This window comes from Eschscholzia californica, unplaced genomic scaffold, assembly GCF_041429995.1.
Source record: "Eschscholzia californica isolate CP2 unplaced genomic scaffold, dmEscCali1.0.p SCAF_3, whole genome shotgun sequence".
NCBI lineage: Eukaryota > Viridiplantae > Streptophyta > Magnoliopsida > Ranunculales > Papaveraceae > Eschscholzia > Eschscholzia californica.
The window spans coordinates 34,169,738-34,311,304 of record NW_028238420.1 but is presented as its reverse complement, the minus strand read 5'-3'; the positions used below and the strand labels follow the sequence as shown (position 1 = coordinate 34,311,304).

Genomic DNA, 141,567 nt, shown 5'->3' with positions numbered 1-141,567 from the left:
AGACTATAAATGGATAACCAAACAATTATCTGTTTTGGTAACGAGAGAAAATGATGTACTCTAACCTTCTGTTTATCTTCTCTGTTTAGCGCATTTATCATTACTTGAAGACATGTTGCTTTATTGTCCTATCACTTATTATCATTCTATTATAGAATTTTTCTGTATTACCTTATGCAAGTACATATATTCTATTTGTCCACCAATAATTAAGGGAGCGATTCCACAATCCTTGGTATTGATGCTTAAGAGTTAAGACGTGGTGTATATGTCTTGTTTCACCCAATAATTGATATTTTTTTTCTTATTTACACTATTGCACCTTCTTCATAATAGTGGGAAGGATTATTCATTTATCGATAATGATGCTTAACAACTTTAATGTGCTATGTAGTATATTGTTCCATGAATATTCGAGGGAGAATTATACATTTGTTAGTTGTGATGCTTCAGAAATAGAACCTTCATTTGGTATACCACATTGTTCCATTGTTATTTTCGGGCAGGATTATACATTTGTCGGTTGTGATGCCAAGATGTGGAACTTTAATGTGGTATACCACATTGTTCCATTCATATTTTCGGGAAGGATTATACATATGTCTGTTTGATGCCTAAAAATGGAACTTTAATGTGGTATACCACATTGTTCCATCGATATTTTTGGGAAGCATTATACCTTTGTCGGTTGTGATGCCTAAGAAATTGAACTTTGATATGGCAAACCACATTGTTCCATCAATATTTTCGAGAAGGAATATACATTTGTCAGTTGTGAAGCCTAAGAAATGGAACTTTAATGTAGTATACCACATTGTTCAATCAATATTTTCGAGAAGGATTATACGTTTTTCGGTTGTAATGCCTAAGAAATGGATCTTAAATGTGGTATATCACATTGTCCTATCAATACCCTCGAGAAGGATTACACATTTGTCAGTTGAGATGCCTAAGAAATGGAAATTTAATGTGGTAAACCACATTGTGCCATGAATAATTTCGAGAAGGATTATACATTTGTCGGTTGTGATGCCTAAGAAATGAAACTTTAATGTGGTATATCACATTGTTCCATCTGTATTTTTGGGAAGGAAACATTTATGGGTTTTGGTACTTAAGAAATGAAGATTTAATGTGGTATACCACATTGTTCCATAATATTTTCGGGAAGGATTATACATTTGTCGGTTGTGGTGCCTGAGAAATGGAACTTCAATGTGGTATCCCACACTATTCCATCAAAATTTGCGGGAAGGATTTTACATTTGTAGGTTGTGATGCCTAAGTGATGGAACTTTAATATGGTATACACATTGTTCCATCAATATTTTCGGGAAGGATTATACATTTGTGGGTTGTGATGGCTAAGAAAATGGAACTTTATTGTGGTATATACCACATTGTTCCCTTAATATTTTCTAGAATACTTGTACGTTTGTTAACAGTGATGCGTAAAAATGGAACTTTAATGTGGCATACCCTTTGTTCCTTCGTTATTCGAGGAAAAGGACTAATACAGTTGTCGGTTATGATGCATGAAAAATGAAACTATAATACGTTATACCACATTGTTTCATAAATAATTTCGAGAAAGATTATACATTTGTCCGTTCTGATGCCTAGGAAATGGAACTTGCCCACATTGTTCTATCAATATTTTCAGGAAGGATTATACATTTGTCGGTTGTGATGCTTGAAAAATGAAATGTTAATGTTGCATACGATAAATTTCCATCAATATTTTCAGGAAGGATTATACATTTGTTGGTTGTCATGCTTGTGAAATGAAACTTTACCGGGGTATACTAAATATTTCGGTCAATAATCGAGGGAAGGGTCATTTATTTGTCGATTGTGATGCCTAACAAAAGGGCTTTAATGTGGTAGCTGACTCATTCTACTGATACGGTTTATAGTTCAATTATAGTTGCTCTTATTGTTGAAGAATGCTCAGATTTTGCATTAATATACCTAACTCCGAACAGTGGTAGCTGAATATTTTATTCACCCACATACTTCAATCGTTTATAATCGTCCCTTCAGACTAACACAAGTTTATTGCCAAATATCTCTTCTGATACGGAGACACCTAGGATTCGTAGCTTATCCAGGTATTTGCTTTCACGTCTTCCAGAAGTAACCAGGAAATCAAGTATAAACAGAAGTTGGACTTCATTTTATTGATTTTCAATGTGCAACTCTCTCCTATGACAGAAAATGTAATGGACTATAAAAGGCTTAATTGGTAACTTTTATATGATTGGTTTCAATGCTCGTGTTTTGAGAGAGGGACCAAACCAATACCTTGAGGTGTAGGTGGATTCTGCTTACAAGTACTGAAGCAAAAATCATTTTTGATGGCAAGAGATAATCGAAACCAAGGTTAGTTAATTTTCTCTTGATTGATTGGTTTGTTTCACAATTTTACTTTGTTAAAACCTCTTGGTCACCAATACAACTCTATCACGGGTTAACAAGATTTATTTTCATACAACTTGAAGATACTGCTAGGTGAAACCCGAAAAATTCATATTGATTAATTGAAAGTCTGCAGTAGACATTCACTAGAGTCTTAAAGCGGCTTTAAGTTCCTTTATTTTACTTTTAGTTGAGAAATATGTGTTATTATTTAGAAATTGTACTTCTTATGTTAGGTTTCACACTCAACGTAGTGTTTGAGGCCGAGGGTATGGTTTTGCAAGTTAGCTAGTGGAACTTAATGTTGTGGGCTATATGGTGTATGCCCTTGTTTTTTTTTAATGTATGTACTATATTTTAGTATTTTTACTTTAAAGTCAAGCTTTTCATGAGTCATATTCTTATAGTAATAATTGCATGGGCTATTACACAAGTGAGATACCGTACCGCTAGGATCATGGTGTAAGTTGTATTTGTCTGTTGTGATGCTTAAGAATTGGAACTTTAATGTGATATACCACATTGTTCCTTCAAAAATCGAGAGAAAGATTATACCTTTGGTAGTTGTGATGCTTGAGGAATGGAACCTTAATGTGGTATACGACATTGTTCCATCCATATTGTTGGGAAGGATTATACATTTGTCGGTTGTGATTCTTTAAGAAATGGAATTTTAATGTGGTATACCACATTTTTCCATTCATATTTTGGGGAAGGATTATACATTTGTTGGTTGTGATGCCTAAGAAATGGAACTTTCATGTGGTATACCACATTGTTCCATCCATATTTTCGGGAAGGATTATACATTTGTCGGCATAGATTCCTAAGAAATGGAACATTAATGTGGTAAACCACATTGTTCCATCACTATCTTCGGGAAGGATTATACATTTGTCGGTTGTGATGCCTAAGAAATGGAACTTTAATGTGGTATACCACATTGTTTAATCAATATTTTGAGAAGGATAATACATTTGTCGGTTGTGAAGCCTAATAAATGGATCTTAAATGTGGTATATCCCATTGTTCTATCAAAATTTTCGAGAAGAATTACGCATTTGTCGGTTGTGATGCCTAAGAAATGGAACTTTAATGTGGTATACCTTATTGTCCATGAATTACTTCGAGAAGGATTATACATTTGTCGGTTGTGATACCTAAGAAATGGAACTTTATTGTTGTATACCACTTTGTTCCATTTGTATCTTCGGGAAGGAATAAATATTTGTCGGTTTTGATACCTAAGAAATGGAACTTTAATGTGGTATACCACATTATTCCAAAATATTTTCGGGAAGGACTACACATTTCTTGGTTGTGGTGCCTAAGAAATGGAACTTTGATGTGGTATACCACATTGTTCCATTAAAATTTTCGGGAAGGCTTATACATTTGTCGGTTGTGATGCCTAAGAAATAGAACTTTGATGCGGTATACCACATTGTTCCATCAATATTTTCGGAAAGGATTATACATTTGTCGGTTGTGATGCCTATGAAAATGGAACGTTATTGTGGTATATACCACATTGTTCCCTTAATATTTTCTAGAATACTTATACTTTTGTTAACAGTGATGCGTAAAAATGGAACTTTAATGTGGCATACCCTTTGTTCCTTCGTTATTCGAGGAAAAGGACTAATACAGTTGTCGGTTATGATGCATGAAAAATGAAACTATAATACGTTATACCACATTGTTTAATAAATAATTTCGAGAAAGATTATACATTTGTCCGTTCTGATGCCTAGGAAATGGAACTTGCCCACATTGTTCTATCAATATTTTCAGGAAGGATTATACATTTGTCGGTTGTGATGCTTGAAAAATGAAATGTTAATGTTGTATACGATAAATTTCCATCAATATTTTCAGGAAGGATTATACATTTGTTGGTTGTCATGCTTGTGAAATGAAACTTTACCGTGGTATACTAAATATTTCGGTCAATAATCGAGGGAAGGGTCATTTATTTGTCGATTGTGATGCCTAACAAAAGGACTTTAATGTGGTAGCTGACTCATTCTACTGATACGGTTTATAGTTCAATTATAGTTGCTCTTATTGTTGAAGAATGCTCAGATTTTGCATTAATATACCCAACTCCGAACAGTGGTAGCTGAATATTTTATTCACCCACATACTTCAATCGTTTATAATCGTCCCTTCAGACTAACACAAGTTTATTGCCAAATATCTCTTCTGATACGGAGACACCTAGGATTCGTAGCTTATCCAGGTATTTGCTTTCACGTCTTCTAGAAGTAACCAGGAAATCAAGTATAAACAGAAGTTGGACTTCATTTTATTGATTTTCAATGTGCAACTCCCTCCTATGACAGAAAATGTAATGGACTATAAAAGGCTTAATGGGTAACTTTTATATGATTGGTTTCAATGCTCGTGTTTTGAGAAAGGGACTAAACCAATACCTTGAGGTGTAGGTGGATTCTGCTTACAGGTACTCAAGCAAAACTCATTTTTGATGGCAAAAGATAATCGAAACAAAGGTTAGTTAATTTTGTATGGATTAATTCGTTTATTTCACAATTTTACTTTGTAAAAACCTCTTGGTCACGAATACAACTCTCTATCACGGGGTTAACAAGATTCCTTTTCGTACCACTTGAAGAGACTGCTAGGTCAAACCGGAAAAATGCATATTGATTAATTGAAAGTCTGCAGTAGACATTCACTAGAGTCTTAAAGCTGCTTTAAGTTTCTTTATTCTACTTTTGGTTGAGAAAGATGGGTTTTATTATATAATGAAATTGTACATCTTATGTTAGGTTTCACACCCAACATAGTGTTTGAGGCCGAGGGTATGGTTTTGGAAGTTAGCTAGCGGAACTTAATGTTGTGGGCTATATGGTGTATGCCCTTGTTTTTTTTTTTTAATATATGTACTATATATTAGCATTTTGAGTTTCAAGTCGAGCTTTTCATGCGTCATATTCTTCGAGTAATAATTGCATGGGCTATTACACAAGTGAAATACCGTATTGGTAGCATCACGGTGTAAGTTGTATTTGTCTACATGGTAAACCACATTGTTCCATCAATATTTTCAGGAAGGAATATACAGTTGTTGGTTATCATGCCTAAGAAATGGAACTTTAATGTGGTATATACCACATTGTTCAATCAAATATTTTCGAGAAGGATTGTACATTTGTCGGTTGTGATGCCTAGAAATGGAACTTTAATGTGGTATACCACATTGTTATATTTGGATTTTTCGGAAGGAATAATTTGTTTGTTTTCATAGCTAAAAAATAGAACTTTAATGTGGTATACCTCATTTTTCCATCATATTTTGGGGAACGATTATACATTTGTCGGTTGTGATGCCTAAGAAATGGAATTTTAATGTGGTATACCGCATTTTTCTATCCATATATTTGGAAGGATTATACATTTGTTGGTTGTGATGCCTATAAAATGTAACTTTAATGTGGTATAGCACATTGTTCCATCCATATTTTTGGGAAGGATTATACATTTGTCGGCGTGGAGGCCTAAGAAATGGAACTTTATTTTCGGGAAGGATTATACATTTGCGGTTGTGATGCCTAAGAAGTGGAACTTTAATGTGGCATACCACATTGTTTAATCAATATTTTGAGAAGGATAATACCTCTGTAACTTTAATGCGGTATACCCATTGTTCCATAATATTTTTGGGTAAGATTATTTATTTGTTGGTTGTAGTGCCTAAGAAATGGAACTTCAATGTGGTAACTTTGTTTCATCGATATTCAAGGGAAAGACTATACATTTGTCGGTTGTGATGCTTGAAAAATGGTACTTTAATGTGGTATACCATATTGTTCTATCAATTGTGGTAAGTATTATATATTTGTTTAGAAAGATTAAATATTCGTCGGTAGCGATGCTTAAGAAATTGAAAATTGACGTGATATACGATATTGTTTCATCAATTGAGGGAAGTATTATACACTAAAGCAATGCTTTCACATTTCTTAAGCATTGAGTAGAATATTTTATTCACCCACATACTTCAATCGTTTATAACAGTCCCTTCAGACCAACACAAGTTTATCGCCAAATATCTCTTCTAATACGGAGACACTGCATTTGTAGCTTATCCAGGTATTTGCTTTCACGGCTTCCAGAAGTAACCAGGAAATCAAGTATAAACAGAAGTGGGACTTCAGTTTATCGATTTTCAAGGTGCAATTCTCTGCAATGAAATAAAATGTAGTGGACTGTAAAAGGCTTAGTGGATAACTTTTATATGATCGGTTTTAATGCTCTTGAGTGTTTTGAGGGTGGGACCAAACCAATACCTTGAGGTGTAGGTGGATTCTGCTTACAAGTACTGAAGCAAAAATCATTTTTGATGGCAAGAGATAATCGAAACCAAGGTTAGTTAATTTTCTCTTGATTGATTGGTTTGTTTCACAATTTTACTTTGTAAAAACCTCTTGGTCACCAATACAACTCTATCACGGGTTACCAAGATTTATTTTCATACAACTTGAAGATACTGCTAGGTGAAACCCGAAAAATTCATATTGATTAATTGAAAGTCTGCAGTAGACATTCACTAGAGTCTTAAAGCGGCTTTAAGTTCCTTTATTTTACTTTTAGTTGAGAAATATGTGTTATTATTTAGAAATTGTACTTCTTATGTTAGGTTTCACACCCAACGTAGTGTTTGAGGCCGAGGGTATGGTTTTGCAAGTTAGCTAGTGGAACTTAATGTTGTGGGCTATATGGTGTATGCCCTTGTTTTATTTTAATGTATGTACTATATTTTAGTATTTTTACTTTAAAGTCAAGCTTTTCATGAGTCATATTCTTATAGTAATAATTGCATGGGCTATTACACAAGTGAGATACCGTACCGCTAGCATCATGGTGTAAGTTGTATTTGTCTGTTGTGATGCTTAAGAATTGGAACTTTAATGTGGTATACCACATTGTTCCTTCAAAAATCGAGAGAAAGATTATACCTTTGTTGGTTGTGATGCTTGAGAAATGGAACCTTAATGTGGTATACGACATTGTTCCATCCATATTGTTGGGAAGGATTATACATTTGTCGGTTGTGATTCTTTAAGAAATGGAATTTTAATGTGGTATACCACATTTTTCCATTCATATTTTGGGGAAGGATTATACATTTGTTGGTTGTGATGCCTAAGAAATGGAACTTACATGTGGTATACCACATTGTTCCATCCATATTTTCGGGAAGGATTATACATTTGTCGGCATGGATTCCTAAGAAATGGAACTTTAATGTGGTAAACCACATTGTTCCATCACTATCTTCGGGAAGGATTATACATTTGTCGGTTGTGATGCCTAAGAAATGGAACTTTAATGTGGTATACCACATTGTTTAATCAATATTTTGAGAAGGATAATACATTTGTCGGTTGTGAAGCCTAATAAATGGATCTTAAATGTGGTATATCCCATTGTTCTATCAAATTTTTTGAGAAGAATTACGCATTTGTCGGTTGTGATGCCTTAGAAATGGAACTTTAATATGGTATACCACATTGTCCATGAATTACTTCGAGAAGGATTATACATTTGTCGGTTGTGATACCTAAGAAATGGAACTTTATTGTTGTATACCACTTTGTTCCATTTGTATCTTCGGGAAGGAATAAATATTTGTCGGTTTTGATACCTAAGAAATGGAACTTTAATGTGGTATACCACATTATTCCAAAATATTTTCGGGAAGGACTGCATATTTCTTGGTTGTGGTGCCTAAGAAATGGAACTTTGATGTGGTATACCACATTGTTCCATTAATATTTTCGGGAAGGCTTATACATTTGTCGGTTGTGATGCCTAAGAAATAGAACTTTGATGCGGTATACCACATTGTTCCATCAATATTTTCGGAAAGGATTATACATTTGTCGGTTGTGATGCCTAAGAAAATGGAACTTTAATCTGGTATCTACCACATTGTTCCATCAATATTTTCGGGAAGAATTATACTTTTGTCGACTATAATGCGTAAGAAATGGAATTTTAATGTGTCATACCCTGTTGTTCCATCACTATTCTCGGGAAGGATTATACTTTTGTCGGTTGTGATGCCTAAGATATGGAACTTTAATGTGGTATACCATTTTATTCGATCGATGTTCGAGTGAAAGACTATACATTTGTCGATTGTGATGCTTAAAAAATGGAACTTTAATGTGGTTTACCATATATTTTCATCAATAATTGAGGGAAGGATTATACATTTTTCGGTTGTGATGCCTAAGAAACGGAACTTTAGTGTGGTATACCACATTATTCTATCAATATTTCCCGGAAGGAGTATACATTTGTCGGTTGTAATGCTTGAAAAATGGAACGTTAATGTGGTATACGATAAATTTGCATCAATATTTTCAAGAAGGATTATAAATTTGTCGGTTGTCATGCTTGATAAATGGACCCTTAATGTAATATACTATATATTTCGGTCAATAATCGAGGGAAGGGTCATATATTTATCGGTTGTGATGCCTAACAAATGGAACTTTAATCTTGTATACCACATTGTTCCATCAATTTTGTGGTACGTATTATATATTTGTCGGATATAATGCTTAAGAAATGGAACTGTAATGTGTTATACCATATATTTCAATCAATAATCGAGGGAAGGATTATACACTTGTGGGCGGTGATGCTTAAGAAATCGGAATGTGGGATACCATTCTGTTCCATCAACAATCGAGGGAAAGATTATATATATTTGTTTAGAAAGATTAAATATTTGTCGGTAGTAATGCTTAAGAATTTGAAATTTAATGTGGTATCTCATATTGTTTCGTCAATAATTGAGGGAAGTATTATACACTTGTCGTAAGCAATGCTCAAGAAATGGAATTATAATATGGTATATCATATATTTCCATCAATAATCGAGGGAAAGATTACACATTTGTCTTCTTTAGTTAAAAAACATTTGAGAAATCTGAAAAGAATCAGTTCGTACAATAGTTTTACAAGAACATCTGTGAGGGGTTTGCAACTTAAGTTCGATATTAGAACTTGAGATCAGTTCGTTGCTAAGCCAATCTGATTCGTAAATACAATTATCGCTTCGATCATTTACAATGATAATTCCAGACCAGAACAAGCTTTGCACCTAATATCTCTTCTATAGTGGAGAGTCATCGAGCTTTATCCATGTTTTTTTTGTAGTAGTCTTTAAGAAGGATACACAGAATCAAGTTCTCTCAGGCCTGGGAAATTAGGTTTTGGTTTTCACGGAGCAATTAATCTCTCTTATATTAGAGAATAAATTGGGTTGTAGTATAAAAGTCTTCATGAATAAACTGCCATGTTATTGATTTCAATTTTATTGTTGTCTCATGTTTCAACTTTGAAATGATTACATCGATTTATCGAAATCAGATTTTGGTATACCAAATTGTTCCATAAAATTTTCGAGAAGGATTATACATTTTTCGGTTCTGGTGCCTAATAAATTGAACTTCAATGTGGTATACCACATTGTTCCATCTATATTTTCGGGAAGGCTTTACATTTGTCGGTTGGGATGCCTAAGAAATAGAACTTTAATATGGTATACCACATTGTTCCATCAATATTTTCAGAAAAGATTATACATTTGTCGGTTGTGATGCCTAAGAAAATGACACTTTAATGTGGTATATACTACATTGTTCCATCAATATTATTTCCTGCAACATATTTTATGTTCTTCCATTATCTACTGTGGCAGTACCATGTCCATCTCTAATTTAGGTTGGAAAGTATAATTCTTGGATGTTGAAGTAAGACTTCTTTCGTATATGTGCTCTGAGTCTTGGATTAATAGTATAATTTTCCTATATGCTCAAATCTTTGCCGATTTGCATCTTGTTGTAGTCTAAATTACAGATTTTGGTTGTCTATCTTGATCTTTTGATATTATCCGTTTGTTTATTTTTATTAATCAATAAAACTTTCTATCATGACAGGGGTTATCACTTTCTTCTTTTATCTTCCTTCTGAATCAATCGCTTTGTTTCTCTTTTGTTTATTCCACGGATCATAACCGAATCATTTCTGGCATTACCTGTTCAATTCCTGAATCTTATGTTTTTTACATTGATTTGTATTGTCTTAATCGCATAAAAACCTAAGCATTGACCATCATAGTTTCTTTTACTTGGAGGAACAAGATTTTCGAGTTGATTTTATTGATACTACCAATGAATTCAAAGTCTTGAATATCACTTTTTTTTATACAAAATTGTTGTTGTCTTCCTTTCTTGCAACTAATTAAGCGCATTTATCATTACTTGAAGACATGTTGCTTTATTGTCCTATCACTTATTATCATTCTATTATAGAAGTTTTCGGTATTACCTTATGCACGTACATATATTCAGTTTGTCCACCAATAACTAAGGGAGCGATTCCACAATCCTTGGTATTGATGCTTAAGTGTTAAGACGTGGTGTATATGTCTTGTTTCACCCAATAATTGATATTTTTTTCTTACTTACACTATTGCACCTTCTTCATAATAGTGGGAAGGATTATACATTTATCGATAATGATGCTTAAGAAACTTTAATGTGCTATGTAGTATATTGTTCCATGAATATTCGAGGGAGAATTATACATTTGTTGGTTGTGATGCTTCAGAAATAGAACCTTCATTAGGTATACCACATTGTTCCATTGATATTTTCGGGCAGGATTATACATTTGTCGGTTGTGATGCCAAGATGTGGAACTTTAATGTGGTATACCACATTGTTCCATTCATATTTTCGGGAAGGATTATACACATGTCTGTTTTGATGCCTAAGAAATGGAACTTTAATGTGGTATACCACATTGTTCCATCGATATTTTCGGGAAGCATCATACCTTTGTCGGTGTTGATGCCTTAGAAATTGAACTTTGATATGGCAAACCACATTGTTCCATCATTATTTTCGGGAAGGAATATACATTTGTCGGTTGTGAAGCCTAAGAAATGGAACTTTAATGTGGTATACCACATTGTTCAATCAATATTTTCGAGAAGGATTATACGTTTGTCGGTTGTGATGCCTAAGAAATGGATTTAAATGTGGTATATCACATTGTTCTATCAATACCCTCGAGAAGGATTACACATTTGTCAGTTGTGATGCCTAAGAAATGGAAATTTAATGTGGTATACCACATTGTGCCATGAATAATTTCGAGAAGGATTATACATTTGTCGGTTGTGGTGCCTGAGAAATGGAACTTCAATGTGGTATCCCACATTGTTCCATCAAAATTTGCGGGAAGGCTTATACATTTGTAGGTTGTGATGCCTAAGTGATGGAACTTTAATATGGTATACCACATTGTTCCATAATATTTTCGGGAAGGATTATACATTTGTCGGTTGTGGTGCCTGAGAAATGGAACTTCAATGTGGTATCCCACATTGTTCCATCAAAATTTGCGGGAAGGTTTATACATTTGTTGGTTGTGATGCCCAAGTGATGGAACTTTAATATGGTATACCACATTGTTCCATCAATATTTTCGGGAAGGATTATACATTTGTTGGTTGTGATGGCTTAGAAAATGGAACTTTATTGTGGTATATACCACAATGTTCCCATAATATTTTCTGGAACACTTATACTTTTGTCAACTGTGATGCGTAAAAATGGAACTTTAATGTGGCATACCCATTGTTCCATCGATATTTGAGGAAAAGGACTATACAGTTGTCGGTTATGATGCGTGAAAAATGAAACTATAATACGGTATACCACATTGTTTCATGAATAATTTCGAGAAAGATTATACATTTGTCCGTTGTGATGCCTAGGAAATGGAACTTGCGCACATTGTTCTATCAATATTTTCAGGAAGGATTATACATTTGTCGGTTGTGATGCTTGAAAAATGAAATGTTAATGTGGTATACGATAAATTTCCATCAATATTTTTAGGAAGGATTATACATTTGTTGGTTGTCATGCTTGAGAAATGAAACTTTACCGTGGTATACAAAATATTTCGGTCAATAATCGAGGAAAGGGTCATTTATTTGTCGATTGTGATGCCTAACAAAAGGACTTTAATGTGGTAGCTGACTCATTCTACTGATACGGTTTATTGTTCAATTATAGTTGTTCTTATTGTTGAAGAATGCTCAGATTTTGCATTAATATACCTAACTGCGAACTGTGGTAGGTGAATATTTTATTCACCCACATACTTCAATCTTTATAATCGTCCCTTCAGACCAACACAAGTTTATTGCCAAATATCTCTTCTAATACAGAGACACCTAGGATTCGTAGCCTATCCAGGTATTTGCTTTCACGTCTTCCAGAAGTAACCAGGAAATCAAGTATAAACCAAAGTTGGACTTCATTTTATTGATTTTCAAGGTGCAACTCTCTCCTATGACAGAAAATGTAATGGACTATAAAAGGCTTAATGGGTAACTTTTATATGATTGGTTTCAATGCTCGTGTTTTGAGAGAGGGACCAAACCAGTACCTTGAGGTGTAGGTGGATTCTGCTTACAGGTACTGAAGCAAAACTCATTTTTGATGGCAAGAGATAATCGAAACAATGGTTAGTTAATTTTGTATGGATTGATTCGTTTATTTCACAATTTAGTTTGTAAAAACCTCTTGGTCACGAATACAACTCTCTATCACGGGGTTAACAAGATTCCTTTTCTTACCACTTGAAGAGACTCCTAGGCGAAACCCGAAAAATGCATATTGATTAATTGAAAGTCTGCAGTAGACATTCACTAGAGTCTCAAAGCTGCTTTAAGTTCCTTTATTCTACTTTTGGTTGAGAAAGATGGGTTTTCATTATATAATGAAATTGTACATCTTATGTTAGGTTTCACACCCAACGTAGTGTTTGAGGCCGAGGGTATGGTTTTGGAAGTTAGCTAGTGGAACTTAATGTTGTGGGCTATATGGTGTATGCCCTTGTTTTTTTTAATATATGTACTATATATTAGCATTTTGAGTTTCAAGTCAAGCTTTTCATGCGTCATATTCTTCGAGTAATAATTGCATGGGCTATTACACAAGTGAAATACCGTACTGGTAGCATCACGGTGTAAGTTGTATTTGTCTACATGGTAAACCACATTGTTCCATCAATATTTTTAGGAAGGAATATACAGTTGTTGGTTATCATGCCTAAGAAATGGAACTTTAATGTGGTATATACCACATTGTTCAATCAAATATTTTCGAGAAGGATTATACATTTGTCGGTTGTAATGCCTAGAAATGAGACTTTAATGTGGTATACCACATTGTTACAGTTGGATTTTTGGGAAGGAATAATTTGTCTGTTTTCATACCTAAAAAATAGAACTTTAATGTGGTATACCACATTGTTCCATCATATTTTGGGGAACGATTATACATTTGTCAGTTGTGATGCCTAAGAAATGGAATTTTAATGTGGTATACTGCATTTTTCTATCCATATATTCAAAAGGATTATACATTTGTTGGTTGTGATGCCTATAAAATGGAACATTAATGTGGTATACCACATTGTTCCATCCATATTTTCGGGAAGGATTATACATTTGTCGGCATGGAGGCCTAAGAAATGGAACTTTAATGTGGTAAACCACATTGTTCCATCAATATTTTCGAGAAGGATTATACATTTGTCGGTTGTGATGCCTAAGAAGTGGAACTTTAATGTGGCATATCGCATTGTTTATCAATATTTTCGAGAAGGATTATACGTTTGTCGGTTGTGATGCCTAAGAAATGGATCTTAAATGTGGTATATCACTTTGTTCTATCAATACCCTCGAGAAGGATTACACATTTGTCAGTTGTGGTGCCTAAGAAATGGAACTTTAATGTGGTATAGCACATTGCTCCATCTGTATTTTTGGGAAGGAAACATTTGTCGGTTTTGATACCTAACAAATGAAACTTTAATGTGGTATACCACATTGTTCCATAATATTTTCGGGAAGGATTATACATTTGTCGGTTGTGGTGCCTGAGAAATGGAACTTCAATGTGGTATCCCACATTGTTCCATCAAAATTTGCGGGAAGGCTTATACATTTGTAGGTTGCGATGCCTAAGTGATGGAACTTTAACATGGTATACCACATTGTTCCATCAATATTTTGGGGAAGGATTATACATTTGTTGGTTGTGATGGCTAAGAAAATGGAACTTTATTGTGGTATATACCACATTGTTCCCTTAATATTTTCTGGAATACTTATACTTTTGTTAACTGTGATGCGTAAAAATGGAACTTTAATGTGGCATACCCATTGTTCCATCGATATTCGAGGAAAAGGACTATACAGTTGTCGGTTATGATGCGTGAAAAATGAAACTATAATACGGTATACCACATTGTTTCATAAATAATTTCGAGAAAGATTATACATTTGTCCGTTGTGATGCCTAGGAAATGGAACTTGCCCACATTGTTCTATCAATATTTTCAGGAAGGATTATACATTTGTCGGTTGTGATGCTTGAAAAATGAAATGTTAATGTGGTATACGATAAATTTCCATCAATATTTTCAGGAAGGATTATACATTTGTTGGTTGTCATGCTTGAGAAATGAAACTTTACCTTGGTATACTAAATATTTTGGTCAATAATCGAGGGAAGGGTCATTTATCTGTCGGTTGTGATGCCTAAAAAAGGACTTTAATGTGGTAGCTGACTCATTCTACTGATACGGTTTATAGTTCAATTATAGTTGCTCTTATTGTTGAAGAATGCTCAGATTTTGCATTAATGTACCTAGCTCCGAAAAGTGGTAGATGAATATTTTATTCACCCATATACTTCAATCGTTTATAATAGTCCCTTCAGACAAACACAAGTTTATTGCCAAATATCTCTTCTAATACGGAGACACCTAGGATTCGTAGCTTATCCAGGTATTTGCTTTCACGTCTTCCAGAAGTAACCAGGAAATCAAGTATAAACAGAAGTTGGACTTCATTTTATTGATTTTCAAGGTGCAACTCTCTCATATGACAGAAAATGTAATGGACTATAAAAGGCTTAAGGATTATACATTTGTTGGTTGTGATGCCTGTAAAATGGAACTTTAATGTGGTATACCACATAGTTCCATCCATATTTTCGGGAAGGATTATACATTTGTCGGCATGGACGCCTAAGAAGTGGAACTTTAATGTGGTAAACCACATTGTTCCATCAATATTTTCGGGAAGGATTATACATTTGTCGGTTGCGATGCCTAAGAAGTAGAACTTTAATGTGGCATACCGCATTGTTTAATCAAAATATTTTGAGAAGGATAATACCTCTATAACTTTAACGTGGTATACCCATTGTTCCATAATATTTTTGGGAAGGATTATTTACTTGTTGGTTGTAGTGCCTAAGAAATGGAACTTTAATGTGGTATACCACTTTGTTCCATACTATACATTTGTCGGTTGTGATGCTTAAAAAATGGAACTTTAATGTGGTATACCATATTGTTCTATCAATTGTGGTAAGTATTATATATTTGTTTAGAAAGATTAAATATTTGTCGGTAGTGATGCTTAAGAAATTGAAAATTAACGTGATATACCATATTGTTTCCTCAATTGAGGGAAGTATTATACACTAAAGCAATGCTTAAGTAACGGAACTATAATATGGTATATCATATTTATCCATCAATAACCAAAGAATGATTATACATTTGTCGATAGTGATGCTTAAGAAATGAAATTTTGATGTGTTGTGTACCATATTGTTCCATCAATTTTCAAGGGAAGAATTATCTTGTCACCACGAAATCTTCTTTAAACTTCGGTCTATCAATTCATGCCATTGCCTGAGACGTTAGGAGATTTATGGAAAGGGGTTGCAAGTTTCCTTTTCTGCTGATAAGTTTCCATGTACCAGACTCATTCTAGTTTTATGCACAATAGAAAGAATAAACTGACTCATTTTACTGATACTATGTATAGTTCAATTATAGTTGCTCTTATTTTTAAAGAATGCTCATATTTTGCATCAATACACCTGGACCTGAACAGTGTTAGCTGAATATTTTATTCACCTGCATACTTCAATCGTTTATAATAGTACCTTCAGACCAACACAAGTTTATCGCCAAATATCCCTTCTAATACGGAGACACCTAGGATTCGTAGCTTATCCAGGTATTTGCTTTCACGTCTTCCAAAAGTAACCAGGAAATTAAGTATTAATAAAAGTGAGACTTCAATTTATATGATTGGTTTTAATGCTCTTTAGTGTTTTGAGAGTGAGACCAAACCAATACCTTGAGGTGTAGGTGGATTCTTCTTACTGGTACTCAAGCAAAAATCACTTTTGATGATAAGAAATAATCGAAACAAAGGTTAGTTAATTTTGTCTGGATTGCTTTATTTATTTCACAACTTTACTGTAAAAACCTCTTAGTCACAAATACAGCTCTCTCAATCACAGGGTTAACAAGAGTTCTTTACGTACGACTTGAAGACTGCTAGGTGATACCCGAAAAATTCATATTGGTTAATTGAAAGTCTGCAGTAGACATTCACTACTCTTAAAGCAGCGTTAAGTTCCTTTATTCTACTTTTGGTTGAGAAACTGTACTTCTTATGTTAGGTTTCACACCCAATGTGGTGTTTGAGGCCGAGGGTATGGTTTTGCAAGTTAGCTATATGGTGTATTCCCTTGTTTTTTTAATATATGTATAATGCATTAGTATTTTGAGTTTCCAAGTCAAGTTTTTCATGCCTCATATTCTTCTAGTAATAATTGCATGGGCATACAATACCGGTAGCATCATGGTGTAAGTTGTTGTGTACATGGTAAACCACATTGTTCCATCAATATTTTCGGGAAGGAATATATATTTGTCGATTATGATGCCTAAGAAATGAAACTATACCACATTGTTCAATCAATATTTTCGAGAAGGATTATACATTTGTCGGGTGTGATGCCCAAGAATTGGATCTGGAATGTGGTATATCACGTGCTATTACTATTTTGAAGAAGGATTACACATTTGTCGGTTGTGATACCTAACAAATGGAACTTTAATGTGGTATACTACATTGTGCCATGAATAATTTGAATAATTTAGAAAAGAATTATAATTTGTGGGTTGTGATGCCTAAGAAATGGAACTTTAATGTGGTATACTACATTGTTACATCTGTGTTTTTGGGAAGGAATAAACATTTGTTGGTTTTGATACCTAAAAATTAGAACTTTAATGTGGTATACCAAATTGTTCCATCATATTTTCGGGAAGGATTTTATCGGTCGTGCTTCCAAAGAAATGGAACTTTAGTTCATTTTGTTATATAACGCAAGCGTGAATATCATTAGTTCGATCTAAAATCAATTATTAATTGCACTTGTGTACAATATTTACTCTTTTAATTCCATTTTGTGGACTTTTACTTCTATACTTAATTATTATGAACTAAAAGTCATGTATTTCACATTGTGTGAAAACGATGATCTTTCTATTCTTTTTCAATCAAATTAAGCCATGACAATCACAAAAGCGAAGCGACATTATATAATAGAAACACGCGATCCATGAATAATACAGTATGCCATATTAACAAATTTATTCGCAAATAATAGCGCGTGAGACAAAAATAGAAAAAAAAATAAGTAAATGAGAAACATGGGAAGATTCTACCCAAAACTTAGATTAGTTTATTGCTTGCAGATATATTTTGACTGAATGACTGCATTCTTGTTAAAATTTGTTAAAAACAGTCTTAAAATCGTAAAAAAAAATTCATTTTTTTCTTAGTCAAATGGGGCCCAACCATTCAGGGTCTCGTATAACATAGGGCCGGCCCTGGTTGTGATGCCTAAGAAATAGAACTTCAGTGTGGTATACCACATTGTTACATCTGTATTTTGGGAAGGAATAAACATTTGTCGGTTTTGATACCTAAAAAATAGAACTTTAATGTGGTATACCACATTGTTCCATCATATTTTCGGGAATGATTATACATTTATCGGTCGTGCTTCCTAAGAAATGAAACTTTAATTTGGTACACCACATTGTTCCTCGCTAATTTTGGGAAGGAATACACATTTGTGGGTTGTGATGCCTAAGAAATGGAACTTTAATGTGGTATACCTCATTGTTCTATCAATATTTTTAGGGAGTGGTATACATTTGTCGGTTGTGATGGTTGAAAAATGGGAAGTTAATGTGGTATAAAATAAATTTGCATCAATATTTTCAAGAAGGATTATACATTAGTCGATTTTCATGCTTGAGAAATGGAACTTTAATGTGGTATACTATATATTTAGGTCAATAATCGAGGGAAGGGTCATATATTTGTCGGTTGTGATGCCTAACAAATGGAACTTTAATGTGGTATACCACATTGCTCCATAGATTTTGTGGTAAGTAATATACATTTGTCGAATATAATGCTTAAGAATGGAACTTAATGTGTTATACCATATATTTCAATCAATAATCGAGGGAAAGATTATACGCTTGTGGGTGGTGATGCTTAAGAAATTGGAATGTGGGATACCACATTGTTCCCTCAACAATAGAGGGAAATATCATATATATACTTTTTTACAAAGATTAAATATTTGTCAGTAGTGATGCTTAAGAAATTGAACTTTAATGTGACATACCATATTGTTTCACCAATAATGGAGCGAAGTATTACACACTTGTCGTAAGTGATGCTTAAGAAATTGAACTACAATATGGTGTATCATATTTATCCATCAATAATCGAAGAAGGATTATACATTTGTCGATAGTGATGGTTAAGAAATGAAATTTGAAAATGTCTTAATACTTCACAAGTTATCTTCCTACGTAAATTATATCGACAGTATAGGATTTACAGTTGAGCTCGCATCTTAATCAATTATCTCTACTAGTAAAATAATATTAATAGTCATCTGTCATTCATCAAATACTCCGGCTGACTTACTTTTTTTTCTTTTTGAGAAATCTACTGCGGTGTATGTTAGTCGTTACAAGGCATTGATACATCAGGAAGATGTAATAAACACGATAACTGCCTAAGTTCAATATTAATGAAAGAGACCTAAAGTTCGATTTGGTATTTTGTAATAATGAGATCTTATTTAATCTTTGTTTTTTGATTCATGCTATTGCCTGAGATTGTCAGGATATTTTCGGAAAGGGGTTGCAAGTTTCCATAAAAAAAAAGTTTTAATCTTAGATTAATCAATAAAGTACAATGATGATAGGGGACTATAAAATGGTAAATGGATAACTTTCATATGATTGGTTTCAATGCTCTTGAGTTTTTTGAAAGTGGGACCAAACAAATACCTTGAGTTTGAGGTAGGTTGTGCTTACAGGTACTCAAGCGAAAACCATTTTTGATGACAAGAGATAATGAAAACAAAGGTTAGTTAATTATGTCTGGATAGATTGATTTATTTCACAAGATAATTTTAGTTAGAAGGACTAAATTCGGACTTATTTAGATGGATGAGTTTGAAGTAGGGGTGGGATTTTGGCATGGAAACTCGGAACCCGCCCACGACCGTCCGAGTTCGAAAGGTTTGTGACCGGCCGATGCCTGAATCGGTCAGCACCCGCCCGACCGAAAGACCTTAAGCGGACGGACGCGGACATAGGTCCTTACCCGGTGATCCGACCGAATCCGCTCACTTAAATAGTCCATCTGACTGAATCCACCCATACCCGTCCGTTTGTCCTACCCGTTATACACGACCACCTATATGATTGATCTTAAGCCTTTAAATATGTATGGTTAGCTACAACCGTTAGATTTCAAGAGTAAAAATATGTAAGTATATAACCTTAGAAATAACTTTTTTTAATCTTGTTTTCGCCGCTCTATTTCTCTAGTCTCTCTCCTCCAAAATCTTAATATCTTATCAGTAAACATAGAATCCACAATACACCGATCGTAATTCATGAGAAGAAGAATAAAACCGAACGTAATTTATGAGAAATCTCAATTATTATCTTTTAATTTTGTATTCATTTTGTTTTTCAAATTGTAAAGTAGGAGTTTAGATAGATGTATTTAACTACTAAACAATTTTATTTTCGAATAAAAATTTCTTTATTTATTTATTAGTGACCGGTGCTCGACCGACCGATACGCGGTTTGTCCGACTATCAAAACGGTCACGGATGGGCACTTTATTGGAGAAAAATCCGAAAAATCCGCCCGTTTTGTTTGGATGTTCGAGTCGACACTTAGGACTTGTGTCCGTTCCACCCAGACCGGTTGAGTTAGTGTCTGTTTCCCGCCGTCCGGACCGATTCCCACCCCTAGTCTGAAGAGGATTTCAGGCACAAATTTGTTTGTTCTAAATGAGATTCAAGTTTGATCAAATTGGTTTCAAATTGCACATTGGAAAAAGTTTCAGTAGATCTGACTTTAAAGTTTCGATTTTTGAAAGTAGTTTTCGAAAGAGAGGATTAAAGTATTAATAACGTTTTGAAAAAAGTTTTCAAATGTGGATTTAGGGTTATGAATCTTTAAAATCCAATAGCTGGAACAATTTTTTTTTTTGAAGATGGTGTTGATGTGTCCAAAAGGGTACACCCGCAAGTATACGGGTGTCAAGTAGTAAAATCTGATAAGACCAGGATCGAATCCTCAGGGACTAAGTATAATCTATTCTAAAACTTGTATCTATGGTGATTTCTCTTTTAAAGATTGTTTTTAAAGTGAAATAACTAAAACAGAAACAATGAAAAGTTGATAATCGGGAAACTTATGAGAAGGGAGAATGTAGGGTTTCAGAATCCACTTTAGCAAGTATGACATCTAACTTATGCAATTCAAATCTTCTTCTTATATAACTCAAGGAAGAATAACCAACCTCGGATGATTTTGACTTTTCAGAACACTTACTTTAAAACTTTCAATTTCGATACGTAAAATCACGGGTACTCTAACTATTAGATATCAAACGTAAGCATGAAACATTAAAAACCTAAAGCCTAAATATGAAACATCAAACATAAGTATAACTAATGAAAGGGGTTATCGTGAAAGATACGCGAAGAAATCAAAGTATTAAGTACTTAAAAGTGATTAAGTCAGAAAATCACACAAAACTAAAGTTTAACCCTAACCCTAGATCGGGAAAGTTAGTTACTCATGATGAATGAGAGTATAACAATGATTAAAGAGAAGAAAAATAATAACATTAAAGAAAGAAAAAGAATTGGAGAAGAAAACACATTTTTTTCACTAAATTTCCTTCTGCGCAGCCAAACAGACCCTTAGGGAAAATAGTTTTCTCGTCTTCTCGGAAACTATTTCTCTGTGGGAAAATTATTTTCCTCAACTGATTTTTCTCTCTCTCTCTCTACTGTTTTCTCTTTCTTTCTCACTCTAACCTTTCTTTTTCTCTCTCTATAACAATAATATAACTCTCTCTTTCTCTCTCTTACCGAAACAGTAAAGGAAGGAGGAAAAGAAGATAAAAATAATGGAGTTTTATAATTAATTCAGTCTCTCTCTCTCTCTCTACAAACCAGTAGCCTTCTCCCTCTCTAACTCTTTCAATCTGACCTTCTCTCTCACAAAGAGAAGAATTAGAAGAAGAAAAAGAAACAAAAACAAAAAACTCTCAAACTTTTTCTCTCTCTCTAGCCTCTATTTTCTCTTTTAATGGAGGATGCCTTCTCTCTCGGTTTTCTTCTCCTTTATATAGGTTGGTTGAGTCGGCTTACTTGAGTCGGTTCTTTCCATCCTTCTAATAGTCGGTCTCGGTTTTATTTTGGTAACTTTCGTTTTTAGAAACAGAGGAGAGAAGAGGAAGACGATGATGGCGGTTGGGAATTGCCCAGAATACCGCTGGAGTGACAGAATGTGGCCCGCGTCATTTCTGACCATCCGATTATTTCCTGGATACGCGCCACGTGTCCTTCTTGACTTTTAGTCCACTAATTTTGACCCGAACTTTGACTCTCTCTACTTTGTTCATCCGAACTCCGATTTGACTTCCGTTTTCGCCTACGGGTTTGTCTTGGACTCTAATTTCCATCCAAACACTAAACTTTACCATGAAATCAGAATCAACAAATGACCAAAATACCTCTAGTCTGCATTTTCTCCGTTTTGCACACGTAACTCTGAAAAGGTACCCGAGTAGAAAAAGGAGTAATTTATGAGAGTAACTGCCCTAGATAGACTAACTTGTCCAAATTAAGAGACTCAGATGGGACATTTTCATGTCTCATCAGGTGTTCTGGCAGGCCAAGATGCGTCCGAAGGAGATGTCATTCGACCAAAGATGCAATGCGAGCAATTTGTCGGATTGGACAATTAATGAAGAAGATCATCAAGTTCGGTTGATTTAGGGGTCGTAGTGTGTAGCTAGAAACCAACTACGATCGTCGAATTACGAAGTAATTCCCGGCTAATTTCGACCGGATCCTACAACGGGTTAAACATAAGAATGGCTATTTAATCAGATGATATGACTAGTGGGAATGAGATATATAATCATGAGAGTCCCATAAATATGTCTCATATGCCCAAAAGAATATTGGGCATGAAGGATTTATCCGTTCGGTCTGAAGGAGATGTCCTTCCGAAGGAGTGTCCTTCGACCAAGGTGGCAATGCGATCAATTTGTCAGTTAGGATAACGATGACCACACGTAAAGATCATCCAGTCCGGTCCAATTAGGGGTCGTAATGCTTTGCTAGAAGCCAACTACAATCGTCGGATCAAGGAGTTGATTCGCAGCTAACATAGACCGGATCCTACAACGGGTTACACATAAGAGTGGTAACTTGATCGGAGAGATTTGACTAGACGGGAACTGGCTAAAGTTGGATGGGATTCAACTGGAAAGGCCGAAAGGGTCCGAATGGAGATTCGGGACAAGATAGAAGGAAGGCTCTTTGGGCCGGCCATGAGATGGCCGACCAGAGTAAGTGGGCCGGCCACATAAGGCCCATGGTGGGCTGCCCTGGCCGGCCACACTTAAGGGGATTATCAAAATACCCCAAAAAGGGTATTTTGGTAATTATCTTTTCTGTGACCCAGAAAATAGAAAACCTAATCTGAATGAGATTCTAATTAGGGTTTGTCTATATATTGGGTCAGTTGAGAACAGAAAAGGTGTGGATTTTTCTCTAAGGAAAAATATACAGCTCTCTCTCTCTCTGAATATACAGCTATTGGAGAGAGAGGAATATAGAGAAAAAGTTCCCATTCTATCAATCTAGTCAAGAAGAAGAGTTCTTCTCAACCTTCTAGTAAGTCCTAGCAGTCTGAAAGGAAGGGAGATCAAGTCTATTCACTCGGTGTCTCAAGTAGAGGAGCTACAATTGGAGCTCTCGATCTTTGCATGCGATTGGAATGGTTCGAGGGAAAAACGCGTTAAGGTATTTATCCCTCTCTAGTTCATTGATTAGTTTATGCATGTCGATCCTGGGCAATCAAGTGTTAAACATGAGATGTTTGAGATTCCGCTTACATCACTAGTTAGTGTATAGGATACACAAAACCCTACAGTGGCATCACGAGCCGGTTGCATGAAACTATCTCTGACTAGTCGAATTAGATTCGAGCTTGATTGATTAGATGATTTTATGTTTAAATAGGGATTTAGACATGAAATTGATTAGTTTAAATTAGATTTAGACTTAATCGGATAGAAAATTGAAAGAGTTTCAATGGGAAGACTTTAAAATTTGGTGTTTTTGAAAAGAGTTTTCAAAATAAAATTTTAAAGTGGATGGTTTTTGAAAAGAGTTTTCAAATTGCTGGTTTTAGGATGAAGATTCATCAAAAACAGCAGCAAAAAGATGGAAGAAATCGAAAATCAGATGGGAAGATGGTGCTGTCCAGGAGACCGGACTGACCAGGACGCGTCTGGCCAGTCGCGGACGCTCAGGACGCGTCCCAGTCCTTCCCGGACTGGGAATCCGAGAGCGTCTCGGATTAGGACGCGTCCGAGCTATTCTCGGACAGGAAGACGCGTCCGAGAGCATCTCGGACTGGGAGTCCGAGAGCGTCTCGGACAGGGATCCCGAAGGATCCGCGTCTGGCACCTGAGGTCGCGTCTTCCAGACGCGACCACACAGATAAGTCCGGACGCGTCTCGGATTGAGAATCCGGACGCGACCAGGACTATACCTTCCAGAACGCGTCTGGTGAGACCAGAAGCTGTCTCGGACTGGGAGTCCGAGAAGCATAGGCTTGGGCAGAGCGTCTAGGACGCGTCTGCGGGTCTAGGAAGCGTCTGGCCTAGGGCCAAGACGCGTCCACCCGAGGGACTTGGCACGGTCTGGAACGTGCCAATCCGGGTCCGACCTTGGTTTGGACCTTGACCGAGACTTGACTGGGTCTAGTCAAAGGGTCCCTTGACCAAGTTTGACTTAAGTCTTTGGAGTTAGACTCGGGTCTTTTGGGCCTTGACTTAAGTGGGAGGTTTCTGTTTTTCTTCTTCCGACTTTGACCATATTTTTTCCGAAAGTGACCCGGGCCAACCAAAGCCTGAATCGGAGTTTTTCCAAAACGATTTCAAAATCCTTTAGGATAAAACCAAACGAGCCATTAGTTGGACTTAAGGCACGTTAGACATAGAGATGTCGGTAGTATCTCCCGAAAAGCTATCTAGAACATGGCAAACCTAGATTCGACCTAAGTAAGCGGATCTCATACATACTTGGTGTAGGGATTTACACCCTTCTACTAGTGTTTATAGCGGAAATATGACATCTAATGTCTACACTAGTATTCCCAGGATCACATGCAAAACTAGTAATTGATCTAATGGAGATAGTAGATTACCTTAATCGCTTTTCCCTCGAACTAGTTGAATTGATTGAAGAAGACCAAGAGCTTCAAGTGTAGCTCCTCTACTTGGGACACGAGCAATCAATTTGATCTCCCACCTTGTTGTATAGCTAGCACACCAATGGTGGTTGGAAAAGAAGAACTCCTTTCTTCTTGACTAGATAGATAGTTAATGGGAATTAGCTCACTTTCTCCTCTCTACTTGATGTGGTAGAGTAAGAAAGCTTAGAGAGAAATTCCACACCTTATTCTCTGCCCTAAGAGTGTTTATATAGAACCCTAATAAGAATCCACCTCCTTTTAGGTTTCCTAAAACACCCTTTAGAATAAGATTTAGGGAAATAGTCGAAAATAGCAACTATTGGTATTTTCTCAATTCCCCAAGGAGGAGGTGTCCAAACACCACGAAAATTGGCAGATATAATGTTTATTATATCAGCAACTAACCCTCCAAAATTCAGCCCAATCCGAGTCCTAGAAGTACCCGAACCGGTCTAGGCCCAAAAACCCTGTTTTTGGCCTTTTTGTACTATCTTTGCCTAATTCCTTTTTAGGCCTATGAGATATGTTTATGGGACTCTCACTCCCACTAGTCATATCCTAGATCAATTTGTCACTCTTATGTGTAACCCGTTGTAGGATCCGATCGAAGTTAGCCGCGAATCACTTCGTAATTCGACGATCGTAGTTGGTCTCTAGCTACAACTCTACGATCCCTAAATCAATCGGACTTGATGATCTTCCACATCAATTGTCCTATCCGACAAATTGTTCGCATTGTCACCTTGGTCGAAGGACATCTCCTTCAACTCCTTCACTTGGGTGTTTTATGAATGTCATATTATTATGTATGTATGGATGTGAATGCGGGTTCTAGTATGGCCATAGAATTGTTCTATCTTGTTTTTAAGCACGGATGGGTGCCCGATGTAATTAATTTAATTTCAAGTTTTATACGATCTGCGAATCGTTGAGTCTTGTAATTAGAGTTAAGGGTACAATTGAGTCCATTGAAGAGCCAAAGGATGAGATCGTGGTTCGAGTGGGAGAATTCAATGGATGTTCGAGGATGGAGATCCAGGCGAGCGGAGGCTAAACAAGCAAAGAACCTAAGAAGATTAGATCTTTTAGGTTAGGGGCCATACTAGGATCATGTCTGCTTGATTTATTTTCTCGCGCGCATTTACTTATTTGCGTTTTGTGTGGTGTATGATTATGTTAGAGTTCACAGTAATGCATGCAAACAAAAACGTAAGAGTCCCCAAAAAGAATTTTGAGTAATGCCTACCCAGATTAAGACACCTGTTGCGCCCTTGTTCATCGATGGTGGGTCATGCCAAAGCAGGGTGCCATCTTTTACCTCGGGACAATACGGGTAGACCTATGAAGAGGTCTACATGTCTAAATGGTTATTCTCAACGAGTCAGCAAAAGAGTTTTGGATTTCGAGGCAAAAGGATGAATTGAACACATAAGTGTTATTCATTCAACCAAGAGTCATATGAGATATGATCAGTAAGGAGTTACTCACCCAGGAGGGTGAAGTTAAGGGCAGTGCCAAAGTACGCTTAGCTTCACAGGAATGGGATCTTGGAATCGTATTATTCATAGGGGGACGGTTTTCGTTGAATAATATGGCAAAAAGTGTTTTTGCGTAAACATTGAATGTAGTACTTAGCAAAATCCTTATTTTGTTTCTGTAGAGTAGAGATGGCAAATAGTATTAGTTCACGTTTAGATAGAGATCTATACGACTTTCTAGATTGGGAGGAAGATCAGAGAAGAGTTCTCGATGCTTCAAAGAAAGAAAGCGTAATAGAGCTACCAGAAAGGGAAGTGGAAGTCGGTGCCTATGTTATAGAGGTCAATTTGGCAGATATGGCTGACTCTCCCTCATGGGTATATGATACCGGATGTGGAGCACATATAATTTCAGAATTAGATGAGCTCAAGGAGGTCAGGTATCTGACAAAGAGCGAGATGGTTCTACGAGTCGCAAATAAGGCAAGAGTTGCTACTGTGGCTGTAGGAACTTTCGAGCTCAGTTTAGAGACTGGGTTGATATTAGTGCTACGTAATTGCTATTACGTACCGACTATATCAAGGAACATCATCTCTGCGTCGGTGTTAGACAAAGAGGGATATCACGCTATAATAAAGGACAAGAGTTGTTCTTTATACAAGGGTGAGATGTTCTATACCAGTGCTAAGCTGCGTAATGGTCTTTATGTTGTGAACATAGAAGACGAAATCCTGAACATAGACACGAAATGGCTTCGTACTCATGATTCTAACCAAAGCTATCTCTGGCATTGTCGTTTGGGTCACATTAACATGAAACGCATGCAGAAGCTTCATGCAGATGGTCTTCTGGGATCGTGTGATTTGGAATCGTACGATACATGTGAGCCATGCTTAGTGGGCAAAATGACAAGATCGTCCTTCAAGGGGAAAGGAGATCGGGTGAGTGAACCCTTAGGACTGATACATACGGATGTATGCGGACCTATGAGTACACTTGCGAGAGGTAACTATGGCTACTTCATAACGTTCACTGATGACTTCACTAGATATGGTTACGTATATCTAATGAGGCATAAGTCGGAATCGTTTGAAGTGTTCAAACAATTCCAGAATGAAGTAGAGAATCAGCTTGGCAAGAAAATAAAAGCCATTCGATCGGATCGAGGTGGTGAGTATTTGAGTCAAGAGTTTGAGGATCATCTTCGGAGTTGCGGAATAGTTTCACAACTCACTCCTCCAGGAACACCTCAGATGAACGGTGTGTCCGAGAGGAGGAATCGAACATTGATGGACATGGTTCGATCGATGATGAACTTAGCCGATCTTCCTAACACTTTCTGGGGGTATGCTCTAGAAACGGCTGCTTTCACACTTAACCGAGCTCCGTCAAAAGCTGTAGAAAAGACGCCATATGAGATATGGACTGGAAAGGTTCCAAAGTTGTCTTTTCTCAAAGTCTGGGGTTGCGATGTTTATGTAAAGCGTTTACAAGGAGATAAACTAGCACCAAGATCAGACAAGTGTCTCTTCGTCGGTTATCCGAAAGAGACAAAGGGGTATTACTTCTACAACCCATCAGAGAACAAAGTGTTTGTTGCTCGTGATGGTGTCTTCCTTGAAAAGGAGTTCCTTTCCAAGAAGACAAGTGGGAGAAATATAGAGATCGAAGAGGTTCGATCTGAGCAACAAACTGGCACCGTTGCACCGATGTCAGAAGTCGCGATTCCTAACTAATATGAGCCGATAGAAAAGGAAAGAGAGGATGAGATGGTAGATCTCGGAGATCCTCCCGCGCAGAGCGAATGTGATTCGCAGGAGAACCCTCAAGGAGTTGAGAGTGTCTCACCTGTTGTTCAAGCCCCGCATAGGTCCGCAAGGCTGATTGAGTTATCTCAACGACAAGAGTTGTTGTTGGTAGAGGATAATGAACCCAGCACCTACAAAGAAGCTGTGACGAGCCCAGACTCCGAAAAATGGCTGGGAGCCATGAAATCCGAAATGGAATCCATGTCTGAGAACCAAGTTTGGAACTTGGTTGATTTGCCCGATGGGGTAAAACCCATAGGATGCAAATGGATTTTCAAGATGAAAACAGACAAGGATGGAAACGTGAGCGTTTTCAAAGCTAGACTCGTGGCAAAAGGTTACAGACAAGTCCAGGATATAGACTACGAAGAAACCTTTTCCCCTGTCGCGATGCTTAAGTCCATTAGGATTATTCTAGCAATTGCAGCTCATTACGATTATGAGATTTGGCAAATGGATGTCAAAACCGCCTTCCTGAACGGTAAACTGGAAGAGGATGTGTACATGACACAGCCTGAGGGTTTTGAGGATTCCGGGAATGCTGGAAAGGTTTGCAAGCTTCAAAGGTCCATCTACGGGTTGAAGCAAGCAAGTCGGAGCTGGAATCTTCGATTCGACGAGAAAATCAAAGAGTTTGGTTTTCTGAAGAATGAAGAGGAATCTTGTGTATACAAGAAGGTTAGTGGGAGCAACCTAGTTTTCTTGGTCCTGTAAGTGGATGACATACTGATCATTGGAAATGACATTCCTATGCTTGACTCCGTGAAAGAGTGGCTTAGGAAGTGCTTTTCAATGAAAGACCTAGGAGATGCAGAATACATATTGGGCATCAAGATCTATAGAGATAGATCGAGGAGGATGATTGGACTTAGTCAAGAGACTTATATAGATAAGATTCTTGGGAGGTTCAAAATGGAAGACTCTAAGAGAGGATTCCTACCCATGACACATGGTACGACGCTTAGCAAGACTCAGTGTCCCCGAGATCCTGATGAGCTAGCACACATGAAGAAGGTGCCTTATGCTTCGGCAATAGGATCTATCATGTACGCCATGTTCTGCACTCGCCCCGACGTCTCATATGCTTTGAGTATGTGTAGTCGTTACCAATCTAATCCAGGTGAGAAACACTGGACCGCAGCCAAAAATATCCTAAAGTACTTGAGAAGGACTAAGGATCACTTCTTGGTTTATGGCGGGAAAGACGAACTAATCGCGGAAGGCCATGTGGATGCGAGCTTCCAAACGGACAGAGATGATTTTCGATCGCAGTCGGGTTATGTCTTTTGTCTAAACGGAGGAGCAGTAAGCTGGAAGAGCTCAAAGCAGACTACTGTAGCAGACTCTACCACAGAAGCAGAATACCTTGCCGCTTCGGAAGCAGCGAAGGAAGGAGTTTGGATAAAGAAGTTTATCTCCGAACTTGGTGTAGTTCCTAGCATAGAAAATGGGGTTACTCTGTATTGTGACAACAATGGAGCTATCGCCCAGGCTAAGGAACCAAGGGCACACCAGAAATCCAAACATATCCTAAGGAAGTACCACGTGATTAGGGAAATCACTGAGCGAAAGGATGTGGTCATTTGCAAAGTCGATACGGACGACAACGTTACCGATCCGTTAACTAAACCACTGCCTCAGCCCAAGTATGAGAGTCATAGAAGGGGCATAGGTATAAAGCGCATCGATGAATGGCTTTAGGTTGTAATTGGATTAATGAAAAGGGGTTTTCATGTAATCAATTAGCTACATTCAATAAAAAGAAATAAAGGAGTTATTTCTGTCGTTAAATAATGGTTTAGTATTTAATGACGGTCCAAAATAATGAGGAATTCCAGGTAGGTTTATCAGATACGTGATCTGGTAAATGGAACCCTACTAAGTGAACGTGGAATAGATTCATTATAGAGTCCCTAGTCCAAGTTATTGCATGGACAACAATGACTCAAGAAGACTAGCACGGGAATTGACTTATAGCGCAGTTCCATGGGCTATAGGAATATGGTATTTAAGTCAATTACATGGATGTAGATTGGGGAATCTACATTGGATTAACCCAAAGATGAGAGTTTTTTTTCAAGGAGTTGAAAAAGGCGTCACAAACTCTCATAGGCAAGATTGGAGAGATTCCGTAAACATGAGTGCTCCACTCATCTTATGTAAGGAATGTCGAACTTTGGTACTGTCAAACGCCGCGCCGTAAAAGGAGGTTATAAAGGCAGAATACTGGGGGAGACATGATAGACATGAAGTTAAGTGGGAGTACAAGACTGGATGATGTCCTCCTATTAAGTTAGGAATAAGTATCTCCGGGCCACTTGAGGAGAAGCAACTGGAAAATGTGTGGCCACACTCAAATGGATTAAGAGTTAATCATTTGAATTGACAGTTGTTCTCTGGATCAAGAAAGTCTGAACGGTGTGACGTATCAGACGAGATACTAAGCGACATGGGAATCGAGCATTGCACTTGTTCTAAGTACAAGTGGGAGACTGAAGGATTTATCCGTTCGGTCTGAAGGAGATGTCCTTCCGAAGGAGTGTCCTTCGACCAAGGTGGCAATGCGATCAATTTGTCAGTTAGGATAACGATGACCACACGTAAAAATCATCCAGTCCGGTCCAATTAGGGGTCGTAATGCTTTGCTAGAAGCCAACTACGATCGTCGGATCAAGGAGTTGATTCACAGCTAACATAGACCGGATCCTACAACGGGTTACACATAAGAGTGGTAACTTGATCGGAGAGATTTGACTAGACGGGAACTGGCTAAAGTTGGATGGGATTCAACTGGAAAGGCCGAAAGGGTCCGAATGGAGATTCGGGACAAGATAGAAGGAAGGCTCTTTGGGCCGGCCATGAGATGGCCGACCAGAGTAAGTGGGCCGGCCACATAAGGCCCATGGTGGGCTGCCCTGGCCGGCCACACTTAAGGGGATTATCAAAATACCCCAAAAAGGGTATTTTGGTAATTATCTTTTCTGTAACCCAGAAAATAGAAAACCTAATCTGAATGAGATTCTAATTAGGGTTTGTCTATATATTGGGTCAGTTGAGAACAGAAAAGGTGTGGATTTTTCTCTAAGGAAAAATATACAGCTCTCTCTCTCTCTCTCTCTGAATATACAGCTATTGGAGAGAGAGGAATATAGAGAAAAAGTTCTCATTCTATCAATCTAGTCAAGAAGAAGAGTTCTTCTCAACCTTCTAGTAAGTCCTAGCAGTCTGAAAGGAAGGGAGATCAAGTCTATTCACTCGGTGTCTCAAGTAGAGGAGCTACAATTGGAGCTCTCGATCTTCGCATGCGATTGGAATGGTTCGAGGGAAAAACGCGTTAAGGTATTTATCCCTCTCTAGTTCATTGATTAGTTTATGCATGTCGATCCTGGGCAATCTAGTGTTAAACATGAGATGTTTGAGATTCCGCTTACAACACTAGTTAGTGTATAGGATACACAAAACCCTACAGGGCAAAGATAGCACAAAAGGCCCGAAAGAGGGGTTTTGGGCCTAGAGCCAAAAAAAGACTTTTTGGGCTCGGATTGGGCTGAAAATTGGAGGGTCAGTCCAATAGGGAATGTTAGGTTTACCAATTTTGGCCTGGTTTGGACGTCCCTTCATCAAGGAATTAAGAAAATAGCAACTAGTTTCTATTTTCGACTATTTTCTTAATCTTATTCAAAAGGGTCTTTTAGGGAACCAAATTTGAGTGGGACTCTTATTAGGGTTCTATATAATGACCTTTAGGGCAGTGAATAAGGTGTGGAATTTCTTTAAGAGTTTTCTTACTCTACAACATCAAGTAGAGAGGAGAAATGGAGCTAATTCCGAAAAGCTATCAACTAGTCAAATAAAGAAGTAGTTCTTCTTATTAAAAAACTACCATTGAAGTTCAATCTAGCTTACAAGGTGGGAGATTAAGTAGACCATTCGGTGTCCCAAGTAGAGGAGAGACAATTGGATCTCTTGGTCTTCTCAAAGCGATTGGAAAGGTCCGAGGGAAAACTATCGATTAGGGTAATCTCTACACTCTTAGTTGATTATTAGTTTATGCATGTGATCCTGGGATACTAATGTTAGACATGTGATATCTGAGATTCCGCTAACAACATTAGTAGACACCACAAATTACCAACAACGTCTGGGAATCCTAGTGAATCTCGGTCTGGGGTTGGGATGCGAACACCAGCACTTGGCCAGATACATCTTAGGATGCGTCTGGACCATAGTGTCGCGTGCTGGCCTAGGGCCAGAATACGCCGACGCATGGATGGCCAGGACGCGTTTTGGGCCAAAATTATACATGAAAATATCCTTTTTTGGCCATCTCTTTAGCCACATGTCTCTAATCCCTATGAGGTCTTCCTCCACTAGCAGGTTTTTTTCGGGATTCATTTGCTTTGCTCTTCTTTTTCGGACACATTTGGCATGGTGCTGGAACCTTGTTCAGAGATGTTTTTGTTGGTTTTGACCCAGATTTGGATGCTCAAGTGGAATTTGGAGAAAAAATAATAATGATATCGAAGTAGGAAATTAGTTAAATTAAACCCTTTTAATGATTCTTTATGAGCCCTTGGTACTCAAAGAAGTGTAAGGTTGAGGTGTGGTCCATGTTTGGATATATATACATTTTCACAAATAAACTGCCCAAGACTAATTATTGTCGATGTCGATTCACAATAATCGTGATGGAGAAAATCAAAAGACATTACTTGAATGCTACTGCAAGTACATGCGAAAAAATGATCAAAATGGCTGTATTTGCCAGAGAATTGGGAGTTCATGATCGATATCTTTCTCGAAAGAAACGAAAAGGAAACGAAAGATGAAACATAAATCATGGATCACCGAACTTGGCCACAACAGTGTTGTCGATCTCTTTCCATTCGGCCTCATTCAAGGCTTCGCCGGTTTTGAAGGAGCCTTTCACGTGGGTTTGGGGATGATCTGTAGGTTTATTCCAATAAGTTTTTTATTTATACCGAATCCTGTGTTGTGTGCCTTTCTCATAAGACTGAGAACGCAAAATAAACAATAAATAAAAAGAATCACCATCTCTATAATAGGTAAATGCCCCCTCACCGCGCTTAACCACCCTCTTTCCAACAAAAATTTACATGGCGTTTTGAAAATCGGAGGTAGTATAGGGTTTAATTGACTAAGAACTAAGAAGTCAAGCTTCATTCAAATTAATCATTTTGACTGACTGTTTTTTACGTAGATAATAAGTAAATAAGTAATAGGAACTAGAATAAACAGTGCAATAGCAATAAATGTGAGATTAAATGAATGTTCATTCTTTTTTTTCCGAACGAAGATATATGTCTAGCCCCTCCGTGACTAATGATCAAGTGAAACATAAATTGTTTAGTCCGGGTAGTTTGACAGGCTCTAGGAGCCCTAAGGCGCGTTAGTGTCTTTCTTCTTGAAGGCCTGTTTGAGGTGCTCTGCGTTCCAGGGGTGTGTGAGGACCTGCCCTGACGCATTCGCTAGTCTGTACATCCCGGGTCCCACTGCTTTTATTATTTTGTACGACCCCTCCCATGTGGTAAAAAGCTTGGATGCCGAGGGTTTCTGAGTGAATTTGGAGTTCCTCCACACTATGTCTCCTACACCGAACTTCCTTATTTTTATGTGAGATCTGTGGTGCTTCGTCATTGTGTTTAACCCTTAGGCTTGGTTTGAATATCTCGACGGGTAACACATCATCCTCGCCGTATACCATTCGAAACGATGTCTCCCCAGTGGCTCTCCGTGGCGTAATGCAATAGGTCCACAACACGTCGGGGAGCTCGTCCATCCAGTTGCGGTTCTCGCGACACTTGGTCTTAATGTACTTTATTAGAGTTTTCTTGGTTACCTCGACTTGGCCGTTTCCAGCTGGGTGAGCAGGGCTGACGTAGGCCGACTTGATTCCATATTATGTGAGGAAGTTCTTCATTGCTTCATTGTTGAATGGAGGCCCATTATCCATGACTAGGATTCTAGGGATACCGAAGCGGGTTATCACATTGTTCTAGAATATACTTATGATCTCCTCTGTCTGGGTTTTGGTTAATGCTACGCTTCCGCCCATTTGGTGAAATAGTCTACGATGAATAGTAGCATCTTCTTTCCTCCCGTTCCTGCCGGAAAGGGGCCTACCAGATCGATTCTCCATTGTGCGAAAGGACATGGGCTCACTGTTGGTGTTAGTTCGTTGGGATGTAACCGACAGTCGTTGGCGTATTTCTGGCAAGGCTCACAATACTGGGTGGGTTTTATGCAATCCCTTAACACATCCCTGGCCACTAATATCCAGCCAGGGTTAACTGCCTAAGCAGTGTTCTGGGACCCGCGTGGTTTCCGACAACTCCTTCATGTATTTGTGTCATTACATATTCTTGTTCGTCTTTCACCAGACAGCGTCGTAGGGGGTGGATTAAGGATTATTGATATAGAAGCCCTCCAAGCAGGGTGTATCTTGAGGTGTTTCTGCGGACCCTCCTAGCTTCGCTGATGTCTTCTGGTAATTTTTGTGTTTGTAAATATTCAACGTATGGTTTCTGTTGATGTCGAAAATTGGCTCCGGTTAGATCAACATGAAAAAGGGAGTTGATGCATGACAACCTCCGTTATGATTGTATATTCTGTTTGGATAGGAGAAATTCCTCTGTTCAGCTCTGCTTCTCTGCTCTGCTCTGGCTCTGCTTCTCTTCTTTGCTCCGGCTCTGCTTCTCTGTTCTGGCTCCTTGCTCCTGTTCGTCTATTCTCGAGGGGGAAAAACCTGCAAAGGGTTTGAAAACCGCTCCGACGCTCAAGACAGTCAGGGTGCTCTTTGCAGTAAAAGAATGAATATTGATCGATCCTTTTGGGGGGCGAGTTGATGAGAACTCTGAGTATGGGGTGATCTTTTCTGTGGTGAAGAGATCGTGTCCTGTGAAGGAGGAAGTGGGAGGCCCTTTATAGGCGAAGTTAGACCGACTGTGATTAGTGGCGGTGGTGAGGCGGTGGTCATCAAACCGTAAGGGAAGTTACCTCTTTTCCGTATCTAGGGTTTCTCTTCGAGTCTATCCCAGATCTTTGATAAGTGAAAGTTCCTAAGTTCAAGGATACTTTGTTTATATCTTGCCAGAGTGATAGACTTTAAAGGAGAAGTTTCCTCTTCTAGATACGTGGAGTCTGATCGGGCTTAAATACTTCAAGATGTGAGACCGACTGAGATCTTTCTAGAAAGTCCGGGATTAAGTCATTAGGTCGCGCAACGCTGATATCTTCCCAGTTCTGGGCATAAGATATGGGCCGAACCCGTGGAGACCCCCCTTATTCCTTTTAAGATCCCAGGGCTGATCTATCCATGCCAAGGGCGTTTAGTGCAGAGCTGATTCCTTCCGGCCGACCTCCCAGGTAGGGGAACGTACGGTGGACCATCAGGTGTTTAGCTGTCCTGCTGCCTTAAGCCGAGTCGTTCCAAGAGACTTCAGGTCCGATCTTGATTGTTCAGACGTTAGTCAACTTTTGGACATTTTATGCATCATCAGTTTCATCCACATACCTCCTTGTGTTACTCTGATAGCCATTACCTCCATTGCCTTCTCAATGCTTCTCTCTTCCAACGTTTGGAAGATTGCACCGGGGATGGTGGTTTGACCTTTGATCATCTTGGTCAGGGCATCGGCCAGGGCGTTCTCTTGTCGGAGGATCCTGGTTATGATGATTTTTGTGAAGTGTTGGATTAAGTTTCTGACTTTCTCTACATACTTTATTATGTGGGTCCCTTTTACCTCGTATTCCCCGTTAATCTGATTGACGACGAGTTGAGAATCGTTGTATACACACTGGTAGCTCTGGCTTTTAGAGCCAGTCTCAGTCCTGCTAGTAGTGCTTCGTATTCGGCCTCATTATTCGTTACGGCGAACTTGAATGTAGTTGTTTGGAAAGTTTTATCCTCCTCGGGACTAATCAGAACAGCTTTGGCCCCTTTTGGTGCTTCGCTCGATGCTCCATCTACTAATAGAGTCCACACCTGCTCGGGTCCGATGTTTGATGCTGAGACCGAGCATTCCGTTATGAAATCTGCTAATGCCTGTCCCTTTAGCGCAGTCTGGGGCACGTATCTGATGTCGAATTTGCTTAGCTCTACTGTCCATTTGGTTAGTCGTCCTGACAAATCCATTTTCTAAAGTAAATTCCTGAGTGGCTGGTCGGTCTGTACGACCACCGTGTGAGCTTGGAAATAGGGACGTAGCTTTGTGGCCATTAAGATGAGTGCATAGGTCAGTTTCTCTACGGTTTGATAATCCAGTTCTGCCCCACTTAATACCTTACTGACGAAATATACCGGATGCATCACTCCTTCCACTGTCTTGATTACCACTGTTGAGACTGCTGATGTCGAAAATTAGCTCCCGGTTAAATCAGCATGAAAAAGAGAGTTGATGTATGACAGCCTTCGTTATGATGGTATATTCTGTTTGGAGAGGAGGGATTCCTCTGTTCAGCTCTGCTTCCCTGATCTGCTTCTCTGCTCTGCTTTGTTCCTTTGCTCCTACTCCTTGCTCCGGCTCTTTGCTCCAACTCCTTGTTCCTGTTCGTCTGTTCCCGAGAGGGGAAAACCTGCAAAGGGTTCGAAAACCGCTCTGACGCTCAAGACAGTCAGGGTGCTCTTTGCAGTAAAAGAATGAATATTGATTGATCCTTTTGGAGGGCGAGTTGTGAGAACTCTGTTTCTAGGGACGATCCTTGTGGTATGAAGAGATCCTATTTTAGAGAGAGTGTGTTTCTTTCTCCTAGAGATCGTGTCTTGTGAAGGACGATGTGGGGGGCCTTTTATAGGCGAACTTAGGCCGACTGTGATTAGTGGCGGTGGTGAGGCGGTGACCGTCAAACCGTAATAGAAGTTACCTCTTTTGCGTATCTAGGGTTTCTCTTCGAGTCTATCTCGGATCTTTAATAAGTGAAAGTTCCTAAGTTCAAGGATACTTTGTATATATCTTGCCGGAGTGATAGACTCTAAAGGAGAAGTTTCCTCCTTTAGATCTGTGGAGTCCAATCCGGCTTAAACACTTCAAGATGTGTGGCCGACTGAGATCTTTCTAGAAAGTCAGGGATTAAGTCATTAGGTCGCGCAACGCTGATATCTCCCCAGTTCTGGGCGGAAGATATGGGTCCAACCTGTGGAGACCCCTCTTATTCCTTTAGAGATCCCAGGGCTGATCTGTCCATGCAGAGGGCGTTTTGTGTAGAGCTGGTTTCTTCTGGCCGACCTCCCAATTAGGGGAATGTGTGGTGGACCATCAGGGGTTTTAGCTGTCTTGCTGCCTTAAGCCGAGTTGTTCCGAGAGACTTCTGGTCTGATCTTTTACTCTTCAGACGTTAGTCAACATCTGGACATTTTATGCATCATTATGAGTCCCGCCACTCCTTAGTTAAAAGTAGATAGACTAAAGAGTAGAAGTAACTCGTGTGTTGTACTTTGAAGGCCAGAAGTTGAAAGTATTACCTGTCCCAGAGCTGTATCGTGAAGCTCTCTGGGCCTTACCTAGACCAGAGCTGTTTTGTAGAGCTATGTCCTTCTTTCGATATTCGAGAGCTGATTGATATTCATGAATTGGAGGTCTTTCTTCAGTTGAGTATTTATTTTTACCAAAGCCGACCCAGCTGTGTTCTTGTTTTGACGCGTGGTTTGTTATTCCAAGACACGTTTCGTCTCCTGCGCAAGTAATTGGTTGTTTTCCATGCATGATTTTATGACGTCATAGATTTGATTCTCTGAATATGTGCTTCTGGCGCTGATCTTTTGGATCATTTCACACGGCAACCTGTTCTGCCATTCGTAGACGCGTGGAGCGTCGTGACTGGTGAACGAAGCACGTCTCCTTGAAACCCGTTGAAGCCTCCTTGGTAACCGCAGTTCTTGAGCCATTCATTCTTCCTAGTCATTATTCCGTTGAGTGTTTTCGAGGCACGTCTGGTCTATTGCCTTTAATGCTTCTTATCTATTTCCGAGAGGTCTCTTGGTTATCCTCTCTTACTATAAATAACCTGCTTTGGCCTCCCAATTCTTCACTACCAAAAAAATTTGAGAAATATTTTGAGATTTCTTTCCTTCTGTTGTTGCTTCATTGTTTCTTCCTGTTTACTTCCAAAGATTCGAGATGAGGCCTCTGTTCCAGTCCATACCAAGTGTTTACTTTGAGGAATGTTTCTTTATAATGATCGTGATAAAGGATGGGTTTCTTCATAATGGTCGTGATAACCTTACGGGTTGTTGTGTTTGAGCTCGTCGAGGGGTTAGGATCATCATTACTTCCTCCAGCTTAGGTGTTCAGGTTCAGGTGATGACCATAGGGCCTCTTCGTCCTTTGTCATGCACTGGTCTTGACTGCTCACGCAGAGGAGGATACCTGAGGGTCTTTGCTCTCTTTTCTCTTCCCAAATTTCGTGACGGCTCCTCTAGCGGTTCACGCTTTTTGGTTTGTTTTCTTTTCCCTCAACAATTGGGGGTATTGTTGTAACTTCCTCTTCAGCCGAGATACGTGATTCATTTCGTGCCTAATGTTTCCTATTTTTCTTTCTTTGCCCTTCAACTATTGGGCTTTTTGTAATTTCTTCTGTAACAGACCCAAATGCCAGTGGTGGTTTTGGCGTCCTTTTCTTATGAATTAGTAAAGAATTACCTTTTTCCTCTCTACTTTTGTGCTTCTCTTTATTTCCCACGTTTAAGTCTGTTGGTTCTCCATGACTGCTCGCCGCGACTCTTCGTTGATCATGCCCCATCATCACGGCCTTTCTGCCCTATAAATAAATGTTAAGGCAAGAATAACTTTTCTAAATCTCACCATGCCTCTTTTAATGGTTAGTGGAACTCTCCCTGGTGGTGATGTTAGAGTCGCCTTCTACATGGTTCTGAACTATGATGATTTTTCCATCGGGCACTTCTGCAGGGAAGTGGTTGGCGAGGGTTTTCTTGACGTCCTTCGTTCGCATGATCTTCTGGACGACGATCACCTTTCTACCCTCTGTTCCTCCAGGTCACTTTATCCTTTGGTTTATTCTTTGATTGGTACTATCAACACTTCCGAACCTGCTCTCTTTTCTGCTGTGGGTTTTCTGGTTCGTCGCCGTGGGGGTGGTCGCCTTCTGGCCGTCATGATTAGGGTTTCTGGTTTGCCGCCAGACTGTATTTTCCTGTTTTCTTAAATATGTAATAAAAAAGTTAATGTAATTAGCCCTATACTTACTAATGCAATTTTTCTTAGGCTTACTACGCATCCTCCGAATGATCGCTTCTGCAAAAGAACTAATTTCAGACCTAGTCTAGCATGCCCTAAGCTTACTATTTCCCTCTGCAAAATAGAACCCGAATTAGCCCTGCGTAAAAAGTTTTGAGTAGTATTAGAGTTTTTAGCTCTGCCCCTGGTCATCTATACCAGAGTTGTCTTTGCATAACTAGTTTCACCAGGACTCCTCCTTAGACCTCTGGTCGTGGCTTTCGCTACCAGAGCTGATGTCGCCAACTTGAGCTCAGTTAGTTTAACTAGGACTTCTACTTGGTCCTCTGGTCGTGGCTTTCGCTACCAGAGCTGGTTTCGTCGGCTTGAGCTCGACTAGTTTCGCTAGGACTTTTCCTTAGGCCTATGGTCGTGGCTTTCGCTACCAGAGCTGGTTTCGTCGGCTTGAGCTCGACTAGTTTCGCTAGGACTTCTCCTTAGGCCTTTGGTCGTGGCTTTCGCTACCAGAGCTGGTTTCGTCAGCTTGAGCTCGACGAGGTTTACTAGGACTTCTCCTTAGGGCCCTCGGTCGTCGCTATAGCTACCGAGGTTGTCCTATCCCTGTTCGTGGCTTTCGCTTGCAGGGCTGTTGTCGTCGACTTGAGCTCGACTAGTTTTCGCCAGGACTCCTCCCGTGCCCCCGGTCAATGCCTTAGCTACCAGGGCTGTCTTCCTCAATTCAAGCATGAATAGTTTTGCAAGGACTTCTCTTTGTACCCCCGGTCACCTTCATCGGGGCGGTAGTTTTAACTAGGACTTTCCTTGGGGATCCTCAGGGACCACATTTCACTCGAGTAAAGGGTTAAGTTTAGCTAGGAATCTCCTTGTGAGGCCTTGGGTTGCAGCCGTAGCTACCGGAGCTACCTCCTTTGCCGGCTTGAGCCGATCAGTGTAACTAGGACTTCTCCTTGGGACCTTGGTGAGGGGTCGATTTTTACTCGAGCAAAGTTCAGTTTAACTAGGACTGCTCCTTAGGGCCCTCAGTTGTGGCCGTAGCTACAGAGGCTATCCTGTCCCTGGTCTTGGCTTTCGCTAGCAGGGTTGTTTTTAAATTAGAGCCCTTGGTCGCTGCTTTCACCTACCAAGGTTGCCTTTAGGTCCCCTGGTCGTGACTTTCGCTATCAGGGCTACCTGCTCGATTCAGAGCGAGATAAGTTTTAGCTAGGACTCCTCCTTTTATAGCGTTTCATGCTAAAAAATATTTTTATTTTGTAAGGTAAAATATGTAGCTAGTAATGCTACTTCTTTTGCCTAATGGCTTTATTCAAAAAGGAAAGATAGTAAGGGCAGTGACCTTAGTTTTTCAGCTCTGCATATCTGCCGTCGGGTCATCGTAGAACACTTTGTCTCTTCCAACGGTGACTGGATTAATTTCTTCTTGCTCGCAGCCCTGGGCGGAGACAAGATAGCATTCCCGGGCTATTTTCTGGTCTCCCCTGACCGTCCCGATGAGATTTGTTCCCGGAATTGGGAATTTCATCATAAGGTGGTTCATAGAAACTATTGCTCCTGACTCCCTCAGGAAGTTTCTGCCCAATATGATGTTATAAGCGTACATCTTATTGACGATTGCGAAGTTTAGCATTATCGCATTTGCTGATTCTCCTTCGCCGATCAGTACTGGAGGGAAGCATATCTGAATGTTTTTTCCAATAACAAATGAGCAAACCGGTAAATGAGAAACTCATTAAACCCATATCAATTAAGTAAATACTAAATGAGCAATTAAATAAACTCTAGCAATGCAGTAAACCCATAAAGTAGAAAATGGAAGTAGAACTTACTTGAAGAAATCCAAGAGTCCATGGAGAAACAGAACTGGAAGAACAAAACTAAATGAGCAATAAACATGTAAATACAAAAATGCAATAAAGTAAACCCATACCTATGCAGTAAATCTAGAAATAAGACAATGAACTGAAGATGGAAATGGGGACTGAGTTAGTATCCAAGACATAGGGAAAGGAGGTATTCGTGGTCCCTGCCGATGGAAGATAAAACTAAAGAGAGAGGAAGGAGTTCCTGTTGATTTGAGGTACTAGATGAGAAGAAGGGATTTGCATCTTTGTAACGATCCAAAAAGGGATTCCCTATTGAAATCTATGGTTTTTGTTGAAGATAAAGAGGAGTAAAAGCCAGACAATCAAGCGTTTCTTTTAACAAAAAGTGTACTCAACCCACCTTGTGGGACTCCTACTTGAACACCGCATGTGAGAGAAACCCTTGTTTCTTTCTTCTCTCACATGTCCAGTCACGAGGAGAGAGGAAACTCTTGTTTCCCTCACATGCGGTCCAAGTGGGAGTCCCAAGAGGCGGGTTGTGTAGCCTTGTTGTTCTTTTACAATCAAGCGTTTCTGTGAAGATCAAGCGTGTGGGCGTATCATTCATTCTATTTAGGGGTAATTTCTAGAAAAAGGGAAAAATAATACTCCCTCCGTCCCAAATTAAGAGTCCCACTTTGAAAATACAACTTTTTTTCACAAGTTTTGCTTTTCCATTTTTACCCATATTAATTTAGTAAATTCTTTTTGGAATTCAAGAAATTATGGTAGGGTATTATTTCTCTCACTTCACTTACCATAAGTGACCAACTATTGAAAATAAAATGAAGCACTAAATTAGAAACACAATAAAATGTGATAATCTTAAAATTTAAAATTGGTAGCAAATGTTGGCAGTATTTTATGTTTTGGTATTTTTTTTTCTTAATTAATCTCATACCCAAATAATGTTGATTTTAAGCCATTATGGAAAGTCGGATACTTTATTAGGGAATGAGCTAGATTTTGGTGTTATTCTACTAAGAAATATTCTAATTAGCTAATAATAACTCTAAAATCCAATACAAGGGTATACTTGGAAAAGGTAGGGATTAAATATGATATAAAAAGAAATGAGACTCTTAATTTGGGACGGACCAAAAAGGAATACGGGACTCTTAATTTGGGACGGAGGGAGTATTGAAAATGAGTAGAAAAGCACAAAACATTTGAAAATTATTATTCAGGTCAAAAAGTGTGCAAATACTAAAACACCCCTTTTTGTCATTTTGTGTAACTAAATTCTTTTATTTTTCTTTAATCTATAAATCAATACAACTTTTGTTTGAGATGTCGGATTTCTATAAAAGTTATATATTTAGAAATGAGTTTTCATTAGCTTTCTAACAAGATCCACTTTCAATACTTTTTTTCAAAAAAATAAACCCAGAAAAAAACGGCATTTTTTCCTTCACGTTTTTCTGCAAACGTGTTTGCAACAATCTGTTCTGCAAACGTATTTGCAACAATCTGTTCTGCAAACGTGTGTTTGCATAATGTAAACTGCAAACATGTACTTGCATAATGTAAACTGCAAACTGTGTTTGCAAAATATAGATTGCAAACATGATTTGCAAACATTGCATATGTGATTTCGAGTTGGAGATCTTGCAAACTCGATTTCGTGAAGAAAATTCAAACTCCAATTTATAATCAACAATTTATTACAGTCGGTCTGTTAGGTCCATCATCAATGCACAATTGTAGTTCTGCACCATTACAATCATCTCCAGCACCATACCCATTAACCCCACCTGTAACTAAAAAACAAAGACTATGGTAATGCTACACATCCGAACAACAATTTCATTCTTTCTTCCTAAATTTGGAGTAGTGGTACTCCACCACCACCACTGCCACCACCTTCACTGGATGAGTGTGATTCTTCAAACACATTTGACAAAAAATCATAAGAGCTTCTCTTGGATACCCACAGTTAATATAACAAGCCAAAATGAAAGTCCACGAACTCACGACTCTAATAGGAAATTCATCAAACACATTCTGTGCACCTTGAATAAACTTTCATTTCCCATACATGTGTAATATTACAAAATCAAAAGCTTATCTTCCCCAAACTAATTTTGTTAACATGATTCAAGATGTTAAAAAAAATCACGATAGTATAAATTTATATTTTTCGGATCAGAGAATGATGAAAGTTCTTGGTGTGTTTTATAATGTTAATATTGGTGGCACTCCAGAAGCGATGATGGAGAAGGATGACGATAATGTTATTGTGTCTGACTTGAAGAAGGCAATTAAAAAGAGAGAAAGTCGGGTAGCTCACCATTTCCAACCTAGACATTTGATGATCCTAATCTTCACTTTCTGAAATTGATTAAACCACAACCTTGGTTGATGAGAAAACCTAACTACATATCTGATCTCTCATCTCTCTCTCTCTTTTTCTCGATTTTTTTCAAGTGCAGTACTCCCAAAACGGGTTCTCTATTGTATTGAAAGTAAAGTTAGAGAGAGAAAGTATCATCCTTTGAGAGATGAATAACAATGGCGAAGGATCAACAACTATTGAAGAAAATCGCAGCTGCATGTTGTCTCAGCCTGATACGGTGGTGGTTAGGGTTTTGAATTTGTTGTTAGGAAGCAGAAGAGGATTCAGGAAGAAGAAGAAGAACAAGAACAAGAAGAACAAGAAGAACAAGAAGAAGAAGAAGATAGACCTAATGGTGTGTTTGGAAGACGGAATCATGAGTCCGCGGATTCATGAGTCCTTGGAATTCATGATTCCACAGATTCATGAATCCAAGTAATATTTTTGGTTTGTTTGGCAACTAATAAGAATCCTATGATTTATTATTATTTGAGTTTTTTTAAGGGTTAATTCCGTTTTGGCCCCCAATTTGTGACCAACTGACCGTTTTGGCCCCCCCATAAGTGTCCGGCAGTTCGTTTTGGCCCCAATTGTGTCCGACAGTTCGTTTTAGCCCCCAATTTTTGCCAAAACTATCCATTTTGCCCTTATGGCATTTTTGTAATATTTTTTTTTTTTTTAATACCCTCTTTTATTTTGGCCAGTGCTTTGCGGAAAGCTAAATAATTTTCGGGGTGTGAAATTTTAAAGGAAATATGTAGAATTTTAGAAATTTTCCGGGGAAATAAATTTTAAGAGGAAATAAAAAAACACTCCACCTCACCTCACTCTCTCTCCACCTCACCTCTTTGTCTTCTCCGATTAAGTCGCCGGCCGGAAAATTCCTTCGCCGGAGTTTCTAGAGAGAGAGTGAGTGAATTTTTTTTTTTCATGGTCGCCGGCGACCTAATCGGAGAAGAGAGAGAGATAATGGTAGGGAGAGAGAAGATGAGGTGGAGAGAGAAGTGAGGTGGAGAGAGAGAGAGCTGAGGTGGAGAAGCTATTTTGCTTTCCTCCTAAATAAAATTGTCAAATAAAATTGACCAATTTTTTACCAAGTCTTCACACCCCAGAAACTATTTAGCTTTCCCCAAAGCGCTGGCCTTTATTTTTCTTACTGTAACTTTTGTTTTTCTCTGTACAATTTGTTTCTCTATCTTCTTTCCACCACCATAACCTTCATCTTCATCCCAAGTACCATCATCCATCATCACCATCTCTTCTCATCTTTCTCTTCTATCCACCATTACAACCTTTCATCTTCATCATCAACCACCATCATCCACTACCACCATCTCTTCTCATCTTCCTCTGAAAAATTCCAATACTAACAAAACTAAAAACAAAATCTTAAAAGACAAAAAATCAGATTTTACTTCCTGAATAAAAAAACTCAGATTTGTGAATGTTCTTCTAAGAACAGATTGGTATGTTCTTAGAACAGATCCGAGTCTGTTACTGGAACAACAGATTCGAGCCTGATGGCGGCCATCCACCTAGTCGGCCTCTCGGCCAGAATAATAGTGGGCCTAACGGCCATGATCCTATATTAGCATAGTTTTCAGTTTAGTATTTCAGGTTTCCATGTTTAGAGTCCTAGCAATCAAGGAAAGTATCCTTAGTAGTTATTTTCTTTCTTTATTTGAGTCTATCTAGGAAAGTCTAATCTCTATATAAGAGAAGTCTGGTCTGTCTTGTTAAGTATTGAATTGAATTATCAAATACAAAATCTCATTGATTGCATCTTCTTCTTTAATTATTTAAGTTGTTCTTCGTTTATTTATCGTTTAATCGTTATTTTATCCGCTTTATTTCATTAGTTTAGTTTATAACAATGGTGGATTCCATTACTTTTACGCTTCCGCAACAATCTACATCAGCTGGTATTCAGAGCTTGAAAAATCTTGGAACAAAAGATGAAATTTTTTCATGGATACATCTCTTCTTGAGTGCTGGAAATTTTTTCCACGTTTAGGTTGGGATCCCTTTCGAGATTCAAAACAATTCTATGTTGATCAAAAATATCAAGAAAAGATTAATACCGTTTCCAAAATTCCATTATTCGACAGTCAGTTTCATATAAATTTCTGGATTCAACACATGGAAGATTGGTTCAGAAATCAAGATGTTCACGATGAAGATAAGGTTTTCATGTTTGAACAACACTTATCCGAACAACTCTATGAAAAATTCAACGAGTTGCAATGGAGACTCATCGATCAAGGAAAATCGTTCATTGATGATTGGAATCAAGTGAAAATTATTTTCCAGTATGCTTTCCTTCCTTTGGATGAATATTTGTCTTATCCCGAATCTCAAATTGATTCTAGAAAACAATCATCACATATTTTCTCGACCGCCATTGTTGAAGGAGAAGTTTGCGATAATAAGATAGATGGGTTCATTTAGACGGAGGAAGAAGGAAACAATTCGTCGTTTCCCGATCCAAACCCTAAACAAGCTGTACGTGTTTCCACTTCAACTGATTCAACTGCTCTAACTAGGGTTTCGACCCCTCATAATGTTGGTCGAACTGTTGCCCTAACTGCACCATATGGTTTTCTCCTCGCCACAAAAGATATCTCCACTGAGGTTGCATATGATGATTCTTTTGAGTTAGTTAATGAGTCCAATAACGAGGACTTCAATTTTACTTGGGAATATGCAACACTTCAACATCAACGAACGTATTCGATAACTTCACATGTTTAGGAACCCGGCGGACTTCATAATGTTAATTACAGTTTTCTTCATATTCAATCTTTTGAAAGTAAAGTCAAAAACCCAAATTCAAAAAGCCAATTTTTACAAAACCTCAATGAAAATCCTAATTATCCTTCATCCGGAACAATCCATATATGTTATGATGGGAACGAATTGTCAGTATGGAATTATTGGAACTTTGGGAGGAATCTTTGTGCTCCATTAACATCTTTAGATGGGAACGAATCAGAACCAAAAAAGTTTGGTACATCTTGTACTGATACTACAATTTGGGATGTTGACAGAGGAATTATTGGAACTCAATTATTAGCTCATGCTAAAAGAATTTTTTATGTTGCTTGGGATGAGGTAGAGTGGCATGGTTATGTTATTACTTCTGTTAGTATCAGCAATTACAAAGGTGTTCCAACTGGCCATAGGAAAAGAATCATTATAGGAGAAGTGATAGTTAAACTAATTAAAACATATCTGAGGAACAATAATGAACCAATTACATGTTCTTGGTTTTCTTCATGGAACGTCTTCGATGACGCCTTTCACATGTTTGATAAATTGTCCCTTACAAGTTTTACACCTACTCGAATCTTTCTAACCAAGGAAGAAGTTAGTACTACAAGGGTTCTTGCTACAAATTATACTTCAGCTGTCCTGAGGATTTTACGTATTGACATGGTTCAACTAGTTTCTTCCCTGAATTTCTTTTATGTAGTTTTGGTTTATAAACTTCACGAAGATGAACGTGAGAAGATTCTTAACTTCGTGTTCAAAAGGGGAGCACTAAAAAGATTGTTAAAGTGGATGAAGAAACTCAAGGTTGGTTTTTCTAACAAAAGAGTATCTAAAATCGGAACATTTATGGATGATAATCTTAATGACGCTTTAGATTCTTTCAATCATATCTTTTGTCGTCGTTGCTTGGATTTTGATTGCCGACTACATGGATGTTCGCAAGGTGTGCTTACTCTTGTCGAAAAGAAGCCATATTTGTCTGATCCTAAGGAGAAAATGGAACCTTGTAGCAACCAATGCTACCTTCATGCAAGCCAAAATGGCAATACTAATGGCCTCTGTAAAACAATAATAGCGGAAATGGGTATACTTGTTAGAAGAGGCATCTTTGGAACAAGGATTGTTGCTAATGCTTCTACGACTCCTGATCTAATGGAAGAAGAAGAACAAAGTGTGTTATCTTCTTTTAGCTTGAAAGAGTCAATTCATTATGGTTTAGGTTTGATTAAGCCATATTCGAGTTCAGTTTATAAGCATCACGGAGATGAACGTGGGAAGATTGTTTAAGTGAAGGATTTCAAGGTTGATTTTTCCATCAAGAAGGATGTGGTATTTTCACTCCTTTTGTTCAAAGATGATGGAATATGGTATTTTCAAGTTTTTAACAGCTCCGTCTTATACGTTTTGGATGGGAGAACTTTCTCGCGCATTTACTTACTTATTTACACTTTATGTCATGGATGTTAGTTAAGCTAAGTAGTTCACTATAACACACGTCAGACTAGCGTAAAAGTCCCCAAAAGTAATTTTGAGTGAAGTGCCTATCCAGATTAAGACACTCGTTGCGCCCTTGTTCGTGATGGTGGGTCGGCATTCGCAGAGTACCATCTCTACCTCGGGACAATGTGGGTAGCCTATTGAAGAGGCCTACAAGTCTAAATGGTTCCACTCAACGAGATCAGCATGGATACTCGAGGCAAAAGGATAGATTAGTCATTCATCAATGAAATCTGGCAACCGAGAGTCATAAGGGTATGATCAGTGAAGTAGTTCGCTCACCTGGAACGACGGAGTCGAGGGCATGGCCCTAGTCCGCTTTACTCCGAAGAACTGGGATCTTGGAATCACGTTATTCAATCGGGGACGGTTTTATATTGAATAATGTGGGAAAACTAATTTTTTCCAAAACGATAACGAGTTTAAAACTTTGCAATTCTTTTATGTAGTTTTAAAGATGACAAGAGACATCACACTCTCATAACAGGTTCATCCCAACAACAAAAGGATGAGCACAGAATGTCCAAAATAACCAAGAATGCTTAAGGAAGCAATGAATCAACTGACAAGAAAGAAAGTCTTGAGTCAGAAATAGAGGTTGATCGTCGATGTACTTCTAACCTATCCAATTTAGAGTGTCCAAAAGGATAAAAATGAAGAACAAGAATCAAACCCTGTCCTTCAAAATCCACTAAGTCTAGACACAGCTTACCACATATTACCTAATCCGTCTAAAAGCTAAGCATGTGTAAAAACGTTTTACAAGGATACAAAAATTAGCTAAAAGTCTGACGCAATTTCTTTAAAAGAAATTTGGGCTTTTTCTACAAACAATCAAGAGAAACAAAGTGTTTGTTGCTCATGATAGTATTCTTTTTATAATTAGCGTAACAAAGTACTAATTATTACAAGAATAAGTGGGACAAAAGTACAAGTCGAATTAATTCGACCATGAGAAAAGTCATGAGGAGTCATGAGGAACAATCATGCATATTGTACAGGTCGATTAAGTTCGACCAAGAGCAACAAAACTGTTAAAAGACAGTAAACCGCGGATCCTCTCACAAGGATATAAAAGGTAAAATCTAAAACCTACCGCACAAAAGCGAATGTGATTCGCATAAGAACTCTCAAGTAGTTGAAAGTTTCTCAAAAGGAAAATATCTCAAGTAGTTGAGAGTATTCCAAATTGTTGTTCAAAAGCCTTTAAGGTCAAAAGTAATCTCAAAGACTCAGAAGATTAAATTCTTTATGAAGAGATAAAAGACTTGCGCAGAGACGGAAACCGACTCTAGCCTTTTTGCCAGAAGCTGAAAAATATGGAATACATATCTCATCAAGACAAGTAGCTTGATAATTTAGTCAACGAAAGACCTAAATTAGTTTTCCAGGGTAGAAAACTGAGAAGGATGGAAACATTCGTGTTTCCCAAAACTATACAAGACGAATGAAATTCTTCTAGTCCAGTTATGTCCATACGCATGCTTCAGGAATCCATCAACGGATTAAAGCGCGCAAGAGTTGGAATCTTCGAATCATAGAGGTAATTAAAGTAGTTTGATTCCTGAGGAATGAAGAAAATCTTGAATCATGAATTTCAAGAATGTAAGTGGGAGTAACAAACTTTCCAGGTCCGCATGCAAAGTACATACAAGAGATTGAGTACGACATAAATATGTTGTAAAACAGTTACGAACTGACTTAATAAAGGACCACACAGAAAAGGATAAAATGTCATTTTGGTCTATAAGCATAAATCGATTAGATGATAGGATTAAGAATCCTTGGTACGCCTAAGATTCTTGAAGTCCACACTCGAAAGCTCCATGACTCGGAAAAGTCTATGAGAACTTCGACCCAAAAACTCATGACAGAGAGCGTTGCAAGACTCGGAGTCTAGAAGACACCGATGAACAAGCACGCGTGAGAGAGACATTTATGTACAAAACATAAAGTCGGTCATGTAGGGCATGATTAGCATTTAGACATCCAGAGCACTAATGTCAATATCGAAATTCGGATTAAAGAATCTGAAACACTAGTTAAGAACATCCTAGAAGGTTGTAGGATGAAGTAGTACTAAAGTTGAACAAGTCATTGTAGCAAACTTCCAGACATTGAAGGAAAGTAGGCTGAAAGTGTTTTAAGCCGGGAACTGTTGCAAATTTTGAATAAGAATTAAAGGCCTTAATACTAGTAAAGGTTACTAGATATTATCATGGTTGAAGAAACCAATCTTTAAATTAATTGATAATTAGCAAAGTTTAAACGGACTACATCCGTAGTCAAACTAAACTATCGCCTAAGACAAAGTATGAGACTCATACACAAGTCTAAGGCATGAGGTACATTTTGAATAAATCTTGACAAGTAAATTGAGTGGGTAAAAGGAGTTTTACGGAAGAGACTCAAATTTACAAACTCTCGTTATCGGAAATAAATCAGTTATTTCGCGGTCGTTTAAATTTGGTTTAGTATTTAAACGACAGTTCACAGATAATAAAACATTTCGAATAGGTTTGTCAGATACGTGATCTGACGAATTAAACCTTATTAAGTGAACTTGGAATATTTATTATCATCTCCCTAGTCCAGGTCGTTGCATGGACAACAATGACTAAGGAAGACTAGCACGTGAGGTCGATGAGATAGCGCAACTTCATGGGCTATAGAATAGGAGTATTCGATTCGACTACGTGGGTGTGTAATAAAGATTATACATTGGATAACCCTCAAATGAGAAGTACATCACTCGTGATGAACGTCAAACGCTTCTCATAAAGAAAAAATTGGAGAGATTCCTCAAAACATGAGTGTTCCACTCATCTAATGTAAGGAATGTCTTTGGTTCCGTTAAACGTCGCACCGTAAAAGGAGGTATTAAAGGCGTATACTGGGAAGGACATGATAGACATGAAGTTTAGTGGGAGTACAAGAATGGATTGTGTCATCCTAATTACATTAAGTAAAAGTGTCTCAAGGCCACTTGATGAGTTAACAACTGAAAATGCATTGCCACGCTCAAACAGATTAAATGTTAATCGTTTGTCTTTGACAGTTGTGCTCGGATATCAAGAAAGTCTGAATGATATGATGTATCAGATGAAATACAAATTGACACGGGAATCGAGCATTGCACTTGTTCTAAGTACAAGTGGGAGTCTGAAGGAGATGTCCTTCTACCAAGATTGTAATGCGAGCAATTTGTCGGATAAGACAATTGATGAAGAAGATCATCAAGTCCGATTGATTTAGGGGTCGTAGTGTTTAGCTAGAAACCAACTACGATCGTCGAATTACGAAGTAATTCGCGGCTAACTTCGATTGGATCCTATAATGGGTTACACATAAGAATGGCTATTTAATTAGATGATATGACTAGTGGGAGTGAGATATATAATCATGGGAATGTCCCATAAATATACCTCATAGGCTTAAAGCAAGTTTTGGCAAAGATAGCAAAAAGACCCCAAAAAGGAGTTTTGGGCCTAGAGCTAAAAATGGACTTTTTGGTCTCGGATTGGGCTGAAAATTGGAGGGTCGGTTGCTGTAAGAAGGAAAATAAATCCTGCCAATTTTGGCTGCATTTGGATGTCATCTCCTCAAGGAATTGAAAAAATATCAATTAGTTGCTATTTTCGGCAATTTCCTTAATCTTATTCAAAAGGGTCTTTTAGGAAATCAAATTAGAGGTGCACTCTTATTAGGGTTTTATATAATGACTCTTGGGGCAGTGAATAAGGTGTGGAATTTCTCTTATAGCTTTCTTACTCTACCACATCAAGTAGAGAGGAGAAAGTGAGCTAATTCCCAAAAGCTATCAACTAGTCAAATAAAGAAGTAGTTCTTCTTATTATCAACTTACCATTGGAGTTCTAGCTAGCTTTCAAGGTGGGAGATTAAGTAGATCATTTGGTGTCCCAAGTAGAGGAGCTACAATTGGAGCTCTTGGTCTTCTAAAGCGATTGGAAATGTTAGAGGGAAAACTAGCGATTAAGGTAATCTTCTAGACTCTTAGTTAATCATTAGTTTATGCATGTGATCCTGGGATACCAATGTTACACATGTGATGTCTGAGATTCCACTAACAACATTAATAGACACCACCAATTCCCAACACTTCCAATTTTAGAGTTAAAAAAAAATTAAATTTTTAGAAGATCTCATAAAAGAATTTAAAATAAACTTTTATAAACTTAAACAAAATCTTTCTAGGGATATAAACCCTAAACTACTTACAAGTGTTTCTTCTTTTCTTCGTCTTCTTCTCCAAAACTTTGTTTTCTTCTAATCCCTAAACCCTAGAAACATAGAGAACAAACCTAATAGTTTTAGGAGGGATTGGACGAATGGCCCAAAACTGGACCCAAAAAAAGATCCCAGTCCATTAATTCCCAAAAATGTAAAGCAGGTCCAAGGCGTCAGAACGGGAGATGAAAATTCCAAAACGCCCTTCTTCTTTTCGAAATTTACGAAAGTGTCATCGAAAAATTTTCAGGAAACGCAAAATTTTCTGAAAAATAATCTGAAACACCACCCATCAGACCTAGTACTTTCCATAAATTTAGAGAATTGCCATCGGAAAATTCCCGGGAAATGCGAAAGTGTTTGAAAAATAGTCTGACGCACCTTCCATCAAACCTTATACTTTCCACGAATTTACAAAATTGCCATTACAAAAATTACCAATTTGCCACTTTCGTTCTTTTTTCTAGATTTATTTTTTATCTCTTTAAATTTAAATTTTCCTTATTTTTGGTAGTTTTTCATTGATTTGTTTCCATATACATATATATTTTTTTTTATAATTGTTGCCATATATTTTTTGGTAGTTTTTCATTGATTTGTACAAGGGAAATTTTCTTGTGTACCGGAAATTGTTCTGTGTACTGGCCATTTGGTTATGTACTAGACATTTTTGTACTGGAAAACTTTTTGTGTACCGGGAGTTGTTCTGTGTACCGACTATTTGGTTATGTACTAGACACTTTTGTACTGGGAATTTTCTTGTGTACCGAGATTGTTCTGTGTACTTGTCATTTGGTTATGTACTAGACATTTTTGTACTGGGAATTTCTTGTGTACCCGGAATGGTTCTTTGTACTGGTCATTTGGTTATGTACTAGACACTTTTGTGCTAGGAAATTTCTTGTGTACCAGGAACTGTTCTGTGTACTAGCCATTTGGTTACGTACTAGACATTTTTGTATTGGGAATTTTCTTGTGTACTAGTCATTTGGTTATGTACTAGACACTTTTGTACTGAGAATTTTCCTGTGTACCGGGAATTGTTTTATGGGAAAAATGAGTGTTTAGGTCAATATATTTTATATAATGAGTAAAAAAACACTTAAACTTCCAAATAACTAAAGAGTGCAATTGTTCTTAATGTTTCAAATAATATGTATAATTATCGTTTAGGTCATTTTGGAACTCTTTTATTTCAAAAATACCCATGAATTCTCTTCCTCTGCCTTTTATTTAGAATTTCTTCGGGTGAAGAACAATCACGACAATGGTGTCTCTGCAACTAACCAAGAATATACAAAACCCCACCTGATGATAGTTTTGATCACCTAAATGACAGGGCAAGATGGTTAATACCTAATTGAGTTCCTCCTCGAGAAAGGCTATGAAATTCATGGCTTGATTAGAAGATCTTCGAATTTCAATACTAAACCGAATCAGTCACATCAACATTGATCCTTATAAGCTCGAATGAAACTTCATTCCGCTGATTTAACAAACGCTTCTTCTCTTCACCAATGGGTCGACATCATCAATCCTAACTACGTTTACAACCTCGCTGCTCAACCTCATGTCGCTGTACCATTAGAGATCCCTGATTTCACCTCAATCCTGACGAGATTTACAATCTTGTGCTTAATCTCATGCCCTAATACCATCAGAAATCTCTGATTTCACCATTGATGTAGTCGGTTCTTTCTCCTTGAAGTTCTTTGGTGGAAACGAAAGTTGGCTTTGAGCAATTAGTGAAGATAATAGTTGAAGAAGATGTTGAAGTGGTTAAGAGAGAAATTTCTTGTTCATGAGGGTTATATGGATGCTCAACAACAACTTTCAGAAGTTTTAATCAGGTATAATAAGTAAGTTCTATTAATGGTGTTATGGTTCAAGATATTGTTATATGTTTCAGTTGTTGGGAGAAATTGGATTTTCTTCTTCTGTTTGGTAGTTGTTGTGGGTTTCTTTATTTCAGTTGGATCTTTATAGACCTAATTCATTAATTTTAGTAATTGGATAATAGAAAGTCCAGGATTTAAGTATCTGTATGTTCAAGAATTATGTATGTCAATGTCATAAACGACAATTTACTTATTTTACTTCAGATCTAGATCTTTAGGTAAACTCAAGGATAAAGTTATTTATTTTTTATACTCATCGATTCCAATTCTTATAATCTGATCTGAGATCTCATTCCTGCAATTCGAAGCTTTCTTACTTCTATTTAAGCTTTCTTGTAAGATATGCAACCCAAGATTATATTTTGCAAAGCTTGCAAATCATGTTTGCAATCTATATTTTAAAAACAGAGTTTGCAGTTTACATTGTACAAACACATGTTTGTAGAACAGATTGTTGCAACCACATGTTGCAGAACTTGTTCACAAACACTTGTTTGCAGGACTTGTTCGCGAACACTTGTTTGCAGGACTTGTTCGCGAACACTTGTTTGCGGGACTTGTTCGCGAACACTTGTTTCCAGAACAGATTGTTGCAAACACGTGTTTGCAAACACTTGTTCGGAGAACAGATTGTTGCAAACACATGTTTGCAGAAAAACATAAGGGAATTTTTTTTTGGGGTTTTTTTTTTTGAAAAAAAATATATTGAAAGTGGATCTCGTTAGAAAGCTAATGAAAAATTATTTCTAAATATATAATTTTATAGAAATTCGACATCCCAAACAAAAGTTATATCGATTTAAAGTTTAAAGGAAAATAAAAGAATTTAGTTACACAAAATGACAACAAAGGGTATTTTAGTATCTGTATATTTTTTTACCTGAATAATAATTTTCAAATGTTATGTGCTTTTTTTACTTATTTTGACCTATATAGAAATTACCCCTTGTTTTATTTCCTGGCCATTTCGTTATGTACTAGACACTTTTCGGAAAGAAAGTATAGGAAAATTTGTGTCCAGCTTTGAACCAATTTATTTTATTTATTTATTTTGTTTCCGAATCTTTCCTGATTTTTTTTCTTTTTTATTTTCTTTCCAACTTTGAACCAATTTCGAAATTTTTTTCTCCAACTTTCATGATTTATTTTTTTTTTATTTTCAGATTTCTCTCTCCAATCTCAACGGATTTCTTTCTCTTTAAAAATATTTTTCTGTTTTAGTAGATAATCTTTCAAAAAAGATAGAGAGGGCAACAATAAAATCAATTTTGGAAGATTTGTAAAGAGTGGGGAAAAATAAATAAGAACAGAAAACTTTTATAGAGAAAGAACAGAAAACATTGATGTTTTAGAGATTGAAAGAGGTGAAGAAGATAAAATGTGAAACAAAATAAGAATGATGAAGAAGATTTTTGGATGTATAAATAAGAAGGAAGAAGGAATTGAAACAAAACATATAGGGCAGGATACAAAAAAAAATGGCCAAAATTTCGACAAAAATGGCGCCATTTTTTGAAAATTTCGAAAAAAAAAATCTGAATGTTTTAGAAAGAGAAACAAAATAATGTACGGGAAATTAATTATTTCTCTGTCATCGCGTCAGATTGTCAGCAAACATGGAAATATCTCGTCCAAGGGCAAGAAGGGGAGGAAAAACATAGGAAAATTTGAGTTGTGCCTGACAAAAGGACTTAACACGTATTCTTGGCCGTTTTTGGATTGCACGCGAATCCCCCCCCCCCCTCTTTTTTGGATCCCTCACTCATTTTGGCCAGTTTTAGAAGTGATGAAAAATATGTTTTAAGGCTCAAAATTAAATCTTTTTCCCTTTTTATCTCTCTAACTTTGTTTCTGATTTTAGAGAAATAAGGGTAGCAGGGGTTGAAGATTTAGCTAGAAGTTATAAGGGGGATGATGAGATAGATGGATTTTTCTCTAGAGAAGATGAAAGAGGAAGGGAAGAAGAAAGAGGGGAAAAGGACTTAAATTTAAAAAAAAAAATGAATTTTTGCTTAAAGTTAATTTTGTAAATTTAAAATTTTTCCTGTATCCCCTATAAGAAGATATTTCCTCGAGATTTTACAAAGAGAGTCACGAAACTCCTCAGATCGAATTCTGCTAAACGGAAAACAACACAATTAAAATAAATTGATGTTTTTTTTCTCACTATCCAAATTAAGGTGTTGCTTGTTTTTTTTTTTTTTTTTGCCTGAATCTGAATTGTCTGAACTGAGTAGGCTGAATTTGAAAGAGGGATTGACCCAACCATCCAAAAAGAGGTGTTTAATGGAACCCAGATCCAATGCCACTCTAATATAAAGAGCAGGTCCAAAATGAAAGGGGGGTGAGAATTTACTTTTTTATGGTTGATAATTTGTGAATATTACTGTTCTTGCCATCCATTTAAATCCCGCCAAAAAACTAGCAACTCTTCTCTATCCGCCACGTCATCTTTTCACTCTCTTTAATCTTCACCAAACATGTACTATTACTCCACTTCTTTACACTTTTTCAACTTTTCTTCTCTAACTTTTTTTAAGGTTTCTCTTTCTATAATTTTATTTTCTCTCAAAGCTAACATTATTTCTAGATCTTTTCTCTTTTCTCTATTTTCTCTCTTCGTTGGTTATTTTCTCTTTATATTTTTGAAATTTCTGTGTACGTAGTTTTCATCTTTCCTAAATTTTTTTCTTTTTTTTTCTCCCACACATATTTCTCTCTCCAATCTCAACAGATTTCTCTCTCCTTAAAATTCCTTTCCCTTTTTTTTCTCTCTCCAATTCCTATTTTCTCTCTAATTCTCTTTCCAGATTTTTCTTTACAAACTTGTCATTTGTTTCTCATTCAAATTTCTTTCTCTTTTCATTTTTTTCTCCACATTTTCTACTTTTTAAATTTATACTTTCCTCATTTTTGGTAATTTTTCGTTGATTTGTTTCCATATATTTTTTGGTAGTTTCCCATTGATTTGATTCTCTCTGTATTTTTTCTTCTTTTTAAACATATTTTTCTCCCCAATCTTAACTTCTTTCCTTCTGTCAAACATTCTCTCCTTATATGATGGACAATTATAAGACATTCCTTCCAAGACGTAAATTATTTTCAATGAAAATTTATAGGACATTTTTATTTGTAACGTAAATTTTTTTATGTACAAGACACATTTGTACTGGGAATTTTCTTGTGTACCGGGAATTGTTTAATGTACCAGCCATTTGGTTATGTACTAGACACTTTTGTACTGAAATTTTTCTTGTATACCGGGAATTGTTTTATGTACTAGCCATTTGGTTATGTACTAGACACTTTTGTACTGGAAATTTTCTTGTGTACCTGGAATCTTTTCATGTACTAGCCATTTGGTTATGTACAAGACACTTTTGTACTGGGAATTATCTTGTGTACAGGGAATTGTTTTATGTACTGGCCAGTTGGGTTTGTACTAGACACTTTTGTACTGGGAATTTTCTTGTGTACCGGGAATTGTTTTATGTACTGGCCAGTTGGGTATGTACTAGACACTTTTGTACTGTGAATTTTCTTGTATACCGGGAATTGTTTTATGTACTGGCCACTTGGGTATGTACTACACACATATGTAAATAATTAAATGTCCCCCTTTTTTTTGTTGAAAGTAATCAAATGTCCCCTACTATACATATGTTCATATCCTAAACATTTTTTTCTTAAAGATATTAACAAGATTAATATTAAATTTATTAACATCTAAAAAATGAATTACAAACCAAGCCCACTTTATCATCATCTTCTTCTTCATCATCAACGTCACACTAGAACAAAAATACACAATCCTTCATCGTATCATTCTCATCCTCAAACGTACCAAAAAAAATTTTATCTTCAAACCATTAAAACTCAAAATCGTACATACATACCTGAAATTGTCTGGATCTGACTCTTCAATCTTCAAATTTCATGTTCTTGAATTCTGAATCTGACTCTTCATTCTTCAATCTTCAACTTCCATGGTCTTGAAATCATACAAAAATACCAAACTTTGTACTAACAGATTCAACAAAATTTGGGTCTTCAATTCCGATCTGTACCTCTTTGATCTTCACCCTAGAAAAGAATTCTGATAAACCTTTTGTTGTTTTTAAGCTTATTGTACTGCTAGGGAGATAAAAAAAAAAATCAGATTTCTACTTGGTGATGAATCTCTCTCTTAAATTAACAAACCTCTCCCCAAAATCATAATCTAAACTTGTTAGTAATCAACCTCTATAAAAAAGGACGAATCTAATTCTAAACAGTTGAACGTCTTAAAGAAATTTCTTGTTGAGAGCAGTTGTTTTCTTGGAGAAAAACCACCCAGAAAATCTAGATCTAAACTATTGTTTTTCTTGAATTTAGAAAGTTAAAATAAAGAGAGAAAATTGAGAGAATTAAAGAGAGATAAAGGCATCGAGAGAGAAACAAAAAGTTAAAAGAGAAATAAAGGGTTTAAAGGGTGTTTAGGGTATTAGAAAAGAAATTGATGTCATTTTTTATTGGGCCTAACAATTGTGAGCAATTTGGACATGTGGCTTAATTTCTTCCTAACTTGGGTTGTTAGCCTATTAGTGAGGATAATTTTGGATCTTTTACCCATTTAGGCAATTTGAAATATCTGAATTACTTACAAGTTAGGATGTTTGTTTTCTAATCTGAATAGGGAAAGTCTGAAATAATTTTTGACAGTTGTACCTTTGCCCTTATTAACCCAAAGAAAACCTTAATTTTCATTCTCTTTACGGCTCTCTCTCTTCCTCTTTCCTCAACTATAGTTGTGATGTAGGACAGAAATGGGAAAATGGAATTGAAGAAGAAAATAGCTTGATTATGTTATAGATATACACTAGCATCACACCAATACAAACTAGGAATCGCTCCTAGAGCCCTTAGGCATCACACCTTTGGGGTATTTGCATCACATAAACACATAAAGCTTAAATAGCTGCTGAAATACTTTTTTCTGTCGTCAATCGCAGGGATACATGCCTTATATAGGCATAAAACCCACCTTTGCCATCTTTACTTCTAGACTATTGACCTTCTAAACTTCTAGAACACTAAAAGACATTATAAAGGACATTATAAAGGACATTTAAGACATTAAAGAGACACTATAAGACATTAAAGACATTAAAGAGACACTAAAAGACATTAAGAGACATTAAAACTTTAAACAAAGTGGAACCACTTTGGATTAGGCCCACATTATTTAAGATTCCAAGTGGGCCCTTCATCTAAGACATGTCAAATCAGAATTTGGGCCTTAGAATCTTTGTTTTGACGCCTCCGATACACCTTTTGTGATTGTTGCTGCCATTCATCTCTATCAACTCTCCCTGGCTTGAGAAAACTCGACCCCGGCGAGTTAATTGCATGAAACTTCTCATAAAGGTCTTGATCGAGTCTTTGAAACTCATCATCTCTAATCCATGTAAAATCTGAAAGAGGACGCCCCCTCCATTTAATCAAATACTTTTGATAACCACCTGCCCTAGTAGAAACAATTTGATGATCCACAACGTCTTCAATTTCTTCTTTTGAATGTGGGGCTGGTGCTAGGCAAATGATAGGATCCTTGTCAACTACATAGCTGTCATGTTCATGGTACAAAGTAAGATCCTCAATGGTGAACAGATTACTTATGCCCATATCTTTGGGAAAGTCGAGAACATATGCATTAGAGCTGATCTTCTTAAGAACCATATATGGATCAGCACTTCTGGAGTGAAGTTTCTTAAGAGTACCTTTAGGGTACCTTTCGGGTCTGATTCGTAACATAACCATGTCTTCCTCGTTAAACTCGATAAACTTCCTCCTCAAGGTGGCATTTGCTTTTTAATTTTGATTGTTGATTGCAATCTTTCGCCTTACCTCATCATGTATGTCCCGAATGTGCTTACTAAAAGCATCTGCTTCAGCACTAAGGGCGTGCTTTAATTGGTAAAGGAACCAAATCAATAGGCTTCTTTGGCAGTATACCATTTACTATTTCAAAAGGGCTGCGACTAGTAGATCTGTTCACTGAACTATTACCAGCAAATTCAGCCATAGGAATGACCAGATCCCAGTTAGGAGCATGGTCACCCACTAGGCAGCGAAGTAAATCACCCAAACTTCGATTAACAACTTCTGTTTGACCATCCGTCTGTGGGTGAAAAGAAGAAGAAAAATTCAGCTTTGTATTCAACAATTTCCATAGAGTACGTCAAAAATAACTCATAAACTTCACATCACGATCCGAGACAATGGTTGTAGGCAACCTGTGAAGTCGAACCACTTCTTTAAAGAAGAGCTTAGCAACAGAGACAGCATCAGCAGTCTTTGTACACGGAATAAAATGTGTCATTTTTGAAAATCGGTCCACAACCACATATATGGAATCATGGCCTCTAAGGGTTTTTGGTAACCCAAAGATAAAGTCCATGCTTAGGTCTTGCCATGGTTCATGAGGGATAGGTAATGGCATATATAAGCCAGTATTTTTCCGCCTTCCTTTTGCTGTTTGACAAGTTCGACAACGAGAAACAACTTTGGCAACATCTCTTTTCAAGCGTGGCCAATAAAATCGATCTTCAACCATCACAATAGTCTTAAATCTTCCAAAGTGACCTGCTGTTCCTCCTGCATGTAATTCCCATATTACTTGCTCTCTAAGAGACGTGTCGGGTAAACAAAGTTGAGTCCCCTTGAACAAGCAGCCATCGTGTATAGAAAATTCAGTATATACTCCTTGTTGTCCAACCAACAAATCAACATAGATGATGCTGAAATCTTTACAAGAGGGGTAGTCCTTTTTTAGTAAATCAAAACCGACAACTTGCACTTGCATGGAAGCGAGGATATGAACTACTCGACTTAAAGCACCAGCAACCTTGTTTTCAGTACCTGCCTTGTGCTTGGTAACAAAAGCATATTCTTGTAAGAAAAAAACCCACTTACCATGACGACGATTTAAATTCTTTTGAGAGTTTATGTATTTGAGAGACTCATGGTCAGAGAATAGCACAAAATCTTGAAAAATAAGATAACTCCGCCAATAACGAAGGGCTTGAACAACAGCATAAAATTCCTTGTCGTACGTGGAATGCTTAAGTCAGGAAGGTGCAAAACAGGAGCTTCTCTCATCCTTTTCTTTATCTCTTCAAAAGCTATTGATGTTGCCTTCGTCCACACAAATTGCCCGTTCTTCAAGCAATTAGTAATAGGTGCCATGACGGTACTAAAATTCTTGATAAAATGCCTATAGAATGTTGAACCATGAAAGCTTCGTACATCATGTACCGTACTCGGAGTTGGCCAATTTGTGATAGCTTTTACCTTATCCGGATCGACCTCTACACCTTTCGCTGAAACAACAAAGCCTAGAAAAACAACATGTGTGCTCATGAAGGAACACATCTTGAAGTTAACATATAGCTTCTCTTGGCGTAAAAGCCTCATAACTCGTTGCAAATGGACAAAATGTTCCTCTTTTGTTTTGCTGTATATAAGGATATCGTCAAAGTAAACAAACAAAAATTGACCATTAAAGGGTTGTAATACCTGAGTCATGAAGCGCATGAATGTGCTAGGGCGTTAGACAAGCCGAAATGCATGACTAGCCATTCATATAGACCATCCCTCGTCTTAAATGCAGTCTTCTATTCATCCCCTGACCTAATGCGTATTTGATGGTAGCCACTTTTGAGATCTATCTTGGAAAATATTAGAGAACCACCGATCATGGCTAATAGATCATCAAGTCTAGGTATTGGGAAACGATACTTGATGGTAATCTTATTGATAGCACGACTATCAACACAAATACGCCAAGTACCGTCTTTCTTTGGTGTGAGCAACGCGGGGATAACACAAGGGCTTAAACTTTCACGAATAAAACCCTTGGTTAACAACTCTTTCACCTGCCGTTGTAACTCAGCATGCTCACTTGGATTCATGCGATAAGCTGGAAGATTAGGTAGTTGTGATCCCTGAACCAGGTCTATTGCATGTTGAATAGTACGCATAGTAGGCAGTGTTGGGATTTGTGTGTACCTAATACAACTATCTAGTGTTCTAAGCGGAATCTTAAACATCATATGTTAACACTAGATTACCCAGGATCTTATAGCAAGAACTAATCAATGAACTAGAAGAGGGATAAATACCTTGATCGCGTTTTTCCTTCGAACCTTTCCAATCGCGTGTGAAGATCCAGAGCTTCAATTGTAGCTCCTCTACTTGAGACACCGAGTAGGTTAACTTGATCTCCCTTCCTTTCTGACTGCTAGGACTTAATAGAAGGTTGAGAAGAACCCTTCTTCTTGACTAGATTGATAGAACGGGAGCTTTTTCTCTACAATCCTCTCTCTCCACTAGTTGTATATTGAGAGAGAGAGAGAGAGAGAGCTGTATAATTTTTCTTTCTGAGAAAAATTCGCACCTTTTCTGTTCTCTAATGACCCTTATATAGAGAAACCCTAATTAGAATCATATTCAAATTAGGTATTTCTATTTTCCGGTCACAGAAAAGATAATTATCAAAATACCCTTTTAGGGTATTTTGGCTATTCCCTTTAGTGTGGCCGGCCAGGGCAGCCCACTATGGGCTTTATATGGCCGGCCCACTTACCTTGGTCGGCCATCATATGGCCGGCCCAAAAAGCCTTGCTCCGGGCACCCCTTTTAAGCCCGATTCTTTCTATCTTGTTCCGAATCGTCATTCGAACCCTTTTAGCCTTTTAAGTTGGATCTAATCCATCTTTAGCTTGTTCCCGTCTAGTCAAATATCTCCGATCAAGTTACCACTCTTATGCGTAACCCGTTGTAGGATCCGGTCTATGTTAGCCACGAATCACCGAAGTGATCCGACGATCGTAAGCGGCTTCTAGCAAAGCATTACGATCCCTAATTGGACCGGACGGGATGATCTTCAGGATGAGTTCATCGTTATCCTAACTGACAAATTGATCGCATTGCCATCTTGTTCGAAGGACACTCCTTCGGAAGGACATCTCCTTCAGACCGAACGGATATATCCTTCAGGCAGTTCATCAGGTAGTTCTTCAGGTGCCACATCAGAAAAATCAGCCAATAACTTCGACACTTCCGAGGGAATCGAAGGGGAATGGACAACATTAGTTTTATTAACTTCTTTCTGCACTACAATATACACAAATCCCGATTCTTTGCTGTCTAATTGAAATTCCTTCCTGGTAATCATGTGAAGGGACTTTATATTGCTTGCAACAACAGGTTTGGGCTTCTTTTCCTTGTATTTTTTAATTTCAGCTGCACTCATAGGCTTCAACACAATGTTTTTGTTGTTGAATGTGAAGTTGTATGTGTTCTCCTTCCCGTGATGGTGTACATCACGATCATAAAGCCATGGGCGCCCAAGAATTATGTGGACAACTTTCATAGGAATCACACCAAATCGAATCACTATAAGTACCACAAGAAAGTGAAACGAGACAGCGATGACTCACCGGGATTGAGGTATTGTCTATCCATGCGACTTTATAATGATGTGGGTGCGGTTGGGCAGCAAGCTTAAGGTGTTCAACTGTGGTTGCTGAAACAACATTCATGCAGCTCCCACCATCGACAATAAGCTTTTTAGCTTGGTCACCACAACGAACCAACATTTGGAAGATTGAAGTGCGTCGCTAATCTTCTTTCTCAACTTTTGGAGATGCTAGGATGCACCTAACAACAGATAAATGAGACGTATCTTCTTCATCTTCTTCTAAGTCATCGGGGTTATATGTCCCGTAATCAAACAAATTTTGATTCTCCTCATTTTCTTGTAGACTAACCTCTGTTTCGTCTTCTATACCAATATGTAAGTTCTTCTTAGGTCATTGGTATGCCAAATAACCAGTCTCCCCACATTTGAAGCACTTATTTGCTGAAAAGGATTTTCCATTGACGTTATCTCTTGTAGAAGAACCCCTAAAAACTTGAGATTTGTTGGCCTGTTGATTTGGTGTTGTCTGAACTCCATAAATAGCATCATTAGACCTCCGATTTGCTGTTTTCATGGTTTGACTCCCAAACTTCTTTGTTATAGGGTAGCTTAAGTACTCATCCATGTCCAACGCAAGTTGGGAAAGCATGTTCCAGATTGTAGATTGGATGTCGAAGTAATTCCCTTGTCATATCAACTCTTATGCCTGCTTTAAATCGAGCAAGGGCTTGTCGAGGATCTTCCAGCACTTCACTCCTAGTTTTAAGCTCATCAAATTTTTGCATGTATTGTATCACTGACATGCTTCCTTGCTTTAAGTTAATAAGTTGGTCACACAATTTGTCATGATAGTTAGCTGGCATGTATTTCTCTCATAGTTTAATCTTCATTTCTTGCCATGTGTCAATTGGTGGCAGTCCCTTTTGTCTGATATCTTCTTCAACACCATTCCACCACACTTTTACTAAGCCCTCCAGTTTCATCTTGGCAAATCTAACTCGCCGCTCATCATATCAAACCAATCAAAATACTCTTTGATTGATGTCAGCCAATCTGAAAATAGAGTTGGGTCAACCTTTCCTTCAAAATCTGGTACTTCAATCCTTACTTTCTTTGTAATATCACCAGCTGCATCATGTTCTGGTTCCCTCATTTTTCTTAGTGGTTCAAAAACAGGAGCCCTACGTCTTTGGGGGTTGTTTTGGGGGTGATCGTCTTGATTTTCCTCCTCATCATTACCAACTTGGTCATCTTGTCCCGCAGCTTCAGAATTATTACCTGGATTGCGTGTTCGAATTTTCATCTCTCTTAGTCTGATTTCAATATCATGGAGAGTATCTACAATTCTGAAAAGGATCTCGTCACGCTGGTCATCAGTTATTCTTCCTCGCAAGTTTCTTCCAGATCTATTTGTCATACGTAACCTCACTCAGATACCAAAATGATGTAGGACAGAAATGGGAAAATGGAATTGAAGAAGAAAATAACTTGATTATATTATAGATAGACACTAGCATCACACCTAGGGGTGGGAATCGGGCGGGTGCAGACGGGCTCGGGCAACTATGAGTCAGACCCGGGCCGATCGGGCTCGGATAAGCAGAGCCCGCAATAGGGAGTCGGGCGGATCGAGCCGGACCAAACTCTCACTATAGGATCCCGTAGCCCGTTCGAGCCCGACTGCCCGAGCGGATTCCAACGGGCTCGGGCCGGACGGGCTCGGGTTTTTGAGAATTAAAAAATATTAAAAAAAACAATTCTTTAATAAAAAATAACATTTTGTTGGTACTAGTAAAGTTTTTTATTTTGAACTCTTTCTATTATAAGAAACAAAACCCATTTTGGGTATTGATTTTCCATTAAAATTTGATCTAAGAAAACCTAATCCATTTGGAGTGATGAGTGTGAGATTTTCAGGTCCATTAAGAAGTATTGTTGAAGAATCCATGAAATGAAAAAATAAACAAAACCCACAACAAGAAATTAGTAATAATCTTTAGATTGAGTGATTGAAACCCTAAAAATCAAAACCCATAATCAATTTTTTACTGAAACTCAACTATATGGGATTACCAGAGAGGGAAGGAGAGAGATTATAATGCAGGCACCGCCATTTTTGGTTGGTTGGGTGATCTCGGCAAAACTCTCTCCCTCTCTCTATTACCATTATGAAACCCTACCATTATGAACCCCCTAGATTATTTTAGGGTGAAACCCTAAACTAAAAAATTTAGGAAAACTTAGACTATGAAAAGATTCAAAAAGATCTTAAACCCTAAATCTTCATACTAACAAATCGGATTTATTAAACCCTAGAACAAACCCTAAATCTCCATAATAACAGATCGTCAAAAAGAGATTAAACCCTAGATTACCACCTACTTCATTACATATCTGATTTATTAAACCCTAAATCTTCATAATAGTAAATCATAAAAATAAAAAAGAGTACAGTGAAGTAAAAGAGAGAGAGGCGCAGAGATAGAGAGAGAGGGGCGCAGAGATAGATAGATAGAGGCGCAGAGAGAGAGAAGATCTACATACAACCTTCAAAATAGATCTGACTCGTGAGAGTCAAGATCTACATACAACCTTCAAAATAAAATACAAAAAAAACAAGTGACAACATAAAATCATAAATAAAATCAATGATTAACTTCTCTAATATGAATTCGAACTTCGAAGGATGTTACTGTTGGATGGAGAGAGACGAGAGACAGTAGTATAATGGAGGTGAAAGATCAGAGAGCGATGAGAATCACATAGCTATCTACTGGTATTAACTTGTTAGAGAGAGGGGTTGAGAGAGAGAGAGAGGCGGAGAGAGAGAGGCTGTGGGTGATTAGGGTAAACTGGAATAGGTTTAGGTTTCTTGTTTAAGAAGGCTATTTATAGGATATGAGGTAGGGCTCATTATATAAACGGATAGCGAGCGGGTTACTTCGGGTGGGTTACTTCAGGCGGGTACCGGACGGACATATCGGGCCGGGACTAGGATTTGAGCCCCTGTCCGAGTCCCGACCCTATAAGCCCGAGCCATCAGGCCGGGTAAGCCCGACTCGGGTTGGCTACGGTCAGCGGTCTCTACCGGTCCGGGCCGAACGGGCCGGACCCCGGAGTCTCGGACCGTTTTCCAAGCCCTAATCACACCAGTACAAACTAGGAATCACTCCTAGAGCCCTTAGGCATCACACCTTTGGGATATTTGCATCACACAAACACATAAAGCTTAAATAGTTGTTGAAATACTCTTTTCCTGTCGTCAACAGCAGGGATACATGCCTTATATAGGCATAAAACCCACCTTTGTCATCTTTACTTCTAGACTATTGACCTTCTAAACTCCTAGAACACTAAAAGACAGTATAAAGGACATTTAAGACATTAAAGAGACTATAAGACATTAAGAGACACTAAAAGACATTAAGAGACATTAAAACTTTAAACAAAGTGGAACCACTTTGGATCAGGCCCGCATTATTCAAGATTCCAAATGGGCCCTTCATCTAAGACATGCCAAATTAGAATTTGGGCCTTAGAATCTTTCTTTTGACACCTCCGATACACCTTTTATGATTGTTGCTGCCATTCATCTCTATCAAGTTGCCTCTCTCTCTTTCCTTTTTTCTCTCCCTCTCTCTCTATGCAGTCGACAATGAAGAAATGTCGAAGATCGAATCAAAAAGTTAAACCCTCGCCAGGAAGACATGAAGGAGATTCAGAACTTTAACTTAAGAGGATTAATATCTAGTAGATCTTAAACCTGAGCTTTGTATAGTTTTAGGGTTTCTCTTTATGATTCTCCTTTCATTATTTCATCAGTAATCTTGATTATTTCCAAGTTGTTATGGAGGTTAGGGTTTTTATTTTGTTATATGATGTGATGGTGTATTTGTAATCTTTGGTGGTGGTGTATCTGTGGTGGCGGCGGTGTATCTGTGGTGGCGGCGGTGTATATGTGGTCTATGGTGATGGTGTATCTGTGGTGGCGGTGATGGTGTGTAACGGTAAAGAATTTTTTTCAAAAGTGGTGTGTTCATGGTGTTTTCTATGGTGGTGGTCTGTAGTGGTGTATTTGTGGTGGAGGTGGTAGTGGTAGTTTGGTGGTGCTGGTGGTGGTGACAAAGATGGGGAAGTATTTCCCTAAATTTCACTGGAGTATACAAGTCTTTTGGATATTTTCAGATGGTGGAAGTCCATTTCAGACTTGTTTTAAAGTCTGAAATTATTGGGCCCTTATTCAACCAATTCAGACATATTGCCATTTCAGCCCAAAATTCAGATTTTGTTATAGTTAAAAAAACAAACATCTGAAATCTGAATTAGGACGAATTCAGATTCCAGATCTGAAAATTCTAAAAAACAAACAACACCCAACTAATGTGAATCTAAATAATGTGAATCGAACAAACTCAAATCAACCATTTTGTTGAGTCATACAAAAACAAATATTATGAAATAGGAATCTTGCAACTGAAGTCCCATGTCAAATTTTATATTTGACTTAGAAATAAAAACACTACCTTAGATATTTTTTTTTTGTTGAAAGCACTACCTTAGACATAGATAGCCTAAACTGGTTTATTTCAAAACTGGTTAGCTTGAATTCCTACCAAACTCTGGAATCAAACTTGGAGAATAATCAAATTCTCAGAGTTCAACCATTACCCAATTTTTACTAAAAAAACAACAAACACACAAGAGCCCTCAATATTAGAAGAGCTTCATTTATGCTGAGAACAAGCACAATTTTCCTTCCCTACCTCTTCTGCAATACAAGGTTGTATTTTCCCTTCCTTAAACCAGATCGAACGTTTCTCAACCAATTCGTTCAAGAAATCATCCAGTTTCTCAATATTGACACTCGGCATAACGACAATATGAGCAATGTTTCCTTGACAAGCTAGTTGCCAACGACGAGTGAACTCTTCATCTTGTGGTCTTTCGAACACAACAGTACTGCTAAGCTCGTTAAGCATTGCTCCGACTCCTTCAGCTTGAAGACGATCTTTCAAATAGTGAGCATTTCTAAGACATTTTTGGACTTCTTTTTGGAACCCTCGATATCCTTTTCGGTTTAGTGTGTACCAAAGGAAGATTGGAGCATGGCCATTTCGACTTCCCATGATTGTGGCGTCTCGAGAAGCTAGGTATTCGACATTTCTTGAGAGAACATTGATGTGAGATAATCTTGTTAATTGAACACCGCAGGGCATTGGACAACCAACAAACTTGTGACCTGAGACACTTACACTGCCAATTGGCTTCTTGAATGAAACTTTAGGTGCCTGTTCATTAGAAAGAACAATATAAGCAAGACGAAAACAGGATAGAAGTTAAGGACATATCAAGCTTTAAAAGAACGTGAAACAAAAAATTAAACAAATTTTGATAAACTAACTTGCCGTACATAAGGTTATGATTCGAATCCAGAAATCCCGCGCACCAGTTATAAAATTTTGTTAAGCTAACAAGCAACCCGTAAGGTTTACGATCCGAATCCACAAATCCCATGCACCAGTTATAAAAAACATGTTTCCAGGATTCTTTATGACTGCAAAAATATAGTCTTCGCGGCACATCTAAACCTTGTTTGTCAGGGTCACAGAGCTTGTGGATTCTAAATACATGTAGAAAGAAGCAAAGTACGTTGGTCCTTGGTTATCTACTAAAGACCGGGTTAAACTGCTAGTTAGGTTCAAACTTTAAATATCATAATCAGATTCATCAATCACAAAATTGGGTTTGTTGCTAATAATAACTGTTATGACGAAGAACTTGCAAACTAAAAAAGCACTAATGAAAGTAAACACCCACAAAGAACAAGAGATATACGTGGTCCGGTTGGTGAGACGAGTACCATGGCTCAATGGCCCCATGATTTTCACTATGTATGAAGAACACGATTACAGAGATTTTTCAAACATATCAGTATTTGTAGCTCACTTAAACCCTCTAGCACTTCGCCTCCATAACTCTCACCCAAAAACTGACAAAACAGGAAACCCACTTAGATTGATAACCACCCCTGATAAGATCAGGGAAAACATGAGCAAAAGAGTTGAGACAAAATTTCATTGCTTTTCGGGTTAGATATCCACCCATATTCATAACACTTTCAACAATAATGGTTAATGGCAACAATTTTAGGGTCTTTGATAAGATTTTGCTAAGACTCATCGACCGAAATCGTTTTCCAAATGGAGAACTGACCACCAAAACGCCCCACCCCACACTAACTCCCTAGCCTCCAGTATCTTCTTTGCCCCGGAATCATTTTAACATGTAAGTTTCTACAGCATAGGTAGATAAGGATACTTCCTACATTTTTCTGGCTTTATTCTTCCTTTGCTACTAGAAAAGCTGAACATAAGAAATATGAGAGAAAGAGAGAGAGAACATACACGTTTAACAAACGGCATCATGAGCCCAAAGAGAGCCCCGTCACAATGAATGTAGAACCTATCTTCTGAGAAATCGCATTGCTTAAGTGTTTCAATAACAAGATCAAGATCATCAACTGCTCCTTTAACAGTTGTTCCTGCACAAGTTTAATAACATAAGGTTGAGCACCAGTAGCCTTTTATCTATTTGTTTCCCATGGAAGCAAGATGGGAATTAAACAGTAATACCGTCATACCTATGTTGACATTAATGATGGCTGGCTTGTTCTTGTTAAGAAGTAGTTTGGCTTTGAAATCTACACAATCGATTTCCCCGGAGATCAAAGTATCAACTTTTACACATTCCATTCTGTACATTCGTGCAGCTTTAAAGACAGAATAATGTGAATCTCGTGATGCATATAAAACTCCATCTGGATGAACTTCTCTCCTATACAACCAGATTTACATTTCACATCATTATATGAAACGATAATAAAAAAATCATATCATTGAAAGAAGAAAATTATTTTGTGCATAAATGTTGTGCCCGACTTGTGTTTGAGTGTTGATCAAATAACTCTTGTGCTAAGACACTAAGTTACTACCTCCTGGGATGTGCATACAAAAAAAATGAACTCTCTTAATGCTATCTTTTCAAGCACTGATCAGGCATAACGGACACATTAAAATTGATGTTTGAGAAATAAGAGTCAGCAATGGTACTAACCCAACCAGGATACCATGAAGATTGCCTTCTGTTCCACAATTCGTAATGTAACCCCAATATTCATTTTTCTCTATTTCCCATAGACGAGCAAACCAATCTAAGACACCAACTTCGAACTGTCTTGAATGGACACCGTAGTTGCTCTCGATGAAGGGGTCACCAAGATTGTTGATGGAGAAATGTTGTAGTTGGGCAAGCGCACCATAATCGAAGTCAAGATTGTAAGGATAACCTGTAAATATGTTATCAACTCACAAGATCAGATCAGATCAGATTTGCATAACTAGAATTATTTCTAGAGGTCTTAAAATTTTCCCCTTCTTAACCATTCTTCAAACATGAATCATATTAGAACAGCTGGATATGCCATGAATTCCGCAAGGAAGGGGATCGCCTCACAAATTTGACTCAGATTTCAGACCTAAGAAAAACAATCAGCACCTAAGGTGTAGTGTTTTGTCTACTTCAACAAAACAATGCATCTGACTCGTTTAAAATGTTGACCCGATCTGAATTTGGGTCCATTTGAAACAGGCATATCTGAAATAACCTAAAATAACTATTCTACATTTGAGCCAAAAGAAAAACAGACTCAGACATCCCAGATTCACACAAAAAAACCCTAAATTTATTAACAAGTGCATGAGATAAATAAAAAAAAAAAAAAAGAGGTTCGTTCTTTCTATACCTAAATGGTATTTTGTTCTTTCAATTAGAGATCTCCTGTATCTAGCCAGTACACTAGCCATGGAAGCTTCTCTATCTCCGGTGACTTCATCATCAACATCAGGTTCAGTTACAGCATGACATGTTGTATGAACATTTCTCCCGAGCACAATTTCTCTAATCTTCTTATCTTCAATTCCTTCTCCATTTTCAGTCACAACAGCTGGAACAAAATCATCTGGTAAAGTTTCAATCTTTCCATTCAATTCATCACTTAAAACATCAAGTCCAGTTCCAACACTTCCAACCATGATTCCTTTTAGGTAATAAAAGAAACCTAATTTTGAATTTAATAGATCTGATACTTCACCGTCTCCTTGAGCTCCAGAAAAATACTATAAATGTTTCACTGCAATAAAGACTTCCAAATAAGGATCAAAATTAACACAAAAAACGATATGTATTACAAGTAAACTGTCACAGAAACCCTAAAAATTGTTTCAAGAAATTAAAAAAATGTCTCCAATGACTGAGAAGAAATAAAAAAAATGAGAAGACTGCAAGATTTATGAGGAAGAAGTGAAGAGATATTTCAGGAGATGTTGAAGGAGAGAGAAAGTAAAACCTCAAGGATCGGGCTTGCGGGTTTTACGGTGCGAAGACGAATGAAGTTTGGGAAACTTGCTCTCTATGTATAGCTAGTTAGTTCCCTTGTTAGGTGGGTCCAAGGTCGACCCGCGTACGATCTAACTTAAGGCTTGGACCACAGACTGCTCTCGCTAGCTTGAGCATCTCCCGTGCAAGACTCAATCTTAAAGTCGCAAGTGTCCCCGAAGACTTTAGAGTTTTTTTTGAGAAAATACTTCTCCAATACAAAACTCAATTGAGATCTTAAGATGATGTGGAAGCATTAAGTTTTAAGATGTCTCAACTAGAAACTCTATGTTTGAGATCTCTTTTGAGAGTCTGAAGTGTCCTAGTCATCAAATTTAATTTTTGAACCAATAAAAAGTATTTCTTTCTCAACCACTTTTTCCTATTAAATGTATGTGTGACATGTGGCTCTATTAGAATTTTTTAGAGTGTTGCATTGGAGAAGGACTTGAATTAGAGACACTCAGGTCAGCCACATAGGAAAGAATCTCAATTGAGACTCAACACATAAGCCAAATAGAGTTTTTTTTTAGTTTTGCATTAGAGATGCTCTTAGTTTGGTTAAGGCCCGGAGCCCAAAATATTTCTCATTTCGAGAAATACAATGGGTCAACAACCCAACATCGCCACTCTGGTGGACTGGTACATATATAGACAGGTACAAAATATTCATCCGGACTTGGATGTCCCATCCTGATTGTGGAGATTTCATTGACACCAACTGGCTCACCTCCCCCACTCAAATTCAGACCAAACTTAATACCCTGGCCATCAAACTCTCTAGATGGAACAAGTTTGTATTCGGCCATCTTGAAACCAAAATCAAGCATCTCACTTCTACCATTCAAAATGTCCGCAACCAAGACACTTATCAGATATTGTACAACCAGCTTGAGGAGGTTTACAATCAGCAAGAAAGTCCTTGGAAAGAGAAATTCTCGAATTGCGACTATACAGTTAGGAGATAGAAATACCAAATATTTTCACTCTAAAGCTATCAACCGTAACAGAAAAAACCAAATTTCGTCCATTAAGAGAGATGATAATTCTTGGTCCAACGATGTCACAAAGATAGCCAACATTTTTTCTTCCAAGCTCATTAGTATCTCCTCCTCTGTGGGGACTCACATCTCGGATGAGTTGTTCATCGATCCTTTTCCCTCCTTAGATTACTGATGTCAAGAAGTTCTCGCTCATAGTTACCCCTATCGAAGAGGAAATCAAGAGTGTGGTGTTCTCTTTAAAACCGGAGGCAGCCCCGGGCCCGGATGGCTACCCTCCATTCTTCTACTAATCCAATTGGGATACCGTCAAAACTGATGTGACAGATAAGGTCACTGAGTTTTTCAAAACTTCACACCTCCCCCCTTGTCTAATCACACCCACATCTGCCTGATTCCTAAAACCAAATCTCCTCAAACCACGGCGGATTACCGACCCATCAGTCTTCTGAATATTACTTACAAAGTCATCACTAAAATCCTTGTTGATCGTCTCAAAAGGACTTTCCCCGATATTTCTCTCCTTTCCAAGTTGCGTATGCTCCAGGGAGAAAGATAACAGACAACATCATCATTAATCCGGAACCAACCCATTACTTCAAAACTATGCGAGGCTCTAAAAGCTTTTTCGACCTCAAGCTGGACATGTCCAAAGCTTTTGACCGGATCAAGTGGACCTTCTTAGAGAACATCACGTCTCATCTTGACTTCTCTAGTCAGTGGATTCAACTCATTCGTTCCTACATCACCACCTCCTCTATGGTTGTCCTCATCATTGGTCGTTCAGGGCCCACTTTCAAAGTCACTAGGGGTATTCGCCAAGGGGATCCCCTATCTCCTTTCCTCTTTACTATCGCCATGAAAGGTCTCAGTAGACTCCTACAATCTAACAACAATCCTAATCACTTCATCGGTTTTACCATCCCCCAAGTCTAACCTCACCATCAAACACCTTCTCTTCGTGGACGATTGCATCATCTTCGGTCAGAATTCTCTAGATAACATCAGCAATCTGAAGCAAATCCTCAAAAGCTTCAGTGCGGCTTCCGGCCAAATGATTACATATACTAAATCTACCATCTTCTTTTCGAAGAACACCTATCCAAAGTTAAAAAGAATGATATTCCGAAACCTGAAGGTTCACCAATCCTCTTCTCTTGACAAATATCTGGGTACTCATCTTGTCATAGGAGCCAATAAAAAACAAACTTTCTCCTCTCTCCTCGTGCAAATCCAGAATAAACTCTCCAAATGACAGACTAACCTCCTTTTCCAAATCGGCCGCTCCATTGATATCTACAATTGCAGCGGTCGTTCCCCGATACCAAATGCCATGTTTTGCCATCGTAAAAGGCATAAGTAATCGCATTGATGCCATTCAATGGTCTTTCTAGTAGAGAAAATCCAAATCTATCCACACCATAAACTGGTCCACCATCTGCCTCCTCGGCAAATCAGGTGACCTGGGATTCAGGCTCCCAACTCTTGATAACCAAGCCTTTCTGAGTAAATTAGTCTGGCGCATTCTCAAAAACCCCGAGACTCCTTAGGCCAAAATCCTTAAAGCTAAATATTTTCCCTAGGAGTTTAAGCCCCGTTCTGCCAAACCTAATCACTCTTGGCTCTGGAAGTCTATAGTTAAGTATTTTGACTAAGTGTCCAGCCTTATCTTTTGGGATGCTAATAAAGGTACTCACATTAATATTTGGCATGATTACTAGATCCCGAACCCTCTGCCGCCCATTAGTAACGACAAAAATTGCCCCCTAACTACAGTGGCACAACTTATTAGTAACAATGATTGGAATATGAATATTATATCGGGTTTTTTGGTGAATTTCCCGGATCCAAGGGGTACTTCCTTCTTTTGCCCCAACTCAAAGAAAGTTTGGTAAAATAGCCTCTTTTATGTTTGTCGTTTTTTTTGTTTCCCACCTTACCCTCCTATATAACATATCTAGAATTTCTAGATATGTTAAGTTATCCCCAAAAGCGGAGAAACTCCTGAGTTCTTCATCTATCTCCTCTTCAATCTCACTAAACACTCAATTTCTCTCAACCTAAGCTCCAAATTAGTTAGCGGTGGCGGTCGTAGCGTTGGAGGAGGAAGATCAGTCGTGATTAATAATGCTAATAATGAGTTTTTACTAATTAAGTTTTGGGATAATGGTTAGTTGGAGAACCCATTAGAAATTTGGGATTCTAATAATTCAGTTTTATAGATTGGTAACTTCAGTTGAAACAGAAAGAGAAATTAAGAAATCAAACCAGGTTGATGTGTTTGTCAATGGATTGGTAGCTTTAGGTGAAGGAAGAAGATGAAGATGTGGATCTTTTAAGTTGCCAATTAAGTGTTTGGTGAAATTTTTAAAAGAGATACATTATTACATATGTTCTTTGGAGGTCCAAGAACAGTTACTAGTTTAGCATAGTCTCATTTTATGTTGTTGTCCATTCCATATGGCTACTATCAATTTTGCAAGCATGTATAGATCAATTTTTTGTACTCTTGTTGTTTCATGTAAAATTTGAATATCAATTTTGTAAAATTATGGTTTTTGTTCAAGTAAGAACCATATATTTTTGCTTAAACATTGTTGAAAAAGGTAGCTGAATTTTATATGAAGTCTCATACAGGTCTATGTTTGGTTTGATGAGCTGGGCTTAGTTGGTTTGGTGTTTATCATTTATATGTGGTGCGTAGTCAAAATCGGTGGATCCAAGTCGAACACCCTTGTGGACAATCAGTGGTGTCGTGTCAATACCTTTTAAGCAAATTCGACATAAACCAACCGATTTGAACTCCAGTAACTAGGCAAGCAACTGGAGCGGATATCGGTGGCTTCATGTCGAACTCCCTTAAAGGAAATCGACATGAATCAACTGGTGGTTTAAAATTTTACTTATTTATTGAAAATTGGTCCGGGTAAGTTTGATCTTAATAGTGGTGAAATGCATTCTCAGTTAATCGGTAACGGGATTGGATCTAATTTGTTTGCAATGACAGCAGTAGTTAATATGTATGCGAAATGTCATCAGGTTAATGAAGCTCGGAAGATGTTTGAGAGAATGCTTGAACGAGATTTGGTATTTTGGAATACAATTATTGATGGGCATGCTCAAAAGGGTTGGCAAAGAGAGCTTTGGAATTAGTTTTTGGATGCAAGTGGATGGTAAGTTGCTAGGAGTTCAAATCGGTGGTTTCGCGTCGATTCTCTTCAAAGGATTTCGACATGAAACCACCGATTAGGACTGAAAGCATTAACCGATGGCTTAGTGTCGATTCGCTTCAAGGGGGTTCGACACCAAGCCACCGATTCAGATTGAAAGGGTTCGGCACCAAATAACTGATATTGACTCTAGTAGTTTTCCTAAAACAAAACAAGCAAATGTTTGATCACAACTTAATTCTACTTTTTAACTACTACTAAGCAATTCATGAGAAAGAGAGGGATTCGAGAACTTAAACAATAATCCATTTAATTGATGAACAAGTTTTAATTACACATCACTTTGCATTTTAGTATCATTTGAAACTCATCACTTTATTTGCTACTTCACATTTAGGAGAGAATATCCATAACATTCTTTGTCTCTTTGTTGTAGAATTCCACATGTTTGCACAAGGTTCATCTCTGAGTACCTGCAAGAAATAATAATAGTTAAAAACATGAAAAGTAGGGGATATACTTAAAGGTCATCTTTGGGTTCTATTTATCCATTCAAATTTCTCAAAAGAAAATAAGTTCAGTTCTTTTGTAAGACAAAAAGAGTTTAAAGACTTGCTTACTATGCTTGTTTTTTCCCTCTCCAAATTCATCATTTACAAGCTCTGTGGAAGAAACAAATTAGTCAATGACTGTAACATGATGAAGTTGAAATATATACTCCACTTCAATGAGTTTGCTACCATCTATCCCTAGTCCAATGAAAGCACTTTTATAATGTCATGTCTTCATCCAAATGTTGATACGAGGAAAGCCAAGTTGCATTGTTTAGTTTAATATCCTTCATGATCGGAACAACTGAAATGAAGAAACTATTGAAGTACCTTCCATGTCAAATATTGCTTTCTTTCCAAGACACATTGAATCTCAATATAAACCATGAATTGAAGCAAGGAGCGAAAGAAAAAAAAACATATCTTACATAATATGCAACCCAATAGCATCTCTTGTGCTTTAGTTCAACATCCAGCTTCTTTAACAATTCTTATTTCATCATACCATCACAAATTAATAACATAATCATTCAAGAATAACATTGAATTCAATGGAAATACCTGTAGGGGATGAGATTTCAAATTAGAAGTATAACCAAACCAATGCAAAATTACTTACGCCCTATTTCAATAATCTCCACCAGTTCTTGAACTAATCTTATGCAATTGGCTTGTACTTTTATAGCAACTAAAGTTTATGACTTTTAATGGCTTAAATTTTGGTTGTATTTAACCCCAATTGTAGTGATTTCCCATTTAGAACAACTAAGTCTCTCATAAGAATTTTATCAAACACTTGACATGCATAATCTAACCACATTTATCTCCATACATACAAATCAATAAAGTCTTTATATTTTATCTCCATACATATAAATCAATAAAGTCTCTATAATTTTATCTAATTCAAACTCACTTTTAATTATCCTCTCATGAATCTTCTTACCTGGTCAAAGACTCCTAATATCTGGTGCTCGATCTAGAGAGAAACTTCATGGGAGATCAAAATAAAGATCAATCAAGTTAGTTCGAGAAGATTTACTGATTCCGAACAACAAAATAGACGTTCAGTTGATGGATTTCGAAGAATTTCGAGCTACTAATGAGATTGAAGAGGAGAGAGATGAAGAACTTGAAAGTTTCTCCGCTTTTGGGATAATCTGAACATATCTAGAAATTCTAGATATGTTATATATAGGAGGGTAAGGTGGGAAACAAAAAAATGGCAAACATAAAAGAGGGCATTTTACCAAACTTTCTTTGAGTTGGGGCAAAAGAAGGAAGTACCCCGTGGATCGGGGCAATTCACCAAAAAACCCTATTATATCTCAATGCTTTAACAGTCATATATGCAGGGCTATCGTAAGTATTAATGGACCTTAACCAAATCAGGTAATTTCACTATCTGCTCTATGTATCATTATCTGAGAACCAACAACTATTAATATGAGACGATGGAATGGAATTTTATTTGGACTATAACTACTACATCGAGAATCAAACTATTCTTATGGAAATGTTGTACGAATAGTCTACATGTTCGAGAAAAAATTGGAAAATTTATTGGTAACCTCTACAACTGTGTGTACTGTGACAATATTGAAACGATTACTCATGTATTACTTCATCGTTGTTATGCTCTCCCTATCTGGTTTCACTTTAATCTTATGACAGCTAATATCACCAGCCTCAGAGATTGGATTCTCCAATGGAAAGAACTAAATGCGAAAACAGTGACACTTTATGCAAAGATTTGATGGTTTATATGGAAAGCAAGATGTGAAAAATGTTTCTCTTTGAATGAACAAACCCCCAGGCAGGTTATTACTAGGATCAAAGGAACCACAACCAGCTCATATTCAAACAAGATCAACACAGGTAACAACAACCAGATAAGTTGGAAACCACCAAAAGCCCCATTCATCAAAATTAATGTTGATGCCTCCTTCACTTCACTTGCGGATCCGGCATTGGATGTATTATGCACGATGACCAAGCATATTTAATAGCAGCATTAGCGGACACCACCAGGGGACAAAATGCAGAACAATATGAATGCCAAGCAATTATGTATGCTATGCAATGGGCAGCAGGGTTAAAAATCCATCACATCCACATCGAGAGTGATAATCAGAACTTGATTCGATACCTTCACAATAACAACATATCGATACAATGGCGATCCGTGAAACATATGGACAATATCTTCAGTTTCAGAGACAAATTCGATAACATCATCTTCACATATACGCCTAGGCAAAACAACGAGCAAACAGATAAACTGGCGAAATGGGGAAGGAAAAACCAATACAGGCGCTCTTGGCACTCCATTCAAGACCTCTCCAACTGTTTAGTCTCTTAGTCCTTTGTGTTTAGTTCGTTCAACAAAAAAAAAAGTTACATAGGGTCACAATTAAATTTGGTAAATCCTTATAGACCTTTTGTTTTCGTAAAAAGATCACCTTAATTTTTTGGTGGTCGATACATGGATAACCAAATATTTTATGTGGAAAACTATTTCAAATAACATAAGTTGCTTAAACCTTGTTAGCATGCGCCACTACACACATGTATAAATATGGCAAACATCATATGACAAACTACAACAGACTATATGCTAAGATCATGTAAGCGTATCAAAATACAGACTAAAAATCATGTATAAAAATGACAGGATAACAAATCATAACATATTAAAAATCATGTATAAAAATGGCAGACTAAAAATCAGGCATAGATATTTTGTAAGAGAGAATCGAGAACATTAAAACTAAAGAAAGTCCTGAACTATTAAAGAAGATCGCGACTCAAGACTTAAGAGCAAACCTGCAACAGAAAGATAATAATATCAGATCATAAGAGAGTAAGAGACTAAAAATGAATCAAATCTAAAAAAATATCAGACCTAGAACTATTAAAGCATTCGTAACAAATATAGATCATATGCTTTCTGCTTATATAACATAAAATATCTGAAGTAACATATAGAATATTATATTTAAACATATCATATGCTTTCATGAATCATATCTAAAATATAGAATCATATAAATGATCATATCTAAAGTAACATATAACACATCTAAGGTAATATAAATCAGAACTAAGAAAAAAAGTTGAAGAAAACTCATAAATCAAAGTAACAAAATCAGATTTAAGAACATTCATACCTAAAAATATGAATAAACAAGGGTGAAGAAGAAAATAACACTCAAAAGCTTGATTTATCCTTAGATTCGAGCATATACGAGAAATCCAGATGAAGAAGTTTGCTTTTACTAGCATACTGCAAATACGAGAAAATATAAGGTAATTTTCTGATAGGAAAAGTGGAGAACTAGATAAGGAAACTAGGCTAATAGGGTTCTAAGAGACTAAGGGTCCGATTCATACATGTGAAAATATTTGATGTGAAATCATTTTTTTTCTGATAGGAAAGAAAACCCAAATTTTCTTACAGAAATTCAATTTTTAGTTTTTGGTACAACCGGCACCCTTTTTACAAATAAAGGGGCGCCAACTGTAGAAGTCAGAGGGCCTTTAGAAAATCTCAAATCTCCTTTCACCCGAGAACCGACGAACAACTATCCTTTTCAATCTCCCTTATTTTCAGACCATAAAATCTCAATCTTAGAAACCTAAATCAGTTGCTCTCTAATCAGGTCGATATGTTCTTCAGTTACACTCTACATTCAGCAATCTAGTGTTTGGATGGATCAATTTAAGGTTCTATTTTAAGAGTTAGGGGTTGATGTCAAATTTTCGAAGTTAGGGTTTTTAGTAATATCCAAATTATCATTTGTCGTATGATCTCTACTTTCCAATAGTTACCTCGACAAAAATTTCTAGGATGTCCAACGATAAAAAAAACTCATCAAAAGATCAATAACATAGTTTCATCATTCTATTTGGAAGTCATAAAAGATACCAGATTTTGTTATTTAATGAATAGTTAGAGAGAGAAGAGATAAAAATTCAAAATAGGTAACATATTCAATCTTCTGAGTGTGTTATCATCTTCAATCTCAACCTCATCTTCAATCTCAACCTCATCTTCAATCTCAATCTCATTTTCAATTTCAATCTCAATATGAATCTCATCTTCACAGTTGCAAAGTTTGGAAAGAAAAGTAGAGAGAGCCAAAACCATGAGGGAGGAGAGAGAGCGCGAATTTGTGGGTGGGTGGGAAAATGGTCTTCACATGTGGAGAGTGGTAAAATGTTTGGGACTTTTTTCACACTTTTTTTTCTCACGAAAATCGTCTTTCTCATGTTTTTAGACTAATCAAACAGCGAAAAATCGATTTTGTAGAAAAATCGATCTTCCTAACTAATTTTCACATGTATCAAACAGACATAAGAGTAGAACAAAGAACTTGAGTTGTTTGGTTGAGTTTGTTGAAAACTTGAGTGTAGAGATAGAGAAAATAAGGACTCTAAGAGACAAAAGTAGAAAAACTGATATTCCTAACTAATCTTCACATGTATCAAACTAGTTTCTATTTTCTTGTTCCCTTACTTGTGGCCGCCCCATGCAAGCCTCGATGGGCAGATCTGGCCGGTCTATAAGGGCACCCAACCAAGCATGGTCGACCTCTCTTTTGGGTAAAAAGCATCCCTTTGGTGCCCGACCCAAATTCCCTCAATTCGGGTTTTTTTACTATCTTTGCCTAAACTTCTTTTAGGCCTTTTGAACATATCTTATGGGTCCCACTCGTGTATATATGTATCATCCCTCTAGTCAAATCTTCCGATCAAGTTAACACTCTTTGTGTAACCCGTTGTAGGATCTGGGCGAAGTTAGCCGCGAATCGCTTTGCGATTCGTCGATCGTAGTTGGTTTTTAGCTAAACACTACGATCCCTAAATCATCCGGGCTTGATGATCTTGTTCATCAATTGTCCTATCCGACAAATTGCTGACATTGCATCCTTGGTTGAAAGACATCTCCTTCAAATGCTAGGTGTCGAGTTTAAAGCATAGGTAAGAACAAGTTTGGTTTCTACGCAAATCAAACAGTAAAATGCATAGTGTTATTTACATTTTGTTTAATGTAGTGCGATAAGGATGTCATGCAAAAGCAATGTATTTGGCGAATCCCAAAATACAGTGTCATACAAAAATGATTAGTTTGGTGAATCTCAAAATTTGTAAATTCTTGGATTTTGTGCAAATATTGGGTTTATTGTGCTATTAAACCTAGTTTTTTTGGGGTCTTCACCAAAAACTTCTAAAATAATTTTTGGGAAATTTCATGTACACTCACCATTTTTACCTGCCTCAATCACATTCGGGTTGACTTGGTTAATTGTCTTGACAAAGTCAAATTTCACTCACACGCACAACTAAGTCAATATTTGTCAAGCTGATTAAAAAAATACCTAAAATCTTCTACTACTCCTAAAACCTAGGAATTCTTCCATTAACCACACTCGGGGCCGACCCCAGCCCAAAGCTACCAAAGCGGTGGTTTTGGGCCTCCAATTTTATAGGGCCTCATGACGAAGTATTTAAGTTATATTACTGCTTATGTTCCAATTTCAACATAGAAGTGTAGTTGGCAAATTGGTCTATATCCTTGTTTACAACGTAAGTGACTAGAGTTCCAGTCCTCATAAGTTAATTTTTTTAACAACTTTTCTTTAAAGAGGATAAAAAAACTTACATTGGGGGCCCCAAAATTGGAGATGGTTTTGGGCCCTATAAGTGATAGGGCCCTATAAGTGATAGGGCCATCCCTGACCACACTTACTACTCTACCACTTAGAATTTTTGTCGATGGAAACATCCAGAACTCAAACAATTATCTTCCTCTGATATCATTTTCAGATTATTAAAGTCTTTTATTGGTTTTTTAATGGTGAAAATCATGAAAAAAAAGGAAGCTTTACATTTTAATTTTGATAGAAATGAAACTATAAAGACGGAAGAATCATCAACTAAAAAGGTATAGAAACATCCGTGAGTCTTTGTTTTAAGTTTTTCTTTCAATGAAAGTGGTGTTATTCTTTGAAAAACAAATAACTTCATAAAAGTAACCTACCGAAAGTACAGTCCGACAGATTGCATTATAAATAGACCTACCGATATGTAATGAAACATATCGATCTTATCTTATTAACGTAAAACCTATCAAAATAATTTTAAAACGTGTCGATGCCTTATGTTACCCATCAGTTTTATCTTTCAGATAATTTGAGTATCCAAGTAGTTTCAATTTACAGACTGAAACTGGTCAAGGATTTGAGTGTGAATAACATTTCCCATGCTCATGTAGTCAAGAACTTTTTGGACTAGGCTTACACGGTCCAGCCCAACTTCTTCCCACCAAAATATCGTTTACCGGTAAAATTTCCGTCTCCGCCTCTTGTGTTTGTGTGGAAGTGGAGTAATGGGGTTTGGTATCAGTACCAAATTCAAAACATAATTTAATCCGAATCTCATCATTTCTCCAAGTACAAGTAGGTAGAAACCAAATGCTTCTTCTCTCACAATCACCATCTTCATCACCAATGTCCGAATTAGGGTTTCACTCTCCATCTCTACTTCTTCACAGTCTCCCTTCCTACTCTCACTACAAAGCCCTAGAATGCACTACTTCTAGATTAAGATTCGGTTCACTGAAATCCGTTGATTTCAAGGGGTTTAAGCTACGAAGTGAGAAACTAGGGTATGTGAAGGAGAGGAAGAAGAGAATTTGGAATTGTAGTGTGAAATCGACATCGGTGTTGAGTGTGGAGAGAGAATTGGATAGTAAGAGTGACGAAAGAGAAAATTATGACGCGATTGTTATTGGTTCTGGAATTGGTGGACTTGTTGCTGGGACGCAGTTGGCAGTGAAGGGAGCTAGGGTTTTGGTATTGGAGAAGTATGTGATTCCTGGTGGAAGTTCTGGATTTTACGAGAGAGATGGGTATACTTTTGATGTTGGATCATCTGTGATGTTTGGGTTCAGTAATAAGGTCAGCTTTTCTGATATTTCTTAATTTCATCCTTTTTATAGTAATAACTTTGAAGGTCACTAATCTGCTGTTTCTAAACAACAAAAGAGAGTGATTAGTCAGTTAATTATGTTGAAAGTCCCTTGAATATGGGTCGATGTCTTAGTCGATTTCCAACCTGAGCCTAAATTTTGGCCTGACCCATTTACCTATGTTTGCACTAGTTTAATCAAGGATTGTTATCGATGTAAAGGGGTATTATATTTTCCGTTTTGGGAAGAGAGTTAGAGGCGGCTGAGTGCTAGGGTTTTAGTGAGCTACAAACACTAAAACCCCTGAGAAATTTCTATAATCTTGTACTTAATTCGTAGTAAAATTATCGAGTCATTGTTCGCCCCGACCGAACCACACAAATCTCTTGTGCTTGTATTTTACTTCTATTATTGATTTAGGTTTGTTTGTTTCTGTCAGTACAAATTAATTGACCGTTAACTTATTAATTACATTTGATACTCACTTTTATAAATGTTAAGACGGGTGAGCCATCATATGGTGTATATGGAAGGGAAGGAACATCAAAATCTTCCAAGGATAAGGGACTACCAATGGTTGAGATTCTAGATTATATAAAAACAAAACCTGATTTCTAGAGCAGGCATACACTCTTACGAGGAACTCCCAAGTTTCTCTTCTTTGTTTTGTAGTTGTACTTTTTTTCTCTCATTAACACATTAATTCCCAGTTTCAAAAAAAAAAATTTAGTGAGTCGTATTACTTGGGTTAGTCTGAGAGACATCAAGAGCTTGATTTTTGGTTGAGAGCATCTATGGGTTCAAACTACCCGGAAAATTTATGTCCCTGCTCCCTCATGCAATATTTGGAGCATTTGGAAAGCAGAAAGCTAGTAACAGAGGAACCTTCAAAGGAGACGGAACTAATTTTGTACTATTTTATCCTCCATTCTGGCACTTTTCCTATTTTGGGCCAAGAATGAAAACTGGCATTTTTCTCTTTCTTTGAGGAACTTTACTTTGAATTGGAGGCACATTTTGAGCTTGTATAGTCCCTCTCGGGTGATACTTATAGATATTATTTTGTAATGCCCTTTATTTTGTGATTAATGTATGTAGATGTATGATGAATCTTTAGCTACTTGTAATCTGTGTCTTTGTTATATAATAAGCAGGGGAATCTAAATTTGATTACTCGAGCATTAGCAGCAGTTGGATGTGAGATGGAAGTGATACCAGACCCGTCAACTGTTCATTTTCATCTACCCAATAATATATCTGTTCGGGTGCACAGGGAATATGAGGACTTCATCACAGAACTTACTGACAAATTTCCTCACGAGAAGGAAGGGATCAATAAGTTTTACGGTGAATGTTGGAAGGTCTCTCTATGTGATAAGCGAACACTACTTCATATTGAAGCCTCTTGTACTTGACCTGTAACTGGAAGTAATTTCCTGTGTTTGTAGATATTCAATGCCCTGAACTCATTGGAGTTGAAGTCACTTGAGGAGCCTCTATACCTTTTCGGACAATTCTTTCAGAAACCTCTAGAATGCTTGACACTTGGTTAGTATTTCCCATTTACTTAAATGGAAGTTGATTTTATGTCATTGTCCTTATATAAAAGGCTAATATATAAATGCGGAACTTTAGAGAGCTATTTGTCTGAATGAAGTCTGGAGTTATTGTACCGAAGGTCCGAAATTATTGAAACCTTAGGAAGCTATTTTGAGTTACAATGTTGAAGACCTATTGTTGATGCAAGATAGGGTGCCAACAAGCAATCATTGTATTCATTTTGGAACATTTAGAAACCTAGGATGGACCATTAATTTTTCTTATTTTGATTTCATTGCTAACTGGGAGGACATCATATCGTAACATTGTAGATGTGAATCCCCCTTTTCCGTTGTATTTCCCCTTTTTCTTCATTAATTCATTCAAAATTTTCAAAAAAAAAGGAACCGGGTTGCACGTATACCGATATTGATGTAGGATTCGGTAATCGTAAAAATGTAGATTCGGGGACAAAGGGAGTTTAATGTTACGAACAATTTATTTCTTGAAAGAACAGTCCTCCCCCCACCCACCCACTTTCTGTTTCGAAATTGTGCGATCTGTGTCCAGACGTTTGGGTGCAGGATATGGCACTGGTCCGGAAGACTCAGTGACCAACCACAGTTGGAATACTATGCATGATAATGTTAGTGCACAGTAAGTGTTTAGTTAAACGCTGTAAAATCTGTTGCTTAACATTTGTATGGGTATTATTCCCTCCTAACTGATATCACTAGTACTAGTACTAATATAGGTTGTTCAGTTTTCATGGTTCCTGTGTTTTCATACCATGATCATTTTCCGCCCTTGATTAGTCAAATTACATGATCATGGATTGATATGGCAGCTTACTATTTACCTCAAAATGCTGGAGACATTGCGCGGAAGTTTATAAAAGATCCCCAGTTGTTATCTTTCATAGATGCTGAGGTTTGATAACAAAATATTTCTTGGTTACTTCCTTCTCTACTTGCTTCTTAGATTTTACAATATGCTGATGTTATTGATACTAAAAAATGAGAACCTATTTGGTGTATCTGCAGTGTTTCATTGTGAGCACAGTTAATGCTTTGCAGACACCGATGATCAATGCGAGCATGGTAAGTGGTTACACAGGTCTGGGCTTTTTTAGGTTCATGGTAGTAAGTCAGATTTCCTCGGCATTTAATTTGTATACTAGCATTCTTCTAATATATTCATTCGCAGTTTTAAAAAGAAAGTTACATTTCTTTCCCACCTGTACTTTCCAGGTTTTGTGCGACAGACATTTTGGTGGAATCAATTACCCTGTTGGTGGTGTGGGTGGGATTGCGAAATCCCTGGCAAAGGGCCTAGTTGATAACGACAGTAACATCATTTATAAGGCAAATGTTACTAGAATCATACTTGATGATGGAAAAGCTGTAAGTGGCCCCAGTCTCCACTCCTTAGGATATGTTTTGGATCAGTAGACAACCATGGACTATAAATTGTTAAGTTGAGTTTCTTTGCTTACTTATCAGTATCTGTTTTTCTGCAGGTAGGAGTTAAGCTTTCGGATGGCAGAGAGTTCTTCTCAAAGACCATAATATCAAATGCAACTAGATGGGATACCTTTGGTGAGTTTTGGAGGTGCTTAGTTTTGTTATATCAAAACCTTTGTTCTCTTGTATTTTCTTCTCTGGTTCAAATTTATGTCAACCAGCCAAATAAATATTCATAAAATGGCTAATGTGAACCATTGAACTTTTAATTCTTGAGATTAAAGTGCCACATGCATAGCTAAGTGATCAGTCTCATCTCTTGAATCTCATGTATAAAAAATAATGATTAAAACGAAAATGACATGTACTAATTTTCTGGAAGTCAATTTTTTACGCTTTATCCGATCCAAATGTAAATCGGTTGACATCTGGTATAATCTAAAATCTCTAAACCAATACACATGAGGTCTTTCTGTGTTCATCATTCGGTTCAGTCTCGTTTTTATTCGTTGATATGTATTAAGAGCTATAATAAAACTGAAAATTTAATCCGCAGGAAAACTTTTGAAAGGAACAGATCTTCCGAAGGAAGAGGAAAACTTCCAGAGAGTTTATGTCAAAGCCCCATCTTTTCTTTCTATCCACATGGCAGTTGAAGCAGAAGTCTTGCCGCCAGACACAGATTGCCATCATTTCGTTCTTGAGGTAGGTGGATATATTTGCCTAATTGAAAAGTATCAACTGTTGTATTTAGCTTGTAGTTTCTTAAATTTTGCAGGATGACTGGTCCAACTTAGAGCAGCCTTACGGAAGCATCTTTTTGAGCATTCCCACTGTTCTCGATTCATCATTAGCTCCAGAAGGACGCCACATCCTTCACATATTCACAACCTCTTCCATTGATGATTGGAAGGTAAACTTCACTATGAATATGGAATTATAAACTATATATTATAATAGTGATTAATGCGGTTTTGTTGAAGCAGGGACTTCCTCAAAAAGAATATGAATTGAAAAAGGAGCGTGTGGCGGATGAGATCATTAGTAGACTGGAACGGAAACTTTTTCCAGGGCTCAAATCATCTATAATTTTCAAAGAGGTGTACATAAATTCTAGTGTAGTCAATAACTTGTTTCAGCAGTTACTCGCCAACCATCAACCATATTATTCTTTTATTTGTGCTTCATTATGTATAGGCAAGTTTGCAAAGGTTTTACGCTGACAATTATTAGGCATTTCATGATAGTACTAACTGTTGCAGGTAGGAACACCAAAAACACATAGGCGTTTCCTAGCTCGGGATAGTGGTACATATGGACCAATGCCACGTAAAATTCCTAAAGGGTTACTGGGGATGCCGTTCAATACAACAGTAAGTGAAAATTAAACGTAATTGCTAGTGATCCCTGTCAACGTTTGTATTAATGGCCTTTCATTTATCAATAAGTGTTTTCTTTGTGTTGTTTGGTTGTGGTAATTACTTTTAGTTTTGTAGAAAAGAACTACTTTCATTTATTTTCATAAGCATACATGGTTAAGGATGGGCACATTATTGGATTTTTCAGGCTGTAGATGGGCTCTACTGTGTTGGTGACAGTTGCTTTCCAGGACAAGGTGTTATAGCCGTAGCCTTTTCAGGGATTATGTGTGCTCATAGGGTAGCAGCTGATATCGGTAAGTAGCGAACCGCAGTTCCGAAACGTTACTTGTGACTCAATGTTTTTGTGCTTCTGTTTAAGCCTGACTTCGATCCTCTTTAGAGAGGGAAGATAGTCCTCTATTGGCTTGACACTCCCTCTATTAAGAAAGATGAGTTTAAAACAAATCATTGTAGTGAAGATGGCAAAGTGTAGGAAATTATTCCTCTATCCCATTTGGATCTAACTTAACTTTTATCAACTTACAGGGCTTGAGAAAAAATCCCCGGTATTGGATGCTGCCTTACTTGGCGTTCTTGGCTGGTTAAGGACAATAGCATAATGAGCATAGGCTTCATGCTGTTGATCTACTTCTGATTTGAACAAACTACGTTTTTCTGCTGTCATTTAAAGCGTGTGACCCAGTACAAGGGTAGATAGAACAGCAATGACCCAGTACAAGGAGCAAGCTAATTTATTGATGGCGGGTTTGTTCATCTATCGAGCTTCCTATAGGTTCTTTTATGGAATAGAACTTTCCATTAGTAAGCAGAATGTGTATCTTTTGTAATTAGTTACTGAGTGTATCTTTTCTTATTGTGTAATCATATAGATGCAGACAACCATTTCCTAGGTCCTTTATATCTGCCAAATCAAAAATGTGATTCTTCTTTTCTCTTCAAATTTGTATTTCCTCACATTGCAAGTGAATACCAAAAGTAATATCCACATTTCATAGAACTAGAAAAGTAGTCATTATTAGTTAGGTAACACAAGGGTAGATAGAACATCCTCGGGGTTTCTTTACGCTTATAACATCTACGCGTGTTCAGACTCGGAATAACCTGTAACACGATTACTTTTTACATAGTTGGAGTTATTGAGAATGCGTACGTTGGAAAACCTTCGCCAGTGTCCCTCTGAACTTGTAAATAACCCTTCATGAGATGCTTATTTGGGAAATGGTAAGTTTGAAATTAGTCCTTTCTTTCTGACTTTGTTAATAAGTCCTTTGTCCTGGGATAATCTTTATCTGGTTAGGCTGCAGATTGGAGCTTCATTCGACGTAGAGAAAGATAAGCCAAGAGACGGTATCCAAAAATCATGGCAACCATAGCACAAACTTCCCTCAATCCATTATCCAGTTTAGTTCCGTTTATAGTGGGAGTCATGTGATCATACTGAACCTTGACAAGAAGCCTATAGGTGTGATAGTTGAAAGATAGATAACGAATCCATGAAATAAAGACTGGAACTTTCTGCAAAATGTCAGCAAATGTTATTAGCAAATCTTATAAGTTGATGGAGTTTTCATTCCATAATCAAGAGAAATAAAGCTAGTTCAGAGTGAATGCATAATTTGTGTGCATACCTTCACAAAGAACCCACCAGCTAACATAAAGGTCATCACAGCTACAGAAGCTAGGGTTGTTGCCTTCTTTACATCCATCAGTGTTGCACCAATAGCAAGTCCAAGTCCCTGCAGTTATACTCTCCTTATTAGTACTTATATTTCAATTTTATGATTAATCTTTCTAAGAACATATACAAATCAGATAATTGAATAGAAACAAACCTGAGCTGCTACGATGCATAGGAACAGGGTAAGCATGGTCAGGAAGAAAGGAGCCACACCCACTCTCAGGCCTGCCATGAAATAGACAACTACAAGGAACACTACGGGTAGGAAGAGGTCAAGAGGTAGGTCACTCGTGGTTCTGGCAAGGAAGTACGCACTTAGCTTATACATGTCAACTGCTCTTTCCTTGTTTAGCATTGCTCTTTCTTGGGGAAATGTGAATATTGCTGTAAAAACAGGGAAAAATCCCCAAAAGACGGAAATGAAAAATAACAGTCCGGCCTGCAAAGATAGAGGACTGAAATTAGATCTACATCCAACATATACTACATGTTACATGTAAAATGTTAACTACTGAGTATTTGTATCCAACATAAGCTGAGAAGTGAAATTTCTACCAGATTATTCGTAGATTCTTATTCCCTCGGAGTCTCAGAGACTTGTAGGCAGAAGCTGTTTTTCTTTTTTCGGTAAGTGACTTTAAATTCTTTAATTTTGCGTTTCAACTTATTTTGGCATCTGATGAGTACATTTAATTCTCGATCCAACTTGAATCTTCATAATATAGTTTTTGTTAAGGATGAATAGAAACTCATCCTGGGATAACATTTGCCCCAAGAACTTATGTGTAGTTTGAGGCATAATGTAGAAAATCATGTAATGTTTTTCTGCCATTTTGACTATTTTTACTGTTCAACTGGAATGGAAGTTCAGTCAGACATGCAGGTATATATTAGAAGGGTGACGTGGTTTGCGGTAGGAAGTGGTCCGAGAACATCTGTCTTGTAGTTTGTAGCACACCATGAAGCTCAAGATTTGAAGCTGGGACAAGAACTAGTTGTGGATCAGATCTTGGGTACAAATTATTTCCATGTTCCTTTAGATATTATGGTCTTTTAGAAGTATTCTGTTGTGATGAGCTTAGTGCACTTAAATAAGGAAGATTTCTTACCTGATCCTGTAGGCCTTTGGGAGTACTACCATCTGATCTCCACCAAAGCAAACCTAATATGATTGCAGTGGCAATAACTTGAGTCATTCTCAACCAGCTCAGGTAATCATGGCGCCTTTCTTTGAGACCTCTCCAGAATAGTATAGAGAACTGTTGCCACCAGCTTGCTCCCCATTCTCTTTTTGTAGAAATTACTTGGGCTTTCAGTTCTTCATCAATTTGGGTTGGCACCATGAGTTTCTTCTTTTCTTTGTCAGCAACTCTAGTCTCATAAGCCTCTACCAGATACTGTTTTCATCCAATTTTACAATAGTTAGAATCCGCTTATTGATTTACCAAGCCAACCTTCTAGCTTATCAGCACCTAAGTTGTATGGACATCGATAAGGGATCTGTATCCAGCACCTGTACGAGGTGACCGATACGGAACCTAAAAAATCCCAGTGGGGGCGGACTTTCACATATTTTCTTGTGTTAGACATAAGGTCCTTTTACTTACTTTTTTTTTTTAAACTTATGGGTCAATAATTGTTAAATTGTACACAAATGATTTTAGCCTAGAGTAGTATTTCGTAGACCTAAACACGATTTTCACATATTTTCTTGTGTTAGACATAAGGTCCTTTACCCTTTTTTTAACTAATGGGTCAAAAATTGTTAAGTTGTACATAAATGACTTTAGCCTAGAGTAGTATTTCGGAGACCTAAACACGATTTTCCGCAAGTAAACACAAAATGTTCACAAGGGACTATGAGTATCTGGCTAGTATCTAAGTTTCAAATACGAGTATCCATATCCAACATGGAAAAAAAATCAAAAAAGAGTATCCATGTCACGTGCCATGTGTCTTCTTTAGTAATTAACTCCATCAAGCACTTACCTCATGGACAACTGCTGGAGAAGGCTTCCCTTTCCTTGTTTGTGACTCCAAGTCTCCCATATGCACCTTATCTTCTAGCTCGGATGGCACAGAAACATCATTTATATTTCCATTTGCAAGGTCTAGCAAGAATTCTGCTGGGTTCATGGCTATGAGAGGCGAGCATCCTATGGACGAGTAGTATTCCATTGCTTCTGACGCCCTTCCGAAATACAACAAGCTTCCCTTCCCGAGAAGTATCAATTTGTCGAACTTGTGGAATAACCTGCTCGATGGCTGATGGATCGTGGTTATCACTGTTTTGCCAGCCTGCCACAAGTTCCAAACAACGTCATACTTCACAAGAAATGGTCATTGGTCAACCTGGCGGCATATCAGGTTTGGAAGTACACTTAATTTTCAGAACCCTTCAACAAGTATTTCTTCTTTGTAGGTTAGATTGACTTGGTGGCTGCATTTTCACAAGATGCTAAGCACCGGAACCTTTGACCACTAGGTTCAGTCAATATTGAAAATTATTTTGCTAAGGTTTAGTAAATAGAAGTTAGAGAATCATTGCCAAAATGTTGAAAAATTGCACCAATTTCAATAAAAACAAGAATAGTAACAATTCTCTTTTTTCGTTTTACGACAGGAGTGGTTATATTACCCATAGCTATCATAAGAAAAAAAATTATATCCTAAGTGGAATTATGCTCTGTTTTGATTCTTGATTTGATGATTGTGTGTTTCTAGATCAGGTTTCTGAGTACTCCGATTAGAGTATCATTATTGTCTAACAAAACTAAACTTTATACCTCAGCTATATCTTGTATCATTTGTACTATCCTTAAAGCTGTTGTTGAATCCAAGCCCGAAGTTGGCTCATCTAGGAACAAAAGGGAAGGGTTGATTATGATCTCATTGCCAATACAAACTCTCTTTCTCTCACCACCTGAAACTCCGCGCACAAAGGAACCTCCTATCATAGTGTCTTGGCACCTACACATTAATATACATCCTAGATTTTAGCATCTGAATAATATCTCTCACCTTACTAAGACTCAACATTGAAGTTTGAGTATTTGATTGTTCTTTTCAAGTCATAAATGCATGATATGTGGCGATAAGAACTACCTCTCCAAACCGAGCTCACTGATCACATCCATGGCTCGTTCTCCCTTCTCTTGTTTTGTTAGTGTCTTTGGAAGTCGTAGGAGAGCTGCATATGTCAATGTTTCTTTCACCGTCAGGTGAGGAAATAGAACGTCATCTTGAGTCACGAATCCCACCCTGCCATGCTTTTCATGTTATGTTCTAAATCATCTCAAAACCCATTATAAATATCCTTCCAGATGAACATTTGAAACTATAGAAGAAAAGTTAATGGCTAGCGCCTTGTCTTACGTACTGGGCTAAGCCTATAGTGTGGTCTTGGAGCCTAGGTTAGCGACTAGCCGTTAGGGAAGCCTCGACGGTCGAGGGCGACCCCATCCGAAGGAAAAAAGAAAACTTGATCATGGGGAAGTCTGCTCAGTGGAAGTAGGCGGGCCTAAATTAGGGATAATGTGTACCATACTGAGATTGGTGTAAGGCGTCGCATTACTTAGCGCAACTCCTTTGAATTCTGGAAATGTAAAATAAGTTGCTCTTTTTACTAATATTTTGCCATAACCAGTTTTACTTGAGCAACTCTGATGAGTAGATGAATCTGATTAGTGTTCCAAACTTACATCTATTGTTACTAAATTTTTTTTTGCATTTCACATACTAAGTGCTGTTTGTTTTTTCCCCTTTCCAAATTCAGATCTGATATCTGATTCAAGATATGAATTTATTCCAATCAGATTCAGAATATTTGTTTTTTATCTGGCGCGTGTCTGACCCGTCTGGAATGGCTCACTCGGATTGATTTTGCATTCACTTGAATCAGACAAAATACAAGTAGCTCATTGTCTGAAATAACCAAAAATGACTAGTGTTCCCCTGACCAAAACAAGTCAAATTCAGAGGACCCAGTTTCAGCGAAGTCAGACTCATATAAGTCAAATTCGAACAATAAGAGAAAACAAATACCATCTTAGTTCTTAAGTGTGTTTTATTGTTTTACAGGTACTGTGCTGATGAAAATTCGGGGTATAATACGTATATAGTTACCTCCTTTTCAGAGACTTCGAATAAGGTAGGTCATTATAAGTAATCGAACCACCCGTAAATGTTCGTTCTTTTATTCTTCCACCAAGAAGATTAAGAAGTGTAGTCTTTCCGCTCCCTGAAGGCCCCATCAGTGCTAGAACTTCGCCTGGACTCGCTGAACCGGTAATCCCACTTAATATATCTTTCTCCACTGTTGATCTTACTCCTTTAATAATAACTTTATAGCTAACATCTGTGAACTGTACCATTTAAAAAAAATATTAGACTTCAGCATCAAAACTATTAGTTCATCTGTGCTCTTAGCAAATTGAATTGACATATCTGAAACCTTGCCTCTTGATATTAGAGGTTTTGGTTTTTGCTCTGTTACGGATTTTGGTTCTCAAATATGTGAAAATTAACCAGAAAAATTGTTCTAGTTCAAGTCTTAGGGAAATGGGTAGCTGAAGATACCCATCTTTGTAGTCTGGAACGAAACTATATTAACTGACAGTAGTCACAGTAGATTATAGAATTTGGTAGTTTCCAAGCCATTGGATCTTCTTAGTTCTTACCTTGAGATGAATGGGCAAGGTGGGCTCCATATGAACCTTCTTTCTGGTATCGGCTTCAACATCTTCCACTGCAACCAGTAATGCAACACAAAAATCAACAACAACAATAACAAACGAATAATCGTGGATACGTGTCAGAAGCATATACCCATTTTGTTACTGGGGGAAGCTATAGTTAGCAACAATTGCTGTACTTGTGAATTCTTGTTTGGTTCTAAAATTGATATGTGAATATAGGAAACCACTTTACTAGTGCTTTAGCGAAATTGGTTCTATAAGTCGCAGGAACAATGTTTAAGTTTTCTCTGCTAGTGTGTTGATAATTCTGACTTTATAAATTTTCATGCAGATCTTTTTGTAGTATGGTTCTCTAATATAATAAAGTAGAAATTGACTAGTCAATTCCATTCAGGTTGTGGTATTTTGGTACACCAAAGGTCTTGCTGGTGGGACCAAATCAAAGTTGAATAATTATCACATTATTAGGTCATCTGTAGTCCACATCAACCCAAGTGGATCGTCTTCGAGGTCAAATCAATGGTAAAACCAAAAGATCTCGGAGAGAGAGAGGACTTTTCTCTAAATCTGGAAAACCAGATCTGCTAGTGGGTGGGCTCCCTTCGTCCTCCGCTCTGAGGGGAAGGGGCGACCTCTTTGTGTTTCATTGGGTTGGCCTCTTCGACTTCTGTATTGAGAGACAGAGAAGAGAGGAGGAAGGAAAATGATAGAAAAATAGACCATAATGATGTCCAAATAATTGTAGTTTGTTGCCGCTTTTACTACGTCTGTGTCCCATTCATTTGAAAGAACACTGTCCTGTCATGACGGAGCACTCGGGTAAAGAGTTTGCATGCGGCATTGCTCTCTAAGCTAGACGTTGTTAATGAATGTCCTAACAGTAGCTAGTTTAGTTTGAATTAGTTACAGGTTTACGTTTTAGGGTTTTAATGTTCAAAAACTGAAGTGTAAATTAGAATTAACTTGTTGAAGGGTTATCCTCGTGCTATAGTTTGAAGTTTGAACTTTCTTATAAGAAAAATGTTACTCATTTTCTTTTCTAGGGGAAGATTTTGTAAAGTTATATAAATATGTTCTATGTAGCAGGATGGTTAGAACATCCTGTAACCTGTGTCAAGTGGTATGTCAAAGAAATTGTGTCAATACAGCAAGTGTTATTGAAACATTAACTAGGACTATAGGAGTCGATAACTGGTCAGGGGTACTATGACCAACCGACAGATTACATTTATCGTCTCTAGCGTTGACTTTGACCTATCATATTAATTTTGACCTATCATTATGACCTGTTCCATCAAAAACTTTTCCTACCAGTACCTCGTGGTCCTATATCTAACGGCTTATATTCATCAACACAGCGTTAACAGCGACGGCATTTTTTGTCAGTTTCTTTTTTTATTTTCTTTGTAAAATTAGTTGAGAGGAGCACCTTTTAACACGGCGGGCCTTTAATACTTGCCTTCAACTTCAATTTGATGACTTGTTCATTCTAGAAAGGTTGTCCATTTTATAGATTTTAATAAGTGGATTATTAAGTGGGTGCCTCTAAAGGCGCCCCATCTTTTGTTCTTAGCCCACCTCTTTCTTGTCACTCCTTGTGGGCCTTAGATTGAACCGTTTGAAGCCCGTGGATTGGGGTGGTCCGAAGCGCTCGAACCAGTCTAAGTTCATGCTGTTCAAGTCCAGCACGGATTAGACTACCCCAATCCGCAGACAGAGAGAGAGAGGCCCAAATATTATTATTTTTTTTAAAGAAGGGCTCCTACAGACGTGCCCTTATTAAGTTTTTCGGCTTCATATTTCATATCTAATGATAGACAAAGGGAAAGGATAACAAAACTGATTAATAAAAATGTATGCCAAAATAATTGATAGATAAGTAAGAAAGTAAGATAGCTTACTGATATCTTCTGCATCGCTAAAACCATCAAAACCGGAAATTTCTTCCGGAGGTACAGTGAAACCAGTGAAAGAGAAAGAGAAACCTAAGCTGGCACTTGACGCTCGACTAAGAGCAGCGCCACTGTTGACTTCATCCAAGTCAAGTTTCATTTGTTCACTTCGTGTTTTCCTAATGTGTGTTCGAAGTTTCCCAGTGCTTGACTTCCTCGATAAAGTAGTTGAGCCACCAGCTTCGGTTTCACTCAGACTGGCTTGGCTTGGTGACTTTTTCACAATTGTGTCCAATTGATCGGATTTTGCCCTTGCCAAGCTTACTGGCGTAGGAGGCTTTGCAAACTTGGGGTTTTCCATCTTTACCATTCAAAGTTAAGAATCATAATATCAGTTTCATGAGCAAATGAGAAGATTTATAACATAAAGCTTACTGGACCAGAGTCATTGCTTGCTCAATTCTAAACATTAAGAGCTTCATTTGGTGTTCTGGTTTTTAATCATAGAAATAGGAAGACTAAAGGCTTAGTTAGCAAAGTTCTCTCCAATTAAGAAGATTTCTTGGAAAAGAACAAATTTTTTTTTTTTGAATTGGAAAAGAACAAAGTTAATGAGTCAAATTCCATGATGAACCACTCTACGACACATGTAACATTGTAGTAACTTTTTTAGTCGAGTAATCCCATGTATCGTTCCACTCGAGAGACCAGGGTTTGAATCTTAATGTTGTCAAAAAAGATTACGATTTGATTGAATTAAGTTATTGGAAGTTTTCAGTATAACTTTACTAATTAGTGTAAAATTTCACATATCAAATCTTAGAAAAAAAAAAACAATGGAAACCAGATGCATTGGCAGTTTGTTAATACTCCATCAGAAATAAGTAAAAAGAAAACAACAAACATTTCTTAAATTTTATTAATGTCAAAAAATTTACGACACTGAAGTACCATTTGTGTAGCTAATTCGTTTATTTCTTTTTTGAACTCTCTCTCTCTCTCTCTCTCTCTCTCTCTCTCTCTCTCTCTCTCTCTCTCTATATATATATATATATATCATTTTTTACTGGGTGTCTGATTTCGATATTTAAATAAGATGTTGCATACACACTTTAAATACTTTCTTTCACAAAAAACGGTGCTCCTTCTTTTTGCAATCAGGATTTACAAATGCAATTCTTACAAACTGGATTTGCAAAATAATGCAAACACAGGGCAAATATTGTGAACACGCTATGTCCAAGATTTATCCATGCTTTAGGATAAATTTGGAATAAGAACGGTTATTTGATAGTGTACCCATTAAAGATGTTATATGCAAATCTTAGCCGTTGTGCCAGACCCATTTGTTTATACAGGAAACAGTTAAACGAGGGTTTCAGTTTTTAGCTCTGACCATTGCTCTGGCCTCTGGCTTTCTCTCCATTTCAGGATTGTCTAGCAAGTGTACACACAGTACACTACTACTGATAAGAAGTTAACAATTCTTCCATTGACAGCGTCTTTCAAAAGGTGTTATGTTTTGAGTGATTTAAAAAAATGACATAGAGGTGAGAATAAGCTATTGACTCACTATTTAATTCGTGTTTCCGGTGGTTGGTGGTTATTCGACCGAGGATCTAGAGGGGAAATCAAGAGATTTTAGAGATATATCAGATAATCACCAACCATTTCTCTATAAAATCTCTTGTAAGTCCTCCGATGCCAATACATGAGGAAGGATGAGTGCATTGTAAGATTTTCCCATTGTGGTATTCAGGTATTGTGATATTCTTTAGAACCAACCGATTGACATATGTGTCACTAGTCCTAGCTAGCTACCATTTTTTCTTCTCTCACAATTTTTCTCATGGGTGAGCAATATGAACCACACACGTAAACCCTAATTAGTTGGAAGGTGCATTAAATGCGCTTACGTATGCATACAGCAGATTGCTTATGGGCAACTCCGCGCCAAAAATTATTGTTTGTCTTTGAGTTATTGGCCATCCACAAACAATGAAACAAATTTGATCCACAAAAAAAACAACCATTTTCTGTAATATTAGAAAAAAGAAATGGGGTGATTCTTTTTAATGAACTCAAAAAGAGAAATTGGAACTTTCTTCAAACTAAAATTAGATTTGAATCAATCAAGTCCTAAACATCAATAAGTTAAAATTTAATATATAGGAATAATAAGTTGGGAATACTTTGGTCTTCCGGTTTTTCCTTATTTTAGATTAGAAATATATTTTCAGAGACATTGAACTTATTGTACTACGTTGATTGCATGTTCTAACATTAAATTAAAAAGACATCAAATTAGGGATGGGTGTTTTTTCTCCCTAGGTTAATAACAAACGAAATAATTTTTTGTTTTGAATAATAGTTTCTTATCACATATAATTTATCTGAATTACTTGGATTTTTGGTGAAACCATTTTTCTTTTCAAGTTATATATGTACTTTAGGTTGTCATCTTTTTCTCTTGCTCTAGGTTAGAGAAAATATGGTCACCCATATGGTAAAAAGATTATATGAGAGAGAGTTTTAGAGTGAGAGAGAGAGAGAGATTCTATACCTTGCAGTGAAGTAGAAAGAAGACTGAAAATAGAGAAGCACAGGAGTGGGAGCAAAATCCTGGGCACAACAACACACCAAACTTAGCTACAATGAATTTTGCAACTTATACAATGGAATGAAGATCAAGTTATTAATAGGGAAATGGTCAGTCTTCTGTGGCATAAATAACCCTAACTTCCTAGAGAAATAACACTATTGCCATGAAAATTGAAAATAAATAAATCACCCAAAAAAAACAATTATCTTATATATTTACCGAACTAATATTCCTGTTCATGGAGTTAAAATATATTTTGATGGGTCTTTTAAATCAATAACTGAAAACCCTAGGTTTGGTTTGTGGTCTACGCTTGTATATGTGCTAGTGTGCAGGCGTCTCAGACTCAGACGAGCTTCCTCCAATCTCCATCACACTAGATGAAGGCAGTATTCACCCTGAGTATTGGGGCCTTGTTGAATATATCAACCAGGGTCTCTACACTTTAAGTTGAAAAATATGATTCATCAACCAAAACTTCATTTGGGTTATTAATTTCCGCTTGTTTTTTCTTAACAAATTATTTATAGTTACCGTTTCAGATTTAACTAAATCTTGATCTAATTTCCTTTTTTTTTCGGAGCCTCGTAAATACTGTCTTGGAACCATAAAAATTTGATGAGATAATAATATACTAATCAATAAATGTTTTAACTTACTAGAAGTAGCAATAAAATCTAAACATAAATAAGAAAATAAATAACAAAGAAAAATTAAAAGAACAAGAAGATTACCTCTATATAATAATAAACCCTTGTAGAGAATGAAATAGAAATGTGAGATTGAAGTTTGAAGAGAAATTTAAAAAGAAAAGAAATTATGTATTTAATCTGATTTTTGTTATTCTTATAAGTGTCTTTTAAACTTCGTAATTAATTAAGTTTAGATGTTATGATTTGGTATTTAAACTTCCTATCAATTAGGTTTGTTTAACACGTTCTTTCAGTGCCCTTTTAAAAGACGTAGCTCACAAGGCTCAAACACTTAAGTTCCTTATTTAACTACTCTATCAACTCTACTGACAAAAAAAAATACTTGAGTAATTTGATCACAAAAAGAAAAATGTTCCCAAATCCATCCCTTTTTAGTTGTGCAATTATATAGTTTGTTTTAAAAATTGTCAATAAAAATCCTATGCACCACTTTTAAATTTTATTAAAAATGTAGAAAGTGAAGTGGGTAAATAAGTAATTAAATAGGAAGAGCTATGAGTATGACATCTAAGTGACTTTTGGTTATAAATGAAACAAAAATAGATAAACAAAGAGCCCAAAAGTACATATTTGGCGGTGCATATTTGGAGGTGGAAGCTGGTGGGTGGCTGTGGGTCCCACTTTTACATATGGAACTTGCCGCGTGTCTCTCAGGATATTAATCTGAACATCTTCAAGATTTTACATTTTATCAAATTGAGTCCACCCTTCACTAATAAACATGTTTACTTATAGAAAACGAACTTACCCAAAGGAAAACTAGTATTCCTTTCAACAAAAAAAAAAAGGAAAACTAGTATTCATTAAAGTTTTAAACTTATTTTTAGTTGGAAACAATGATAATTGAGATGACCCTTTTTTTTTCACAATTATGTTGTTTAAAAAAGACATTATGCAAACCTCATGATTAACGGGTGTATATAAATTTGGTAGCCAATACGTGGACAACTGTTTTTTTTATATGAACAACTAATTTCGGGTCCGGTGCGAGTCAATTATGCTTGACTTAGTTGACTTTAATCTAATAAGGGGACAACTCCATAAAGTCTTAAATACTAACAGTTACTAACTTGTGGACCATTAACAAAATAATAGTTCAAAATTGAAAACCTAAGTTGTCTTCTTCTTCATCATCTTCTTCTTCTCCCTTCTTCTTAGTCTTATTCTTATTCTTGTACTGCTACTAAAAGTAAACTATAGTTTCTACCACTTCCTTTTGTTTTTTATCAAGCCCTAGATGAACGAAGAAGATAAAACTCATCAATCTCCATTTCTCTTATTTTTGATGAAGATGAAGTATTAGAAGAAGACCAAACTTACTTAGGGTTTATGAGGAAAGAGGGAGGTGTTAAAATAATACATCTAATTCTAAGAGGACTTGAGTGAAAATAATAGAGAGTTGTCCCCTTAGAAACTGGTGTCCATATGAAAAAATTAATTATTTTGATTGTCCACATAAGATAGTTGTCCATATAAGAAAAACGATTGTCCACGTATTGGCCACCATAAATTTTTCGAAAAAAGAAATTATTTATATAAAGACAAAGAGACAATTACTTAAATACATTCTTATAGTTGGAACAGCTAAAGGGTCAACAGGTCAGGTTTTACTAAGATTCAATTTTTAGATGAACTATAAGCAAAACTTCTGTATGAAATATGTAAATACATGGTGTATAATGAGAGGACTTTCTACCGGTTAATCTTCTTCCATAGAGAATAAGATTTACAAGAAAGAACGTTCTAACTTAATTAACAATGATAAGAAGATGACTACTTTGTTCTTCTTATGTTGTGGTTTATAAAATGCAATATTTCTTAGAAGAGAAATTGACAAAAAAAACTTTTAGAATATATTGGTATTATATAAATGTTTGTAAGTGTTTGACTATAGCAAGCTCTACACAAATTTGAATAGAAGAGAATTCGTACCGATCTGAATGTGTCCAATATAAATGTTCATCTTCTTGAATAGAGAAAAGTCTGCACTCAATATTTGAATTGATATAATGTTTTAGAAAACATGTCAAATAAACTTTTAGAATATATTGGTATTATATAAATGTTTGTAAGTATTTGACTATAGCAAGCTCTACACAAATTTGAATAGAAGAGAATTTGTACCGATCTGAATGTGTCAAATATAAATGTTCATCTTCTTGAATAGAAAAAAAGTCTGCACTCAATATTTGAATTGATATAATGTGTCTAAAACATGTCAAATAAACTAACCATAATTCCATAAATGATATAACAAATGCTACTTGGCCCAACTACATAGGCGACATATCCAACAAATATTTTCATGTGTAGTTCTGCCCTAGTCGGGCTAGGATGGAGGCAAAGTAGCATGGGGGGCCAAGTATAAAATATCATACAACACGTGTCTCATTTTAGATCGTAGGAGTGGTACCGGAAATAGTATTGAATAACGGAGGAATCAAACGGCCATTATATCTCCCCAAAACCACTCATCTCTTTCTCAGTCTAAAAAGGAAGAGGGCGGTGCCGTCTTGTCGAGGGAAAACCACGTGACAAAGACAAAAATCCTAATGGACACTCTCACTTGTCTGAACTGGACTTCCTTATCATTTGGACAACTGTACGACTTTGATTTACCACACAAAACTGAATTATCCGGTCATTCAACGACAACTGTACTCCTCTCCACTCTCCCTCTCTCTCTCTTAAATCCCAATTATTCTCTCCAACCTCAAGTGGGCTTACCACTTACCCCTTCCCTCTTGGTTTTCCTTTGGTATTTGATCTTGTCGGTTTGGGATTATCTTACACTAATATATGTAAAGTGAGAGAATGTTTATTGATGTTTTGATTAAGGGAGATTCTTAATATTTTATATTATAAATCACTAAGGTATGGGAGGCCTTGTGCTCCATACTTATGACGCCTCAAGTCTTAGCAGTTATCGATATGATTTTCGTTTTTAGACACCTCATGTCTAAGTCCACAGGTACAGGGCATTGTACTTGTCAAAAGCTCCACGAAGCCACCCAAAAGACCTCGACTCTTACTAAATTTGAATGTTTCACCTATAACCCAGACTCGGACAATTTTGTTATAGCACGAGTTATAGGTGAATGCTTAAACTTAGTAAGTGTTGGAGCCTTTTTTGGTGGACTCATTGAACTTTCGCCAAGAACAAAACTATGTATCTGTGAGCTTAAACTTGAGGTGTCTAAAGCAATAATATTGATAACTGTTAAGGCTTGGGACATCACAAATGTTATCAGAGTCGAGTGCGTCTCTTTGCTGAAAGTGGTGGATTCTGATAATGTCACACCGCTCGTGAGAGTGTCTGGAGCATAGGCTACAAGTGAACCCTCAAGCTTAGTAAGTGGCGAGACCTTTTGGGCAGGCTCGTGGGACCTTTGCCAAGAACAAAATCAGGTACCAGTGGGTTTGGAACTGAGGTGTCTAAAGCGGGGACAAATCCAATACTACCAAGGCTTGGGACTTCACAGGTTATGACTGAGACAAAATTAATGCTCTATGTGTTGACTAGCACAACTGCATATTTCTACTAACTAGGACAGGTCATGAACATCCAAACTGCTTGGATTTACGACAAAAATATATTAGACGGTCGAAATATATTTTCTTTTAATCATATCCCTTGGATCAAAATTGCTAAATTCTCCGCCCGCCCCCTTCTCTTCCAACGACGCCCAAAACTGTCACTTCTCTCTATTTCTTTTCCCTCATTATCTTCATCTTCTGTTAGTCTCTCTTATCTTTTTCTAACAAAACCTAATCGATTTCCTCTTCTAGAGGTTCTCCAGTCAAAAGACCCTGCTTGCGTGATCCATGTCTCCCATGTAGACAAGATTGAAGCATGTCAAAAGATTACAGAATTTATCTTGTGAATTTTTTCGCTCTTGTTATTAATTAATTAGATTTTGGCTTGCTTAGATGGATATTTCAATTTCTCAATCGATTAGAATCAGAAGTTGTCATAGTGGGGTCTTGACTTGGGAAGAATCGGACGTTGTCATAGTGGGTTTTTTCTTGCACGAAACAATATTCACATCATCGTTATAAAACAAAAAAGATATATGACTAAGACAGAATTAATAGATTTACTTAATTGACTCACGAATTAAGTTGAGCTTATAGAGTATAATAAATAATATCAATGGAAGGGAAGTTGGAAAATACAAATCTACCCACGTGTTTTACCAAAAAAAAATTCTCCCGTGAGGTATTGGAAAATAGCATGAGGGGAAGAGCAGTACTAGAAGAAGAGCACTAGAAAATGCACTAGAAAGATGGACAACCATGATTAAAAGTTCTATTATCAACAATCCATGAACTAGAAAGAATCAGGAGAATATTACATGTTAACGGAATGGTCGCCCAAGGCTGGGAGGAATAAGTGAGAGGAAAAAATGCCTTTAATAGAGATCATAATCTTGTCATAGTCTTCCTTTGAAATAATTGAAGCAGTCTCGAGGCGTAAGCAAAATAAATCGTTAAAGTCCACTTGGTAGTTGGTACCATCTTCGTGAGGAGGATTAAGATGAAAAATAGCTCTGCGGGTGATGGCCAATCTTCTTACATTGGTAGCAGTTATTAAACCTTTAGTTGAATAACCATGCATCTAATTGCTAGAGTCACAAAACTTCGGTTTGGAAATTTCTAAGTGTGCAACTAGGAAGTTGCAAATTTAGCACCAAAGGCAAAATAGTCAAAGGAAGATCCAACTGAGATATATTTTTGTTCATCCTCTTGCTTGATATGGTTGTAATCGTACTCTTGTGGACTGCGGAGATATGTTGTTGTTGCTCATTGAAGAGAAACTCTATAATACGAACGATATTTTGATAATCAATAGTCGCCTTACAAATGCTACAAACACACGGATGGAAAGACATGATAAGATTAAGTTCATCCTGAGGGGTCTTCAACCGAGAGAAATAAGATGTAATCTATAAGTTACTTTGATCAAGCATCAAAGATTTATTTTCCAAGTTTAAAAGTTTAAGAACTATTAAATTGAGCATAATGACCCTTCAAAAAAATCCACGTCATAAATGTAGAAGGACAGTGTTTGCAACTTGTCTTAATTTCTAAGCAAATAGAGTTGAGAAACCAATTATACACCATAACCTCACAACAAGCCCATAAGAGGCAGCCAGCCGTTTAGGAACAATAAAACCTTTTTTATTTTGGCAACAAGGGTCGTGGTCATTTCATGACCTTCAATCAGCATAATAGTAAGCATCAGACGGAGTAGGAGATGCAACATTTTTCTCCATGAGAATGAGTCTCCGAGGGGTTTCATGATTCGGTAGACATCAACAAAAAAACACGGGTAAAACCAAAAATATATAGTGGAGACAGATTTTTTTTTGAAAAAGAACAAAATTAGGAAAAAAGACAAAGGTGATTGCAAAACAGTCGTTATTCCAATAAGAACGGTGACGACCGAAAGGAATTGTCACTGTTTCAGGACGGAAACAAAGACGTTTTTGGATGACTGACACTATTTTCTGGCAAAAACTGTGACGGTCATGAGGGCGTCAAGAACAATTGAATAACTGCGCAGAGTCGTCACAAATGATGGTCATAAATGCGACAATAAGACACATCACAAACAATGTTAAGCATCCGTTTGTCGTAAACTGAAACTGGTAATTTCTATGAAACAAAATCCGTCTTTGAAAATACCTATAATCTGCTAACTAAGATGACAATAGATTATTAACTACAACCAAGAGCTATAAAATAGAAGCAACCTTGTGTCATGAACAAAACAAACGACGTCTTTCTTCCTATATCACAAATAATCTAGAGAATATATATATATATATATATATATATATCTGTTAACTCGAGAAGCATTGGTGTGAGCAAAACTAGTGGCTAACGTAGTGATATTTAACACGAAATTAGGTCAGAAGACTCAATTTTCAACTTTTTTTAGTTAGAAAGACAAGTTATACTTTTTTGGGTTAACAATCCAAAATTTTATATATTTTTTAATTTCAAAAATTTGTATTTTGTTTGGTAAAAATCATATATTTTTTGCAAAGTTGTTGCAAAATAATGCAAAACTGTCGCGAGATGTTGCAAAGTATTGCAAAACTGTTGCAAATTAAAAAAATAATTTTTTGCAAAGTTGTTGCAAAAAAATACAAAACTGTCGCACGGTGTTGCAAAACTGTTGCGAAATAATGCAAAACTGTCGCGAGGTGTTGCAAAGTATTGCAAAACTGTTGCAAATTAAGAAAGTGACTAGGGAGTTGAAGACTAAAAAAAATCGACTGATAATTTTTTAACCAAAACAAAAATTTACATAGAATTTTGACCAAATTTCCCAATATTTAAAGAATGAATAAAGTTATGTTAGCGAGAAGTGTTGTCAAAGCCTCTTTTGATGGTTACTTGGAAGTGAAAGATAAGAGATGTGTTAGATGGATGTCTCTAACTTAACTCTTGTTAGAGATAGGATTTTACGTATCTTGTACAGTCGTTTGTTTTTACACAATTATCGGTTGAGGCAATATCCTAGTCCAAACACGATATCACACGGTAAGGGCATATTGACATCTGAAATACAAAATGATACCCAAGAATTCAATTAAATTAGGTAATTAGATAAATATTCAAATCCAATTTGGATTTTTGAACATTCAACACCCTTAGCCAAAGGAGATATGACAAAAGATTGTAGTGCCGTTGATGGTGGATGGCAAAGGAGGTATTCCATCACTGTCATTTTCAAACCATTGGGTTTTTCATACTAGTCGGTTGTAATTATATGAGGGGTTTGATTGATCATTAGAAATGACGGATCCAAAAGTAAGAAGAAACTGTATCTTTCCCAACAAAGAGTAATTAATGATGAAAAGCAAAACCCTAGAAGCATTTGTAACGACAAGTCTTAGATTGGCATCATCTTGGAATTTGAAGACAAAATTGATGAGTCACTATTATAAGTTTGTGGTCATTTAACTCAAACTTGCCATGAGTGAAGAGGATTCTGACATTATATTATTGGTTATACTAGATAACCCTTCCTTCGTGGAGGACTATTCTCACACGCCCTTTAATTCACGTGTGTCGTGGTTAGCCTAATATGTACTTTTTTTCGGGTGACGTGGAGACGGGCTTTTAAGTCTATCACGTGTGACCCTAACTCTGATATCATGTTAAGTGCGTGATCATCCAATTCAAAATTAATTAACAATGAGTGGAGAAGACCCAAACATTATATTTTTGATTGCTAGATAGCCTTTTTCCCATGTGGAACTATTCTCACACACTCTACTCAATTAGTATTTATATTTGAACCTAAATTGGAAAGGGTTATCTCGCAATTAGCCCCCAATTTTATGACCAACTTCCTGCCTAGCCCCATACTTTATCTAAAATACCCAGATGTCTATTTTTTTCAGTTACAGTTATAAATTCGTTAACTAGTCATCACTATCTCTCCTCCATCTCATCACCTCTCTCTGCCACCTCATCTTCTCGCCACCTCATCGTCTTCACCGACGAAGGTCGTCCGACCAATTTTCCAGCCGGCGACCTTCAAACATACAATTTTTTTCTCTTTCTCATTTTCACTCCACCACGACACATAGTAAATCAGCACCTTTGTCTTACTGTAAAGATGGGTATCTCTATCTTGCTCATGTCACCATGGGTCATACACACGGTAAATAAACTAATTGTGGTGCTTCCTTTTACAATAAACAGATGCAGCTTCCTATTATAGACTGGTCAATCACCAGGATGAGAGAGAAAAACTATGACAGTAGATTTCTAGAGAGAGAAAGAAAAAGAGACAAGATTTCAAGAGAGAGATAGAGGTTATGTTATGTCTCACTCTCATTGAAGAAGAAGAAGGTGAATTTGTTGATGAAATTGGGAGGAGTGGAGGAAAGGGTTGATGTTGATTATGGTGCTGGTGGAGGGAAGTGATGTAGAACGCAGCGGAATTGAGAGAAGATGATAATAATAAACAAAGAACGATAAAATAATAATCAAATAACTATAAATACTCAAAACTTTATTAAACTTCAATAGGTTTTCTCTTCAACTTGTGAATAAAAGACAGACTGGACCTCCTTTTATAGGATATCATACTTTCCTAGTTAGACTCAAACTTGACTTTCCTAAATAATGGAAAGACTGAAATACTGCAACTTCCTAAATAGCTAGACTCAAACTAGACTTTCCAAATTAATGGAAATACTGAAATAATGTAACTTCCTAAACTTGGATTTAATACGAATCATACTAAAAATGGGACTTTCCTAAATCTAATCATTATGGCTGATCGGCTTACGTGGCCGTTAGGTCCACGGTAAAAGTGTCCACGTCGGGTGCCCCTGCATCAGCTTCCCTTTCTCACACGAGGTTCGTCCCGAACCGTTTCTGAAGTGTATTCAATTCTTCCGATCCTTCGTCGATGGGTAATAACGTGATAATTTTCTTGTTCCATGAGAACTCATAGACGTTCAAACGTCCACGGTAAGTAGCATCCACGTCCGATTGCCAAGGGCGGCCCAAGATGATGTGGCATAAATCCATATTTATAACATCACAAGTAACTTCAGACAAGTAAGAGGAACCAATAGAAAGAGTAACGGTACACATACGATCGACCCGTGTGGTAGAACCGGATTTTATCCACGCCGTTCGATAGGGATTAGGTTTAGGTAACGTTATAATTCCCAAAAAAACAATAAGTTTAGAAGAAGTTAGATTCTCGACACACCCGTTGTCAATAACAATGGTGCATACCTTATCCTTGACGGTTCCTCGTGTAACGAACAAGTTCTTGCGTTGTGATTTGTCCTTCTCAAAAGGTGTAAAAAGAACTTTCCTAGTAAGTAACATAACTCTATCACCGCTGTCAGGATTAAGGCTTACATGTTCCATTTGATCTTCGTCGGAGTCGGAATCCGATTTCTTTTCCACAATATTTGCTTTACCACGAGAAGGGCAAGCATTAGAATAGTGCCCCGTTTCAAAACAATGATAACACTTTATCGGTGGTGGTTTCTTATACGAGTTGTCGGAAACGGTTTTGGTGCCATCCTTTGTCGGTTTTGTCTGATCTGTGTGATCTTGTATTGTTCGAATAGCTTGATTTCGAGTGTTGTGTCCTCGAAAAATAGAACGGGAATCGGATTCGAACGATCGAGCTACACTGATACATTCAGAGACCGATGAAACAGACCTTAAATTAACTAAGTCTTTAATGTTATTCCGAAGGCCGTCTTTAAACTTTTCCAATTTCATTGATTCCGAATCTGGGAGGTTAAGCCGCGTACTTAGACGGTGAAATTCCGAAGCATATTCCTCGACTGATCTTCTTCCTTGTCCGCAACGAAGATATTCAGCAAATAGTTGATTCTCATAATCTGGAGGAAGGAATCTTGCTAACATTAATGGTTTAAGTTCTAACCAAGAAGAAATAGGAGGTAGTTGTAGTAAACGCCGACGTTCAGATTCCTGCTTCCACCAAGTAAGAGTTGTTTTAGATAAATAACCTGTTACACAACGAACTTGTTCAGGACCTTCAACTTGCATAACGTCGAAAAATATCTCTAGACGGAAGACGTAATCCAAGAAATCTTCAATATTGATTGATCCATCATAGGAAGGGACGTCCATTCGAATACGATACGAAGAATTAGCTTGTGTAAACTCGTTATCAGCGGGGAAAGGATGGTTGTTGGTTTCAGTCCTTTGGTTGTTGGGGACGGTGGTTGCCCGGTTGTCTGGTTGTTGAGGAGTCGTTCTGGTAAAGGGTTGGGTGGTTTCACAGGTGGAGGTACGAATAAAGTGTTGATCGTGTTCATTGAGATTGTTTCGGTTAAGGGGAAGACCGATTTCACGGTTTCGTGGGACGTTGTTGTTTACGGGTTGTTGGTTATAGCTAGTACCAATGAAGTCGATCTCTTGGTTACGAAGGATGTTAGGTTATCTGGTTGGCCTGTGTTGGAGGTAACCAATGGTGATGTTCGTGAAAAAGGGTGGTTGTTGGCTTGATACGTGGAATATGGTTGGTAAGTAAGGTTCGGTTCCTGTCGGTACGGGTATTGGGTTGTCGTTGTGGTGTAGTGATGACGAGGTTCAAGGTAGGTGGGTGTTGTGAACGGCTGGTTTTGGTGTGGGTTTTCAATTGGTTGGTGAAAGATAATGGTATGGTTACTGTTAGATGTATTTAGTTCGGGGTCGGTTTGTTGGTGGTGACTGCCGAGGGTTGGAAACACTGATTCGGTGAAGGAGAAAGAAGGTGATGCTGAGTGGGTTGTGGAAGTGATGTTGTATGGGGGTAAACAATTGGTTGTAATGGTGTGGTGTATGGTGATGTAGGAAAGTTGGAAGCGATGTGGGTTGGTGGTGTTATCGGACAAGGGTGAGTTAGGGTGTGACCGAATAGAGGGTTTGCATGGGGTGTATGTGTTTCGGTATGAAAACCGAGAGAGGAGACTCTTGAAGGGTTTGTGTTGTTGGTGATCCGTGGTGGTGTAGATTGATGTGACGATGGATGAATGGTTACGGTGGTCGATGGGGTTGAGGTTGTAGAGGGAGGTGGTTTCTGACACATACCTTCGAGTTGGCGTGATAAGTTCTTGATTGAATCTTTGACTTGATCAAACCTATGGTTGATACGGTCGAATTTTTCGATATTTTCCTTTTTGTAATTTTCGAAAACTTCTTCCAACTTGGTAACCGAGGTCAATCTTTTGTTGATGTTGTCCCATTCGGAAGCGAAGGTTGGTGTTTTATTCTAGGTAGGTGTGGCGGGAACAGTAGTGTTAACCATTGTAACGGATTGAAAAAAAATTATGGCTCTGAATACCACTTGATGTAGAACGCAGCGGAATTGAAAGAAGATGATAATAATAAACAAAGAACGATAAAGTAATAATCAGATAACTATAAATACTCAAAACTTTATTAAACTTCAATGGGTTTTCTCTTCAACTTGTGAATAAAAGACAGATTGGACCTCCTTTTATAGGATATCATACTTTCCTAGTTAGACTCAAACTTGACTTTCCTAAATAATGGAAAGACTGAAATACTGCAACTTCCTAAATAGCTAGACTCAAACTAGACTTTCCAAATTAATGGAAATACTAAAATAATGTAACTTCCTAAACCTAGATTCAATACGAACCATACTAAAACTGGGACTTTCCTAAATCTAATCATTACGATCGATTGGATTACGTGGTCGTTAGGTCCACGATAAAAGTGTCCATGACGGGTGCCCCTGCATCAGGAAGATAAAGTAGGTGAGTGAGAAAGAGTTACAGAACAGTGGTGATTCATTATGGGTCGTTTGTGAGGGGTAGAGAAAAGAAGTGTATTAGTGGTGGAATTTTCATTCTGAGGATTTGTTGTCGTTGTCGTTACTCATCGGAAACCAAATTTCCTGCTCAATATGAAGACGGGTTTGACACTCTAAAATTCTCAGACGAGAAAAAATTTCAAGACTTTCCGGCGAATGCAGGTCTATCAAAATGCTTTCTCGTCGGTGATAGTGTCGGTGGAAATATAGCTCATCATGTGGCAATTCGAGCATCAAAATCCATTTTCAAGAACGGAAAGTTATCGGATTGATTGAAGTCCAACTATTTTTCGGTGGAGAAGAAAGAACCAATTTAGAGATCCGATTAAAAAACGCTCCATTAGTATCAGTTGATCGAACAAATTGGCTTTGAAAAGCGTTTTTACCAGACGAATTTGATCGAGATCATGAAGTAGTTAACGTTTTTGGTCCAAAATCGGCTGATATATTGGGATTAATGTTGAGGGATTTGAATCAGAGTTATTCCAAAATCAGTCCAAGATAGGGTAGTTATTTTATTTTTTCTGAAGTTATTGGATTGAGTTTCTAATTGAAGTTGAGGGATTTGAATCAGACTTATTCTTTTTGTGTTCTTTATTATGAAAGAATTGTTGTTTGTTTTTAGGATTTGAATCCAGGTAATTGAATTTAAATCTTGTTTCAGGCAATGAGGATTTAGAGAGAGAGAGAGAAAAAAACATGAGAGAGAAGAGAGAGATGAAGAAGAAGAAGAAGAATAGGAGAGAGGAAAAAAATGTTTTTTTGTTATGTTATTCGAAGGTCGCTGGCCGAAAAATTGGCCGACCGACGTCTTCCGCCGGTGAAGACGATGAGGTGGCGAGAGGATGAGGTGCGAGAGAGAGGTGATGAGATGGAGGAGAAAAAGGTGATGACTAGTTAACGGACATATAACGATAACTGAAAAAGAAGGCCATCTGGGTATTTTTGATAAAGTATGGGGTTAGACGGGAAGTTGGTCATAAAATTGGGGGTTATTTGGGAAACAACCCAATTAGAGATTAAATACATTATTTCCAGAAATATTGAAATCAATTTATAAGTTTTGGGTTCCTAGTAAAAAAATCTACACCTAAACACACATTTAGTCCACCCTAATATATATAGGATTTTAAGCCAAAATAATAATTATAATGGATATTTAGTCTAAATTAATCTTATCTTTATAGAAAAAACAGATATCTATCATTTCTATTTAATCATAATACCCATTATAACCTTTTATATAAGAAAAAAATCACTTTTAAAAACCAATCCCCAAAAGTCTCTTTTTTTTTTCTCAGATCTTTTCGATTGATTCCAAACTTACTATCTGTTTCACAATAGACACGTTATTTAGTATCCATTATGTATATTTCTACAACAAACACATTTAGTATAGTTAAAGTATGTCTAGATGTCAAAGTTACAGTGTTTTTCTGTTTATTGATTCTTGTTTTGTTCCATACATAACGTGTTATTTATTGTTAAAGTTTTATACTTTATTTCATTTTTTTTATGTGTCATACATAACACATTATGTATCAACAATGTTTCTTCCGAAAGGGAAAAATACTAAAATCCTATTTTCTTGGAAGGTTGAACCTTAATCCCTTTTTGAATTTTATTTTGGGCCAAAAACCCGTGGACCCATATATTTATTCAAAATTAAAGAGTCACTCTAGTCAATTACTATTAATATTTATGACTTTGTCAAATATTGAAATAAATGTATTTTCCAAATGGCCCTCTAGTTTATGACCAGCTTCCTGCGTAGCCCATTAATTTATCGAAAATATCCAGATGACTCCTTTTTTGCCGTTACAGAGTTAAAGTCAAATTTCTTCCTAAGTTACCCTTCTTTTAATTATTTTCTCTCTTTAAAAATTCTTCGTGAGTCATTTTTCGAAATTGTTACTCTCTCTAAAGAGTTATGCTCTCTCTCTCATCAATCTAAATGTTCATCATCAAAACACTTGCTCTCTCTCATCAAAACACCTCAATAGCTTTTTTGTTGATAAAATCTTTAGGCCTAAGAATTTGGAGATTGAAAAAATAAAGTGTAGAGAGAGAAAGAGATAAAACCAACCCACTATTTATTTATCTCTCTCTCTAAAGTATTCCATGTTCTTTCTCTCTCTCTCTCTAAAATCACTAACTTAGGATATTGAGATATACCTTAAGTGATAGTTTTTTCTTCAAATCTAACGGCTAGTACTAGTGTACTAATGAAATCCCTAACTTTTGTTTGTTAATGATGACGAATGATGATGTTGGGATTCAATCCCTAAATTTTGTTTGTTATTGATGATGAAGGTTAATGATGAATATTTTATGATGATGATGAATGTTGATGATGAATTTTTGATGATGAATGTTGATGATGAATTTCCGATGATGATGAATTTATAGGATTCAATCCCTAATGTTGATGATGAACATCTGTTATATTGACAGATCTACACCAAAATAGAATTTATTTTATCAAAACCTGACTTAAATTAAGGTTGTGGGCGGAATCGAATTAGGGTCCATTCTAATGTGTTTTCTGATTCCGTTTTCGATCATCAAATGACATTGATCTCAGAATTGAGACGCCATTGCTGAAAATTTTTAGAGAGAGAAAGTGGTCTTTCTCGAGTTACTGTTGAATTGTTAGATGATGTTGACGTTTTTGATGGTTGAAGTGTTAGTATAATGATGATGATGATTATTTGATGGTTGAAGTGTTAGATGATGATAATGGTGATGATGTTTTTAGAGAAAAGTGTTAGATGATGATGATAATGATGATGTTTTTTATGGTTGAAGTGTTAGATGATGTCATGATGATGATGATTTTTTATGGTTGAAGTGTTAGATGATGATGATGTTTTTAGAGAGAGTTTTTATAGAGAGGGATTTACTTGATTGTCTTCTCTTCTTCCGCTTCATCATCGTCGTTCAGATCGAGATTTTTGACTTCATTTTGAGCCCCAATAAGACCGTTAATTTGAAAATTAGGGGGATTTACTTGATTGTCTTTATCGAGATCGTCACAAATTCAATTTTTCTCGTTCTATCTCAGAATATCCATTCACTCGAAACTGATCGGCTTCCATTTCCACTTTCCGTAAGCGGGCCCTGGCGGGAGAGACATGGTGATGGGTCATGAAAATGTCCCATCTAAGTCGTTTAATTTAGTCGAGTTAGTTCGTTTCGAGTCTTTATTATAATAAAATGATTGGTTTTCTTGATTAGGTGTCTTTTGCGGAGTTAGATGTGAAAAACGGTTAAAAACGAGGAAAATGTGCATGAAGGATATTTTGGTCATTTTGAGTGAAGGAAATTCTGGTAATTTGGCCAAGGTCAGTGCGTGGTTGAAAAGTAGAGGTCGAGACGAGTCCGTAGGAGAAAACGGAAGTCAAATCGGAGTTCGGATGAGTGAAATATGCAAAGTCAAAGTCAGTCAACATTTGGTGCACATTTGGTCAACACTCGGGACAGTGTCGGGAAGGAATCTGGCACGCGGTACACTGAGGAACACGTGGCGCATTTTGGAGGCTAGTATATCCTATTCCCGTATTCCCGCTGAGTAACAAAATGAGACCTAGAGCATGATTCCGTGTTTCAGGAGCAACTTAGTTCCGTACTCCCAGATCTAACGTTTTAATCTCAGCCGGTGGTTCCCGCGTTTTCACGATCGTGTGGCTGCTGTGTGTCCCGTCCTTCATTGCTAATCCCGTGCACCCGAAGCTGCTTAGCTTCTGTGCTCCCAACCACGTGGCTTTGTGTCGTCCATCCAGATCCGTGCATTGATAATCCGACGGCTGCTGCTCCTAGCACAAGATAACATGGTGAATTCGGCTACACTGTAGCTTCCGAATTAAAGCACAAACGGACAGGCGACGCGTGGCTCTGTCTTTTCTACTTTAACCCCCCGAAATTACCTAATAGCCACCTGGTTTTGTCCTTTTAACCCATTAAATTCCAAAAGTAACCCTTCCTTTTAATTCTTTTTACCATTTAACCCAACCAAAACCCTAACCCATCTATAAATAGCACCTTTCTCCTCCATTAAAACCTAGACTTGCAAACCCTCTCAAATGGCTTCCTTATCTAATTTCTAAGCCCACTTCTCTTTCTATCTTCTAACCCTAATCCCCCATTCTTTTCTTCTACTTTCTCTACCACCTTCATCTATTCTCTACATTTTCTTTCTACTTCTAACCTTCTAATTTCTCCATACTCCTTCTTCTCTCATACCTCTTCTTACCTATTTCTTTCTTCAACCTAATCCATTTTTCCCATTCTTTTTCTATCTTCTCTACTAATACTACTACTTTCTTCTCTACCACTATTCTTTCTACCATTAATAGTCATCTCCTTCTTCCTTCCATATTCTTCTATCATCTTTACCCTCTTCATCTCTTCTTTCCAACTTCTTTCTAGATCTAATTTCTTCCTTCTCTTTCTTTTTCTTATTTGGGTGGCAATAAAATAGCTATTACTTGGATTTCTTGGAGTACAATTCTTGAACACAAATGGAGCAAATCTTGGATAAAATGGAGATACATGGGAATATGGAGTTGGAACATTCTTGGTGATTTCTTTCCATTAATTTCTTAGTATTTTCATTTATTTTACAATGTCAATGAATGTTACTCTAGATTCCATGTATAGTTAATTTAGCAATCTAAGGTTGTGAATGAAACCCATTTTGGATCTTTATAATACTTGTTCTTGATTAATTAAATCCTTTGATGTGCTTTAATGTCTATTAATTGTTTATCTATATGGATTGGATTCTCTTTCTATTACTCATGCCTCATAATTAGATATTTCATACTTTCGTTAAGTTGTTAGATGGAGTATGCTTTTTAGATGATGGATAATAGTTAAGCGATCCGAACCATCTATAAGGAAGACAATTAGAATTAGTAATTATAAATCGTTTTATCTAGAATATCATCCGGAATCCAAATAGTTCATTATATTGAATCCCGAGTAAATACAAAAGAAATTTAAGTAATTAAGTGCTTGTCTTATAAAGTGAAATTGTGTGGTGGATTTTATAACCTTAGATATCCTCTTACCTCTCACTTAGATAGTTTAGATAGTTTTATTTGTTTTCTTACTTCTTCCAAATCAATCATAAAATTTATGAGTGGTGTGTGTGTGTGTGTGTGTTAGTCTAAGTTAGCTATTGACATTTTGATTATTGGGTTAAACCCGCATTCAATATCTGAAGTTACCTACCTATCTCTTGGGACGATACTCGATCTTATTATAAATACTATAACTTGACCCCGTATACTTGCGGGAATAGACCTATTTTTAGGCCTATCACATGGGGACGTAAAAAAGGAGATCTTATCAACTTGTTCCGACTTAGGATAATAAGTTCATGAGCTCAGATTGGCTCTGGTTCGTTTAGAAAATGTGGTTCGAGGCCGGGGGGAATTGGCTGATAGTAATCTGGTTCATGTCCATCCTCTGAAATACTTTCTAGATCGCTATCATCCATTATCTGCAATACAAACTCCTACCAAATTAGAGAGATACAAAATAAACGATAATAGTAAAAGCATTTGATATTCAAATTGAATCTTGAGTTGAATGTGTATTGGTGGAGTTCGTTTGCATAGCTCGACACTAAAGGCTCCTTCGACTTCTATCTTTTAACCAAAAAAAGAATCTGAATATTGCAAGTGGGGTGAGGACGGACTTTTAAATTGAGATTTTATTTCTTGAAAAATGGAAAGTAATGATTGACAGGTTATATAACAACCTCGAAAATGAGGAATAGTAATAGCATCAGTCACCTTTACACACAAGGGCATTTTTGGAAGAGAAATTTTGTCCTAGCAAAATCCGACGGATCTACAAAAAAAAGTGAGTCAGTTTTAAACTTAAGAAAAAACAAGGAGTCAAAAAAGAAACTGATCACAAAGTAAGAAGTCGAAAAAGAACTAACTCAACTAAATATCCTGGTAGGCATAAAAATATCTACAAAACATTGGTCTATAAATTTCCACCAACATCACTGTCTACTAATCTACTACTAAGATGCACTGAAAATTAGACTCATAATGAGGTTAGAAAGTGCAATATAGTTTTTTTATTACAAATAATGTCTCAAATTGATGTATAGTGATGAAGAATATCAATCAAATCAAAGAAAGGTGTCAAACAACCTTGGCCGTCCACAAAAGTTGTTTCTATTCGTATGGTCTTCATAATTTTCCCTATAAATAGTTAAAACAGTTGACTTTATAATTGGATATATAAACCATATTTTGCATGCATATACAAGAGGAAGAGATACATCATGGATTGAACATGTATCTATTCGATTATTAACCATGAGTCCATGACAGTAGTAGACCTTACGAGAGAATCAATTAGTATGGGGAGGGGACCGAAAAAAAAGTACCCGAGTGATCTTTTCCTTCAGCCAGTGTTTAGGACCATTCACAACTGGTGAAAATGATAGGAAGCGCTTTCTTGACTTTCAGAAGAAGACTTTCAACCCATCTCTTTTTACATGATTGTGTAATAAGAACTTGTGTCTTGTACATATATCTCAAGACTTTCTACCCTAAAAATGAGGTCACATCTCAAATGGAGATTGCTATCTCCAGAGGGCATGTTTTTTCTTCAAATGTTATAACAACTATTTTTCCATCATGCTGGGACATTAAAATATTTCTTCACTTGTAGTACAAATTACGATCTTGGAATCCAAAATATTTTGTTCTACATATTTGGGATAGCATGAAATGATTATATCCATAGAAATGACGAATATAGTCATATAGTGCTTGTATAATTGAAACATGATAAATATTTTTTTAGAAAGTTAGCCGAAGGAAAAAAAATACAAAAACAACTTGTCAGAGTAACACCACATGTAACATGCCAAAGAGAAACTTAATTACCTTTTACAGCCCCACAGTACATGGTTGTTTTAGTCAAAATACTATATAGTAAACAAAAAAATGCCGCGGCTTTGGGAAATAAAGAAAATTCTCCATGGCGTACAGACTTAGTCAATTAGAATTGACTGGGAGAGCATATTTTTTTCTTGGTCCAAAAATTTACATGATTGTTATTAGCTTCCTAATCTTCATTTTTCATTATCCCTCCTTTCTTCCTCTCTTTCCCACTATCTATTAAACTTTCACAAACTCTCTCTCTAACAAACTCTTGTCTCTCAGACTCTCACAAACTCTCTCTCTCTCTCTTTCTCTCTAACAAACTCTCTCTCCCCTCTCTCTCTCTGTCATTCTTTCGTTCCCCTCTCTCTTCGTCGTTCTCTCCCCCCCCCCCCCCCCCCCCCACCCCCTTTCTCTCTATCTCTCTGTCCCTAATCTAGGGTTTCTAAATTCTCTATCTCCCTGATGTAGGGTTTTTAAAGAAACAAGTTTCCATAACTTGGGGTTTCTTATGTTTGTTGTGCTTGTTCTTCATTCCTGCCCATTGAAGGTAAAAGTTGATAATTGTGGAGTGAGATTTAGGCAACAAAAAGAAAAATTTTGTGATGTTTGTTCCATAGAAGAAAACATGAAGGTGGTTACTAACTCTCAATGACTCGGTAGAGGGTCAACAATTCAAAACCCTAGAATTTTTTGGATGGAGGAAGTAAATATGGTGATGGTCATATGGAAGTTTGGAGGAATTTTAGATTTTAGATTTTAGGTGGATTGGACGAAGCTTGTTGGGGGGAGAAGGATTGTGAAACTGTAACTGAAAGGGTTTCAAAGCTTTTAAAAGAGATTTGTGAAAAGTATTTCTTTCTTCAATGGTGTCAATATATTATTTATCTTTTGTTGGTCAAAATCTGAGCATTTGGTGGGTTGATTTACTTTGTTGTTCTTGGGACTTGATATGAAGATGTGAGGAGATGAATATTAGGGGGTTAATAACAATCATGTCAATTTTTGGTCTAAAAAGAAAATATGTCTCCTAAGTCAATCTCGATTAACTAAGTCTGTATTCCCCAAAAATTTTTCTTTATTCCCCAAAACCGCGGCAAAAAAAAATAGGGATTTTTTCAATTGACAAAAACTCTTCAAAATTACCTCCATGATGTACAAGCTCTTCTTCTTTTTCAATTGTACTCTCTTTCTGTCTCTAAACTTTGTCGAAGAGTCTCTCTTCTCTCTCTAAATTCAGTCTAAAATTTTCTTCTTCACTGATTCATCATCTTCCACCCATCTTCTTCATAACTGACTCATCATCTTTCTCTCAACTTCTTCATCATTGACTCATCTATATTCATCACTGAACCTTTTGACCGATTGTAACCTCGAAATACGCTTGATTGAGTTGAGATTCGATTTTTTGTTGGAATTTTGGATGTAGGATCGTTGAAACCCTCATTCTAGAGATAAATTCGGGATTTAAACTTACTTTCTTTCGCACCTGAAAGAAGGGAGATTCTATAGGCAATTCCCGGAATTGATATAGGCAATCTCACTAAAGGCAACTCCTAGTTTGGCTAAAGACAATGTGTGTTTAAGAGGCAATGCCTCAACTAATGTTTGACCTAACATAACCAACCGCCGGCTTCTCTTCTTCATCTTTTCCTTCCTTCTTCTTCTCTCTCATCTCCCTCCCTCTCTATTGCCGGCGAAGGGGGTCCCCTTCGCGGACAGTGTGGTAAACACAAAACACCTTGTTAGGAGTGAAGAGCTCATTTCATGAAAACCCTATTTATCCAGAAACCTAGGAAGATAAACTCATCAATAAAACAAAAGAAGAGTACACCCCTAAATCCATTTCAAACAATTAATAATCTCAACTTTCCTCTCTTCAAAGTGAAATATGGAGAAGAAAGTGTAAGTTTTAATTAAATGATTGACTACTTATGCTAATACAACATCATTACGACATTACCCCCGTTCACACAACCATTAAAATAGTCTCAAGTTGGGAAACAATTAAATTTGTTTGATAAAAGAAGAGGAAAACGGAGCCCACCCATTACAAACAAATGTTCTCTTCGTCTCAAAATAAAAGTCTATTATTTCTTTTTGAGTTGTCTAGAAAAGAAAGTCCCATACCATACAAAGCCTATAGTATCCAATATTTTGGTAAATATACCCCTCCTTAATTCTATCAATATCAGGTGCATTTATCAGGAAAGATTATGCATGTACTAATTTTGTCCAATAAAATTAACTAGATTTTTTTTTGATTGAATGACAATAAATGTTAGCGTTCTTATTTAATAGGAAAGATATCAAGTGCATTTATTAGGAAAGATTATGCATGTACTAATTTTGTCCAATAAAATTCACTAGATTTTTTTTTGATTGAGTGACAATAAATGCTAGCGTTCTTATTTAATAAGGGCAATATGAGAACACACAAAACGAAAATAAATCGGGTGATTTTCGATAATCAACTATGAATATGAAACGGTCCTCAACAAAAAAAAAAAAAAAAAAAAAAAAAAAACTATGAATATGAAACGGAGGGAGTAAAAAAATGAAAATGACTGTACATTAAAGTAGAAAACTTTGGTGATGAAGATGACATTTACTTACTTTTGTTCAAAGGGGTTCGTTCGATGTAAGAAGGGTTTTAGGGTACGTTGTATAAAATTGAAGGTATTTAGCTATTTTGATCTCGTTAGTTACCTTGTCATCTTTCCAAACTACAGGTATTCTCCTTGGGCGACAATAGAGAAGAAAGAGATGAAAGGGAAGAAGAAGAAAGGAAGCAGACAAAAGAAGGATTTTTTTAATTAAGACCCTTCAGGCATCTCCAATGCAAAACTCAATCTTAGAAATTCGGAGTGCCACATAAGATTTTTTGAGTTTTTCTTAAAAAATCATCTCCAATGCAAAACTCAACTAAGATCTCAAAGATGATGTGTCGAGAGTGGAATAGAGATATCTCAAGAGGACACTCTATTTTCAGAGTGTCCTCTTGAGATATCTCTAATTGTCCAACTCATCAATATTTAAATTTCAACCAATAGAAATAAAGTCTTCGTATATTTCCAAAATAACTAATTATTTTTTTACAAAAATAACCATGACACGTAAGTAAAATAAAAGAGTTTAGAGTGTTGCATTGGAGACATACAAGAATTGAGGATCTCTATATTCGACACTTAGGAGTGCGAATTTCAATTGGAACTTGACAAATAGGACGAATAGAGATTTTTTTGAGTTTTGCATTGGAGATGCTCTTAGCTGCCTATATTACATCTGAAAGAAATATGATAGGTAGTTGTGAAAGATTGAAACCCTAATTCGATAGATAAATTGAGAATATAAACTTACTTTCTTTCGCACCTGAAAGAAATATGATATGTAGCTACGAAAGATCCACGATAATAGAGGTCCGAAAAAAAAATCTGATGGCTAAAATGGTTTCATTGTTTTAATAATGGATGAAAAGATATTAGGATTTTTGAGATTTTTACCTCAGACTTCTTCCCATTTCTTTCTATTCAATTATGAATGAAGACTTGATCAGTTAGATTATGGATGAAGACTTCAAATTGTCTTCATGGTACGTAAACATCATGTCAAGAAAGGAAATAAACTAGGTCAGATTTGAAGGAGAAACATTATTTCTTTTTTCAAAATTTGGAAACCGAATTTACATTTGCAACCCGAGTTTCTACTATTGGCAGACCAATTTGCATTTGCAAGATTTTCAAACCCCATTCGTACTTGAAAATGAGATTTTCAAACTAAATCTACCTGCCATCTGCAAACTGAATTTTTAAGATTTGCGGACTTAATATAAATAAAAGTATCTTTTTCTATGTTAATTTTTCGAGAAATATATATGTGAAATTTTTTAAAGTATATCTTGTTAGACAATAATGAAAAATTCTTAGGGTGTAAATAATGTAGTTGGGCTTTAAACTCCAAGGTGGAATCCCTGGAGGTGTTGACATAAACTCCAGAAATCCCTAGAGGTCTCAGGTTCGAATCCCAGAGAAGGTGGAATCTTTGGTTATTTGATTTGGGATTATTAGGGTGTAAATAATGTAGTTGGGCTTTAATGTAGTTGGGCTTTAGGTCATTGTCATGTTGGGCTATAGGCCCGGTTCTTGTGTTCAGTTTGAGTGGGCAGTTATTGAGCGTATCACATCTTTGATGTATCAATGCCAAATGTAACGACATACGTAGATCGTAGTCGACTTCCAAAAAAAAAAAAAAAAAAAAAAAAAAAAAATAATGAAAAATTCTTCTAAATACATAAACTTTATTTGTATATGACATCTAATGAAAAGATTACATATATTTGGAATTTAAAGAGAAATTAAAGAATAGCTTAGTCTCGGGGTAGTTTAGTCCTTATAAAATAAAATGTAATGTTTATCATTCTTTTAATCTAGTTTGATTATTATTTTGACTGAAATTGCTAAAAAACCGAAATATACTGCCAAATATTATATTTTGTGGAATTGTTAATTTTGGACAAATTAACTCTTCACCTTAAAATGAACAGTTATTTCAATTGAAATACTAAAAATAATACAGTAGGATGAATTTCTTCCCAGTAGAAGCTAAGATTACTCTGCAAAATCCTAGACTTCAGGAATCAGGTACTTAATTAGGGTTACTAATAAAAACAGACCTCAGCCCCATTTTCATTAGAAGGTTTCAATACCTGAAAAAGCTTCCAGAATCTCTGAAGAACAAGTGCAGCTAAATTTAGAGGTGCTTACAGTTTACATAACTGTTTCATCCTATAAACACTTGTTTCACAAATAACACAATTCAAACCCAAATATGAAACAAACTGAATACACCTAAACACTAACTTAACCCTATTTTTTGAAATAAGATGATTGATTTTCATAAACAAAGTATGTTGCTGTCTCGATACAAACATTGGACGGTAAATCTGATTTTGAATTGGATTGACGTAAAGAGTCATAATGTGGAAGTAATGACCTGGTAGTTGATGGGCCTCGAGCCTCCAACCGTGGGGTGGTGTCTTGCCTGAGAACAGGATTGAGATAGTCCCTCCTTATACGCGATGAATTGATGGAGATTGTGAAACAGTTGTGGCAAGACTTACCATCATGATTTTTGTTCCGACAGGCAGTCTATCTTTCTCTCTCTATTTACTTGTCCTGCATCAAGCAAAAAGAAGACACGATCTTACATGTTTGTCCGAAGATAAAATGTCGCAGTTTCGGGAAGGCTTGTCTGTAAAAGGTGCGTGCAAGGAAACAATGGTAAACTTCAATGACAACAGGAGTATATATAAATCATGGAAGAATTTCTTTTAGCATGACCTCTACAAAAAGAAAAAAAGAGGAAAATAAACAACTACTGAACAGAAGAACGACTTCACTAGTTAAACAAAAATTCGTTTTTAGATAGTTGGTACACACTGTATCGACACCCCTGATTCACTGCAAGCTTTGGTATTGATTCCTGTGTTCTTGTGTTTCAAAGATGCAAATCTATATTCAGAATCTGATACTCGACAAACCAAGAAAAAAGAAAAAAAGCTATACTGAGATAGTGCAAACATGGAATACTAAAATACATCCATTTGCTAGACACTGTATAGCTTCTATAGTTCACTTCAATTTCTTTTAGAAAGATGAAGATAGGAAAATACATGAACACTTATCAAGCATCAGCCTATCTTTAAGGCCTCTCTAAAGCCAATGCTCGCACTAGTTTGAAGACCCTTCTTTCCGAAGGCTCCATCTTGCATCATTGCCACAAATTCGGTATAATCAATTTTCCCATCCTGAGAATTGAACAAGAGATGATCAATATTATGACCTTCAAAAATATTCTAAGGAAGAAATTTTGGAACTGAAAAATTACTCACGTTGTTACGATCAATTTCTTGGATCATTTCTTCCAATCGGACATCTCCCATACCAAACTCTTCACATGCCTGCTGAAGCTCATCATGGGTGATAAACCCACTTCCATCTTTGTCAAAGTAAGTGAAAGCTGCATATAAATGATCCTCCCTCTCGATTTTGTTTAGATGGAGAGTTGCAGCTAAGAACTCACCATAGTCTATTGTACCACTGTTATCAATGTCTGCCTGCAAATTTTAGATTAAAATGGAAGTATTACCAGGATGTCAAATGGGTCAGGAGTTGGCAAATAATTTTCTTTCGGTTCCTCATATTGCATGTCTCATGCTAACATGATATGCCCAAAATGGGTTTACATGGGTTATCTCAAAACTGCATAAGCAAGAACTCACATGAGGTAGTTCTATTTGCTTGTTATTATAATTTTGTGTTACTCAACTCAAGGGCTGAAAAAGATCTTTCTCTTTCTGTTCAGTTCACGACAGGGAATAATTATTTTAAGAGCATTTCATGGTTTCAAGCTGAGTATATAAACCAACATTCAGTAATTTAAAAGAAGAAATGCATGTGTTTGTATGGGGCAGTTTCGACCTTTTGATCCTTAGAATTCGAGGTTACTCATCCATCAATCCCAAAATTTATATCTGATAAACATATCCAACGGCCCCAACTGAGTCATGTAAGGCAGTAAGTAGATGTCCAGACAGTCTCATCTAGAATTTCTTAACTTAAGAGTAACTTTAGCCTTTAGGACTGATGGAGTAACCTAATTTTCAAAGCTTTCTAGTGTCAGATTACAGTTTCTCAAATTGAACGATAGGCTCCGCATGGTATGCCATGAACTTTTTTGAATTCACGAGTCCAAGTATTGATTTGCAAAGGTCTATCATATGAACTATCCCATAGTAGCAGAAATCTGACACAAAGGGCATGAATGTGTAGTGTTATAAACATAGATACAATATTGAAACACAAATCTGCAACATGCTTGTAGACTAACGTCGAAATTGGTGCATAAGGTTGCAACTATGAAGGCAACACCAAACATAGCTTTGCATAAATGAGATGTAAATATCGACTAGAGAGCCTAAATTCCAAGTTCGATGCTTAGCTACTTCTTGATGTTTATACATGATGAGAAAGGTAGGCTCTGGGAAAATTGGAGGTCCTACAATGGATGTGCATACAACACAATAATTTACTACAACTGGTGAAGGCCTGAAGGAGGGTTTCTGATACTATTCACAATAGATGGAATACAATGCATGATGATGATCAGATGATGACAATGATAATGTAAACTGAAGATTTTTACGGTATTTCTAGAAATGAGTAAGAATCTACTACTCTCTGACAATGCAATTACAGTGCAACTGTGCAAGTACTATGCAAATAATACAATCCCCGAAAGTAGTCATGAATTACACAAATGAACGCAGGTAGTATGTAAACAACACAAAAATAACAAGCACAGATGACACTAGTATGTGCATACTATTCACATGTCCTTTGCATACTGAAGTACTAATATGCACTAGTGTTAAAACACGCCAATAAGTATTTAATTTCAGTTTATTTTATAAAAAATGGCGACATATGATATCTGTAGGGAATAAACGCTAGTCACCAAAACATTTTATTAGTAATTGGCAAACTAAGACATACCGCTTGCATTAATGCATAAATTTCAGACTCCTTCAGATCAGACCCCACTCTTTCTAAACCAGCTTTGAGTTCTTCGAAAGTGATCTGTCCACTATTATCTGTGTCTATCATCATGAACATTTCTTTTAAACCAGCAATTTCCTCTTCAGACAGTCTTTCAGCAATGATCTGTAAAGAATAGGAAGACGTCAGGACATATATAAATATCATCTCTTTATTACAATGTACACAAGGTAACGTTGTTGCTCTAGATCAGACATGCAAACATTAATGGAGAAACTCACAACGTAAGACACGGGTCAAAAATAAGAAGAAAATTTCTGACAAATCACAAATATAATATCCTGTGGAGCTATTACGGTGAATTTCCACACCCACACTGAAGTTCCAGTACAAGGACGTCTACAAATACTTACTCTAATTGCTATTTTCTTAAGCTTGTTCATGGCAGAAAATTGTTTCAAGCGAGAAAGAACCGCTGAGTCAAGAGGCTTGTCAGGAGCTTCACCGTCTTCCCTGACCCAAGGATGACCTGCCAACAAAGCAGTTAACTACACAAAAATAACCCCAGATCTCATAATAGCAAAGTTTACGGGTATTGGTGAAGATCAACCCATTTTAATAATTTACGCCGTGTAACGGTAAAAATAAAGTACGAACACTTGTGAGAATCTTCTGAAGAATCCTTGATAAGTCTTACGGAATATTTTATAAACATTTCAAGAAGCGAAGTATCCAATAATATTAGTGAGCTCAGAGTAGGAGATGCATAGATAAGAAAATAATCATGAACTAACTCAGAGTTGTGACATACTTAAGATTCAGATACGCCAGTGTGATTGGCTGATATTGTATTTTTCAAGGCCACACTATTATCCCCAGTTGAATCTCTCCCACCAAAAACTTACGGCAGATACTTCTTATCCTTTTGCCTTTCTTTCACTATTTAGATTTTTTATATATTTACATTATGTTTATTACTCTCTATCTAGAGTTCCTCTCTATCTAGATCATTTCTCTTTAACAATTTTGCCAAACAAAACAAAAAGGATAAATGAGTTCACCAGAAAATAGAGTGTCAGTTTCTAATAATGAAGTGCTGAGACATCTATTTGGTCAAAAGCATCCCAACCAGGAGCTATCGATCTGTCAAATTTGTTATGACTCCACAAAAATATCATCTCTGATTCCCATAATAGAAATCGTGATGATAACAAACATCCAAGTAAACATGGATCGACTGATCATGTAATGTATTCAATTCGAGTTTCTATTGAGTCAATCTCGTCAAGGCAATCTAACATGGATCCTAGTATTCAGGAAAGCAGTTATTGAAGATGGTTGCATGTTTATGTTTTTATTGAAGCTGAGTTCTAAAAACTTCTAATATGTTTGATCTTTGACATTGACTTCGACGGTTCAACCATACTGTGAAGGAATATCTAGCTAGCAAGTAGCAACTACGAAAACAGGTAACTTGAAGAATTGCATCTCTGAATGTTTAAATAACGTAGTTTTTATACGATAATGGATACTTACAGAGAACCTCATGTGCAGTTAGTCGCTTTTTGGGGTCTCTTACAAGCATTTTTCTCACCAAATCTTTTGCACTCTCAGAAATGCTAGGCCACGGGTCTGAGCCAAAGTCAAGCTCACCCTTTAAAACCTGTTCAAATATTCCCTGCTCGGTTTCTGGATTTGGAAAAATGGACAAAATAACCCGATGTTCAGAGTTAGTATTTTTGACGAAAAAAATTCAAGCGAATGAGCTAAGACGCAGTTGTTACCATCCCAAAAAGGAGGAACACCACTAAGCAAAATGTATATAATGACCCCTGCACTCCAAACATCACATTCTGGACCATAATATTTCCGCAATACTTCAGGCGCAACATAATAAGGACTACCAACCACATCAGTAAATATTTCCCCTGAAAAAAGTGAAAACATAAATTATTTAAGGTGGATCTAGATTTAGACGAGGAAGAGAACCATATCCAAGAAAAAATCATTTAGTAAGTGTTGCGTATTAAAGTTTGATTAAAACGAGGAAAGCAATTATTATACCACCACATTTAAAAAAAATATTTCATCAATACAACTGACATCTTTGTTCACCATAATAATGAATAGAATTATAACATTCCAAATCAGAGTATACTTTATTTAACAAGAAAAGGAATGTAAATTGATAAAATTAAAATTTATAACGAAGAGATCTAAAGCGATCCCCACAAACACCAATCAACTAAAATTTGCAGTATCACAAGAATAGCCTTCCACATTGTTGTGATCTCTCTAATAGGAGAGAGATTTGTTCAGTTGCTCTTCTTAGCCCGAAAAGACTAGCGTAAGGATAGCTACATTTAGGTTGTCAAAATCAGTACTTTTCTTTTGAGACTAGCTCTATCTCTCGCTTCTCAATTACCCAAATAACCACATGAGGAATTAGATTCCAAGTCTCTTTAGTCTTTACCTTCTTTGGGAAATGAAGCCCTCCCCAAAGAACAGCTACAGAACTTTTTGTGGTAGGGAATAACGATAAAGATCCATAATCACAAGACTTGAAGACTATTTTTACATCAAATATTTTATTTTTTTTGAAAATTTGAATGAAATATGTTTACATTAAATCTCATTTTCCATACTCTATTGACGCCTGAACAGAAAAAGTTTCTTCCCCATCATAAATTTCTTCAGGGTATATCTACCAATCAATACCTTCGTCAAGCATCCAAAACTGTCTCAACCCATACCCAAGCTCTGTCCGAAAAGTTAATATGCACTGCTTGTTTCATTTCATGGATATTTCTACTCAGATCTATATGTCATTAAGGCAACCAGATTTTCTTCTAATCTCCTAAGTTCACTTTCACAAAAATGATATGGCACATTTTCATAAATCAACACCATATTTTTTGAAAACTGAAGGAAGATTTTTCACGGTTTAACCGGGTGTTCTCTAAGCAATGTCAGTTTTCATTGAACTTGTTTTCCCTTTATGAAACATGAAATACCATTTAATTTCGACTCTGATTTTGCCATATATTCTCGAACACCTGCTAGATCCTAATGCTGTGACAATCTCAGAGTACAGAGGTAGTTATTCCAAGATATGTTGGGATACAAGAACAACTTAAAGTGCTTAGCCAAGTTCCAATCTCACTACCATCTATATCTTGCTTAGGTGATTAGATTACGAGTTATGTACATAACAAAATCAATTACGCACGGTAAGATTACTTTATATTTGTACAGCTAAAGTAACATTTGTATCACATTCATGACGTGTGGCATATAATCCTCTTCAACATACTTAATCAAGCAGATGGTTAGATTTTACAAACTTTATATAGCACTACAGCATTCTCTAGCATAGTGATTACCGGAAAGTACAGAGAAATTTTGCAGACTGGGAGGACACCCCAAAAAGGAACACCTTGAGAATTTACTCAAAACCGTAAAAGGAAATAAATTTAGTAACATACCTGGCTTAAAAAATACTGACAGCCCAAAGTCGATTGTCTTGAGTGGTGAATCCTCAGTTTGGTTGACAAAGAGAAAATTCTCAGGTTTTAGATCTCGGTGCATGACACCTAACGAATGACAGGCTTCAACTACGCCAACTATAACCCTAGCAAGTTCTGCTGCTTTTTTCTCCGTATAATGACCTCTTTGAATAATCCTGTCAAAGAGTTCACCACCAGCACATAATTCCATAACAACATGAACTGCAACAGCATCTTCATAAGCACCCTTAATAGAAATGACATTAGGATGGCCAGCCAAATGATGCATTATCTGAATTTCTCTCCTAACATCTTCTACATCCTCTTCGGTCGTCAATTTTCTCTTCGCTATTGATTTACAAGCATATTCCTTCCCTGATACTTTCTCCAAACAAAAAAATGTTGTGCCAAACTGTCCTTGCCCAAGTTTTCGTCCCAAACTATAAATTTCTTTAATATTCTCAGTCTTTCTCTTTAAAACGGATTCGACTTGAAGACCCACACTTGAAACTCTCTTAATATGATGAGGTTTCTTTGCTTTTGATGGATCCCCTGATTTACTTTCCTCTCCTACATCCTGCTTAGGCTTTGTTGAATCTGGTTTAGACTCCACCCCAGCCATCATTACCGGTTCGGGTGCTGTATTCTGAACAGGTTTTGATGGTTCAGATGATTTAGGGTTTGATGATTCTTTATCTTTAGAATCACCAGCAGAGGCATTTTTATCTCCATCAGCAGGAGGAAGCATATCTTCATTTACCCTACTTCTCCAAACTGCAGCTGTAACAGTCTGCAAAAATCCATTTTTTCCTATACTTGAAGGTCCTACACAATTATTTCCCATCAATTATCAATATCAAATTCTTCCAAAACTAGTCTCTTGATTTCCAACATTGAAATCTAGTAGCTCTAATTGAACCGTGGAAGGAATTGAAGAAGAAAATCCCCAAATCCCAACTAATTAAAACCAACCACCTCAATAAAATAATCCAACTATATCCAAACTAGAGTTAATTTAATTGAAAAAGATGAATAAAAAACTCTCATAAATAACAGGATCTTTCAGAATAGAATATAGAAAGAAACTACAGTTGATTTGGATCCGAATTTAAGAAGACAACAATCAGATTAAACTAAAATCCACAGAATTTGTCGTCGTGGAATGATGGAAAAAAAGTGATCAAATTCGATATTCTTTTTTTCTCGAATTATACCAATAAAAAAGAATCCCTAAAATGAATAAATTAACTATCGTAAACCTAAATTTGACCTAAAACTGAGAAATTTAAAAGGGTATATGAAAAATTTTCAATAATGAAATTATTGAGGAAGAGAGAGAAATAGACCGATGATAAGAGTAGGAGATCGAACGTCTATTGGGGAAAGAAATCAGAAGAAGAGAAAATCAATCTCTTGGTTTTTTTCTTTTTACTTTTGTCGATTAAAAACGGTCATCATTTTAGCGTGAGAAATGAAACAAGAAGGTTCGTAAATTCTGTGTCCTTTTTTCATGTACTTTTCTCTGAGTAGCACTAAACAACGGATTAGCCACCTGGTCCATTGAAGTGGTTAGGTTAAGTATGAGGAACCGAGATAGTAACTCGGAGATGTTTTTTCTTTTTTTTCTTTTTTTTTCGAACCTGGGACTTCCAGGGATTTTTAGAGTTTATGTCAACACCTTGGAACCACTTGAGCTACCAATTGTTTTTTTTTTTTTTTGTTGAGGTGAGCTACCAATTGTTGACAACTGAGACATGTTATAAGACATGTGGATGCTCATAGTGAAAAACATGAGCTGCCCATAAATTTTGGGTGCCTTTAATATTATTTCTCTTGCTCAACAAATATAATGATGGAGGCCCATAAAGAATAGAAATTGATCATCAAGTTGCTGCATTAAAATCCAAGTATGAGGTGTCATTTCTCTTATGACTAAGAAGCCTAAGAAGCATGAGGCGTCCATAAGTTGTGTTATATGCATTATGCTTACACCTCTCGCATGCAAAAGCATGAGATGGGGTTCATTTGTTGCTTGATTTTGGATATAAATACACTCAGTATACAAATTCATCACAAAATTGATTGCAAATCGGATCGTGCCCTATCTTGCAGATAGTATAATGTGGACACAACACGCTTTTGTCCCAACTAGGCAAATTATGGATAACATTGGTGTAACTCAGAAGTTGTTACACTCCATGAACCAATCTAAAGCCAAAAAAGGTGCTTTGTCTTTGAAAATGGATATGGCCAAGGCCTATGATAGAGTAAGTTGGACGTTTTTGGAAAATGTTTTAATAGCTTCAGGCATACAGGGCCAAATATTGAAACTTATCATATCTTGCATAACATCTACCAGATTCAAGATCCAGGTAAATGGTCGTCTAGTGGGCGATTCTACGACCTCCCGAGGCCTTAGACAAGGCTGCCCTTTATCGTCTTATCTGTTTATTTTATCTTCCCAGTCCTTCTCTCTCCTTATTTTTTAGTACGAAAATCAAAGATTGTTTACAGGCTATAAGATTAATCAAGTCGGTCCATGTATAACTCATCTTCTTTCTGCTGACGACTTGATTATCTTTGGTAGAGCTACTATACAAAATTTAGATACAATTAAATAGATGATGGAGCACTACTCTTCCTTCTCCGGGCAACAGGTAAATTTCGAAAAGTCTTCTTTGTTTTTCGGTAATGGGATCCTACTGACCATTAAGACCCAATATATTAGCCAACTGAATGCCCCATTAATGACTCAGGCCAAGTACTTGGGATATTTCCTTCTCAAACCAGGAAACCGCATCCAGAGCCACAATTGGTTGATTGATAAGTTCCATATATCTTTGGCTGGTTGGAAACAAAAGTTCACCTCCCAAGCTGGTACAACGGTATTAATTAAATCAGCCCATGCGCCGTATTGTACCTACCCCTTCAGCTACCAAGCATTGTCAAAACATATTATAAACCAATTAGAAAAAGCGGAACGTAATTTCTGGTGGGGCCATTCGGAAAATGAACATAAACTTCATTTCATAAAATGGGGCATTATTAGCAGCCCAAAAAATAATGGCGGATTAGGCATTCGTACTTTAGAACATGTCAATGAATCATTATTAGCTAAAATGACATGGAGATTTCTTACTGACCATAATGCTATTTGGGTTAAACTCCTAAAATCTAAATATGTGAAAAATGATGACTTCTGGAGTTCAGTAAACCCAACCAGCATCTCCCCTTTTTGGCGATCGATCTCTAATACTAAAGAGACCATGAACGCTAATGTGGTTTGGCTTATAGGGGATGGGACTTCGGTTAAAATTTTAACAGATCCCTGGATTTTGCAAACCCAAACTCATCGTCCCACTATCACTAATGATTTGCCTACTAACATTTTTTGGGTTTCAGATCTTATGAATGCAGGGTCTTATACATGGAATGAAACACTTTTGTATCGGTACTTCGATCAGACAACAATAGATGCTATGCTCAAATCACATTAACCCAGACAACACAGATAGACAGATTAATATGGTGTCCTACGAAAGGGAGAAAATTTAGTACCAAATCTTATTACAAGCAAATCAAACCTATACCTGTATTATCTGAGAATGTAAGTTCATTCCCCTGGAAAAAAATTTAGAAGAAAACTGAACTTAAACCCACAACCCAAAATTTCATATGGAAGATCATTCAAAATGGGTTACCAACACTAGCAAATATCTCTAAAAGGGTTCAGAATATACCATTCTTTTGTCGCATTTGCGGCAAGGATGAGCCAGAAACAGAGATACATCTTTTTGGAGAATGTAGTAAATTTAAGGAGTTGATAATACAAACAGGTATTACAGACCTGCAACAATTAGATGAAAACCCTATTACTAGACTTAAGAATATTCTGTTAAATGAAGGTAATAGAAGTAGGCTATGGTATTTATCAACATACCTCATTTGGGAATTGTGGAAGATGAGGAATGAGATGATTTTTCGAAATAAACCAGTTGATATAAACAGATGTTGGTGGAATACAAAGGACAACCTCAGGTATGTATCTCTGAATCAAGATTCGTTTAATACTAACCATGCTTTGTGTACAGCAGAATGGATCCCCCCAAATCCAAGCACTATAAAACTTAATTTTGATGGAGCATACAAAGAAAATCAAGTTGCATGCGGAGTATTGGCTAGAGATTCGGAAGGTATAGTGAAAGGTTTTAAGACAAGGGAGTTCCCTCCTGTTTCGCCGATTCATAGTGAGGCGATGGGATACAAGCTGGCATTGGATTTGGTTGAAGAATTAGGGTTAAGGGATTTTATAGTGGAGCGTTTTGCTAGGGTTCTCTTAAATTTAATCGAAGCCGTTGATCTTGATCCTCCTTGGAGAATTCGTCACTTTATCGACGATCTAAGATCCCGCTCGTGTGCTCTTCACGTGAGTATTTTGTTTTGTCCCAGAGAAGCTAATTTAGAGGCCCACCTGTTGGCTCATTCTAATTAGGTCTTCGGTTTCGTCGTTTAGACGCAACTTATCCTTGATGTTAACTCTTACTTCTGTTTAGTCCTCATGTTGTTTTTGTTTATTTAAATTTCACCCTCACGGGTCCTGAACTATGTAATATGCTTTATTTGTAATGGATTTATCCTTCTCAAAAAAGAAAAGGAGAAATTTTAGGAGTGACCTATGTTGAAATTCCTTTAGTCTATTTTCTATCTTATCTTAATTTTTTGAAGAGATATTATACAAGTCCTTACAATTATTACAACAGGAGACATTATTTTTAAGAGTTAATTTTGTTTTGACCCTCTCACACACAAAAAGAAAAAAGAGAAATGATGCTTTGCCCGGTCGGGTGAGCCGACGCTCCAAGTGGGCATAGTTGTTGACGTGGTATGTAAAGTTGATTTGTTTGAGACGAATTCAAAACTAGTCCCTAAAAGTCTGTGTAATTAAAAATAAGGGTTTTTATAGAAACATGAGAACAACCCATTTTCTTTCATCAGGACAAATCTCGACTTTGAGGGCTCTCGTTCTCAGCTAGGGTTTTATCTTCCATTCAAAACACTAGGGTTTCACCTTCTCTTCTCAGAAGGTAAGGTTTGGTATTATTTCTCTTTCTCTGTCTTCCTCTCATACCACTTCATTCACTGTCTAACTCTCTCTCTCTCTCTCTCTCTCTATAAATTTCAAGGTTTGATTTTGGAAGGTTTTAAGGTTGGTTTTGGCCCCAAATCACCACTTAACAACAACCCAGCTTATCTTTTATCAACATCGACTTTCTCTACAAGCAGAGGGTTTCACTCGACTTTCTCTACAAGCAGAGGGTTTCACTCGACTTTCTCTACAAACCGAGGTGAGTCTTCTTCATCATTGTTTTGTTTTGATTTTAGGACAAGAACAAGGAATTTAACTTTATTTGAAGTTTGTTCTGAAATTTGAAGTGAACTGTGACTGGAACTAATCTATTTAGATATGGTGGAAAAAGTATTTTGCCATGATTGTGGCCATTCGGAGTTCAATTGTATCGATGGATTTTACTATTGCCAAGAGTGTGGAGTTCAATCCTCCGATATGGTTGAAACTGGTGTTGTTGCAGATGAAGATTTATGTAACTATGATAATTATAAAGGAATGTACTCACAGACTCGTCGTCGACGAACTATCAAATATGAGTCTGGTTTATCATAATATCAAACTCAAGGAACCTTTTGGGATAAGTTATATAAATCTGATAAATAAAAATATCTATCCGTTTTTAGGTTTTTTTTGAAAACTTCGAATTAATATATAAGAAAAAAGGAACTATACAAGGCGACACGGGAGAGCTTGCACGATTACATGATTACATACTCATTATGCCCCCCATTAGACACAAAATCTAGGTACGAGTACGCCCTAACCCAACCAAGGACCTACTCCAATGGAATAGAGTCCCCAAAACATCCTCCTCCCCCACCTTGAAGTCACAGAGGGAGTCCTTAAAGACTCCATCGTTCCTAGCCTTCCAAATACACCAGCAGACAGCAAATGGGACCAAAGACCAGAGGCTTCGCTTTGATTTCTTCATAGGAAACTTCTTCCACTGAGCTAAGAGCTGGATGAGAGACCCGGGCAGGCACCAGCTTACCCCTATCGACCCAATAAAGAACTTCCAAAGATTATCTGCCTCCGAGCAATGAATAAACAAGTGCGATTCCTCCTCTTTGCACCTTCTACATCTATTAGGCATACTCCATCCTCTCCTAACTAGATTATCCACCGTAGGCAACTTTCCCAAAGTTGCTGCCCAGACCATAAAGCTCACCCCTAGGAGGGATGGTGCTAGACCATGGGGATCTGAAGTCAAACATATCATCAGACTGGACTGGGCTAAGGTTTAGCCTAGAGTAACAACTTCCAACCGAAAGCTTCTCCTCACCATCCTTAGCCCAAACCCTCGCATCCTCCTTACCCTTAGAAGGCACAAAAAGATCCAACGTACTCAGTAGTTCTGCATAAATTGGGAGTTCCTAATCATTCAAACTTCTTCTAGTTCGAATATCCCACGATCCTAAGGAGCTGTTAAAATGGCTTTTGACCGAGTCTTGCTGCGTGACTGAGATATAATAGATAGCTGAGTATCTCTCCTTGAGAGGAATTTGGGAGCACCAGACATCCTACCAAAAGCTTATATTCTCCCCATCTCCCAAAACCCACTTAGTAAGATCGAGAAAATGATTCTCTCTAGCTGCTATCCCCTTCCATAACCCACATCCAAACGAAACTTTTATGTTGTTATGCCTCCATCCCCCACGAGAGCTCCCGAACTTTTCATCTATAATAGTTCTCCAGAGAGCTTCCTTTTCTATAGCAAATCTCCACAACCATTTAGTGAGCAGGGCATCATTCATCCTCTTCAAATTCTTAATTCCCAGACCCCCAGCCTCTAGTTCCTTGCACACAGACTCCCATGCTACCCAATGGATTCTCTTAGAATTCTCCTTATCGTGCCATAAGAAGTCGCACATCTTTCTATCTATCACCTTAAGAACTGAGGAAGGCATACTAAAGAGGGAAAGGTAGTAAAGAGGAAAGGCCGAGAGGACCGACTTGATAAGAGTAAGCTTCCCACCTCTCGAGAGAGTTTTTGCTTTCCACAAAGATAATCTCATATTCACCCTCTCAATTACCGGATCCCAGATAGCCTTACATTTGTACGACTGACCTAATGGGAGTCCAAGATAATTAGAAGGTAATGAGCCCACCTCACAACCTAAGGCACTGACCTGAGCCTTCATAAGAGCATTTCGAATGACAGACATTATGACTGACTTCGAGTAGTTCACTTTTAATCCAGAAGCTATTTCAAACGAAATCAATATGTCCTTAAGCTTTGCTACCTGAGTCGTCGAGTCTTCTAGGAAGAAAAGAGTATCATCCGCAAATTGTAGGTGATTAACAACTGTCCCATGGTCATGTACCTTGAAACCCTACACCCATTGCTTTCTCTCTGCCTCATGAAGGCAATGGCTTAAGGCCTCAGCCACCAGAAGAAACAGTAGAGGGGATAAAGGGTCCCCCTGCCTCAGACCCCTAGAGCTTTGGAATGGCCTAGAAGGGATACCATTAAGCAGGATCGAAAAAGAGGCCGAGCTAACAAATCCGAACACCCAAGATCGCCACTTGTACCCAAAGCCCATCTTCTCCATCACCTGGTACTGAAAATCCCATGCCACTCTATCATATGCTTTTTCTAAATCTATTTTGATAACCAACCCCTGATCCCCTTGCCTCCTCCTCGAATCTATAAGCTCATTGGCAATCAAAATACCATCCAAGGTCTGACGACCTGCCACGAAAGCTCCTTGGAAGGGGGAGATTAAGTCGTCCATAACCACTTTCAACCCAGAAACCAGCACCTTCGACACGATTTTGTAAATCCCACTGACCAGACTAATAGGTCTAAAGTTCGAGAAAGACTGAACCTCTTCCTTTTTAGGAATCAAAACAATAAAAGTATGATTAAGTCTCCACTCCATCCTGGCTGTTTCCGAGAACTCTAGCACCATTGCCATGACTTCCTGATTTATGATATCCCAGCAACGAATGTAGAAGCTTAGAGGGAACCCATCTGGGCCTGGAGCCTTGTCACTAGCTAGCTCCTTCATAGTTGTCTTAACCTCCTCTTCTTTGAATTCGGCTTCAAATAAAGAATTATACTCTGGTTTAATTTTAGGCAACTCCATATGCTCAATGGAAGGTCTCCAGAACCTGTTCTCAGAATATAGAGTGCTGAAATGATTATTAGCTGCCGCTTCAAGCTCTTTATCCTCACAAATCATCGTCCCATTGCTCTCCAGGTTGCTAATTCTATTCCTTCTAGCTCGACAATTGATGACATTGTGGAAGTAACCCGAATTTCTGTCTCCTGCTTTAAGCCATTGAACTCTAGACTTCTGTCTGAGACTTATCTCCTCCAAGTTCAACAATTTGTCCAACTCCACCCTAGCCAACTTTCTATCCTCGAAGACTTGCGGAGATAAATTACACCTCTCTTCTTCTGAATCCCAAGCACCAATCTTCTCCTTTAGGCTCTTCAGCCTAGCTTGTAAACTTTTGTACTTTACCTTCGACCAGACTTTGAATTTCTCTTTAATCAAATGAAGATTCCTCCACAGAACCTCACTATGAGTACCACTAGGGGTGCACTCACTCCACCACAACTTAACATTATCTCGAAAGTCCTCCTCAAGCATCCATATTTTTTCCAGCCTAAATGGAGTCGGTTGCGCCTTAGGGATCTCAGTCCTCAAAAGAACTAGGGAGTGGTCCGAGACAAGTCTAGGCAGAATAGTTTGAACCAGAAGAGGAAACTTAGCTTCCCAATCTGGACTAATAAGAAATCTATCCAGCAAACTTATAGCAGGATCTTCCTGGTTGCTGGACTAAGAGAACTCGGCACCAAGTTTAGGAAGATCGATAAGGCCATTCTTGGATATCCATTCCTCAAAACCTCTCATGCTGGTTGTGACTTTGGTGTCATTACGCTTCTCATGAATGAACCTAACCACATTATAGTCACCACCAATACACCAGGATAGGTCCCATTTGGATGCAACCAAGTCCAACTCAACCCAAAAATCCTGCCTCTTTTCTTTCTTACAAGGGCCATATACACCAGAAAACAGCCTTAGGAATCCATCTTTTCTATTGCTGATCATCAAGTTAACTGAGTACAAACCAATATATTGATCGACTAAAACAAAATCATCAGAGTTCCAAATACAAAGGATACCCCCTGACGCACCAATAAAAGGTTTAGCTACCCAACCATGGTCCCCCCTACCCCATAACGACCGAACCATAAGAGGAACATACAAGAAATTTTAGACTCTTGCAAGCAAACAAAAGAAACAGACAACTCCTTAATAGTAGACCGGACTGCCAAGTGCTTAGCTGGTTTACCTAGCTCGCGCACATTCCAACTTAGGATATTCAGAGACATGGAAACTTAGGGACCTCAGCAAACGAACTCGAGCATGAGGTCCTCTTGGTCTTCTTCATCGATACGGTCATGCTCCACTCCAGTTGCTTCAGTTCTCTATAGAAACCAGAATTCCTCTTTTTCTTACCACTAGATGAACCTTCCTTCAGCTCTTTTCTGTCAGCTAAACTCTTGGCAATTTGCCTAGCCTCTTCCCCTTCATATATTTCCACATTAGAATCTTGCGATTGATTGATAATGGAATAACTTCCTCGTTGTTCCCCTCTTGGAAGCTTTACAAAGAGATCTTATCCTCCTAAATGAGCGCAAGGACCATCTTCTCATTAGGGAACCCAGCAAACCCTAGCTCTCTCCCTGTCTCCAGAATGTTGTTGACCCTCTCCTTATCCAAAATATTTCTTCCTTCCTCGGGCTCATCACTTGGGTCTGCCCCTAGAGATGGGCCTGAAGCTTGAGACCCATCCGCGACTTTACTAGCTGGGCCTGCTGGACCTGGGCCACTTGCCTTTTTATCGATCCTGCCACCTGTAACCTTCTTAGGGATATAAATCTTTTTGACTGGGGTCTTCTTCCTGGAAAAGACCTTCTTAGACTTTGTCCACCTGTCCGCTCTTTCCATCACCTCCTTCACAACTGCCAAGACGTCATTTGTCAACAGAGATTGACCCTCCATCATCTCGCCAGCTAACCCCTGTTGGTTTGTACCTTCTTCTACTACCTGCTTACCTTTATCAGCATAACCGGACGGCACCTCCTTCGTCACAACAAGCAGCTTATCAATACCTCTAGTCTGATCAGCAGGCTCTTGAATACTGATACCCCCTACGGGAGGATAGACTTTCCTCTGCTCCATATTAGACTTGACTTTCCTCTTTCCCTCATTTGTCTTAGCCAGACCAGAGGAAGTACTACTCACCACCTTCTCTTTTGGGATACCTGAGCTGGGATCAGGAACCCAGGAATCACAAAGTTTACGCAGGGGAGGAAACACATCAGAGGGGATCTACACCCTAACTTTCGACGGCGGATTCACAGTTTGCCAAAGATGGTGGGTCTTATCTGAGATGACCTCCGATTCCGACGAGATATGAAAAGTTTCCCCTCCGACCACTAGCATTTGTTTGTCCGGCATGATTCCGTTAGGTTTACACAGAACAGTAACTTTAGCAAACCACAGGTTGTTGAAGCTTCGAGTATCCTCATTAATGTCCACCATCTCACCTGCTTCCTCTACCAAGGTAGAGAATATCTTTACATTCCAGAGGTGGAAAGGAATACCGAACATCTTAACTGATAGTAGTTTTGGCTCCTTAGATACTGCGTTTCATGTCGCCGACCATTGTCTGATAAACAAGGTTACATCGATGTCTTCCAACTCGATTGATTCTAGTTCCCAGAATGAGTCCACATTGAGCTTCGTACGAAGAACCGCATAACCTTTGCAGAATGGGAGGATGTCGAACTCCTTCGAGTCCAAAATGCTATGCACTACCCTACTAACTCTCGACCAGTCCTCGTGGGGGGGATACATCTCCAAGATTACAGTCTTCGACCAGTTGATGTCACCTTTCTCAGAGACCGCCATTCTTGAGCTTGAAGGTTTAGAAAGGGTAGTATGAGCAGATGAGTTGTGTTGATCTTTAGAGAGGGGGTGTTTATATAGAGTTTCAAAATGAGTATACCCATACTTTTTATGACCTTCCCTCGGTTTGGTGGAAAACCCTTCCATCTTCCCCACTCTCTTTAGATTCCCTAAGTGGGTCTCATAATTACTACTCTTCCATGCATTGGGCAATGGTTTTTGAGAATGTGTGGGAATCTTAGAGAAAGATTTGGCATTAAATTTGGAGGGGATAGGATGGATGTGAATGGTATTAAGGAGGAAATTTGACATAACACTCCACCCTCCACCTACTATGTCCGTCGGCATGCAGATCGATCTGCCAGAGTTATCACCCTCACCAATCCTATGAGCCCACACGTACTCCCCTCTATAATTCACCTCACTTTCCCAAAGCCACAAGGAAGATCCATCACGAAATCTCCCCATTTGTTTAGATCTATCCTTCTTAGACCTCAACTCTGATAGTCCATTCATGAACTGAGCAAGGCTGTGGATTCCCTCCACGGACAAGATAATACACCACTCTCTATAAAACCCCACCTCTACCAATCTTATCCGTTTTTAGGTTAGAGGTCTCTCTACCTTTGTTATTTCTAAAGTTCAATTTCTATGTTACATTTGTTACTCAGCTTAATAAATCATGAGCTACTTAAGTTGTCTTCTTTCTTGCTTGTTTATATGGACATGGACAGAATGAACTAATCTAAATGTATCTACTATTTGTAGCTTCTTAATTTAAACCTAACAAATTTTCATAGTAAACAAAACAAGCCATAAAATCAGCCTCTTCATTACATTTGATCTCGATTATTCAAACGTACATTTTGTATAACAGATTACACATTATTCTTCATTGCCCTCGCTATTATTAGTAACAGGAATTGTCGTAGGATCAGCTCCACCTACAGTGCACCCAAAAGGCTACTGTCACAGGATCAGCTCCACTTATAGTGCACCCAAAAGGCACCTGCTTTGGATGGCTGCCTTTTTCACCGCAGGAAACTGGATTCCACATATAGTAGCAATTTCCCAATTCTGTCCGACTATCATAGTCATCGACGATCATAACTAACCACCTTGATTGTGGATTTGAATTAGGTAATTTCCAAATACGACTTGTGTTTGGTGTTATGCACCTTTAAGTTTTAACTAAGAAACTAGAAAAAATTAGAGCAAAGATTCAACTTTTAGGGCAAAAACTCACCTTCATCAGATGATAAAGCCCTAGG

General features: G+C 37.2%; 4 protein-coding genes and 1 long non-coding RNA gene across 9 annotated transcripts; 2 read left to right on the top strand and 3 right to left on the bottom strand.

The window, feature by feature from the left end:
- Window positions 1–68,208: 68,208 nt before the first annotated feature.
- LOC147549753 (serine decarboxylase-like) lies at window positions 68,209–121,048 on the bottom strand. Of its 3 annotated transcripts, XM_086666539.1 has the most exons (7): window positions 121,009–121,048; window positions 72,235–72,319; window positions 71,632–72,018; window positions 70,944–71,175; window positions 70,471–70,664; window positions 70,235–70,371; window positions 68,209–69,118 (listed from the first exon to the last, which is right to left on the bottom strand). In XM_086666539.1, exons 3-7 carry the CDS (start codon window positions 71,918–71,920, stop codon window positions 68,555–68,557), a joined length of 1,416 nt encoding a protein of 471 aa, XP_086522665.1. In that variant the 5' UTR covers window positions 71,921–72,018; window positions 72,235–72,319; window positions 121,009–121,048; the 3' UTR covers window positions 68,209–68,554. The 3 variants fall into 3 exon arrangements, with proteins under 3 accessions (XP_086522665.1, XP_086522666.1, XP_086522664.1); XM_086666540.1 differs by lacking the exon at window positions 121,009–121,048 and adding an exon at window positions 72,814–73,023 and having other exon boundaries at window positions 71,632–72,392; XM_086666538.1 differs by lacking the exon at window positions 121,009–121,048 and having other exon boundaries at window positions 72,235–72,367.
- CRTISO (carotenoid isomerase) lies at window positions 83,231–89,282 on the top strand. The gene is made up of 13 exons (XM_086666537.1): window positions 83,231–83,947; window positions 85,113–85,319; window positions 85,407–85,506; window positions 86,345–86,427; window positions 86,541–86,597; window positions 86,748–86,900; window positions 87,017–87,095; window positions 87,517–87,665; window positions 87,739–87,873; window positions 87,947–88,060; window positions 88,223–88,333; window positions 88,527–88,635; window positions 88,868–89,282. Exons 1-13 carry the CDS (start codon window positions 83,462–83,464, stop codon window positions 88,939–88,941), a joined length of 1,857 nt encoding a protein of 618 aa, XP_086522663.1. The 5' UTR covers window positions 83,231–83,461; the 3' UTR covers window positions 88,942–89,282.
- ABCG22 (ABC-2 type transporter family protein) lies at window positions 89,270–99,279 on the bottom strand. Of its 2 annotated transcripts, XM_086666535.1 has the most exons (11): window positions 99,173–99,279; window positions 96,619–96,970; window positions 94,700–94,767; window positions 94,146–94,384; window positions 93,126–93,281; window positions 92,807–92,990; window positions 92,010–92,318; window positions 91,130–91,417; window positions 90,175–90,459; window positions 89,971–90,078; window positions 89,270–89,857 (listed from the first exon to the last, which is right to left on the bottom strand). In XM_086666535.1, the coding sequence occupies exons 2-11, from the start codon at window positions 96,968–96,970 to the stop codon at window positions 89,636–89,638; spliced, it is 2,211 nt and encodes a 736-aa protein (XP_086522661.1). In that variant the 5' UTR covers window positions 99,173–99,279; the 3' UTR covers window positions 89,270–89,635. The 2 variants fall into 2 exon arrangements, with proteins under 2 accessions (XP_086522661.1, XP_086522662.1); XM_086666536.1 differs by lacking the exons at window positions 96,619–96,970; window positions 99,173–99,279 and adding an exon at window positions 94,848–95,046.
- Window positions 92,130–94,485, top strand: LOC147549755 (uncharacterized). Its single transcript, XR_015237026.1, has 2 exons — window positions 92,130–92,387; window positions 94,101–94,485. It is a non-coding gene; the product is annotated as an uncharacterized LOC147549755 (long non-coding RNA).
- Window positions 121,049–122,903: 1,855 nt separating the features above from the next.
- Window positions 122,904–130,820, bottom strand: LOC147549752 (calcium-dependent protein kinase 20-like). 2 transcript variants are annotated; one of them, XR_015236729.1, is made up of 8 exons: window positions 129,218–130,741; window positions 127,517–127,660; window positions 127,269–127,421; window positions 126,146–126,261; window positions 125,311–125,897; window positions 124,067–125,271; window positions 123,848–123,982; window positions 122,904–123,350 (listed from the first exon to the last, which is right to left on the bottom strand). XR_015236729.1 is itself a non-coding variant. In XM_086665285.1 (8 exons), the coding sequence occupies exons 1-7, from the start codon at window positions 130,080–130,082 to the stop codon at window positions 123,866–123,868; spliced, it is 1,788 nt and encodes a 595-aa protein (XP_086521411.1). In that variant the 5' UTR covers window positions 130,083–130,820; the 3' UTR covers window positions 122,904–123,350; window positions 123,848–123,865. The 2 variants fall into 2 exon arrangements, 1 of the variants encoding a protein (XP_086521411.1); XM_086665285.1 differs by having other exon boundaries at window positions 124,067–124,291; window positions 125,730–125,897; window positions 129,218–130,820.
- Between the last annotated feature and the right edge of the window lie 10,747 nt (window positions 130,821–141,567).

Excerpts from the sequence above, each read along its gene's own strand:
- ABCG22 (XM_086666535.1), bottom strand. The coding sequence starts at position 96,970 with ATGGAAAACCCCAAGTTTGCAAAGCCTCCTACGCCAGTAAGCTTGGCA. Across the intron at positions 92,991-93,125 it reads AGTGAGCTCGGTTTGGAGAG|GTGCCAAGACACTATGATAG; the intron begins GTAGTTCTTATC and ends ATTAATGTGTAG. Across the intron at positions 92,319-92,806 it reads TGATACAAGATATAGCTGAG|GCTGGCAAAACAGTGATAAC; the intron begins GTATAAAGTTTA and ends AACTTGTGGCAG.
- LOC147549753 (XM_086666539.1), bottom strand. The coding sequence starts at position 71,920 with ATGGTTGGAAGTGTTGGAACTGGACTTGATGTTTTAAGTGATGAATTG. Across the intron at positions 71,176-71,631 it reads AAGAACAAAATACCATTTAG|GTTATCCTTACAATCTTGAC; the intron begins GTATAGAAAGAA and ends ACATATTTACAG. Across the intron at positions 70,372-70,470 it reads CATCATTAATGTCAACATAG|GAACAACTGTTAAAGGAGCA; the intron begins GTATGACGGTAT and ends AAACTTGTGCAG.
- LOC147549752 (XM_086665285.1), bottom strand. The coding sequence starts at position 130,082 with ATGGGAAATAATTGTGTAGGACCTTCAAGTATAGGAAAAAATGGATTT. Across the intron at positions 127,422-127,516 it reads TGTTCCTCCTTTTTGGGATG|AAACCGAGCAGGGAATATTT; the intron begins GTAACAACTGCG and ends TTCCAAATCCAG. Across the intron at positions 124,292-125,729 it reads TTTATGCATTAATGCAAGCG|GCAGACATTGATAACAGTGG; the intron begins GTATGTCTTAGT and ends TAAAATTTGCAG.
- CRTISO (XM_086666537.1), top strand. The coding sequence starts at position 83,462 with ATGCTTCTTCTCTCACAATCACCATCTTCATCACCAATGTCCGAATTA. Across the intron at positions 86,428-86,540 it reads TATCTTTCATAGATGCTGAG|TGTTTCATTGTGAGCACAGT; the intron begins GTTTGATAACAA and ends GTGTATCTGCAG. Across the intron at positions 88,636-88,867 it reads TAGGGTAGCAGCTGATATCG|GGCTTGAGAAAAAATCCCCG; the intron begins GTAAGTAGCGAA and ends ATCAACTTACAG.